The sequence below is a fragment of the Nomascus leucogenys genome, chromosome 19 (genome assembly GCF_006542625.1).
Source record: "Nomascus leucogenys isolate Asia chromosome 19, Asia_NLE_v1, whole genome shotgun sequence".
Classification (NCBI taxonomy): domain Eukaryota; kingdom Metazoa; phylum Chordata; class Mammalia; order Primates; family Hylobatidae; genus Nomascus; species Nomascus leucogenys.
The window spans coordinates 62,574,326-62,691,858 of record NC_044399.1 but is presented as its reverse complement, the minus strand read 5'-3'; the positions used below and the strand labels follow the sequence as shown (position 1 = coordinate 62,691,858).

Here is a 117,533-nt window from a genome sequence, read left to right as displayed (position 1 = left end):
CTGGAGGCTAGATGAATATAAGGCCAACATGCCAAATGTATCTTAGTAAAGGAAAGAGATCTTAACTGGTGGTACAGATTTGGGAGTTGCCTGAGAATGGGTGATAATTGAAGCCATGGGAGTGGATAACATCACCCAAAGAGCACAAAAAGAGTTACAAGAGAGCCTAGAACCCTAATGAACACAAACATTCAAGTATCTGCAAAAAAAAATACATATATGTATAGTATATAGTATATGTATTTTTATATTATATATGCAAATATATATGTGTATGTACACATACGTGTATATATATATACACACACACACACATACGTATGTGTATATACACGTATGTATGTATATATACACAGGGCTTCTCTCCAGTGTGGATCCTCTGATGTCGGGTAACATGGGCGCTTCTACTGAAGGCTTTCCCACACTCCTGACAATCAAATGGTTTCTTTCCAGCATGAACCCTCTGATGCTGGGTAAGAGATGAACTCTGGCTGAAGGCCTTCCCATAGTCTTTACAGGTGTAGGGTTTCTCTCCAGTGTAGACTTTTGTATGTTTTGTAAGGGTTGAGCTCTGACTGAAGGCTTCACTACATTCTTTACACTTGTAGGGTTTTTCTCCGGTATTGAGCTCTGTCACATAAATGTGGCAGAGCTTTCAGGTGTAGTTCAGCCCTCATTAGACACCAGAGACTTCACAGTGGAGAATTTCCCTGAATGTCTGGACAAATCCACTCAGACTCTTCATTTTGTTAAATACCAAAGAATTATACTTTTATAGGTTGTTACAGTGGCGATGCTTTATTATATTTTAAGGGATGAAAATCCCCCCTCTCCTACCCTGGTTATTTTCTCTTGCAAAGCTATCAGAATATCACAAATCCAAGTGAAGAAACACTGAACTGAAATCTGGAATAGCCTAATAGACTCTAAAGCTCAATTTTTATATGTATATGTGTGTATTTTTATCTGTACCTGAAATGACTGATGTCACCATGCAGTGATTTTACCCCGCTTCCCTGGCCTCAGGAATAAGCCAAGAAATTCTAGTTGTGCAGAACTGAGCTTGTTGCCCCTTCTTGTACTGATGGAAATAGTGCCATGTCCAAACAAAATAGAGAAGCTCATAGCTAATTACATATCCTAATACCACCTTCCTATAAAACTTTGCCTTAATCTGTAGTCATTCCTGCCCCCAGCTCATACCCTCCTGTGGGCAGCTTTTGTCTGCTTTACCTCATCCCACTGTTTTGTGATCAACCCCCAGAAGATGAGGGACCCAGTTAATGGGCCAGATGTCAAGACTGATGACATTTCACACATCAAGAGAACTTGAAAGTTTACTATTCATACACAGGGTTTCTGGGGAGAGCAGGATAGATGAAAGCTGGTCCAAAATGTCAAGAACAGAGAGGAGGCTGGGCCTTTAAAGTGGCTAGGGAGTGGGGCTGGAGAGCATTCGATCTGTGGGCTTGAGGGATTCAAGCTTCCCGCCAGTGCTGGGAGCTCAGGAGATGCCCATGGATTTCTGTATTTAAAGCACCAGGTGTGCAGTGGGGCAGCGTAGGGGAAGGGAGAATAGAAAATGGTGGAAGCTTAAATGCTGTCAGTGGCCAGACATCAAAAATGAGGCCAACCTCTTACATCTACCTTTTTAGAAAATTTTTTTTCACTTATCTCAAAATAGCTCTTTAATGTTATTGTGTCTTCTTTTTTTTTTTTTTTTTTTTTTTGAGACGGAGTCTCACTCTGTCACCAGGCTGGAGTGCAATGGCACGATCTCAGCTCACTGTGACCTCCGCCTCCCGGGTTCAAGCGATTCTCCTGCCTCAGCCTCCTGAGTAGCTGGGACTACAGGCGCCCATCACCATGCCCAGCTAATTTTTGTATTTTTAGTAGAGATGGGGTTTCACCGTGTTGGCCGGGATGGTCTCGATCTCTTGACCTCGTGATCCGCTCGCTTCAGCCTCCCAAAGTGCTGGGATTACAGGTGTGAGCCACTGCGCCCGGCCTATTGTGTCTTCTGTTGATGAGGAATCTATTTTGCTTTTTCCATCTCCCCTTTCTTACAATTTTCTTTTTTTTCCCCTTCCTTAAGGCTGAAATTATAGCTATCACTTCTCAGAAAGTAAGAACCTTTTATCTTGGAAACTGACAGCCTTACGTAGTAACTATTATGCAATCCCAACAGAAGAGTTAGGGAAGATTGAGTCAACACTTTTAGAAAACATTTTAGAAAAAAATAGTCATATGAATTTGTATCAGACTATCACCTGATTAAGTTACTTGAGGCTGCCTGATGAAAATTCCTGTATATGGCTCTAAGAAATTTTATGTGTACCTAATAAAGCCAGGCATTATTTTTTGGTTACGCTATGACTCAACACATAAATGCAACCTTTTTTTTTCTTTCAAATCTTCCTAAGCTTAAATTGATGTTAGAGTCACTTTTTAGGTTTCCATGAATTATTTTCCCTGCCTTTTTTTTTTTCCTGTTTTAGATGCATTTCAGTTACCTGAGAGTAATCCAATTGTATAGAATTGGAGTCCCTTGACTTTCCCATATCATTCCCAATGTACTAGCCAGAACCTGAGATTTCTGTGCTTTCTGTTTTTCTCACTAAAAGGGCTATTCTGAACTCTCTCCTCACCTGCTTTCCTATCCTTCTCTTCTATTTAAAGAAGTCGGTGTTAGTACAGCTTGAAATTCAACAGGGCTTGAATTACAGAAGACACAACTGAAGTTAGAGAAGAAAGGATTTTTGTTCTGAAAATTAGCTGTGAGACAGATCACTCTGCATAAATGGTGATATCTGGAAATAATTTTTGAAACGCCCAAAATCCTTAGTAACTTTAAGAAATCGAAAGGGGGTCGGGAGGGTCATCTGTAAGAGTGTCTGTCATTAGAATAGGACTTCTTAAAGTAATGTTTGTTAACAATTGGTAACAAGGTCATTTCCAAACATTGTTTCTGGAGCCAGTTAGCTTTGGATTGGTAAAAACCATTGTTGCTTCCTCAGAGGCCTCATCTGTGGTAATTTGTTTTAGAACTAAAAACTCAAGACAGATGTCCTTGAACAAAAGGTCTGTCCTAGAGTGGGTGGATTGTATGAATTTGTGGATTGTACTGTAGTGAACTGGTGTAATTCTGTTGTAGCCTAAATATAATTTGGATCCAGAAATATTAAAATTTTGAGGACATCATAGTGACGAAATATTTGAAATCAGAACAATTCTAGAAATGTTATGACTCTGGGACTTACAGAGCCTTTTTGGTTTTGTTTCAGTTTACTCTGACTGTACTGTTAGTAGTATGGTCTATGCTTCTACTCTCCTCTCGGATTCGTTTGTTTGTTTGTTTGAGACAGGGTTTTGCTCTATTGCCTGGGCTGGAGTGCAGTGGCACCATCACAGCTCACTGCAGCCTTGAACTCCCAGGATCCTTGATCCTCCCACCTCAGCCTCCTGAGTAGCTGGGACCACAAGCAAACGTCACCACACCCGGCTAATTGGTTTGTATTTTTGGTAGATGGTGTTTTGCCATATTGCCCAGACTGGTCTTGAACCCTGGAGCTCAAGCAGTCTGCCCACCTTAGCATCCTGAAGTGCTGGCATTACTGGCATGAGCCGCCACACCCAGCATTTGGATATTTCTATAACAGGATTCTCTCTCGTGGGCTGTAGTGTAGACCACACTTACCCTTCATGATGGAGAATATAATTCCTCTCCTTTTACAACCTAAGCTAAAGCTCAGTGTGTTTGTTTGGTTATGGTAAAGTCTGGGGCGGGGGTTTGATTTGGAGCTTTAGATAGTACATGTTCTGATATTTTGATCTCTTTTTGGTAGATAATCTGGATTCTTTAGTTTTTAAATCATAAGTGTCTAATTTTCTAATTTATATGTTAAAATTGCCTGTATGCTTGGCTGATATGTGTCCGATGAAGGGAAAATTAATTTATATATTAAATTAATTCCTCCAAGCAAATTATCCTGAATAATTTGCACTGTTGTGGTAAGCTAACTAGGGTGACCCCAGGCTTGATATGAGGATTGCAGGAAGAGATATTTAGTGATTAAAGTAGGGCTTTCTGTCTTTTCGGAGGAGGCGTTAATACTTTTTAGGTGTTCTTTAAGTTAAGAGGCAATTGTCACGCTATCACTCTTTTCAGTTTGCAAGTTAGTCTCCTCTAGGACCCAGCTTAAGGTATCACCTCCACCCTCACCTCTTGTCCACTGTAACTGAAAATAATCTCCTCCTCTGAATACCAGTGCTGCTCACTATTCATATTACTCACATATGCCTATGAAACATGACAATTTTGATTTGATACTAATATCCGGCCTTATTCTCAATTTTAACATCATCAGGGATCATGATTTTAACATCATTATCATCATGATGAGGGAAACCTATCTTTGTTTAGGTCTTTCATTGCTGATTTTACACGAAATAGTACTTGCATACGGTTAAAAAAATCACATGAAATAGAGTTTTTCAATGAAAAGTCATTCTTCTAGGAACTTTGACCTGTTAGATATATATCGTATATTTGATGACTGCTGGCTGTGTTTTGCCAAGAGTCGTCCATACAAAATGCAGTGGCTTGAGATAAACATCTCAGGAAAAATCATCTCTTACTTACATTTTACTTGACAAGAATTCACCTATATGCACCAAGATATCCCCCCCAAACCAAAAGGTAAATTAGTATAATTAAGAATACTATAAAATTATGTTTTGCACACCTGTATAAAATTCTATTATTTATCTATTTATACATGAGTTATTATAAGAGCTATACACAAAACTAGGTGTATTTTATGGGCAAATTCAAGGATTTATAAAGGCAATATTGGTATTGCCCTGTTTTCATCTTACGTGCTGACTACAGAAGTAACCTTGTGTAAGAGCACGACTTCAGTGAATCTAGAGGCCCAGCCAGTTCATTCGTGTGCTAGTTTATTCCTCTCCCTGAGTGTTTTTCCTTGGTTTGCCAAAGTTGGCATATCAGAAGATATGCGAATTTATCCTAGTAGGAAGATTGCTAGGATACAGCAACACGGTGAATTAAGAAGCATTTCAGATTAATCTTAAGTCCAAAAAAAAATCCACTTAACCTTAATCAGCTTCATATATTAGGCCTGGAATAAATGTGACTATAGTGAAAGCGGGAAGACATTAGACAATATTCATTTGTATATTATTGATATCAGATGATGCACACTGACAAAAACAAAACCCTAGAAATACTAGTAACTGTATATATACTAGTAACTATACATGTATAGTATATGTATACTAGTATAGTATATATGTATGTGTATATATAGTATATATGTATATATAGTTATAGATGTATGTGTATATATATAGTATATATGTATATATAGTATAGTATATATAGTATGTATATATACATATGTAGTATATATAATATAGTATATATGTATATAGTATGAATGTATAGTAACTGTATGTATACTAGTAACTGTATAGTGAAAGCATGGCTTAGAATTCTTTGCTTATTCAGTATCACGGTTTTTATAGGATCCCAACACTAGAAATTAAAAAGATTCCAGTAACACCAACCTAATTGTATGTAGAATAATCCTTAGTGGAGGAAATACTATTGTATAGAAAGCCTACAGTGGATCATTTGTCGTCATCCCTATTCATAGATTTTAGAACCAAAAGGGAACTTTGAATATATAATATGGGCCTTTTATTTTGCAAGTGAGGAGATGGAGATCTGGAAAGGTTAAATGATATGCCCATGCTATTTGGGGTGAGGGCAGTGGATAGCGGAGCTGAGCTTACACAGACCTCCCAATCCTGCATTAAAAAAAGACCTTTCTGTGACATGTAGACCATAGAGAGCATCTGGGAGACCAATGGGCATAGGGACGCTTCGAAGTGGGAGAAATTAGCGGCTGATTGAGGGACAGGAGGGAGCTGGTTTACATTTAGTGGTAGTTACTGACTGGAGCGCTGTAATGAGGCCATGGTACAGAGTGCTTTAAAGTCCTGCCCTGGGCCTGGGAATGGAGTCTGGATACATGTGACAGGCTTTGCATCCTTGTTGCTTCTGCCCTGTGGCAATTGGGGATTTACTGGATGAAAATGGGTTTTCTTGTTACTGAATTTAAACTGCAGAATATCTTCAAGCTATGAAAATAATTCTGTGTGCATGCACCTGTGGGTTAGAACACTCATTCTAACTGACATGAGGGAATTAGCTCATGAAGACTTCACCTGGTGTGATATTCTTATGAGTGAATGAATGAACACGTTTTGTTTCCTACTTTGCACTCAGAAGACTCATTCTTTCACATTAGTAGTTCTCAACCAGGGGAGACAACTGCCAGTGTCTGGAGACTGTTTTGGTTGTCACAATTGGGGGAGGGGGTGTTACTGGCACCTAGAGGATAGAGGCGAGGGATACTGCTAACCATCCTACAATGCATGGGACAGCCCCCACAAAAAAGGATTGTCCCACCCAAAATGGCAGTAGCACTAAAATTCAGGCATTTTTAGAGAAGCAATTTACTATGGCAGTATATCCCCACGAGGTGGCGGTACAGCCTCCTGCTGCAATGTTAAACTACAGTAGTTCACTGTGAGCAGTTGATTGTAATAGCGAATCTATTCTCTTTTTCAAAAAGTACACTTAAACGTTTTTTACATTACAAAAGTGAAATATTCTTTGCGACAGAATCAATAGTATACTGTAGAAGTGTATAAGTAAAAGAAAGTGGTTCCTGAGTTCCCCCTTGAAATCCTACCCTTTAGAATTGATGTGTATCTTTTTAGATTCTTTTCTTGTGCATGTATATATATGCATGCATAACTAGTAGTGTACTCTTTGTTTTTCAACTCACAACTTTGAACATTATACTGTAGACATCTTTAAAAATAATTTAGAGGTATCTCATTTTTTAAATGGATGCATTGTGTTCTGATGTATGGATGTCTTATAATTTCTATATATTCTTATTAATGGGCATTTGGGTTCTTTCCAGTTTTTTTCCTGATACAGGCAATTCAGTGGTCATGCTGCTATTTCTGTAGGATACATTCCTGGAAATGTGAGAGCTGGGTCAGAGTACATTTAAAATATTGATGGGCTGGGCGCGGTGGCTCAAGCCTGTAATCCTAGCACTTTGGGAAGCCGAGGTGGGCAGATCACGAGGTCAGGAGTTCGAGACCATCCTGGCCAACATAGTGAAACCCCGTCTCTACTAAAAATACAAAAAAAAAAATTAGCAGGGCATGGTCGTAGGCGCCTGTAGTCCCAGCTACTTGGGAGGCTGAGGCAGGAGAATGGCGTGAACCCGGGAGGCAGAGCTTGCAGTGAGCCGAGATGGTGCCACTGCACTCCAGCCTGGGGGACAGAGCCAGACTCTGTCTCAAAAAAAATAAAATGAAATAAAACATTGATGCATTGGCTGTACAAGTTTATACTCTAACAGTGTAGCAGAGTGCCTTTTTCTTTCTCTAACATTGGATACTATCAAGATTTTATTTTTAATATATATTTTATTATATTTCATTCTTAATAATGTTGAATGTCTTTTCCTATGTTTATTTTTTCTGTTTATCAGTTATTTGTAGTTCTTCCATGAGCTGCCTATTCATTTCCTTTTTCCATTTTTTATTGGGTTGCTTTCTTTTTATCAATTTGGAGTAGTTCCTTATACATTTTGCTTATTAATGCTTTGTCTGAAGTTTCTTTTTGAATATGGGGTAAATTAAGGATAACATAGCTAGCCAATTGAACTAACTGTCTTTATTCAATAATTCCTCCCTTTCTCACTGAGTTGAAATATATACATATATGAGTCTATTTTTGGACTCTGTTCCATTTAATGCTGTGCTAATGCTTTATTTATTGTGGCTTGGTTGGTGAAGAAGGATGGGAAGAATGTTTGGCAGTGTGTTTTCATGTGCAAAAGCCTAGAGACAGGAGAAAACGGCAAGGGATTGAAGGAAGGCCAGAGGCTAAGGAAGGAACGAGGGCATGAGGAGGAGGGGGAATGACGCTGGAGCGCAGGTCTGCCTGTATTCACCATGGGGCCTGTACACAACACGTGTGGTTTTAGTCAAACACAGTGCCCTCCACTGTGGCCGCATGGGAGACCCATAACCCAATACTGCATCCTGGGCTGATGACAGCACTGCATCTGACCAGACATGGGATTGACCCAGGGGTGGGCAAGCGGAGTGAACAGGATCAGCCAGAGTTCTCTCATGGCATTCATTGTATGGAGACTGGTAGGGACCAGGTCCTTTTCGGTTTTGGACCCCAAGTTGTAAGGAGACAATTTGGGCCTGCTATTTGGCATCTTTCCTGGCACCTGGAGGGAGTGTACTATTTAGGATGCCTCCAGCTGGAGCAGTATGGACACATTATCTCACATGATTTAAAGCCTGAAAACAAGCAGTTTAGATAGTTTAACAGCTCAACAGTGTCACTGGGGCTCTTTCCATTTTTCTGTTTCTTTATCCTCATCTTACTGACCTAGTCCTCACGTTGGTTCTCATGATTGCCAGAAGGCTGCTGCTGCCTGAGAAGCAGAAATATCAATCAAATTAGAAGGGAAGGTGGAATTCCAGAGATATTGTAAATATAGGACTGGCAGCTGTGCTCTTCATGGGCAGGGCGTGTATCATATTCTTTACTTATTTTGTGACCTCCACAAATAAGTATCTAGTGTTCAGCATCTAATGGATGCAGAATAAATAATGAATGAATGAAGCGATCCTGAGTGGAGAGGACAGTGGCACGTGCAAATGTTTTCCAAGTTACCTGCCAGGCCAGGCCAGACTCTGGGACAAATGGACATATCCAGACAGCACTTGGGTGGTTGGGAAAGAGTTAAAATGAGGAAAGATGTTTCAGGAGAAAGAAGAAATGTCGGTTCCTGAGGGGGTATTGCGCCCTTGTCCTCCTCTCTTGGGGAGGAGAAGGCTCCCAAGAAGACAGAGCTGAAGGTCAGTTAGGAACTGAGGGTTCACAGCCCAGCTTCTTCACCACCAGCCCAAGTCTAAAGAAACTCACAAATCTGCTAGTGAGTCACCACCTCCTTCTCTACTGAGCAACTGTAAGATACCTAGGAGTAGCCCTGCCCTATCCCGGAATTCGCCAGAATGTCCCCACGTAGCCTACCAAGACTGTTTCTGGCCCTGAAGTCACCAGTGTGCATTGGAATTCTGACTCCACCATATATCAAATGTATGGGTTTGGGTCAGTTACTCAATCTCATTAAGTTACTGTTTTCTCATCTGTAAAACCCTGTCTCATGGAGATAATGTATTCCCTGCTTAGCACAGTCCCTGCACAGAATGTGTAGTCAGCTATGATGGTGCTGGTGGTGGCAGCAGCAGTGGCAGGTTTCAAAGGCAGATCTGCTCTCAAGCTCGAGACAACACATGAATGAAAATAACCGCTTTGTGCTAGAAATGCTCTTTGGGAGTTGAGGCTGGCATGTTCTGAGGGTCTAACTACAGGAAAGATGAAATTTAAGAATGGAAAACCAAGAGATTCAAAATAGAATGTGTGCAATGTGTGTAAGTAGTAGAAGAAATGGGTGAGTATCAGCTAAGAAGTTTAAAGAAAGCCCAGTGAAGTCGTGTTAAGGAATCTGGGATTCGTGAAAACTGGAGGGACTCAGGAGCAGCCCCTTCCTATCCCAGGATCTACAAGAAGGTCCCCCACAGTACCTTTTTAAGCTTTGGAGTCACAAGTGTGCATTTAAATTCTGACTCCATCATTGGGAGTCAAATGGGAGTCCCCGTTTCTGACTCCTCATGGGGAAAGAGGCTGGTTTTCCAGATATCTCTTTTAAGAGCCAAGGAAATTCCATCAATGTTCTTTTCATGTATCATCAGCTTAAATTTGCAAAGACTTCTTTATCCCTGAAGCAGTCACCACTGGCTGACAGGCTGCAGTAACCAAGTCTGGTGCAGATAAACAGAGCCCATCCTGGGAGCTGGAGTGCATGGATGTTGGAGGGTCATGTTTTACAAACTGTGGAAGAAAAAACAGAAAGCTATGTTCTTCCAGGAGGTATTTAAACAGAGCTTGAGTTTGGGATTCAGATGCCTGGGCCTGTGTGGTACACCTGTGGGGCACCCCAGCAGGGGCCTCCTAATAGAAAACGCATCCTGAGAGAAGGAGTTAATTAGAAGCTTAGCTACACCTCAGAATTTCAGGGTCAGAGTGGGAAAGTGGGTCTAAGTAGGCCAGAATCTGTCACTAGGGTCTTCTCTCAAGCCAGCTTCCATGGCATCATGGAGCTTAAGGGAGAAAAGGCGCTCTGAGTAAAGAGAATGAGCAGTTTCAGTAACATTAGAGGGACACATTGTACTAAGCATCCTTGCTCTGGGCTTCATCTAACTAACAATATATTATACTTCATTACCGGGCAACCTGGTCACCATTTGGACTGCAGGGCATCAGAGGCAGCAATGATAGGAGAAGAAGGTGCCCAGTGGAAGACAGTGCCCCAGGGACTCCAAGAAACACTGAGAGGAGGGGTTGGGCAGATCAGAGACCCTTGCTTAGTACATAGGGAAAGGAGCTGCAAAATATGAATGTTGCCTATAAATGTGACAGGCTTCTGGGGAAGTTGGGGTTTCTTACATTTTAGAGAGAGAAGGGTGATCCTTGGCCAGCTCCTTGTCTCACAGCTTAAGAGAACTTGCTGGAAGGAGCCTTTAGCTCCTCAAATCCTGCTGTTTGTGCCCATAATAAGATTAGCATACAAGTTCTTTTGCATTTGCGTGATGTGTTCACTTTCATTTTCTCACAAACCGTAAGGTTTTTGTAAGGTTGTTGTAAGTTTATTGGAGCAGATACTACATCCCCATTTTAGAGGAGGAAACAGATTCAGAGAGGTAAGCTACTTACAAAGGTCACACAGCTAGAAGGTGCTGGGATCAGTACTCTGACCACTTGACACTTCTAACTCTAGCTTTTCTTTCTGACCATATTGGGAGCCCTCCATAACATATACCATTTACCAAGTTTTCTGATTAATATACCTGTTTCCTTCCTACTAAAATACTCTTGGCAAGGCAGTGGTTATTTCACTCTCACGGAGGCAATAGCCCCTCTGTGTTCTTTTTTTTTTGAGATGGAGTCTCGCTCTGTCGCCCAGGCTGGAGTGCAGTGGCGCGATCTCGGCTCACTGCAAGCTCCGCCTCCCAGGTTCACGCCATTCTCCTGCCTCAGCCTCCCAAGTAGCTGGGACTACAGGCGCCTGCCACCATGCCCGGCTAAGTTTTTGTATTTTTAGTAGAGGTGGGGTTTCACCGTATTAGCCAGGATGTTCTCAATCTCCTGACCTCGTGATCTGCCTGCCTCGGCCTCCCAAAGTGCTGGGTTTACAGGTGTGAGCACCGCACCAGGCCCCTCTGTGTTCTTTTGAGCATTCTTGTTGCTTTATTTGCTTCCTGAGTCTATGCACCATGCTTGGAGGAGCGCTGCCTCTCATCCCAGGAAACCCACGTACAGATGTTAGGCTTCCTCCATGCAGACAATCAGGGATATAGAAATACGGAGTGTTTAACCATCTGGTTCTCAGCAGTGAGGTGGAAATCAAAACCATTTGAGCAAATGAGTGTCTCAGTGGAATGAAGAATTGAGCTTCAGTGGCTGCTGAGACATAAGCCATCCCTAGAGGACTTGGCTGAGGCAGACTGTTGTTTATAGAGGAACTGGCTCATTGTCCTCTGGCCCTGGCCACAGCAATCGAGGGAGGGGTACATTTTTTGGCCCTTGAATGAACAATGTTTTTTCCTTCCTTTGTTGAGGGGTCTAGGTCTGCGGTCCTTACTTATTGTTTAAAAAAAAGAAAAAACAAACCTCTGAGTAAATATTGGGAAGGTGAAGGGTGGAGGGGATGGTTTTCTGTGATTCCTTCCAACACTGAAGGGCTATACCTCACTAGTAAAAACAAGAGGACCCTCAACCCCACCCTGTAACTTGTTGCTACCTGAAGGTGTCTGTCCGCTTACCTACCTGTGTGCTCCTGCCCAGCAAGCCCGGCCTGCCCTGCCCTGGCCATTGGCCTTGCTGAGCTGATTCTCAGTGCCCTGGAAGCATTCACACCTGGCCTGAGATAAGTCTGCCCTTTTTGAAGGTGAGTGCGGCTCCCTGGAATGTGTGGTATCCCAGCAAATAGCATGATTAGAGGTGCCCATTTTGACTGGGAGCTGGACAGCTGCCCAAGTACTAGAAAACCAGCAGTGCTGAAACAACAATTGGCTCATGGCCTCAGGGGAGCCGGCCTGGGAAACCATCTCCTGTCCCAGGACAAGAGAACATTTGTTACAGATTTTTTAAAGATTTACTTCATTTATTATGTGTAGGTTGTTTTGACATTTTTAGGCATAACCCATAAAGGTAACTAGAGTTAGATTTGTGTGATTATTTGGGTTTCATACCAATGTTAGAGTTATTACAGAGGTTGATATGGAGATTCAACAAAGCATAGTTGCAGTGTGCTATGTGCCACATAAAATGTCATGCCCTTGTGTCTGGAATTTATTGAGGGTCATTTGAGATGTGGTCAAATTCTTGAGCTCTCCATTTCCAGGGCATTGCAGACTCCCCCACGTAGGTTTCTAGGTGGTCTAGCTGCTAATTCTGGCCCCGTAAGCTTGGGTGGTCTGAGAAGTGATCAAAGCGGTGCCCGTGCACCACAGCCACACCTCACTGGAAGACAAAAGAGAACCCTAGAACAACCCAGGACTAGACCTTCGGAGACTTAGGGAAGAAATCACTGTGGTGCACCTCCTTACCTGGCAGATGTCCGTCGCTAAGGGCACAGTTGAAGCTGACTTAGGTGTTTTCTTCATCCAATAGTGGGGTCCTTCAGGCTGTGTGCCAGGTAGTGAGCTGGCAGTCTTGTCTTCTGTACCAACAGGTGTGTCCTCCTGTCTTTGTGAAGGGAACGCACGTGCAGTGCCCTGGGACAGCCCCTCCCTCTTGGTGAGGAGCCGTCATTACAACAATCGTGTTCTGAGACTAGGAACAACGGCCCTTAGTGTCTGTAGTCCTCTGTTTTCTCACCTTTATCTTGTTCCTTTGTTAGCGGTAATTAATTACCAAAGTGATTCAAGAGGCCATCTTCTTAGTTTAGGAGAAAGACAGGGCTGGAGACCAGTTTGCTGATAGTGACCCCAAACTGGAAAGTTCACTGGGCCAGCACCTCCAGGTAAGCCAGGAAAATTCTGGGCTGGTTTCTAGAGGAGTGATGCAACTTCCAGCTCAGTGGTTCTCAGACTTTGTGATTTTACGATACAAATTGCAAAGTGAATTTGGAGGACTGACTTAGATGTCCCTCTTCCAGACATTCCCAATCCTACACTCATTACTATTATTTCAGAAAAGATAAGACCTTTAATTCCAGAAAAGGGGGAAGGACACAATCTCAATAAAGTACAGTCCCATAAATCAATCAAATTCAGGGTTACGATCAGTTTATCATATTATTTTTATTTTTCTCAGTCTGATGGGCTGATTTGTCTTGAAGTCTGGTGGACAAATATTACCTGTGTTTGTGAATCATAGCTCTGTGTGACTCAGCAGAGACACAAATGAAGAAAAAAATCCAGTGAGATTTTTGAAGAGACAAATGAAAGGCTGTTTTGGCTTAGCAAAAAAGCTTGGATAGCTTCTTTAGCCAGAAACTGCTAGAGAGAGTCTTTGGGTTAAGAAAGCTCTTTTTGCTTGAGTTAACCTAGAGTCCTGAGAGTGATGGCCTTAAACCCCTAAACCAGGAGGGGACCTGTTGGCAGGCATTGCTTATATCCTTTCAGAGGACATAACTTTCAGAGTTTGTCCATTGGTGGGATTATTTGTCAAGACTCAACAGGATGAAAGATGAATAATTACCTACCTACTGCCAATTGCCTACCACATATCTTGGTAGTATTTGAGTCATCAGAATTCTGGGTGGGGATCCCTCCCTCAATTCTGGAAAGGAATCCCAAACCACACCTTGACCTCACATTCCTGGTGGTAGGTTTGGTTTAGGAAAAAAGAATATCTAGGTGAAGTTAACATTTGTTTTGTGAAGACAAGAGAGACACTTCATTTTATGCAAGAGATACTTCATTTTAGCCCCTGAATGCTTGGGGTTAAGAGGAAGCCAGTGATGTCCAATCAACACCTGATGAACCTGAGGCATTTTTTCCACGGGGCATTTAAGCAAGCTGTAGGCATAGTCAGTAGGATTCTCAGTTCATAAGTTTGGAGGTTGAGATTTCCGTTGAATGCAAACTCCAGGTGTGAGGAAGGAAATTCAGACGCATGCTACGATATGAATGAACCTTGAAGACATTATGCCAAGTGAAGTAAGCCAGTCACAAAAAGACAAACACTATGATTTCACTCCTATGAAGTGCCTAGAGTAGTCAAAATTATAGACAGAAAGTAGAACGATAGCTTCCAAAGGCTGGAGGGAGAGAGGGAATGAGGAGTTAGTGGTTAATGGCTACAGTTTCAGTTTTGCAAGATGAAAAGAGTTGTGGAGATAGATGATGGTGATGACTGCACAACAGTGTGAATGTACTTAAAGCCACTGAACTGTACACTTAAAAATGGTTATAATGAGCCAGGCACAGTGATGTGCACCTGTAATCCCAGCTACTTGGGAGGTGGAGATGGGAGGATCACTTGAGCCCAGGAGTTCAAGGCTGCCGTGAACTGTGATCACACCACTACAGTCTAGCCTGGGCAACAGAGGGAGACCCTGTCTCAAAGACAACCCAACCTGAGCAACATAACAAGATCCTGTCTTTTAATAAAAACAATTAAGATGGTAAATTTTATGTTATTTGTATTTTATGTTATGTGTATTTATGTGTATTTTATCACAATTAAAAATAAAAATCCAGGTGTGGGTGGCAACCATAGGGTAGCTGGCAGGCGTTCAGAAGCTGGATGCAGTGGCTCACACTTGTAATCCCAGCACTTTGGGAGGTTGTGAAGGGAGGATTGCATGAGCCCAGGAGTTTGAAACTCGCCTGGTCAACATAGTGAGACCCCATCTCTACAAAAAATTTTAAAATTTACAAATTAGCCAAGTGTGGTGGAGCACATGTAGTCCCAGCTACTTGAGAGGCTGAGGGCTGAGGTGGGAGGATTACCTGAGCCTGGGAGGTTGAGGCTGCAGTGAGTTGTGATTGCACCTCTACAATACAGCCTGGGAGACAAAGTTTTGAGACCCTGTTTCAAAAAACAAAAACAAAAACAACCAAATAAAAAACAAAAACAAAAAGCATTCAGAGGTAGAACGTTCTGAGAATAACAGAGTTGGGGTAGAGGAGGAGGCTGGGAGCCAGAAGCGTAAATCTTCTGTCACTAAGGGGAATGACCGGGAGGCTGTAGAAGACAGCCAGGAGGAGAGGAGGGGTGGTATTTTGGGGCACATAAGGGGAGCAGGTTTTGCAAAGGGGCTGGGGAGGGGCGATGGTCTAGATGTTGTGATGGGGGCTGAGGGGGACTCCCATCCCACCTAGACATAGGAGATGAGAGAAGGAGCTACACAGGTTGAGAGGTGGCAGGAGAAATTGTCTTTGGGGGACATTCGAGTTTTGGTTAAGACAAGGGGCAAAGCAGAATCCGAGGAGAGACAGAATATCAAGATGCTCCAGGGCTCAGTGGGAGCAAAGTGGGGTGGTGACTGTAGAGCCTTTGAAGCAATAGGGAATTTGAGTTCAAAAGAATCATGTGACTTTCTAGCCTCAATATTTGGGTGCCGGGGGTTTGAGCATGGGCATTTGAGGCTTGATGGGATGTGTCACTGTCCCTGGAAGCAGGATCAGAGCTTGGGCCTACTGATGTTCTGCTTCGAGGTTTGGCATTAGAGGGGACTCAGAAGTTGTGGTGAATTCCGTGGTCCCAGAGGGCTGGAGACGAGCCTCCAGAGGGGCCGCCACTCCTAATCCCATGCCCCTGCCAGATATCCCAACCTGAGCATGATGCTGTCTCCCAGTGAGCTCGGACATGCACTTAGACCCCACCGCAACATAATTCCTCAGAGGGCCAAACTAGAAATCGATTTACCGGCCCTGACTTAGGACAACATACTCATTTCATGGACAAGGAAACTAAGGTTAAGAGAGGACACGGGTTGGGCGCGGTGGCTCATGCCTGTAATCCCAGCACTTTGGGAGGCAGAGGCAGGTGGATCACGAGGTCAGGAGATTGAGACAATCCTGGCTAACATGGTGAAACCCCGTCTCTACTAAAAATACAAAAAATTAACCAGGCGTGGTGGCAGGCGCGTGTAGTCCCAGCTACTCAGGAGGCTGAGGCAGGAGAATGGCATGAACCTGGGAGGTGGAGCTTGCAGTGAGCCGAGATCATGCCACTGCACTCCAGCCTGGGTGACAGAGCAACACTCCGTCTCAGGAAAAAAAAAAAGAAAAAAAAGAGAGAGGACAAATGATTGGCACTGGCCAGGCCAGGGCCCACATTCCCATTTCCTGTTTTCCACACCACTGTGGAATGTCTGCTAGCTCAGGACTTCAGTGGGGCATTGATGAAGGGCTGAGCACTCCCATGAACTACTCTAAAAGGGTTAGCCATAGAGAAGCAGGTATGAAACAATTCATGAGAGAAGAAAGGGTGGGAATGAGATAGGGAGGGAAGGAATGAGGAAGAAGTGAGCCACGTGGAAACCCAAGCGGGCTCTATGCATTCTGATTTCTACTGAAGCTGTAGAAAGGGCCAGGCAGGGCAACTACCTTTTCTTCCCCCTTCTCAGAGAGATCAGAGGCCCTATGGCATGCGGGTGGACCAGTTCAGCCTCCAGTACTAGGTCACTCTGAAAAAGGGATTAAAAGGAAAGCACACCTGTCCATTAATACTGGAGAAAACACTGACAATGGTCTGGACTGGGAGAAGCCAGTCCTCCTGGCTGGAGACATGAAAACCATGGAATTAAATTCCAGAGCTCTAATAGAAGCCTGTGTGGCTTTGCGTGGTCTCTGACAAGCTACTTTTTTTTTTTTCAATTTTTAAAAAGGACTCAAAATATAAGGACTTCAATGACGGGACAGCCATTCATCTTTCCCCATCTCATAGTGCTGTGGGATAACTAAGGAATCAGAGAGACCAAGGGGTTGAGGAGGATACTTATTATTTATTATTTAGGTGCACTGGCCCAGTCAGATTAACATCCAAAAAGACTGAGTCCCAAACAGAGTCTGGTTACCTTTTAAGCATTTTGTGGGGCAGAGGGAGATCTGTGCAGAGGGAAGCATATTACAGAAGCGAGAAACAAAGACAGTTATTCAATTAAGACATGCATTACATCATTTGTTACTTTTCAAGGAAAAAACATGTTTTACAGCTTGAGTTTATCTGCCTAGTGACCTTGCAGCCGCACAGCTAGAGAAACAGGGTCTTCACAATGCCTGGGAAAGGGGGAGAGAAGGCTCACTGGCCACAGAAAAACAAGCAGTTAATTTTTAAAGGACTTCATCTCTTTCTCTTCCTCGGGGAATTGGGTTTTCTTACATACAATGAGTTTTTGCTTACCCATTCTTTAATTTCTTTTAATTCCTGTTCCGATAGAACTGGACCTGAGGCAGCTAGGAATATAATGCATGTTTCTGACCCTGGCCAGGATCAGAAAGAAGGAAAGCTCTCCAGAGGGTCTTCAGCAGTGGAAGAGGGCAGTCAGGACAGGGACAGTGAGGAAACGTTGCATCGCTAAAAAGGGCTACTTATGCGTATTCTTTGCATGGTTGAAAATAGCACTGTGTCTGGAATGAATTTGTAGTCCTCGGTGCCTTCCAACTCTGAGTAGTCACTAGGTCTCTTGGATTTCTGAAAAGTCATAGTCAGTGACAAGAAACATCCCTGTGTTTATATAGTTTAATTCAAATCCTGTAGAACTCACCCCAGGGGTGCAGAGCCATAGGGAGTGTAGTATCTTGGAATCATCCTAATGCCTGATCCCTGGGGCTAGCTGGATCTGACCCCTCCCCCTCCACCCAATCACTCTCTCTTCATTCGCCTTCCAAATCCATTTCAGTTCAAATGTATCTGATTAAATAATCCGAGGGAAAACCTAGAATTTGGGGTCCAGGTACCCTGCAATAATCCTGGATTCCTTTGTATCCATCTGCAAACACTGGGTACACTGTGTACCCCCATCCAGGGGCCATGCCCCACAGCTCCTTTCTTCTAAGGAACTAGAGGCTTCCAATCTCATGCCCTGACCGTGTGTTATGGGCTGAATTGTGTCTCCTTCCCCTACAAATGTGTATGTTGGAATCTTTGCCCGTAATACCTCAGATGTGACTGTATTTGGAGAGAAAGTCTTTAAACAGGTAATTGAGGGTGGGCCCTAATCTAGTCTTACTGGTGTCCTTATAAGAAGAGGAGATTAGGACACAGATATGTACAAAGGAAAGACCATGTGAAGACACAGGAGAAGCCACCTGCAAGCCAAGGAGAGAGGCCTCAGAAGAAAGCAGCCCTGCCAGTGACTTGATCCACCTTCTAGAACTGTGAGAAAATGAATTTCTATTGTTGAAGCCAACCAGTGTATGGTTCTTTGCTATGGCAGCCTTCATACACCATGTGTCTTAGTGTGTTTGTGTTGCTGTAAAGGAATACCTGAGGGGGTGGGGGTAACGTATAAAGAAAAGAGATCTTTTGGCTCACAGTTTTGCAGGCTGTACAAGAAGCATGATGCTGGCATCTACTTCTGGTGAGGTCCTCAGGCCGCTTCCATCCACAGTGGAAGGGGTAGGGGAGCCGGAGTGGGCAGGTCACATGGAGAGAGAGGAATTAAGAGAGGGGGTGGTGCCAGGCTCTTTTTAACAATCAAATCTCGTGGCAGCTAATATTAATAGAACGAGAACTCACTTATCACTGTGGGGATGGCACCGAGGCATTCATGAGGGATCCACCCTCCTGACCCAAACACCTCCCACCGGGCCCCACCTCCAGTATTGGGGATCAAATCTCAACATGAGGTTTGTGGGAACAAGTGTCCCAACTATAACACCATGTCTAGGAATGTTTTGTTAAGTGGGCAAAGGGGCTATTAACCTGAAGGGAGCATTCTGTGGAAGGAGACAAGTCTTCCCTGACCCTCCTGATCTCCACTGAGTACCCACGTGACGTTCATCTCCACGAGTGTGACGGACATTACTGGAATGTTCAGGAAGATGATATGGAAAGGTCAGCATCAGAAGTATGCGTCCTGGCTGGGCACAGTGGCTCATGCCTGTAATCTGTAATCCCAACACGTTGGGAAGCCCAGGCAGGCAGATCACCTGAGGTCAAGGGTTTGAGACCAGCCTGGCCAACATGGTGAAACACTGTCTCTACTAATAATACAAAAATGAGCCAGGCGTGGTGGTGGGCGCCAGTCATCCCAGCTACTCAGGAGGCTGAGGCAGAAGAATCACAAACCCAGGAGGCAGAGGTTGCAGTGAGCCAAGATCCCACACTGCACTCCAGCCTGGGTGACAGAGTAAGACTCTGTCTCAAAAAAAAAAAAAAAAAAAAAAAGCTGGGCACGGTGGCTCACACCTGTAATCCCGGCACTTTGGGAGGCCGAGGCGGGTGGATCATGAGATCAGGGGTTCAAGACCAGCCTGGCCAAGATGGTGAAACCCCGTCTCTACTAAAAAAAAAAAAAAAAAAAATTAGCTGGGCACGGTAGCAGGCGCCTGTAATCCCAGCTACTCGGGAGGCTGAGGCAGGAGAATCGCTTGAACTTGGAGGGCGGAGGTTGCAGTGAGCCGAGATAACGGTACTGCACTCCAGTCTGGGCGACAGAGTGAGACTCTGTCTCAAAAAAAAAAAAAAAAAAAAGGAACATCCGTCCTATTCCTAGCTGCCTCATGTCCAGTTCTATGAGATGGGAGTAGATGAATGGCTGTCCTGGTGTTGAAGTCCTTACATTTTACATCTCTTTAAAAATGAAAACAAAAAAATGTAGCTTGTCAGACCACAGAAAGCCACACAGGCTTATAACAGAGCTCAGGAATCTTCTGTCCTTTCCAGAGCAGGCACAGAGACACGTGGTCTTCAGCAGAGCCTATGGGGTACAGATGATTCACATAAGAATAGAAGTTTCAGGGCTGGACCTGGGGAGGCAGCCTGAGCCTGAGCCGGCTGTCCTGGGCCTGAGTACTCGAGCTGCCTTGTCGTCATCGCATCTGGCTGCCATCCAGCGCCAGCACACAGTAATGAGTGGCTGAGCTTCCTCTGGGAGGAAGGAAACAGTTAAAATCTTGCAGCAGCTGCAATCATCTAGGCGTGGTTCTCTTGTCGGACTTGGGCTGCACAGATCCTGGGCCAAGGGACAGAAGAAAGAGAGCCTAGGAGCAGAGCCTCCCAGATGGCTGAGTTGGATCTGATGGCCCCAAGGCCACTGCCCAGGGCCACTGCTCAGCCCCCAGCCCCTCTCAGCCCAGACTCTGGGTCACCCAGCCCAGATTCTGGGTCGGCCAGCCCAGTGGAAGAAGAGGATGTGGGCTCCTCCGAGAAGCTTGGAGGGGTGACAGAGGAACAGGACAGCGACTCTGCAGAGCAGGGGAATCCTGCTGGTGAGGGGAAAGAGGTCTTATGTGACTTCTGCCTTGATGACACCAGAAGAGTGAAGGCGGTGAAGTCCTGTCTAACCTGCATGGTGAATTACTGTGAAGAGCACTTGCAGCCGCATCAGGTGAACATCAAACTGCAAAGCCACCTGCTGACCGAGCCAGTGAAGGACCACAACTGGCGATACTGCCCTGCCCACCACAGCCCACTGTCTGCTTTCTGCTGCCCTGATCAGCAGTGCATCTGCCAGGACTGTTGCCAGGAGCACAGTGGCCACACCATAGTCTCCCTGGATGCAGCCCGCAGGGACAAGGAGGTAAGTGCTTGAGGTCCATTCATCCATTTGGGAAAGGGCGGTGGGGGATGGTGTGCCCGGCTGGCTGCAGCTGCTGGGTCCACTGACGCCACTACTATGCTCTGAGCATACCTGAAAAAGACTAGCCTCGGTGTCTGCCTGCTGGGTCAGTGTAAATATACATTGCACTTGGTTTTGGAAACTGTGTGGAGTAGGTTGCTCCATCCCCATCTCTGTCCCGCTGTCTCTGTGCGATCTCTGTCTGTGTCTGTCTCTCCTCCTTCTTGCTAGTTTCCTGCTGTGCCTTATACAGCTTTTGGTGATGTGTGTTTGGGTGGAAGGTGCAGAAGTTGTGGGGGCTTAGGGCGGTGATATGTCCCTCTGGCTGGATCTGCGTGGCACATCCATTGTCAATTCATGAAATAAAACCTTGGCAGAAATTCAAGAGAAAAGAACAACTCTTTCTCCTAGTTTCTCCTTTTCTCTTTACCCCAAACAAGAGACCAGTAGAATGGGCCCCTCTGGAGATAACAGGAAATCTAAGAGCTTGAAAAGTGCTAAGATAGCAGAGAATTTGAAACTTAGGTCCAGGTATAATGTCACAGGTGGCTTAGGGATAATAAAAGTTCCTCACCAGATGGAGGTATCAGGAGAGACTAAGAAACATCATGCTCATAGCCTGTCGTTTTATTTGCATCAGATAAGGAAACTGTTTCTAGAACAACTCGTTTTTCTTTGCCCTAAAGCTAGATCCCGGAGAAGTTCCTGGAAATTGGTTTGGCATTTCATATGCTTTTTTTCTTCTACTTTGACTTTCAGCGAACACTTTTAGTTTTCAGTCGGGAAGTGTAGTTGACGTTTGCCCCACATTTCCTACATTCATCATCAAGGAAGTTCCCTGCTGACACTGCGTGCAGATGGCAGACCTATGGCCATTTCTTGGCAAATGTTCCCTGGCATCAAAGGAAAGCGGTTTCTAGGAAAGGGGGTCTACTTGCCAGGGCCCCTCCTTTCTGCCAATCCCTAGACATAGATTTTAGCTGGTGCTAGTGGGATTGTTCTGGAAACTTCTGTATTCCAGATGCCAATGAGTCACTGTTTCCGGCCCGGGAAGCCACTTGCCAAACTGTTTCCAGTGTTTCCAGGGTAGGGAGTGTCCCATCAGGAGGACAGGTAGATCAAGAAATAGATCAAAGGAAAAAGCTCCTATAGTTGAGGAAAATAGCCTTCATTGAGTATTGCCATGTGCTAAATGCTTTTTGTGGATTTTCTCACCCAATCTTCAAATAACTATGAAGTTATCTCATATCCTCATTATCTCCATCACACTTGTCCAAGCTCATAGTCGACTAAGTCACGGAGTGAGGAATGGAAGCCTCTGGAAAGCCATCCTACTGGAGGGACATGAAGAAAGGACACAAAAATCACAATATTATCTATCCTCTTTTTTTGCACCAAAACCTGCCACACATATACAAGAATTTTATTATTTTTAACTGGAAAAGTGACACATGAAGATGTTAAAAAATAATCTCGACCAGCCGGGCGCAGTGACTCACGCCTGTAATCCCAGCACTTTGGGAGGCCAAGGTGGGCAGATCTTGAGGGCAGGAGATCGAGACCATCCTGGCTAACACGGTGAAACTCCGTCTCAACTAAAAATACAAAAAATTAGCTGGGCGTGGTGGCGGGTGACTGTAGTCCCAGCTGCTAGGGAGGCTGAGGTAGGAGAATCACTTGAACCCGGGAGGCGGAGGTTGCAGTGAGCCGAGATCGTGCCACTGCACTCCAGCCTGGTGACAGAGCGAGACTCCGTCTCAAATAATAATAATAATCTCCACCAAACAGTGCAATCGATTTTACTGGGAAAGGAGGGTCTCCAGTCCATCCCAGATCACCAAACCTCCCTTTTCTTCTCGAAGGCTAATACTGTCTATAGTTTCTTGTTTCCTTGCAGAAATGTTCTATGCCTGTACCAACAGATATACAATACAAATTTTAAATATAGGGCACCTAATGTATTACAGACGTGGGATAATTGCAATTCCAAGCAGGAGGAGTCGTGTAGAGCACGCACAGAACTCTGAATTCAGACATCCTAGGAGAGAAGTGTATTAGGTAAAATGAGGACAACTGAGGAATGGGCTTGAGGGCAGTTTGGGGCTGAAAAGCAACATGGCTTTAGGTACAGTGCTAAAACCCCATTCCCCAGACCCCTCTGCTTTCTGGTCTGCTTAAAAGAGCTCTTGTCCTTCCTGTGTCCTTGTCCTGTGTCCTTGTTTTCCGCTCAGAGAGCAAGTTTACTCTGTAAGTGTAGCCACACTCTAGGTGGCTTGTCCAAATCTTAGAAGTCAAAAGGTTTCTTGCAAGGCGCCCAGGAGACCAGCCTAGAAGACACAGTACCTTGACGAGGCTAAAGCCTCCACCGGGATGATTTTGAAAGTCATCAGACATAACTAAGGCTCCGGAAGCCCAGTAGTCCCTTCAGCTAGCCCAGGCCTGCTAGAGTTACTTGCTGAAGGTCACTTTGGGTCATGTTGAAGGGCTAATTACTTGGGCAGGCATGCTGTGTATAGGAAACTGCAAACAGCAGGGTCAGCCATGAAGACACAAAGTGGCTGAGATCCTGCTTAGGATCCACAGAATGACTAATTTCTCAGTTAACCAAGTGAACCCTTTCTGAAGCTCCTATGGTTTCTAGCCATATCGGTGGGCAGACACTGTGTGCTTTGAGAGGTGGGTGTTCTTTCATTATCTTTTCTCTCCTGCTGAGCTTCCAGAGCCCAGCTTTTTTTCATGTGGACCTCAGCACTTCCCTTTGCCCCAGCCCAGCATCCCCAGGGCCCTTGGTTTTTTTTGTTTTTTTTTTTAAGATGGAGTCTCGCTCTGTCACCCAGGCTGGAGTGCAGTGGCACGATCTCGGCTCACTGCAAGCTCTGCCTCCCAGGTTCACGCCATTCTCTTGCCTCAGCCTCCCGCCATTCTCTTGCCTCAGCCTCCCGAGTAGCTGGGACTACAGGTGCCCACCACCACGCCCGGCTAATTTTTTTGTATATTTAGTAGAGACGGGGTTTCACCGTGTTAGCCAGGATGGTCTCGATCTCCTGACCTCGTGATCCACCTGCCTTGGCCTCCCAAAGTGCTGGGATTACAGGCGTGAGCCACTGCGGCCGGCCCCCTTTGGTTTTAAGAGCAGCCGATCTTGTTGCCTGCTAGCTGCTAAGTCTTCTCACCTTCTCTGAATCTCAGGCTTGCTATGTAGAAGTGAGACCGCGCGCGCACACGCGTGCGTGCGTGTGTGTGTGTGTGTGTATGTATGAAATCTGGACTCCTTCTATGACTGCCTTTCCTGTTTGTTCTGACCCATGAAGCAGGTATGGTTCTTTCGTGTTCCTCAAGCATATCAAATGTTACTGAGTGCTTCCTATCGCTAAGTGCTGGGCTGCACTGTCTCGCCTCCAGGAGCTTGGACTCTAATCAGGAAGCCAAGGCACATACCCTAACTCCACAGAGTGCCAAGAGGCTGGCACGGTGCAATTACTGCACCTTTGGAGCCAACCCTGGGAGCGAGGCCAGGGCAGGTTCCTAAGGCAGGAAGACCTGAGCTGAGCCTTGTCCTAGATCTTTGGAGAGCATTAATGCCAGGCCACGACACTGAACCTCAGCATCAGTCCCAGAAAGTTCAGGACTGGATGCTGACTGCAGACACAGTCTCCATGGTGAGCAAGAGCCAAGTATCTAGAGCCAAAAGTATCCACGCTCATCTGGGGAGCGGTTAACTGGTATCACTCACAGCCTGTTTGCTGGCAGCCAAAAGGTGGATGATAGGTGTATGTGGCCACTTGGGAAAGGAATTACTTGGGCCGGGTGCGGTGGCTCACGCCTGTAATCCCAGCACTTTGGCAGGCCGAGGCGGGTGGATCACCTGAGGTCAGGAGTTTGAGACCAGCCTGACCCATGATGAAACCTTGTCTCTACTAAAAAAAAATACAAAAATTTGCCAGGCACGGTGGCAGGCACCTGTAATCCCAACTACTCAGGAGGCTGAGGCAGGAGAATCGCTTGAACCTGGGAGGCAGAGGTTGCAGGGAGCCGAGATTGCACCATTGTGCTCCAGCCTGGGTGACAGAGCAAGACTCCATCTCAAAAAAAAAAAAAAAAAAAAAAAAAAAAGAATTTCTTTCAGCCATTTTGAGGAATACCCAGGACTCAGTATTATATAACTTGTTTTTCTTATTCTCCCAGGCTGTAAGTATTTTGAGAGGGGGGAGTGTGTGTCTTATGTGACTGAGCTGGCCATATGTACTATGGTGAATTCTGAGCAGCTGACCGAGGTATGCAGTCAGCGTCCAGGTGGACTCTAGTGCTTCCTTCTCTAGAAAGGCTAACCCTGCGTGCTTGGAATACAAAGGAACTGGCACAATCTGGGATTTTCTTCTCTCTTCCCACTCTCCCTGTTCTTCCTATTTTTCATCTCTAATGTGCCCAGGGGTGTTAGAGAAAACACCACACTTTGAGATGAATTAGGAGTCCTTTATTAGCCGGTGACCGAGAGACGGCTAACCCTCAAAATTCTCTCGGCCCCGAGGAAGGGGCTTGATTAACTTTTATATCTTGGTTTAGGCGGGGTGGGGGTCTAGTTAGAACAATTTTACAGAAGTTAAGTAGTCAAAAAGTTAAAAGGATAAATGGTTACAGGAACGTAAACCGTTCCAGGTGCAGGGGCCTTAAGACTATTACAAGGTGATAGACACGGGGCTTTGGGCGTTATCAATCAGATGAATTCTTGGGGACTGCGGATATAGCTTGCCACAGTATCTTATCAGTTAATTGCATTCTTGGATGTGCTGGGAGTCAGCTTGCACAAGTTAAGTCCTTGAGGAAGGGGCTGCCAGTGAAAGAGCCAAGATGGAGTCTGTCTGGTTCTCTCAGCTAAGGGAGAAACAAGGCTAGGTGAATAAGGGAAAAACAAGGTTGGGCATTACACTGACATGACCTGGCTGCCACTCTTTGTGTGCCACCCTTGCCCTGTAGCAGAAGGAACCCTTCTGTTAGCATATTTATGTAGTCTTGCACCAGATGAGAAGCTAAATGGCTTGAATGACTTGACAAAGCCCATATGGCCAGCAAGTGGCAGGTCCCAAAATATTTCAGACTCCAAATAGTGTGCCTTTGACACATTAGTCATTGTCTTGCTGAAGCAGGCAGAGCTCTGTGTGCCCTGCCTTCCAGAACTTTCTGTGCTCATGGGCACCACAGTCCCGCTTCTGGGCAGGGCCCACTCTGACCTGAGACGTGTGTGCGGCTGACCTCTTGGGAAACCCTGAAGCCAGAGTCTGAGGCACCCCATCATTTTCAAGGAACAGGAATAACTGGAGAAACAAGTCTTTCAAAGTGGCTCCACCTTTTGAGGTAACTGGGAGTGCCTTTTCTTGGGGTGACTCACTCAGGAAGGTCCCCGATTATGTACTTAGGAAGTCCTTTTCTCTCCTTTTATGGTAGTCTGCAAATAGCAGAGAAGCCCCTCACTCTGGTTGCTCCCTGGGTGCTTCCCTATGGCTCCGCTGCTGCCGACTGCTTCAACACATTCTTCTGTCCCTACTGTTTAGATGCCGTGTTGTAGGAGCCTGTTGCTAGGGTGTGTTCTGCTGTGTCTTCCACCACATTTAAACAAGCAGCTCATGTTCCTTTTCTCTCCCCTGGAATGGGTCACTGTGTAAGCCTTTTTCATAGGTCAAGATTCCAGGATTGCCCCTAAATAGGCCAGATCCACCCCCACTCCCCACTCCCAGGCATCACGTCTCAGGTATCAAGGATGAGAGGTCACTGGGGCCCCCTCAGCTCCACTCTCAGTGACCTGGAGCCTGAGCAAACATTTCCTGCCTTCTGCGGTGTCCTGGAGAGGCGAGCCCTCTGCCTGCAGCTGCTTCCCTCCCCGGGGAGCCTGGAATTCTTCCAGTCTTCAGTGGAGAATGGAGAGACAGTTTATGCCCTCTGAATTCTATTAGGGCACAATGACTCGCAGCTTTAAATGCAAACAGAAGCTATTAAAAGCAGTGAAAGCTATTCTTTTTTTTTTTTTTCCCTATATCACCCTTGTGGAAGTAGGGAAGTGACAGGGTCTTGAAGTTTGCAAAGGCTTAAGTGCGCCTTGGCACACCTCTTGGCAGAAGGTGTTTAGTGCATCCCAGGAGGCAAGATTGAAGCTGGGGCCAACGCAGGCAAACCCGAGGTTCTTGGGCAGGCACTTGCCTGGGCTGGGAGGGCTGGCTCTGCCTTCGAATACAGAACATGAATGGAAAGCAGCCATGGTAGCAGGAGTAATGATGATGATGATGACGATGCTGGCACCCACTGACATTTATGGAGCTCATTAATAATGTCCCTGGTACTATACAAAGTTCTTATTGACATGTGTTATCTCATTAGTCCATTCTTTCCTAATCCTGTGAAGCAAACACTTTACTGATCCCCATCTCACAGGTGAATAAATGGAAGTTTAGAGATATTAAGTTGTGAAATAAGAAACAGGCCAGGCACAGTGACTTACGCCTGTAATCCCAGCACTCTGGGAGGCCGAGGTGGACGGATCACAAGGTCAGGAGTTTGAGACCAGTCTGGCCAACATAGTGAAACCCTGTCTCTACTAAAAATACAAAAATTAGCCGGGTGTGGCGGTGTGCACCTGTAATCCCAGCTACTCAGGAGGCTGAGGCAGGAGAATCGTGTGAACTCGGGAGGTGGAGGTTGTAGTGAGCCAAGATTGCACCATTGCACTCCAGCCTGGGCGACAGTGTGGGGCGACAGTGTGAGACTCCGTCTCAAAAAACAAACAACAACAACAACAAAAACTTAGGTTTGATCTCTGCCCCCATTTCCTGGCACCCGACAGCTCTCAGAACCCCCAGACTCTCTGAAGTGATAAGTGTCTGAATGCCAGTGAGATGACTGGGTGGCTGAGGGGGCTTCCAAGAGCCTCAGGATGGGGGCTAGTTGCCAGGGGAGCCAACCCTATGATTAAAGGGTTTGACTTTCAGCCCCATCTCCCCGATCTCCTCCAGGGAGGGAAGTGAGGCTGAAGGTTGAGAGGATCACCAATGGCCAATGATGTAATCAATCATGCCTACACGATGAAGCCTCCATATAAACCCAAAAGGCGTCAGGCGTGGTGGTTCACACCTATAATCCCAGCACTTTGGGAGGCCAAGGTGGCAGGCAGATCATTTGAGGTCAGGAGTTTGAGACCAGCCTGACCAACATGGTGAAACCCCATCTCTACTAAAAATAGAAAAAAATTAGCCAGGTGTGGTCGCACATGCCTGTAGTTCCACCTCCTCGGGAGGCTGAAGCAGGAGAATTGCTTGAACCCAGGAGACAGAGGTTGCAGTGAGTCGAGATCACGCCACTGCACTCTAGCCTGGGCAACAGTGCGAGACTCCATCTCTAAATAAATAAATAAATAAATAAATAAACCCAAATGGCTGGGCTTCCAGGAGCTTCTGGATTGCTGAAGGGGTGGAAGTCCCTGGAGGGTGTGCACCCTGCACCTGGAGAGGGCATGGAGGTGTCACTTCTCTCCCACATCCATTGCCCCATGCATCTCTTCCATCTCCAAGTAGGGAGTGTCAGAATTGAGTTACATCTTAGGACACCCAGCTGATGTTGGCGAATGGCTTCATGTGGAAAAAAACCCATGTTTCAGTTAGAAAAGTGTTCTGTGTTGTGTGACTACAAGACAAAGAAAGTTTGTTTTTCCTATTCATAAGTAAATTTGCCCAAAGTCTCAACTGCTAAGAAAAAAAAATGTGGACTTCCCACCTGGCCATCTGGCTCCAACCCTACCCTCCCTGTGAGGCTCTTGTGGGGTCAGCCTAGGCTCAACTCCATTGATGAACTTGGAAACATGATTTTATCACTTGTACATTTGAAATAATAATCATGTTTACCTATGTTGACAAAAGGAGTCAAACTCTGTAACATATTTGAAGATACTCATCCTGAGCCAAATATGAGTGACCAATGGTCTGTGACACAGCTCTCAGGAGACCCTGAGAACATGTGCCCAAGGTGGTTTGGTACAGCCTAGTATACATTTTAGGGAGACATGAGACATCAATCAAATACATGTAAGATGTAATTTGGTTTGGTCTGGAAAGGTGGGACAACTGGAAGCCAGGGCTTCCAGGTCATAGGTAGATTCAAAGATTTTCTGATTGGCAGTTGGTTGAAAGAGTCAAGTTATTGTCTAAAGACTTAGGAATGTCTGGGTTAAGATAAGAAGTTGTGGGCCGGGCGTGGTGGCTCACGCTTGTAATCCCAGCACTTTGGGAGGCCGAGGCGGGCAGATCATGAGGTCAGGAGATCGAGACCATCCTGGCTAACACAGTGAAACCCCGTCTCTACTAAAAAATAAAAAAATTAGCCGGGCGTGGTGGCGGGCGCCTGTAGTCCCAGCTACTTGGGAGGCTGAGGCAGGAGAATGGCGTGAACCCCAGGGGGTGGAGCCTGCAGTGAGCCGAGATCGCGCCATTGCACTCCAGCCTAGGCGACAGCGAGACTCTGTCTCAAAAAAAAAAAAAAAAAAAAAGATAAGAGGTTGTGGAAACCAAGGTTTTATCATGTGGGTAAAGCCTCCAGGGAGGAGGTTTTGGAGAGAACAGATTGTAAATGTTTCTTATCAGACTGAAAGAGTCTGCTGTATCAGTGATTCCAGAAGGGAGGAGGTTATAATGAGCCATGTCTGACCTCCCTTCCCATCATGGCCCGAACTAGTTTTTCAGGTTAACTTTGGAATGCCCTCTGCTGAGAGGAGGGATCCATTCAGATTGTTGGGGGGCTTAGGATTTTATTTCTGATTTACAGCCAGTGTGGGTATGGCAAGGATGGTGTGGGGTAATCCACAAAATGCTTGAAATGATGAGCAGCACGGCATATGTGCTCACTGTATTTTCACTGACTCATGCTGACTGCAGCCCCAGGAGGGCACGGGCTCACCGCCGACCCTTCGTGCCTCCCAGCTGGTTTCTGAGATCAGCCACAGAGGTTAAACTTCTTTCCAGGGAAGAAGGGCGGGGATGTCAGGGCTGGAGAGTGCCCGTGTCCTTCTGTGTGCGTTGGGCTCCTTCCTCCTTAATTCTCTGCTTTCCACTTTTTAGGCTGAACTCCAGTGCACCCAGTTAGACTTGGAGCGGAAACTCAAGTTGAATGAAAATGCCATCTCCAGGCTCCAAGCCAACCAAAAGTCTGTTCTGGTAAGACCAGCCTGGGTCAGCCAGGCCTGTGAGGGTGTGGGACATGGTACTGCATGCCTAGCCTCCATTCCTGTAGGTTCCTTGGGATTTCTCCACAAATGATAATTGTAGGTATAGTTGACTACACCATGGGGTAGCCTCACCTTGATGTCAGGATTTGTTACGAAATTAGTTTAAGTTTAACCTGGCAAGTGATTTGCTTTTTAATAATATAAATTAGAACCAAGACTAATCCTGTAATAACAACATTCTTATTTCTACATTTGCTTATGCTGTCTTGACAGGGTGTATGTGTGTGTGGGGCTGGGTGTTTAGTCAGAGGTCCAGAAACTATATATAATCTTGGCTTCTTGCATTATATGAGGGTGTTCTGCATGTGAGTCTCACCAGTCCTATGACCTGGCAGCTAGAAAAAAGGAGTTGAGAACTCAGGATTGGTAATGGTATTTGAGAAGGCCATGGTGTGCCAGGCTAAGTAGGCAGTAAGTGGTCTCCAAGTGGACTCTGAGGAGTTCTACAAATGCCTCTCATCAGTGGCAAGCCAATAACCACCACTCAGAAGAGAATGCAAGACAGGCCGGGCACAGTGGCTCACACCTGTAATCCCAACACTTTGAGAGGCCGAGGCGGGCGGATCACTTGAGGTCAGGAGTTCGAGACCAGTCTGGCCAACATGGTGAAACCCCGACACTACTAAAAAATACAAAAATTAGCCAGGCATGGTGGTGCACGCCTGTAGTCCCAGTTACTCAGGAGGCTGAAGCAGGAGAATTGCTTGAACCCAGGAGGCAGAGGCTGCAGTGAGCCAAGTTTGCACCACTGTACTCCAGCCTGGGTAACAGAGTGAGACTGTGTTTCAAAAAAAAGAGAGAATGCTAAACACCTACCCTATGGAAGTGAATCAGCATTATCATCTTTATATCCTGAGAATGAATGATTCCATCCATCATCCATCCATCCATTCATCTACCCCTAATGCAAGTATTCATTTCAACTTAATTTTCACCTCCTGGGTGTTTACAACCAACTAGCTACTGAAGGATGAAACACCTCTTTCTTACCCACAATATCTTATTAAAGGAAGAAAGAGAATTATCCCTTTAAAGCCTTATAAACCCTCAGAGAGAATGGATTTCCAGGCTCAAGATAACCTGTAGAACCACATGGAGGGTCTTGTGTTTCCCAGCTGTTTAATTTTCAGACACTTTGATCCCTCCTCAGTTTTCATAAGTACGTGATGACCAGGGAGGTAGTTATTACAATAGCTACCATGCACAAGGGGCATGAAGACATGGAGAGATGACAAGACTTGTCTAGGGCCATCTAGATTGATGGAACGGGAGAACCTAGAGTTGTTGCTCCCTTGACCTAAGAATGACTCAGTATATTGATAGGCGTGTACACCACCCTCAACTCTTTAAACCATTACCTGCTGGCTCCTTGAATGTGTTGAGGCCTCTCCTCTCTGTACTATTTCTGCTTGTCATCATTTTCGCAGTAAGTAATGCCCTTTGCACATTACATTTACATTCAAGCAAGAAGTGTTTCTCAATGGGAGGGTTTAGGAATGAGGGCCAGGCCACAGCAGAAGTCAATCTCAATCCAATATCATCTGAAGCGCCTCCCTTCCACCATCCTTCCTCAGGATGGCCTCAGTTGGGGCCGGGGGTGAGGATTTGGATCCTGAGTTTGTCTTTAGTCTCAGGCCTCTTAGCCTCGTAGTATCGTGCTTCTGTGAGGAACCTACGGGTCATAATTTTAGACAGGATTCTGCTCCTTTCCCACAACACCCTCATGCTGGTTCCCATGCTGTGTCCTGCTCCTGCTTTCTGGAGGTGATCGGGAGCGGGCAGTGCAGGCAGGGAGCACTCTGTGGCCTCTGTGACTCCTAGAGCCTGGATACCTGGAGCCTGAGTGGACATGAAGGGTGAGTAAGCCAGGGAACTAGGACACGTTAGCTAATGCAGAGCCAGGATCAAACATCACCACCACCATTTGCCCCCGCTCCCAAATAGTTATAAGCAAAACTCTCCTGTCTTCTGAGGTAGATTTCTTGATCGTTACTTCTTTGCCATATGGAAATGTAATTTGACTTTTAGATTTAAATCCAGCAATGATTACTATATCAGAATTTACAGTATTTGCAATGTCAAGGAGGCAACACCTGTAAACAGTTCGTTCAGGAATTGCTGGGAGTGTTGGCCTCTTTCCCTCTTGGTCACCTGCTCAGCAGCAGCCTGTGTATTTATAGTCCATTATGGGTATAGGATGTTCCCCTAACTGGTGCCCACAGTGAACAAGGGGCTAAGCCCTGTCTCTTCTCTGGTCTTGGGAGGGCTTCTGTTTAATGGGCTGAACTTAAAGGTCCTTCCCTGCAACCCCCACACAGCCACAGCCCATGGGCTGAAAGCTCAGCTGAACTCCTCATGTGCCTCCCCAGCTCATCCTAGTGAATGTGCCAGGGCCCAGAGGGAGAGGACAGGCTGCGCCAGCTAAGTGCTATAATGCAGACACATGGATCCCCAACCCTGGGCCCTACTTCAAGGCGGTGTGGAATGGTGGTCAAAGGGATGGACTTCAGAGACAGACAGTCTTGGTTCAAACCTCGGCTGTGTGATCTTGGGCAAATCAGTCTATTTATCAGTGTCTCAGTTTCCTTATCTAAGAAATGGAGACCCTCATAGTACCTACCTTTTAGGGTTGCTAGGAGAAAAGTGCCTGGCACATAGTAAGAACTTACTACATGTTGGTTGTTTTTATGATTATTGTTACATAATTAGAAGAGTGACCAGGCTAGCAGCAGAGGGTCCTCATTCTCAGGAGAGTGGGAACAGGGAGAGAGGTGAAGTGTCAGAGGGCTGCAGAGCCTATACCTGGCAGAGCCCCATGCAGCAGGTTTGCCACTTGGGGGGCCTGGGTGGGGCCCAGGTAGCTTTCCTGGTTCTCAGGTCTTCACTCTTCACATAGTGCTCTGAGCCTCCCATCCACATTCCAGAGCCCATTCTCTGCCTGCCTCCTTCTCTACTATTGTCCCCACCTGCAGTCTTTCTGAGCAGCTGGTTCAGGTGCTGCTATTCCTCCTCCCAAGGGTGAGGGCCAGCCCTGAACAACAGGGCTCCAGAGGGAGCCATGACACCAGATAGCCTCAGATTTCCCAAATCGCCTCTCCTGCTGCCCTGGCTTCTCAACACCATCACCTGTCCAAAAGCTTTTCTTGGTATAGGCTGGAAGAATGTGGATAAAGTCTACCATCCCCGCTCTTCCTTAATCCTATTACCACAGCTTATTTGCTCCCAGCTCTGTCCAGCTACCTAACCTCAAGGAAGCCAACAGGTAATGGAAAAGTTGGCATAAAAATGAGAATGTAGGCCGGACGTAATCCCAGCACTTTGGGAGGCTGAGGACAGCAGATTGCTTGAGGCCAGGAGTTTGAGACCAGCCTGGGCAACATAGTAAGCTCCTATCTCTACAAAAAATATAAAAATTAGTTGGGCATGAAGGCATGCACCTGTGGTCTCAGCTGCTTGGGAGGCTGAGGTGGGAAGATCGTTTGAGCCTGGGATGTCAAAGCTGCAGTGAGCCAGATTGTGCCACTCCAACCTGGCAACAGAGGAGACCTTGTCTCAAAAAAAAAAAAAAAAAAAAAAGAGAGAGAGAGAGAGAGAATATAGGGAGGTTGTCTGTGTCCTCCCACCATCCCCCTCCAGTAGGGATACCCCTTGCTTTCTTTCCCCTGCTTATTCTTCCCTTTGCCACTAGATCGAAGACTGATCAGAGACCATTCTCATGGAATGAATTGCTGAGCCAGGCAGAAGACCTATCTGGTGTCATCATTTTTTCTTCCTATCTCCCTCCAAACCTCTAGGTTCCCACTCAGCCTGGGCCCAGAATCCCATCCTTTCTGAGTCCTCTCCTTACTGTGCTCCCCTTTTTGATCTGGGTCTCATTCTCCCTCCCTCTCTCCTTCTCTTCTTCCTTGCCAGGGATGGGAGGTGCCCCTGAAGCCTCTGCCCAAGGATATCTGCTGTTTGACTCACTTCGGAGCCCTGATGTTCAGAGCTGGCCCTTTACATTGGGAGGAGAAAGAGAAAACAGCACCTGGAGGGGTGCTCAGAAAGTCTCAAATGGGATAGGGCTGGAGTGCAGTGGCGCAATCTCAGCTTACTGCAAGCCCCGCCTCCCAGGTTCATGCCATTCTCCCGCCTCAGCCTCCCGAGTAGCTGGGACTACAGGCGCCTGCCACCACGCCTGGCTAATTTTTGTATTTTTAGTAGAGACAGGGTTTCACCGTGTTAGCCAGGATGGTCTCGATCTCCTGACCTCGTGATCCACCCACCTCAGCCTCCCAAAGTGCCGGGATTACAGGCGTGAGCCACCGCGCCCAGCCATCTGCACCAATTCTTAAAAATACCAGAGAAGAGGAACCCTTCAGAACTTGGAAAGATGTTGTAAACGTGATATTGATTGAAGGCATTTGTAGAGGATGCTCACCATGCAGAAGAGTCCACATGCATGTGCCCCATCATTCAAACCCTTAATGTTTCTCACATGGGTTTTCTTTTATATTTTATTTGAATGTCACATTCTGTTCTGCATATACATGCTTGTCCTGGAATTGCTTGGGTGCCATGGTCATCTGCACCCTAAACGTTTTATGGGGATTGTTTGTGGTAGCGACAGTATCATCTTAGACATGCATTTGGCTCTGATGGACTCAGTGGTCAGTTTAACTGGGCATAATGAAATGCTAAGAAAGCTAATTCATGCTGATTATACAAAATAAAAAGCCAAATTCTTTACCTCTTGAAATATAACTATCAAGTAGACTGAATACACGCATTGCTCTGGTAGGAAAATCAATTTCGGAAACTTGATTAACAATCCCAGAGTGTCAGGGTTGTGAGGGATCTCAGAGGTCATAGAGGAATTCACTCTCTCATCAAATGGATGAGGAGACCAAGTTAATACGTAAATCCTTTTTCCAGGAACCTGGAATTCACATGAGAATAAAGGATTCCTTTTACAATAGGGAACTGCTCCCTAATATATGTGTTTCTCAAGCTGACATTTCTGTATGTTGAGCTTCTATCAAGTTGGACGCCTCACTAAGAAATGTTTGGCTGCCTTCCACCCCCACCCCCACCCCCAGGTGTCGGTGTCAGAGGTCAAAGCAGTGGCTGAAATGCAGTTTGGGGAACTCCTTGCTGCTGTAAGGAAGGCCCAGGCCAATGTGATGCTCTTCTTAGAGGAGAAGGAGCAAGCTGCGCTGAGCCAGGCCAACGGTATCAAGGCCCACCTGGAGTACAGGAATGCCGAGATGGAGAAAAGCAAGCAGGAGCTGGAGAGGATGGTGGCCATCAGCAACACTGTACAGTTCCTGGAGGTATGGGGGGTTTGGGGGCAGAGGCATCCCACGGCTGCCCCACAAAGCACCCTCTCTTTGCTAGGCCCATGGCCATCTGTGAATGGAACTGTTTTTTGTTAAATGGTGTGCACAGGGAGCTGTGGGAACAGAGAGAAGCAGGTTCTTCATTCAGCAGAGTATAGGAGGGGTAGGGAGGAAGGACTGCTCAGAGCAGGGAAGCTTGAAGCTGGTCCTGGAAGATGAGTCAGGTTCAATGTGCAGTGTGTTCCACGTAGAGGGGACAACATATGCAAAGGCAGAGAGGTTTGAGGAAGCACAGCTGACTTGGCGAGCCAAGGTGCTTTAACAAGGGTGGAGCCTGGGGTACTGGGTGCAGAGTGATGAGGCTAGCACGGCCAGGCAGGTGTCTGGCTGGGAAGGGCTTCAGATGGGAGAATGATGAGAGTCAGTGAGTATGTTTTATAAACCGCTCCAGCAGTCCACTGCATGGAGGTTTGCTTGGTAGGGATGAGACTGGAGCCTGCTGCTTTTCAGAGAGGGCTGTGGCTGGAGTAACTGAGGAAGGCTCAGAAGAGCGAATGCTTTTCATTACAATGTATCATTAGACGTTAAAGGTAAGCTGTTGGAACCAGGAAATGCTTTTCATTACAATGTATCATCAGACATTAAACCATAAGCCATTGGAGCCAGATCTGAAGAACATGTAACCTTTCGGGGAAGGAACACTAGGTTGGGGGTAAACTGCAACATCCTGAATCTGTCACAAAACACCTCTGTAACAGCTCTTAACATCCCTGAGTCTCAAATTTCTCATTTATCAACAAGCCTGCCCACTGGAGTAAATATTTCAGAAGGCTCCATCCAAGGTCTGATATTCTGAAATACAATTTTTTTCTTGCTTGCATTTTTGAAAAAATTATCTGCTAGTTACAAAAAACAAATGTTTATTGTGAAAAACTTGGAAAACACAAAAAAAAGAAAAAAATCCATAATCCTCACACAAATACAACATAGTTAACTTTCGAATGAGTAAAAGAGAAGCAGAGAAAGACAGAAACACCAACAAAGCGTCTCTCTTTCTGTCAGTTTCTTTGCTTTTCAATATCAAAACACAAAGAAAATATGAATAACCATTTAATAACCATTTGGCTTCCCACCTCACAAGTTTCCCTTAAGATCTACCCAAAGAGTATATAAATTATTTCTCTTTTCTCCTTTTGTAACTTTTATTTATTTATTTTTGTGTGTGTGTGTTGTTTTTTGAGATGGAGTCTTGCTCTGTCACCCAGGCTGGAGTGCAGTGGCATGATCTCGGCTCGGCTCACTGCAACCTCCGCCTCCCGGATTCAAGCAATTCTCTGCCTCAGCCTCCCGAGTAGCTGGGATTACAGGCGCCTGCCACCACGCCTGGCTAACTTTTTTTTTTTTTTTTAGACGTAGTTTCACTCTTGTTGCCCAGGCTGGAGTGCAATGGCACGATCTCTGCTCACTGCAACTTCCGCCTCCCGGGTTCAAGCAATTCTCCTGCCTCAGCCTCCTGAGTAGCTGGGATTACAAGCATGGGCCACCATGCCCGGCTAATTTTTTTGTATTTTTAGTAGAGACGGGGTTTCTCCATGTTGGTCAGGCTGGTCTTGAACTCCCAACCTTAGGTGATCCACCCGCCTCGGCCTCCCAAAGTGTTGAGATTACAGGCGTGAGCCACCACGCCCGGCCAATTTTTTTTTTTTTTTTTTGAGACGGAGTCTCACTCTTTTCACCCAGGCTGGAGTGCAGTGGCGCTATCTCAGCTCACTGCAAGCTCTGCCTCCTGGGTTCACGCCATTCTCCTGCCCCAGCCTCCCGAGTAGCTGGGACTACAGGCGCCCACCACTGCGCCCAGCTAATATTTTGTATTTTTAGTAGAGACGGGGTTTCACATGTTAGCCAGGATGGTCTCGATCTCCTGGCCTCGTGATCTGCCCACCTCGGCCTCCCAAAGTGCTGGGATTACAGGCGTGAGTCACCGCGCCCAGCCAATTTTTTTTTATTTATAGTAGAGACGGGGTTTCACCATCTTGGCCAGGCTGGTCTCGAACTCCTGACCTCGTGATCCACCCACCTCGGCCCCCCAAAGTGCTGGGATTGCAGGTGTGAGCCACTGCACCTAGCCTGTAACTTTATTTTTAACATAAAAGACTTTAATACATATAAAATAAATTCTAGTGTATGATAACTTATTTATTGGCCGGGCACGGTGGCTCATGCCTCTAATCCCAGCACTTTGGGAGGCCATGGCCGGCAGATCATGAGGTCAGGAGTTTGAGACCAGCCTGACCAACATGGTGGAACCCTGTCTCTACTAAAAATAAAAAAAATTAGCCAGGCATGGTGGCGCACGCCTGTAGTCCCAGCCACTCGGGAGGCTGAGGCAGGAGAATCGCTTGAACCCGCAGGCAAGAGGTTGCAGTGAGCTGAGATCGCGCCATTGTACTCCAGCCTGGGTGACAAAGCAAGACTATGTCTCAAAAAAAAAAAAGATATTTATTTATTTTGGCAAAAGATAACATTTCCCCCCAAATTGTTGTTTAGGCATTCAAAACAACATTTATTGAATAACTTATCCTTTCTCCCACTGATTTAAAATGCTACTTTTGTCATGTACAGTATATAGCATTAAAATGTTGAATTACCCTTTTCTCTATCAATTCTCTGGTTTTGATTTCCATGGCTCTATCTAATCATTTTCATACAGCTGTTTTCATTGCTATGTTTTCTGCTATACCTGGTCTGCTCTTTAATGCTTCAGTTGCAGCTGAAGTTTGATACTGTGTTATATCTGAAAGCATCTTTCCTGATCACACGTTGTTTTGAAACTTACATGAAACTATGTGATTATCTGTGTGAAAACACTTTCCAAATACAAAGCAAGGTACAAGAATTACAGAAATTTATGCATTGGATGAAATTGACAAAGAAGAGGCAGCACTCCTGCCTGAGAGCTCCTCCATTTTCTACCATGGCTTGTGTTTAAATTGTCAAAAAACAAGTACTGATGGAATGAACAAAGCAAGAATGTTCTTTATTTTTTGGTCCCCAGTCTGGACTGTGTATTGGGGCTGTTCTTGGCCATCTAGTACATCTTGATTTTTAAAAGCCCACTTTCTCACTTGATTTTTTAAAATCCCACTTATTCTGAGGGTTTAGCAGCTAGAAAATTGCTTTCTATTTTGTTAGACCCTGAGCTTGACACTTTACATGTACCTTCTTTGTGAAGGACACATTACCGTCAGCCCATTTTACAGATGCAAAAAGTGGCTTAATGAGGAGAGAAGCCCGAGTTTAGAAATACAGAAACCACAGCAAGTTCTGCTGTTTCTTTTTCTGCAGGAGTACTGCAAGTTTAAGAATACTGAAGACATCACCTTCCCTAGTGTTTACATAGGGCTGAAGGATAAACTCTCGGGCATCCGCAAAGTTATCACGGACTCCACTGTACACTTAATCCAGTTGCTGGAGAACTATAAGGAAAAGCTCCAGAAGTTTGCCAAGGAAGGTGAGACGCATTCTGGGCCATGGACTATAGTGGGTGTGTCTCTAGCAGTAGATGATAGGAAGGTGACGGAGAGTCAGGGAAGGGAGGATGAAATCAGGGGAATGTCTCATTTTCTTTTTTTTGTGTGTGAGACAGAGTCTTGCTCTGTCACCCAGGCTGGAGCGCAATGGCGCAATCTTGGTTCACTGCAACCTCTGCCTCCCGGGTTCAAGAGATTATTCTGCCTCAGCCTCCCTAGTAGCGGGATTACAGGCACCTGCCTAATTTTTGTATTTTTAGTAGAGATGGGGTTTCACCATGTTGGTCAGGCTGGTCTCGAACTCCTGACCTCAAATGATCTGCCCACCTCGGCCTCCCAAAGTGCTGGGATTACAGGTGTGAGCCACCGCGCCCAGCCAAATGTCTCATTTTCAAAGCCATTCTTCAGACAGGGTGTGTTACTAATGGACTCTCATCTTAATGATTTTCTTTTACAATTGAGACCCAGAAAAGGACAATTAGTCATGCTTATATTATGCCATCGGCTGGCATTTCTGTGACTAGCTTCCCAGGTTGCTGATGCCTATACTTTTAAGTGAAATCCAAGATAGTCTGGATCACTTTTTCAGTGGTTTATGCCTTGCCTATGAAAGAAATGTAGTCTATTGAGCATATTTCTGTGAAACATTACTAGGCTTCAGCCCCTTCTTTCTCCAGGAAGCCCAGGGAAGGGTGGCTGGGAAGTCCTGATTTGCAGATTCTCCTGACCACCTGGACAGGTGTGCATTCACAGCTCTCTGATTTTCTAGAGGAGTATGACATCAGAACTCAAGTGTCTGCCGTTGTTCAGCGCAAATATTGGACTTCCAAACCTGAGCCCAGCACCAGGGAACAGTTCCTCCAATGTAAGTTATGAACGGCACCCCCTTCTCCAGTTGTTGATATCAGTGCAGTGCTTTGCTAAGTCAGAACTGCCATCTCTCACCTAGGTTTCAGGTTCTTGCAACTTCATGTCTATCCCTAAATGATATACTTCTTAAAATTTAATTTAAACAATTTTTTTAACTTTTCATTTTGAAATAATATGAAACTTACAAAAATATTACAGAAATAGGAAAAAGAATTCCCATATATCTTTCACTCAGTTTCTCCTAATGTTGACACGTTACATAACTGTAATACATTGATCAAAACCAGGGAATAACATCGCTACAATGCTATCAACTAATCTACAGAATTTATTCAGCTTTCACCAACTCTTTCATCAATGCCCTTTTTTTCTGTCCCAAAGTCCAATCCAAGGTCGCAGATGTTTCCATGTCTTCTTAGTCCCCTTCAGTCTGGATCAGTCTTTCAATCCTTGTGTTTCGTAACCATAGCACTTTGAAGAGTCTTGGCTAGTTACCAAGTGGTTCATTTCTGTGTATGACTTGGCCAGAATTGCATAACTCATTGACCTGTCATTAAGTGGTATTGACTTGGTCCATTAGCATTTTTAAAACACTGCACAGCTGACCCTTGAACAATGTGGGGGTCGGGATACCAATCCCTCATATTGTTGAACATCCACATGTAGCTTTTGATTCCTCAAGAACTTAACTAGTAATAGCCTTCTGTTAATTGACATAAACAGTCACTTAACACATATTTTGTATGTTTACATATATATACATGTAGACATATATATATGTATGTATGTATATTTTTTGAGACAGGGTCTCACTCTGTTGCCCAGACTGGGGTGCAGTGGCTCGATCATGGCTCACTGCAGTCTTGACCTCCCACACTCAAGCAATCCTCCTCCCTCAGTCTCCTGAGTAGCTGGGACCACAGGCGCATGCCACCACATCTGGCTACTTAAAAAAAAAATTTTTTAACAATTGTAGAGATGGTGCCTTGCTGTGTTGCCCAGGCTGGTCTCAAACTGTTGGCCTCAAATGATTCTCCCATCTCAGCTTCCCAAAGTGTTGGCATAAGCCTCTGAACCCAGTGAAAACTTTTTTAATTATGGGATTTTTTTAATAGCGTTTAATATGCTAATTCATTTGGCAAGTATATACTGAGCATCTTCTCTGAGCTAGAGAAGAATCCCATGCAAAATGTGAAGCTCATAGATTAGAGGGAGGACAAGCAGGAAGCAAACACTCACATGAATATATTATTACAAATGGAGAGGGGTGCCAAGTTTAAAAAGCCATGGTGCTCTGAGAGAGAGTGATTTAGAGTCACAAAGGGCCTCTTCGAGGACATGAACTCTCAGTTGTAGCCTGAACGGATCAGCAGGAATCACCAGACTCAGAGTAGGGCATGATCACATCTCTAAGGGAACAGGCTGTACCAAAGGCTCAAAGAGGATTGAGTGCTGAGTAGGTCTGAGGTCAGCACGGTGGAAATGTAGTAATCAAGAGAGAGAGTCAGAGATACAGGAAAGGACCAGGGATGTGAGGCCTGGTAGGCCAGGGTGAGGGGTCGCTGCTTTATCATAAGAGGAAGGGGCACCATGAAAGGGTTTTAAGCTAGAACAACATGACTGGCCTCAGCCTACAGCTTGAAACAAGCAGCACACCTCTGTTGTGGAGAAGGTCTTGAAGGGGGCAAGAGAGAACAGCGAACGACCAGTCAGGAACCCATTGCACTAGTCCAAGTGAAATAAGTGGTGGCTTAGGTGGGGGGTAACGCAGGGGGCTGGAGAGAAGTGGTAGAATCCACAGGAGTTACTGCTTCCTGTGTGTGTAGTGAGGATAGGGGAAGGGGATGAGGGCAAAACAAATGTCAAAAATGACATACAGCTTGACTTGAGCAATGGGGTGCATGAGACCCTATTATTCTTTGGGAGTGGGAGGAGAATATGAGGGCATGTTTGAGAGTTCTTCATGCTCCATTTGATCCATTCATTCATTTTTAAGATGTTGGTCAAATATTTTAAAAAATCAATGAATGGATCAAATGTGGGTATAGGAGTACCTGCTTCCTCAAACACTTGCCAACACTGGGTAGAATAATGCCAGGCATTCAATACATGTTTGTTGAATGAATGAATAAATGAATGAGTAAATTAATATATTTCTTGATTCAGTTCATCAAATAATATCATCAATGTCAAGCAATTTGAGCTTCATAAGGGAAGGGTGTAGATGATTTGTGCTCTCTGTTTTCTGGTCTTCACTCACCTCTTTTCCTAGGGAAACAGCAGCCTGGGTAAATAGAGACCAGAGAAATGGATGTTTTCTCATATGTGCTTTGGAGCCCAGCTGGGTTTAAAGCGTTCTGTCTGAATCAGCTGTCAGTTCCTGAACCACTCTCCTGCCTTCTGTGTCTCCTCAGATGCGCATGACATCACGTTTGACCCAGACACGGCACACAGGTATCTCCGGCTGCAGGAGGAGAACCGCAAGGTCACCAACACCACGCCCTGGGAGCACCCCTACCCAGACCTCCCCAGCAGGTTCCTGCACTGGCGGCAGGTGCTGTCCCAGCAGAGTCTGTATCTGCACAGGTACTATTTTGAGGTGGAGATCTTCGGGTCAGGCACCTACGTTGGCCTGACCTGCAAAGGCATCGACCGGAAAGGGGAGGAGCGCAACAGTTGCATTTCCGGAAACAACTTCTCCTGGAGCCTCCAATGGAACGGGAAGGAGTTCACGGCCTGGCACAGTGACATGGAGACACTGCTCAAAGCCGGCCCTTTCCGGAGGCTCGGGGTCTATGTCGACTTCCCGGGAGGGATCCTTTCCTTCTACGGCGTAGAGTATGATGCCATGACTCTGGTTCACAAGTTTGCCTGCAAGTTTTCAGAGCCAGTCTATGCTGCCTTCTGGCTTTCCAAGAAGGAAAACGCCATCCGGATTGTAGATCTGGGAGAGGAACCTGAGAAGCCAGCACCGTCCTTGGTGGAGACTGCTCCCTAGACTCCAGGAGCCATATCCCAGACCTTTGCCAGCCACAGTGATGGGATTTGCATTTTAGGGTGATTTGGGGGCAGAAATAACTGCTGATGGTAGCTGGCTTTTGAAATCCTAAGGGGTCTCTGAATGAAAACATTCTCCAGCTGTTCTCTTTTGCTCCATATGGTGCTGTTCTCTATGTGTTTGCAGTAATTCTTTTTTTTTTTTTTTTTTTTTTGAGATAGAGGCTTGCACTGTTGCGCGGGCTGGAGTGGAGTGGCAAGATCTTGGCTCACTGCAATCTCCGCCTCCCAGGTTCAAGCGATTCTCCTGCCTCAGCCTCCCAAGTAGCTGGGATTACAGGCGCCTGCTACCACACTCAGCTAATTTTTTGTATTTTTAGTAGAGACGGGGTTTCACCATGTTGGCCAGGCAGATCTCAAACTCCTGACTTCGTGATGCGTTCGCGTCGGCCTCCCAAAGTGCTGGGATTACAGGCTTGAGCCACTGAGCCCGGCCTGTTTGTAGTAATTTTTAGGCACCGAATCTCTCTCATCTTCTAGTGCCATTCTCCTGTCCAGGTAAATGTCACACTGTGCCCAGAATGGATGACGAGGAACCTTCAGAGTGGCTGAAAAGATTGCAGAGTTATCATAATAAATTGCTAACTTGTGTGTTTCCTATGTGCCAGATACTGTTCTTGTGCTTCCTGCACATTAACTCAGTCCTCACAGAACACCCATTGGGTAGATGCTTATATCATCCTTATTTTGCAGTTGGAGAAACTGTGGTCCGGGGCAGTTAGCTAATTTGTTCAAGGTCACTCTCGTCACATGGTGAGTGAGGGGCAGAACTGGGATTCAAGTCTGGTTAGAATGACACTGGACTTTTAACCACCACATCATATTGCCTTCCTTTTTTTTTTTTCTTTTTTGAGACAGAGTCTTGCTCTGTTGCCCAGGCTGGAGTGCAGTGGCACAATCTCGGCTCACTGCAAGCTCCGCCTCCCGAGTTCAAGCCATTCTCCTGCCTCAGCCTCCTGAGTAGCTGGGACTACAGGCACCCGCCACCACGCCCGGCTAATGTTTTTGTATTTTTAGTAGAGACGGGGTTTCACCGTGTTAGCCAGGATGGTCTTGATCTCCTGACCTTGTGATCCGCCTGCCTGGGCCCCCCAAAGTGCTGGGATTACAGGCGTGAGCCACTGCGCCCGGCCTGCCTTCCTTTTTTTTATTTTATTTTATTTTTTTTGAGACGGAGTCTCGCTCTGTTGCCCAGGCTGGAGTGCAGTGGCACAGTGTCGGCTCACTGCAAGCTCCGCCTCCTGGGTTCACGCCATTCTCCTGCCTCAGCCTCCCGAGTAGCTGGGACTACAGGCACCCTCCACCATGCCCGGCTAATTTTTTGTATTTTTAGTAGAGATGGGGTTTCACCGTGTTAGCCAGGATGGTCTCCACCTGACCTCGTGATCCACCCGCCTCAGCCTCCCAAAGTGCTGGGATTACAGGTGTGAGCCACCGCACCTGGCCGCCTTCCTTATTAGATCATGGACATTGTATAAAAGGGAATAAAATGCATAGCAGAGAAACTTCTTGAAGTTTGCAAATCCGCACACAACATCTGACTCAGCCATCCTGCCATGCACTGGCTCACTGCCTCACTGCCTAACACAGCAGCCCTTTCTATTTGGGGACAGCAAAGATTAGAAGAAATGTCTTAAAGTGTCTGAGTTTTAGTCCCTGTGACCTCTGGAAAGGGGCCCTACTCCTCTCCTCTAAAGTAACCTAGAGTATGTGGACTTGTCTGATTTCTCATTCAAAGAATGGTTCTTTAAGAACTGTCACGTTGGCCGGGCGCAGTGGCTCACGCTTGTAATCCCAGCACTTTGGGAGACCGAGGCGGGCGGATCATGAGGTCAGGAGATCGAGACCATGGTGAAACCCTGTCTCTACTAAAAATACAAAAAAAATTAGCCGGGCGTGGTGGCGGGCGCCTGTAGTCCCAGCTACTCGGAGAGGCTGAGGCAGGAGAATGGCGTGAAACCAGGAGGCGGAGCTTGCAGTGAGCCGAGATTGTGCCACTGCACTCCAGCCTGGGTGATAGAGCGAGACTCCGTCTCAAAAAAACAACAAAAAAAAGAACTGTCACGTAACACCCACGCCCCAGGTGTTCTTGTTTTCATATTAAATTTTCCACCTTCCTTTATGGTTCTCAGTCCTTTCCCCCTGATTATTTCATTCTTCTTTTGACAGATAAGCTTCCTAAGGTTAATCACAAGCATTCATCAAGCCTTTAGGCAAATGTCAAACTGTCTTTAAATGGGTTTCTGAGGCTATAACCTGAAGTCTCTGGTGGGATTCACCAGAAATGTAAATTTTGAGTCTGTTTCTGTGACCTTTGTCAAGGCAAATCTCTTTTTCTTCAATCAGTCTGATTGGCCTGTCTCAAGAGTATATTACTTTAGCATGACTTGTTACCTGTATTTGTATCTAAAGATGTATACAGTGTAGGATTTAAAATGATTTTACTTTAATTTCATCACATCATTGCTTTATGCTGAGATACTTGAGATTGATGATTCCTCATCCAGTATATTCGCTCTCCTTCCTAGCTTAGTGTCACCTGCACAATTGGTAACCCTTTCTTCTTGTCTTATCCGTGTTGATAAATATATTGATGAGATTAGGACCAAATCTAGAATCTTGTGGCACTCAGTCAGTAGCTTCTAGCTTTAGTTATATACAAATTATGCACGGGTGGAACTGTGCAATAATGTAGCCCCACCCTTTCCACCTTTATCCACTGAACATGATGAAAGACATTTTCAGTGGCAGAAATCAAGATATGCTATGTTTAGGCTGGGTGTAGGGGCTCACGCCTGTAATCCCAGCACTTTGGGAGGCTGAGGCAAGAGGATCACCTGAGGTCAGAAGTTCGACACCAGCCTGGCCAACATGGTGAAACCCTGACTCTACTAAAAATACAAAAATTAGCCGGCCATGGTGGCACGTGCCTGTGATCCCAGCTACTCAGAAGGCTGAGGCAGGAGAATTGCTTGAACCCAGGAGGTGGAGGTTGAAGTGAGCTGAGATCGTGCCACTGCACTCCAGCCTGGGCGACACAGCAAGAAAAAAAAAAAAAGATATGCTATGTCTGAATTTCTTTGATTTCTGTAATAATGATCTCAAGACAAATTGAGATCAGCTTGGACTGCCTTATTTTATTGAATCCCTGTGGGTTGTTGGTGCTTGATCATGGTCATTTTCTTTTCTAAATGTTCACAAAATATTTAATAAACCACTTTAGATTTCTGCTGTGAATTAACACCACGTTTTCTAGTCTGTTGTTTCCAGAATCTATCTTATTTTTCTTTTTAAAAAAATCGAGATGCCTGTCTGCATTTGTTACAATTTGGATATTTGTCCCCTCCAAATCTTATGCAGAAATTTGATCTCCCATGTTGGAGGTGGAGCTGTGTGGGAGGTGTTAGGATAATGGATTGGATCCCTCATGAACGGCCATGACGACACCATGCTTCTTGTACAGCCTACATAACCATAAGACAAATCAATTTCTTTTCTTTATAAATTAGCCAGCTTCAGGTATTCCTTTACAGCAACACAATGGGACTAAGACACCATTCTCTCTCATTCTCCCTAGTTTCTCAAAGATTCCCACCTGATTTGCAGTCATGTCATTAAGTTATGTCAGATTCCTGAAATGTAATTTACTTAGACCAGAATACTTGAGCTCATATAAAAGGAACCATTTAGGTGTCTCTTTACTTGTCTTGATCTTCATTTTCCTGTTAACTTTTTGTCTATTAGTTTTCAAGTTCAAGACCTTTCTTCTTGATATAAAATAGCAAAGCAGAATTAAGAGTGGGCATATTTGGGCCGGGTGCGGTGGCTCATGCCTGTAATCCCAGCACTTTGGGAGGCCGAGGTGGGCGGATCATCAGGTCAGGAGTTCGAGACCAGCTTGACCAACATGGTGAAACTCCGTCTCTACTAAAAATACAAAAAAATTAGCTGGGCCTGGTGGCGCATGCCTATAATCCTAGCTACTCAGGTGCCTGAGGCAGGAGAATCGCATGAACCCGGAGGCAGAGGTTGCAGTGAGCCGAGATTGCGCTACTGCACTCCAGCCTGGGCAACAGAGCGAAAAAAAAAAAATGTTGGGCATATTTGCCTTCTGTCATTGCCTCAAGCAGTGGGCACATCTTTTTTCTTTTTCTTGGTCTAAAAACTGAAAATTGACTAAAACAAATAAAAAAGAAAAAATAGGGCTGGGCGCAGTGGCTCATGCCTGTAATCCCTGCACTTTGGGAGGCCTAGGCAGGTGGATCCCGAGGTCAGGAGATCGAGACCATCCTGGCTAACACGGTGAAACCCTGTCTCCACTAAAAATACAAAAAAAAAAAAAAAATTAGCCGGGCGTGGTGGCAGGTGCCTGTAGTCCCAGCTACTTGGGAGGTGAGGCAGGAGAATGGCATGAACCTGGGAGGCGGAGCTTGCAGTGAGCTGAGACTGTGCCACTGCACTCCAGGCTGGGCGACAGAGCGAGACTCCGTCTCAAAAAGAAAAAAGAAAATAGAACAAGGGCTTATTTTATGTTATCTGGCATTTTCCTTAGCTGTATGTATGCCACTCTTTTGTATTTATCCATCCTTATCTCTTCTTCCATTGTGTAGACTTACTAAAACACACACACACACACACACACAAACACACTGAACAAAAATCTAAATTCACCAAGAGCTCACTTTGGTGCCACATGGTTCTGCTCCATTACCAGACCATTTGTAATTGCAGAGTCAGAATGTAATTTTAACCACTACGTCCATAATTTATTCTTGTCTCAACTTTTTGAAATCTGAGTGTATATTGCATTCCTTTCTGAGTATCTTATGAATTATGAGTAAATTCCCACTTTCTCCCAAGATGCATGATGAAATGATTACATAATGGTATTGGCCCAGTCACGGAGCTCTTATCCCCTCAATCTGGCTTAGCATGTTTTTGGAATGATGCCCCTAAATTAAGGAGATTAAATATATGTGGCATTTATAATGTGCAAGCTGCTGTGCTAGATGCTAAGAAAGAGTAACCCAGAAACTAACTAGCTGTGTCATTTGATCACAGCAAGGGGATTTAAACTGAAGTAAAACTTCATATGTGAAGAGCTAAATAGGAATCTGCTCTTCAAGACAATAATAGACAAGGTGGTGTATGAAACAGGTTTCTCACTCTGTGTCCTAGGGTGCTGCTGCGTTTTCGCAGGCCATCTTTAGGGACTGGCTTGTCTTGTCCTTGAGTGACCTACTCGCTGGTTTCCCCCGTCTCTGCAGCCACTGCCTCCATTCCAGGGGCCACCACTCCAGCCCCAGATGAAAGATGGAAGAAAAGGTAGTGCATGTATTTCCTGCTTCTCCTGGCTTCCTCAGATTTCAGCACCGACTCCCTCCCTCTGCACCTGTGATTAGACATCTTGGCAGCTAGGGAGGAGGCCCTGCAGGGCAACCTGCTGTTGATATGCCCCCAATATGTCCATGCAGGGCACAGACTGCGCATGGCTCAGGTAGAGTGTTGGCCATCCCTGCCTTGCTGGAATGTGCCTAGTTTTTAATCTCTGTTTCTGGCTTGCTCTATAGTCTTGTTGGGAAAATCCCACTGTCTCCCAGAAGGAAGGAGTCCAAGTACAGGAAAAGAAGAGGGAGAACAGATCATTTCACAAGGACCAAGGGTCATTATAGCAGTGGTCAGACATTTTAGGTGAAAAACCTTTCCCCCACATTAATAACTTAAGTAGTGACCCTGATGATTACCTTAAAGAAGGTGTGTGTATATGCGCATGCTCTGGTTTCTCATGAACAAAAGCTTTTTAAATTTTTTTTTCTTTTTTTTTTGAGATGGAGTCTCACTCTGTTGCCCAGTCTGGAGTGCAGTGGCGCTATCTCAGCTCACTGCAAGCTCTGCCTCCCAGGTTCTTGCCATTATCCTGTCTCAGCCTCCTGAGTAGCTGGGACTACAGGCACCCACCACCACGCCCAGCTAATTTTTTGTATTTTTAGTACAGACGGGGTTTCACTGTGTTAGCCAGGATGGTCTTGATCTCCTGACCTCGTGATCCTCCTGCCTCAGCCTCCTAAAGTGCTGGGATTACAAGCGTGAGCCACCACACCCAGCCAAGCTTTTTAAATTCAACTTCCAACAAGTGTAATACCACATGATGGGAAGGGGACAGATGAGATACCACACTTTTTCCACACTCCCTAATGATACTAATAATACTTGTTAGCGCCTCACATAGTATAAAAGTCTACTCATTTGATCCCGACAGCCACCTATGAGCTCGGTAGGACTGTGGTCTCTATTTTATGGAAGAGGAGCAGGCTGAGACTAGCAAGTGAATTATCCAAGGGTATGAAGCTGCTCCGTGGCAGAGCCCAGTTCATTCCTTGCCCTCCTACTCTGTGTGCTTTCCTGAGTCCCTGCTGGCTGGCCAGGCCAGGTGGCAGTGGGGGAAGGCAGAGGGGCTGGGCTGGAGCCAGCAGAGGCTCAGGTCCTCTGGTGCAGTGTCAAGTGTGACATCAGAGCCAGATGGGCGTGACACATTGTCCTCTATCCGGTCCAGCAGTGGCTGCACCTTCTAAGCTTCTCTGTACTATGTGGGAAGGCAGGAAAACCAAGTGGAGATTTAGGGTTGTGTGCTGAGGAGGTTTTATCAGGATCATGAATAAAACAGGGCAGAAAGGAAAGATATCTAGGGGACTGGCATGAAGCCTCCAGGCTGCTCGTAGCCTGAATACTTGAGAGGTCTCAGATGTCCTTCTCATCCTGTAGCCTTCCTCGGAGAAGTGGTCTCCCTGACTGGACTCCTGTGAGTCAGTCCGATGAGGCCTATTTGCCCACCTGCCTCTTTGAGTACCACTGGCGCCATGTCCCCACATTGGCCTATCCCAGCTGGCCCATCTGTCCTGCCCTGTGCCAAGGCCACATTTTTTTTTTTTTTTTTGAGACAGAGTCTCGCTCTCTCACCCAGGCTGGAGTGCAGTGGTGCATCTCCACTCACTGCAAGCTCCGCCTCCTGGGTTCACGCCATTCTCCTGCCTCAGCCTCCCATGTAGTTGGGACTACAGGCACCCGCCACCACGCCTGGCTAACTTTTTGTATTTTTTTTTTTAGTAGAGATGGGGTTTCACCGTGTTAGCCAGGATGGTCTCAATCTCCTGACCTCGTGATCTGCCCACCTCGGCCTCCCAAAGTGCTGGGATTACAGGCATGAGCCACCGCGCCCGGCCTAAGGCCACATTTTTAACTATAACATCAGATCCCAAATGGCTTCAACTTCCCCCCAAAGTCGGGTGTATGGCCCAGCCTCTAAAATGTGCAGGCCAGCAGGAGGCAGGGAGGAAGGGAGTGAGGCGCTGCTCTGTTGCACTCACTCACTCTGGAGCACCTCTTGTCCTTTTATTCTCAGGAGGCACCCCCTTGTCATCTTCTCAAAGAAGCTGTTTAGAAAAAGAGGCGCCGAGGGGCAACAACATACTGTGGTCCACAGGTGTTTGAGGAGAACCGTGTGTGTGCAGTGTTGAGGGAGAGGGGATAGAAATGAACCACTACTAATGTCTGAAACCTATTCTGTCTCTCTGACTCCCAAGTTTGTGGCCCTGAAATGTGAAATAAAGACTGAGTTGGGTGATTGAAACTGCTTCGTTGGCCAGGGGCAGTGGCTCACGCTGTAATCCCAGCACTTTGGGAGGCTGAGGCGGGTGGTTCACTTGAGGTCAGGAGTTTAAGACCAGCCTGGCCAACATGGCAAAACCTCGTCTCTACTAAAAATATAAAAATTAGCTGGGCATGGTGGCCCATGCCTGTAATCCCAGCTACTCGGGAGGCTGAGGCAGGAGAATCACTTTAACCCAGGAAGCAGAGGTTGCAGTGAGCCGAGATCCCACCACTGCCCTCCAGCCTGGGAGATAGAGGGAGACTCTGCCTCCAAAAAAAAAAAAAAAAAAAAAAAAAAAACTTCCTTGAGGAATGTCAGCCTCAGAGATTAAAAACCGAATTTATTTAAATCTTTAAAAACAAGCTATTTATAATGTGTCAATTATAAATAAACAAGTTAATTAAGAAAAAAAAGCTACTTTTAGCTTGCAGCACTTCTTAGGGTAATGTGCCCACCTTACAGATCCGAAGAGTCTGCTTCGGGCCTCCCTCCTCTTTGCCACCCTCCTTTGTCTGGCCTTCCCAATTAATTAAATATTAATCTGCTCACACCTTTTCTCCAGATTCCTCTTCAGGCAGAAGAGGTTGAGCGGTGACAACTGATCTCATTCTTAACCTGATTCCTATTCCCCATTCTGACCCTAGTATGTGACTGCCATTGCCAACCAAACCCCAGCGATGGACTCCATTACCTTTCTCTGGTTGTGCCTGGTCTTTCAACATGGGCATTAGAAAGGCACACAATATTGCAAACCTTTTGATTTTATCTAGGGTAATAATACTTTAGTAACAATAACAATAGCAGCAACAACTGATCTCATATATTTAATGAAGTCCTAGAAGGTAGTTTTTTTATTACCCACCTTTATCTTCTCTATCCTCATAACTAGGATGGAGACACTGAGGCTCAGAGAGGACAGGTTGCTTGCTCAAGACCATATAGCTCGTAAGTACCAGAGTCAATGTTTGAACCTAGTCTTGCCTGAAGTAGGAGAATTATCTCAGCATGACTTTGAAACTCTTTCTTTGAGCTGCCCCATGTGTTTTGCCTGGGCAATTTGACTACAGTGAGATTTCTGGTTAGTATTCTGAAGCAGTTAAACAACTTAAATTTACATTAAACATTTCTGGTTTTACTTTGATGATGACTTAAGAAAATGAATATAAACATATTTAGCATCATTGGGATAGCCACTTTGTAACTGAACAGATATAAACATAAGAACTCTGCATCTTATTTTATATTCATGAATATTCAGAAGCCATATATAACAACAATAATTAAAGCACAGTACCAGTAATAGTCCATATATTGCTTAAATTTGACTAACAGTATTCTTGTTGTTCTAGAAATGAGATGACCAGCTCTTGCAGAATATACAGCAACTGCCTCCACATAAAGCAGTACCAGGTTTAGGAGATTTACGGTAAAGCCATGTTTCCAAGGAGGTCTGTACAAAAAACCAGACTTCTACTGGCAGTTTCTGAGAGAGATACGCTTTCCATCCATGGCAGCCATTTACTTTTGCTCTGGGAAACGTTTGTAATAGAAAAGGCATAACTGGGGTATTTATTCATTTCCCCCCGTTCCTCTAGTGTTTGATGGCGTTGCCGTTGCAAGTGGCAGGGCTCAAATGAACTGGTTATCTCAGGATCATGGAAAACCTGGAATCGAGACTCAAGAATGCCCCCTATTTTCGTTGTGAGAAGGGAACTGATTCCATTCCTCTGTGCCAGAAGTGTGAGACGTGTGTCTTAGCCTGGAAGATCTTCTCTACAAAAGAGTGGTTCTGCAGGATCAATGACATATCACAGAGGAGGTTTCTAGTTGGCATTCTGAAGCAGTTAAATAGCTTATATTTGTTACACTATTTCCAAAATATCCTTCAGACCACACAGGGAAAGGATTTCATCTACAACAGGTCCCGGATCGACCTCAGCAAGAAAGAGGGGAAAGTTGTGAAGTCCTCCTTGAACCAAATGTTGGATAAAACAGTAGAACAGAAGATGAAAGAGATCTTGTACTGGTTTGCGAACAGCACCCAGTGGACCAAGGCGAATTATACTCTCTTACTGCTGCAGATGTGCAACCCCAAATTACTACTCACTGCTGCCAATGTGATCAGAGTCCTGTTTCTGAGAGAGGAGAACAGTACCTCAGGTAAACAAGGCCACAGGCAGAGACTAGAGGGCCCCCGAAGACCAGAAGGCAAGGCTTCAGAAATCTGTAAGGAACTGCAGTTGTAGATAACATAGGTAGACAGAGATTGCACAGAATGCAGCATAGGTTTTTTGAACTGACACCTTGTCCTGACACCCGATCCTGTTTACCAAAGGAGAAATGACTGAATGTAACTTCCTTCTTGAAAATGATCAACGCAGGAGGAAGTACACAACTTTTAACTCACAAGCATTTATCATGGATTTCTGCATAGGCCCAGAAATGGCTGGTCCCTGCCCCTGACCCCTTAATGCTGGTGTCGTTCCTGCTTTAGGGATTGGACTGAGCTTGAGAGGGTTGTAAAGGGGAAGCTTTTGTTTTGCTCTTCAGCTGCCCTGCACAGAAACCAGACCAAGAAGTCAAAACTTAGGGCTTTTTTTTTTTTTTTCCATTCACTCTACCATGCTCCTTGCTTATCCATGAAATCAAACCTTAAAGTAGAGTTTCTCCAAGGCTGGAGATAGCTTAAGGGCCAAATAAGTCTAAGGTGGTAGTTCTTCAGCTGTGGCTTATATCAGGCTCTCCAGCAGGACCTGTTAAAACAAGCTTCTCCCCCAGAACTTCGGACTCAGCAGGTCTAAGGTGGGGCCAGGATTCTGTATTTCTTTTCCTTTTTTTTTTTTTTTTTTGAGATGGAGTCTCGCTCTGTCACTCAGGCTGGAGTGCAGTGGCGCAATCTTGGCTCACTGCAAACTCTACCTGATGGGTTCAAGCAATTCTCCTGCCTCAGCCTCCCAGGTAGCTGGGACTACAGGCCGCGCCACCATGCCCGGCTAATTTTTTTGTATTTTTTAGTAGAGACGGGGTTTCACCATGCTGGCCAGGCTGGTCTTGAACTCCTGACCTCGTGATCCGCCTGCCTCAGCCTCCCAAAGTGCTGGGATTACAAGCGTGAGCCACCGCACTCGACCAGGGGTTCTGTATTTCTAACAAGTTTCTAGCCAGTGCTGATGTTGCTGGTCTGGGGATCTCTCTTTGAGAATCACAGGCCTAGGGTGTTGAAGAATCCTGGAAGTGTTTGGCCAGATAGTTCAGGGAAGCAGGAGAAACAATAAGGGTGGTGCCTATTTTGCTTTGCTATAAAGGAATACCTGAGGCTAAGTAATTTATAAGGAAATTTATAAGGAAAATAGTTTTATTTGACTTGCAGTTCTGAAGACCGTACCAGAAGCATGGCACCAGCATCTCTTTCTGGTGAGGGCTTCAGGAAGCTTCCACTTATGGTGGAATGCAAGGGAAAACAACGTATCATGAGGCAAGAGAAGTAGCAAGAGAAGGGGAGGGGTGTCAGTTTCTTTTAAACAGCCAGCTCTTGCTCGAACTATATTAATAGAGCGAGAACTCACTCATTACTGTGAGAGGGGCACCAAGCCTTTCAAAAGGGATCTGCCTCCATGACCCAAAAACCTCCCATCAGGCCTCACTTCCAGCATTGGGGGTCACATTTCAACATGAGGTTTGGAGGGGACAAATATCCAAACTGTATCAGGAGGCAAGAGAATTGAGCTTTGGTGGCGTCCGGGAGTGGAAGGTCCAACATGGGGAAGCTCAGATTTAAGCAGAGGTGGGAGAAAGCTGGGAGGGGGTGGTCACATGGAGGCATTTAGGAGTTGTAGCTCTTGAAGGTGTGTAATTCCTGTCACCAATGAGACCTGACAGGTGGTCATATTTGTAGACTAGTGAAATCCAAAAGAATTTTAAAGCTGGATGGCCTAGGACACAATTAGATCACAATATATGTCACTTGATTTATTTGGTGTGTCAGGGGTATAAAAGAATGATAATATAGAATGAAGACACAGTGAATCTCAGGGTGTCAAAAACAGTAAGTTAGGTTGGAGATCAACCGACTGGTTGATCCTTAATATTTACATAAGGAGACCAAAGTTCAGGGCACCTGAATGACTTTGCTTAGGTCACCCACCACGTGGGCTGAAAACCAGGATCCCCTCCTGAGCCCCTTCCACTCTGGAGTGAATGCTGCCAGCAGCGGAGGGCCTGGCTTGTACGCACAGATGCAATGCTCCGCGGTGCTCTTCCAAAAGCTTCATCATGCACCATAGGAATGGGTTATTTACATTGGAGTCCTATTACAGGTTGTGGCGACCTTCTTTTTTTTTTTTTTTTTTTTGAGATGGAGTCTGTCGCCGCTAGGCTGGAGTGCAGTGGCCTGATCTCGGCTCACTGCTGCAAGCTCCGCCTCCCGGGTTCACGCCATTCTCCTGCCTCAGCCTCCTGAGTAGCTGGGACTACAGGTGCCCGCCACCACGCCTGGCTAATTTTTTTGTATTTTTAGTAGAGACGGGGTTTCACTGTGTTAGCCCGGATGGTCTTGATCTCCTGACCTTGTGATCCGCCCGCCTCGGCCTCCCAAGGTGCTGGGATTACAAGCATGAGCCACCACGCTGGGCCAACAACCTTCCCTTTTCTTAGAGCAGATTCTGTCTTAAAAAAGTAAATGTTCTGGCTGGGCACGGTGGCTCACACTTATAATCCCAGCACATTGGGAGGCCAAGGCAGGCGGGTCACCTGAGGTCAGGAGTTCGAGACCAGCCTGGCCAACATGGCGAAAACCCATCTCTACTAAAAATACAAAAAATAGCCAAGTGTTATGCACTTGTAATCCCAGCTACTTGGGAGGCTGAGGCAGGAGAATCACTTGAACCCGGGAGGTGGAGGTTGCAGTGAGCCAAGACCGCACCATTGCACTCCACACTGGGCAATAAGAGCAAAACTCAGTCTCAAAAAAAAAAAAAAAAAAAGTTAAATGTTCTAATTTGACTGGAGGGTGGTTATTTCTATCATTGAAGAAAATTTAGCTTGAGCTTCCGAAGAGCATTCCTTCTTGCAATTCCTGACCTCTACTCTCTCTCTCTGCTTGTATAAATAGCTCAAGAAATTTTACAATGGAGGTGCGCTAAAAAGCTAACAGGAAGCTTTCTGAGATTTTTGCATAGAAGTTTGGAGGCCCCGAATAAAAACAGACATAACTGCTCTGGTCCGTTCTGTACAACTTTAAAAGAAGGAAGAAAAAATGAAAAAGTTTCTCTCCACCTCATTTTCCTCAACACACCTGCTTCAAGAGCAACCTTGTCTTGGTCTTTTGTTTTTCAGGGCTCAATCAAGACATCACAGATGTGTGGTTTTCCCCCGAGAAAGACCACAGCTCCCAGTCTACAACCTCACAAGTCTATTGGACAGCCAAAACTCAGCACACATCCCTTCCTTTGTCCAAAGCCCCAGAAAATGAACACTTGCTTGGGGCAGCATCTAACCCTGGTAAGTCAACTTTCAGCAAGAAAGCCAATATGGGCCGGGCGCAGTGGCTCACGCCTGTAATCCCAGCACTTTGGGAGGCTGAGGCGGGTGGATCACGAGGTCAGGAGATCAAGACCATCCTAGCTGACACAGTGAAACCCCGTCTCTACTGAAAATACAAAACATTAGCCAGGTGTGGTGGCGGGCGCCTGTAGTCCCAGCTACTCGGGAGGCTGAGGCAGGAGAATGGCGTGAACCCAGGGGGCAGAGCTGGCAGTGAGCCGAGATCATGCCACTGCACTCCAACCTGGGTGACAGTGAGACTGCGTCTCAATTAAAAAAAAGAAAAGAAAAGAAAGCCAATATGAAACCAATGTGAGATTGGGAAGACCCAGTGGAACTGGAGGGACTGGGCAGGGTGATAGCATCTGGGGATGGCAGATTTGAGGAACTCACATTCATTTAGCATCTACAATGCGCTGGGTTCTTTGACATTTACTTCCCCATCTAATTCTCACAGCTGGTAAGGGGAGGAGCAAAGATTAAAATTGATCAGTATGGCCCCCAAACCCATATTTTCACCTCTCCACTGCAGTGCCCACAAGACACATCTGAAAATAGAGATCAGAAAGGAAACTATCAATGATTTCCTTTGGATTCTTTCTCTGCTCCGGGCCACAATCCATCATCTAGTCCCTGGGCTCTGGCATGGTGGCCAGCTCTAGAATTAAACCCACCAATGGCTATTTTTGCAGTATTGGATTGAATCTTGAGGAGGGAACAAAATTAATGGGGAATTTGGTTCCCCACCTCAAGGCACTCCTAAGTTGGGTTTTGAAGCAAGACATATACATGAAATATCACAGGAAACACAATATCGTAGGAAATACAAGGCATAGATTCTAAAACACTTTTACGTGGAAAATTTCAAATTTCAAAAGTATGTAGAACAGTATGATAACCACCCACCCCCACATTACTGGCTTCAACAATTACCAACATTTTACCAATTTATTCCATTCATTTCCCCCCCTTTCTTAAATTGTTTAAAATTTTTTCTTGTTGGAGTATTTTTTTTTGAGACAGAGTCTCGCTGTTGCCCAGGCTGGAGTGCAGAGGCACGATCTCGGCTCACTGCAGGCTCTGCCCCGCGGGGTTCACGCCATTCTCCTGCTTCAGCCTCCCGAGTAGCTGGGACTACAGGCGCCCGCCACCTCGCCTGGCTAATTTTTTGTATTTTTAGTAGAGACGGGGTTTCACTGTGTTAGCCAGGATGGTCTGGATCTCCTGACCTCGTGATCCACCCGCCTCGGCCTCCCAAAGTGCTGGGATTACAGGCGTGAGCCACCGCCCCCGGCCTGGTTGAAGTATTTTTAAGAAAATTCCAGGCACAATGTCATTTCAGACTCTGATACTCTAGACTTCTCCTTGGGCTGAAAAAGCTGAAAAGTACATCTATATCTGGGTCAGAAGATTCTATTCTCATGTTGCAGAAGAGATGACAAAAATCTAGTGGCCTAAGGGTAGAGTCTGAGGAGGTTTATTTTGTAGGAGAGCTTTTGGTGAGCACTTGTTCTTGGCCTGGAGTTTCTACAGAGCCAACTCAACCACGTACCTTTCTCTGGCTTCACTCTAGAGGAACCATGGAGGAATTCACTCCGGTGTGTTTCCGAAATGAATAGGCTGTTTTCTGGAAAAGGAGACATAACCAAGCCAGGGTACGATCCCTGCAATCTATTGGTTAACCTGGATGACATCAGAGACCTGTCTTCTGGGTTCAGCAAATACCGAGACTTCATCCGTTACCTTCCCATCCACCTCTCCAAGTACATTCTAAGTATGCTGGGGTGTATGAGGGGATTTCCCGGACACCTCCCATCTTGGCTCAGTTCTGGGGTTTCTGGGTCCATCTTTTTTTTTTTTCCAGGAATGCTGGATAGACACACCCTGAACAAGTGCGCCTCTGTGAGCCAGCACTGGGCCGCCATGGCTCAACAGGTCAAGATGGACTTGTCAGCGCATGGCTTCATTCAGAACCAGATTACCTTCTTGCAGGTACTTCCTGCAAGTCTGAAAGGGGAATGCCTGAGACCAGCTTCATTTTCGTGTTGAGGCTGATCTGACTGTGGACCTTTCAGTAAACCCTTAGCTGGCCTCCTGCTCTACATTTGTGGCCTTTTAGACTTCATGGGTCCCTTCTTTTTGGTCCAAACTCCTGTTGGTAACTGAGTACTTTCTCATTGTCCGTGCAGCTCACAAGGACAATAGGGATAGAGACCGCTCAAGAGCAGAGAGGCAGAGCGTTTCTAACACCTCACAAAACAGAGAACCCCCAGCCCCTAGGGAGTGATATCGCAGCTTACGCAGCAAGAAAGCCATAAATGTGTTTCTGCATCAGCCTCATATGGAGCACAGATGTTTATAAGGCTGCAAAGTATTTTTTTAAATTAAAATGCAATTTTCCCCAATGGCAGTCTTCTCCAGCATTTTTACTTCTCAGTTTCTTGCCAGAAGTCTCACCCTAAACCATGGATATTGGTAACTTGCATTTTTTTTTCCCCCAGCAGAGAGGACAGAGGATGAGAAGCAGCAGCTATGGTGAGGCTGGCGATAGTCTGACCATCTTTGCTGGTCCCTCTGTGGTATTTGGTGTTTATTTTTCTCCTCCATTCGATCTGCACACACTGCCAGAGGAACTGGCCAGAACTGGGCCTGCCTGACGCAGCCAGGGCTTACCCATCCTTCAGATTTTGCCAAGAACTAGTTTTTCCCTTCCTCCTGCAGAGTCGGCGCCAAGAGTAGCCATTTTCTGTTTTTATTTTTGTTTTTTTGTCTTTTTCCAGGGGTCCTACACAAGAAGAATTGATCCTAATTATGCCAATAAGGTTTCTATCCCAGTTCCTAAAATGGTAGATGACGGGAAGCGCATGCGTGTGAAACATCCGCAGTGGAAGCTGAGAACGAAGGTGGGTTCCAACTGCATCTGGGGCAAGTAGCTGTGAGCGTCTCATTCTAATTGGCCATTGAAGGCGAGGTCCAGACTCAGCCCTGGAGTGAGGACAGAGGATCACGGCAGGTAACACTCCTTAAGGAAGACCAAAGTTCTGTGTTGCTACTGACTTGCAAGTGGCATGATCTTGGCTCACTGCAAGCTCTGCCTCCCGGGTTCACACCATTCTCCTGCCTCAGCCTCCCAAGTAGCTGGGACTACAGGTGCGTGCCACCATGCCCGGCTAATTTTTTTTGTATTTTTAGTAGAGACGGGGTTTTACTGTGTTAGCCAGGATGGTCTTGATCTCCTGACCTCGTGATCCGCCCGCCTCAGCCTCCCAAAGGGCTGGGATTACAGGCACGAGCCACTGCGCCCGGCCCGACACTTCCTATTCTTAAGCCTTGCTTTACTCATCTTTTGGATGGGTGGATTGATTTGGTTGTCCTCTCAGGGTTCTTCCTTACTTCAAAGCCCATGGCAGTGTTCTGTGTCCACGGCACCAGGTCATTTAGTGGCAAGTTCAGAGGCCAGGAGCAACCCCATCAGCCCATGCCTCTGGAGGCTCCAGCATCTGCTGCTCAGGAATTTCAGGAGGACCTGAGGGGAGGGCCCGGGCTGGTTCCAGAATGCCTAGGGCCTAGATGAATTCGGCTCCCTCATCCCTCACTTCCAGGTTTATTCTGGCTCTAGGATGGAAGGGGAGAGTTAATTAAATGTAGTCCTCTGCACTACTTCTTGGGCAATAATGAAGAGTGACCGGAAGACTCTTCGAGCTCTTTGCTTTGCCTATCAAAGGCATGGTTGATATTCCTAAAACTGTTAGATTTCTGCCCCCTCCTCTCTGCTTAAAGTCTATTTTGAAGTCTATTCAACTGGCCCCAAAAGGATAGTTAATAGGGGATGGTTTGACTGTCGCTTCCCATAAGGAAGCTATGTTAAATTAGAATTTGAGAAACAGAAGCATCCAGAGAGAGCATCTAGCTCATATGACCTGTAGGGGCCAAGCAGGTGACACAAAGAAGGAGATGGGTGGTGTGGGCAGTAGCGGACGGTGTGGCTGTCATGGACTGGACAGTTCACCTGCATCTGAAGGGCCAGCTGCTGCTCAGTTCTGGCTAATTATTGTCTTGAGAGATTGTCTTGAGGCCCCTGACCTGCTAGACCATCTAAGCCTTAGAAGATAGAAACCTGACATATTATGTGAAATCTCTTGCTTTTATTAAATGCTGGCAACCATTTAAAAGCAGTTTTAAAAACTACCTAGACCAAAGAAAACACATTTCTGGGCCAGGCATGGTGGCTCATGCCCGTAATCCCAGCACTTTGGGAGGCCGAGGCGGGCGGATGACGAGGTCAGGAGTTTGAGACCAGCCTGGCCAACATGGTGAAACCCCATCTCTACTAAAAATACAAAAAATTAGCTGGGCGTAGTGGCGGGCACCTGTAGTCCCAGCTACTCGGGAGGCTGAGGAAGGAGAATGGCGTGAACCTCGGCGGCAGAGCTTGCAGTGAGCCGAGATTGCGCCACTGCACTCCAGCCTGGGTGACAGTGCAAGACTCTGTCTCAAAAAAAAAAAAAAAAGGAAAAGGAAAAAGAAAAAGAAAAGAAAACACATTTCTGGATTTCATTTGACCTGCAGTTATTCATTTCTGAGCTGGTCCCTTCACCCATTTTATAGATAGAGAAACTGAGGCACAGAGAGGTCAAGCTCTCCCAGCCAGCTGAGTGAAAGAGGCATTCATTTGAACATGGACCTGCTTTTGTTTTCAAGTCTGTTGCTATTTTAAGTATAACACAAAGAACACCCTTCTCCCTTGGGTGATGCAGTCAGTAATGGCCCAACAGAAGGACTACCCAGCCAGTGTTTGACATTCTAGGAATGTATTGACAGAACTGGAGCACCGTCATCTCAGACAAACACCCCCACTTTAAGTTCCAGGTCCCTTTCTAGTCTCATGCATTTCAAGGAAATCTAACTACAAGCAGCCAGAAAGAACAGACAGTAAAACACAGATAAGACATCTCGGGCACAGAGGGAGGTGGAGGGAAAGTCTCTTGGGTAACTGCCAAACTTCACCCTCATACAATGGGCCCCAGTAAAACAGCGGGCCATCATGAGCACATTCCTTTCCATTCAAGTGCACTAAGATAGGGAAGCTAAAGCAGACTCAGGGGTATGCCTGCAGCTGCACAAAGATGTATGGGGACAGACACACAACTCTCCCTCCCAGATAAGCACAACAAAGAGACACAGAAGCAGTCCAAGCGCCTGATAAACTCTCCCACCCTGAATCCTTAAAGACTTTTAGTCTGTAAGAGAGTGTGGCTTCTGACGTAACTCGGTCAGAATTCCCCCCAGATTTGAAATAAACCTGTTGACTGTCAAGCCACCCTTCGTGTTTCTCTCCTCTTTCTTTAATTCTTACACGTATAATTTAAGAAAAGGGGCCAGGCGCAGTGGCTCATGCCTGTAATCCCAGCACTTTGGGAGGCTGAGGCAGGCAGATCACCTGAGGTCAGGAGTTCAAGACCAGCCTGGCCAACATGACAAAACCCTGTCTCTACTAAAAATATAGAAAATTAGCCAGGCATGGTAGTGCATGCCTATAATCCCAGCTACCCGGGAGGCTGAGGCAAAAGAATCGCTTGAACCCAGGAGACGGAGGTTGTAGTGAGCCGAGATCACGCCACTGCACTCCAGCCTGGGCAAGACAGCGAGACTCCATCTCAAAAAAAAAAAAAAAAAAAAAACAGAGAGAGAGAGAAAAGGGAGAGAAGCAGAGAAGCAGGTGAAGCAGTGTGGAGAACACATGAAACAGCAAGACTAAGCAGTTACAGAGTCTCCTAGGAAAAGTGGAGGTGAGTGCTTCTCAGGGTGGTGAGTAATAGCATGAGTGTAAACTGTGTGCCTCATGCCCATAGCGCTGCATACAGCATTTACTTGATTTCACCATAGATCGAGGAGGTGTTGTTGCTTCCAGTTTATGGATGTGGAAATGAAGGATATGGTGTGAGAGAGTGCCCAAGGTCTCATAGCTGGGCAGTGGCAGAGCTGGAATTTAACCTCAGGTCTTTTCCCTCCCAATGACTCCACCATGTGGCTTCTTGGGCTCAGAAAACTTAGGAGATGAGTAAGGGCCAATGAATTCTGCCCTGGGGTTGGGAGAATCCAGGGCGGCATCATTTAATTCAGTCTGGGATATGGAAAACTCCCTGGACACTGGAGGGGAGGCAGGTTGGCAGATTCTTCTGGGCAGAGACTTCTTGGTGGGCATTGCTACATGGTTAAAGATTAAGAAGGAGAGGGAGCAGAGGAAAGACGGCATCTGAGGAAGAGTCTAAAGGCTTGGAGCAGAAGGCTAAGGTTTGGAAGGAGACTTCAGAGATGTCCCCAAGAGGACTCTCAGGTGCAAACATGATGCTGTGTTCTTCTTTGCCTTCAAGATAAATATATTCTGCTTTTTGTTTCCTGCTAGTCTAATAGGACTGTTACTTCTGGCCATTTGAGGATAGAATATGGCAGGGAATATAAATGGAACTGAGAGTCTAGTTCAGTCATCTGTGCCAGAATTTAACATGTCTGGAATGCCAGAAGGTATGCGATAGAGGAAGCAAAGGAGGAAGGGAAGGAGGGAGGAAGAATGAAGGCAGGCAGGCAGGTAGGAAGTAAATAAAGATTGGGAAGCAAATGAAAGCGCCCATGTCAAGACTTGATAAAATTGATTTTCTTTCCCTGAGTCCCAGATACCTTATCTGTAAAATAATGAGAACATTTTGTGGGGCAAGTGATCTACCTTGTAAGGCAGCTGCAAGGACAAATGAAGGTTGCAGATGTATAAAAACTTTGAAATGCAAATGCAGGCTGGGCGTGGTGGCTCACACCTGTAATCCTAGCACTTTGGGAGGCTGAGGCAGGCGGATCGCCTGAGGTCAGGAGTTCGAGACCAGCCTGGCCAACATGGTGAAACTCCGTCGCTACTAAAAATACAAAAATTAGCCAGGTGTGGTGGCGCATGCCTGTAATCCCCCCTACTTAGGAGGTTGAGGCCATGGAATCAGGACACATGGAAAAACAAAGAGATGAAAGAAGAATTAAGAACCTTGACCCGACATTTTCTAACTCATGGTTTCCTCTGGTGCTTGCTCACTGGCTGCTCCCTTCTCTGCAAAGCAGCAGCCTCAGCCTTCAGAGGAAGAATCCGTGAGCCCTGTGCCTTTGCCAGGGAGACCCTAGGGGTTCTGGGACTGTGGGTATTTGCAGTTACCACTGAGCTTTAACTTCAAATATTCCCTTGTTAGAATGAGTACAACCTGTGGAGTGCATACCAGAACCAGGAAACGCAGCAGGTCCTGATGGAGGAGAGAAATGTTTTCTGTGGGACCTACAATGTTCGCATTCTCTCTGACATGTAGGTACTGGGGTCGGAATCTGGGTCTTAGGGACGCTCGAGTTATCCACACTGACGCTTGGGATTTCCCTGACCTTTGTGCACATGGAAAGGCAAGTTCTCCTCACCTCAAGCTCCAGCCCTGAACTTGCACACGATCCCATGTAGACAACAGCTGCTTCATTTTGCACCATTCTTGGCAGTGGGCAAAGGACACTTTCCCTTTCTAAATTTTGGGTATGCTGATCAACAACCTTTTGCACAAGTCACACATAAAATGTTTATTTTTTGAAATATCTTTATTTTGTTATATTAATTTTAGAAATAATATATGGTTATTGGAAAAAATCTTCCAAATGCCAGAAAATGTATAGAGAAAGGCAAAGTTTTCCTGTAGTCTGTCACCTAGCAATAACCACCATTAATATTGATGTCTACCCTTCTAGAATTCTTTTCTTTGCATACTTAGCACATACTTTAAGTAGAAGTGGTGTTATATTGCACATATTTCTGTAACCCAGCCCAGCAAAGTACTATAGATATCGTCCCATGGTAAATATGACAATTGTATTTATAATTGCATACGCTGACATCATTTCAATATGCCGAGAGAAGAAGCTCCTTTAATAAGCAACTTTCTGCCATATTTTAGGCCTAGGACTTCACTTTATATTCACAAGGTTTTGCAAAGTCCACCTCTACTTTAGTTTTGGCCATGAATCATTAACAAATTGCATCTTGACAATAGAACAGTCAGTATGGGGAAGACAGAACAGATAAGATAGGGGAAAGGCAAAATTGAGTTTTTATGGATAGTATGGTGATAACTGCTCTTTAGAAGAGATGGTGACTAGTTGAATGCTAGGTATGACAAATGGAACAAGGGCAAAAATATCAAGAATTGTTCCTTATATATATGTGTATACATATACACACATATATATACACATAATACACATATGTACATGTATATATATACATAAAAATATATGTATATATACACACACACATATATATTTTAAAGAACAGTTATCACCATACTATCCGTATTTCTTTTTTCAGAGTGAACCTCATTCTGTCGTCCAGGCTGGGGTGCAGTGGTGCAATCTTGGCTCATTGTAACCTCTACCTCCTGGGCTCAAGCGATTCTCCTGCCTCAGCCTCCTAAGTAGCTGAGACTATAGGCACATGCCACCACGCCTGGCTAATTTCTGAATTTTTTTGTAGAGACAGGGTTTCATTATCCGGTCAGGTTGGTCTCAAAGCTCCTCATATTTAGAGTGACTATACATCCTTGTTTATTGGAACAATCCCTCTCTACTCTGCATTCCTAGTGTCATTAACAATAGTGTCCCCAGGTTGGGCGTGGTGGCTCATGCCTGTAATTCCAGAACTTTGGGAGGCTGAGGTAGGAGGATCACTTGAGGCCAAGAGTTGTAGGTTACAGGGAGTTATTACTGGGCCCCTGTACTCCAGCCTGGGTAACAGAGCAAGACCTTGTCTCTAAAAATAAATAAATAGTATCCCTTTTTACAATAAAAAACTCTCAGTTTGGACAATACATTATTTAGTCATCCTGTTCATACTTTACCTATTTGCTAATAATCCTATGATTGAAAAATTAATTCAACTCACCTAGTTTTATGGGACAATAAGCTCATTGTAAGTAAGGTCCTTATCTGATAATTATTTATATTTCCTGTGGTATCTACTAGCACAGGACTTTGAACCTAATATATGCTTACTGAATATTGATTAAGGGAAAAAACAAAAGAAAAGAAATACAGTGTGCACAGGACTTCCCAACTGTGTTCCTCTGATGTTTTCCAAGAAAAAAGGTTTCCATGATCAATTAAATTTGGGCAATGCCGCATACTCCATTCTCTCTCTTGGGGATTTAGCATACATTTACAGAATTTAAAAAAAGATTTAGTGTTTAAATTTAACGGAAATGGATTTTTGTCATCGTATGAGAGTGGGGATCCCTCGGGGCCTGTTAATTCTCGACCTTGCCTTCTGCTGCCTCCCTTGTTGAAAGGCCCTGAATTTTCCTTTACACCACTGCTGTAGGCAAAGTCGTAGGGCTAAGTCAGTCCCAGGAGGGACACTGACTCTTCTTTCATGGATAATCCTTTTCCCCTGGCACTCAGGTGGGATCAAAACAGAGTCATCCACTATTCCGGGGGAGATCTGATAGCTGTGTCATCTAATCAAAAGATCCATCTTCTGGACATCATACAAGTAAAAGCAATACCCGTTGAATTCCGAGGCCATGCTGGGAGTGTCCGGGCCCTCTTCCTGTGTGAGGAGGAAAACTTTCTCCTAAGTGGAAGCTATGACCTAAGTATCAGGTGAGGAGCCCAAAGGCATCATGATCCCCATCCCACCTAGGGCCTAGAGGCAGCTCATGGAAGAAGTGTGCATGCTTCTTTCTTTTTATATTTAACAGTTATCCTAGAAGATATTGACTTCTAGAATACCTTCAGCTTATTTTTTTTTTTGGCAAGGAAAAAGGAATGTATATATTGCTTAAAATTTGAATGAGATAGATTTATAACAGTTATCAGATATATTTTCTAATTGATGACTGCAAATAAGAAAAATTTTCTTTATTAGCATTCTTAGATGAAGAAATAATTTACATTTGTTCTTACAGATTCTTTCAGGGGAACGTGGCTTTTTATGGGTATGAGACAGACTATAGAGGCAAAATAGTGTTTTAAAAATGCATATGTGGCCAGGCACAGTGGCTCACCCCTATAATCCCAGCACTTTGGGAGGCCGAGGCTGGTGGATCATGAGGTCAGGAGATCGAGACCATCCTGGCTAACACAGTGAAACCCCATCTCTACTAAACAAAATACAAAAAATTAGCGGGGTGTGGTGGCGGGTGCCTGTAGTCCCAGCTACTCAGGAGGCTGAGGCAGGAGAATGGCGTGAACCCGGGAGGCGGAGCTTGCAGTGAGCCTAGATCATGCCACTGCACTCCAGCCTGGGCGACAGAGCAAGACTCCATCTCAAAAAAAAAAAAAAAAAAAAACCCAAAAAATCACATATGTATGTATATTTTTAAACAATATAGCAAACACTCATGCGTCCATTACTCAGGCCAAGAAATAAGATACCACCATTCCCTAACCCTCCCACTGTGCCCTTCTCTTCTTGCTTCTTCCTGCCAACCAGAGGTAATATTATTCTAATTTTATACTAATGATTCCCTTGCATTTCTTTATCATTTTGCTTCCTTCTTATACATCTCCAAAAGTATTAGTTGCTTTTGCCTGTTTTTGAACTCCAAAGGAATTATATTTTAAAAATTTGTTGGTACCTCATTCTTACATGGAACTATGTTTTTGAGATTCACCTATATGATGTAGGTGGCAGTAATTAACTTATTTTTGCTGAGATACTGTATTAAATTGGATGATTCTATCGTAACTCATTTATTTGTTTTTCTGTTGGTGGACATTTGCATTGTTTATAGTTTTTATTTTTATTTATTTATTTATTTATTTATTTTTTGAGATGGAGTCTTACTCTGTCGCCCAGGCTGGAGTGCAGTGATGCCATCTCGGCTCACTGCAAGCTCCGCCTCCCAGGTTCACACCATTCTCCTGCCTCAGCCTCCCAAGTAGCTGAGACTACAGGCTCCCGCCACCACGTCCGGCTAATTTTTTTTGTATTTTTTAGTAGAGAAGGGGTTTCATCATGTTAGCCAGGATGGTCTCTGTCTCCTGACCTCATGATCCACCCACCTCGGCCTCCCAAAGTGCTGGGATTACAGGTGTGAGCCACTGCACCCAGCCCTTCTTTCTAGTTTTTAATTATTTCAAAGAATGCTGCCAGAGACGGGTCTTGGATGTGTCCCCTGGTGCCCATGTGCACGAGTTTTTTAAAGGTATATTCTTAGTATGGGAATTTTTAGGAAGGAGTACTAAACTGTTTTCCAGTGTAATTGTATTAATTTACATTCCCATTGGCAGCATATGAGAATATCTCTTCTTATGTATTCTCACCAACACTTAATACTGTCAATCTAACAGTTTTGTCAATCTGATGGGTATTAAATAAAACCCATTTAACTTTCCTGATTACTAATGAAGTTGAACACCTTTTCATATGTGTATTAGTCAGGGTCTCCAGAGAAACAGAACCAACAGAATGTGTATACACATAGGAGATTTACCAAAAAGTATTGACTTGTGTGATCAAGGTGGCTGGCAAGTGCAAAATCTGCATCGTGGGTCAGCAGGCTGGAGACCCTGGTGAGCCAACGGTGCAGATGAAGCCCAAAGGCCATCTGCCAGAGAATTCCCTCTTGCCAGGACTATCTATTAACTTTGTTCATAGTATCTACATGAGTTTTGTTGAACAAAAATTCTCAATATGAGCCGGGCACAGTGGCTCACGCATGTGATCCCAGCACTTAGGGAGGCCGAGGCGGGCGGATCATCTGAGGTCGGGAGTTTGAGACCAGCCTGACCAACACGGAGAAACCCGTCTCTACTAAAAATACAAAATTAGCCAGGCATGGTGGCACACGCCTGTAATCTCAGCTACTCAGGAAGGCTGAGGCAGGAGAATCGCTTGAACCTGGGAGGTGCCACTGCACTCCAGCCTCGGCAACAAGAGCGAAACTCAGTCTCAAAAAAAAAAAAGAAAAAATCTTAATATGAATGTAATAAAAACATCAGTTTATCAGGGTTTTCTTTTTTTTTTTTCCTCATTTCTGTGATTCTTCCCTCTTCTAGGTCACAAAGATATTTTCTAATATTTTCTTCTATCAACATTACAGTTTTATCTTTTGCATTCTTTTTTTAATCTATTTGCAATTCAACCTTGTATGTGGCATTAGGGTTTCCATTTCATTTATTCATATTTAAATAAAGTGAACAGTTTCTCCCCCACAGCAACTACTATATAACCTGCCACTTCCTCCACTGATTTGTGGTGCTAGCTTTATCACATGGAAATTTCCCGTATGTGCATGAGAATGTCCCTGTGCTCTCTGATCTAGTCCACTGTCTTTCTGTTTTTAATCAAAATCCCCCTCCTTGAAAATTGTTCGTTTTGTTTTTGGGTATGCATTTGGAGAATGTTTTAAAATGTGATGGGGAGGGAAATTGTACTTTTCACTTTTCTTTTCTTTTTTTTTTTTTTTTTGAGACGGAGTCTTGCTCTGTCGCCCAGGCTGGAGTGCAGTGGCGCGATCTCGGCTCACTGCAAGCTCCGCCTCCCAGGTTCACGCCATTCTCCTGCCTCAGCCTCCCGAGTAGCTGGGACTACAGGCACCCGCCACCGCGCCTGGCTAATTTTTTGTATTTTTAGTAGAGACAAGGTTTCTCCGTGCTAGCCAGGATGGTCTCGATCTCCTGACCTCATGATCTGCCCACCTTGGCCTCCCAAAGTGCTGGGATTACAAGCGTGAGCCACTGCACCCGGCCAATAATTGGTTTTTCTATGTAGACAATCTTATCAACTGCAAATTACAATATATTATCTTTTTTTTTAATTTATTTTTTGAGATGGAGTCTCACTCTGTTGCCAGGCTGGAGTGCTATGGTGCGATCTCGGCTCACTGTAACCTCCAACTCGCTGATTCAGAGGATTCCCCTGCCTCAGCCTCCCAAGTAGCTGGGACTACAGGCATGCGCCACCACGCCCGGCTAATGCTTTTTTGTATTTTAGTAGAGACGTGGTTTCACTGTGTTGGCCAGGATGGTCTCAATCTCTTGACCTTGTGATCTGCCCACCTTGGCCTACCAAAGTGCTGGAATTACAGGCATGAGCCACCATGCCCGGCTGACAATATATTATCTTCTTTTCTAATGCCTATACCATCTTTTGTTTTTCTTTCCTTCTAACTTTGCCTAGGCTTTCCAGTGCTGTGGCAGGCAGTAGCAGTGAGAGTGGGCATCTTCATCTTGTTCCCCTTCTGGAAGGGAATACATCTACAGTTTCTCCACTGAGCATAATACTTGCTGTTATGACTTTGGCTTATACCTTTTACTAAATCCGGAAAGTTCCTTCTATTCCTATTTTTCTTTTCTTTTTCTTTTTTTTTTTTTTTTTGAGTTGGAAAATAGGATTTACTGGGGGAACCGTACAAGCAGAGGAGAAGCAGGGGTGCCTGGGCTGTCATAGCCTTGCAGTGGATGGTGGGCTCCGTGGCCAACTTGCCAGGGGACAGGCCTGTTGCTGGCACTCCCCTCACAATTACAGGGTGGGAGCGAAGGACCTCGCGGCTGAGGACAGGTCCTTGTTAGTAAGCAGGAGGGCTCTGCAGTCCTGGTGGGGTCATCTTGCCTCTCCGGACTGCTCCCTCTGACTGGCGAAGCCACACTCTGTGAAGCTGCTTGACAGAAGGGGACACGCCTCTGCTGCCCAGGATGGACCTGGGCCACCCAGGATGCCGCTGGCCTCAATCTGGGCACGTGTGGGCCCAGATGGGCTGGCTCCCATCTCGGGGAATGACGCCTGCCATGGGAATCGTGGAGAGGGGGTTTAATTTAACTTGGAAGGAGCACAGAAAGGAAAGTGTGGAGCGCGGAGCGAGGCCTCTGGTTTGGCCGGCTCAGGTTGCTGCGGATGGCCGCACCCTGGCAGCAGGCGGCCAGAGACCAGGAAGGCCTACCCAGCACCTGTCCAGAAAAGATTGGTGTGGCTTGACCTGGCCTATGCGGGGCAGCTCAGTTTGAAGCAGGAAGTTCTCCAAACGTGCCCAGGCTCCAAGACAGGGGCATTCACTTTGCACCATGCTGAGCAGAGCAGGGCCTCGCCAGGTGGAAAGCCCTGGGAAGGCTGCGTGCTCTGCAAACCCAGGGGTGCTGTGGCCGGACAGCAGGGGCGTCCGTGTCCAGGCAGCTTCGTCACGTCTTCCAAAGGTCAGGAAGGCGCCACTGCCCTGCCCCACGACAGCTGCGTCTGCAAGCGCCAGCTCTGAGCACTGTTCTCTGCCAACACAAGGACACCATCCAAGAATTCCTCCTGAGGAGATGCGAAGACCATCGATGCTTTGGAAGAATGAAAAGAAGTTTCTGCCAAGCCAAACCTAAGTGGATGGGAAGTGCCTGTGTGGATGTGAAGCCACCTCGGGTGGGCGGCTCAGAGCTCCTCTGCCCACATTGCCTCACTGGGACTCGCCATCCAGTCTGACGTCTTTGATGTCCCCATAAATCGGCTGGCTTTCAGGAGAACACATCTTGTAGCACAGCTGAACTTGAATCTTTTCTGGGTCCTCCTGCTGGGCGGCAGTGGGGAGCCGCTCCCGTTGCCTCAAGGCCTCCAGGCCTGCCAGGTCAGGCTGGTGGCAGTGGCTGTGCATGACCATGATGCAGTGGCCCTGGGTGATGGCGCGGCTGCGGCAGCCCAGCCGAGCCTGGTCCCGGCACATCCAGTACACCTTTTCCCCAGCCGCCTTCTCCTTCCTGTAGAGGAAGGACTCGTGCACCAGGAACCTGCCCCCCAGGGAAGTCCTCAGGAACTCCAGGGGCCGGAGAGGATCTGGGCTGTCCCACTGCGCCAGGCTGGGGAAGTGCTCCCGCTTCCGCAGGGCTTCCAGGCCGCCCAGGTCTGGTGGGTGGCAGTGCCTGCGCATGACCATGACCCGCCGGCCCTGGGTCATGGCGCGGCTGCGGCAGCCCATGCGGAGGGCCTGGTCCCGGCAGGTCCAATACACCTTCTCCCCGGCCGCCTTCTCCCGCCGGTAGAGGAAGGACTCGTACACCAGGAAGCTGCTCCCCAGGGGCGTCTTCAGGAACTCACGGCCTCCAGGGTCTGCGTCCATGTCCTGGTCCTCGTCTGGGGATCCTTCTGGGGCCTCGGGCTGGATTGGCAGCTCCTGGTCTTCAACCTTTGCTCGCTTTCTGGGCCGAGGCCTGGTGAGAGTCAGGGGACCCGGACCCCTGCGGTAGAGCAGACTATCCACGCCTTGGAGCAGCGTGTCCACTTGGCTCCCAGGGCCGTCCTGCCCAGCCTGCAGCGTCTCCATGGCCTTCTCCTGCTGCCGCCGGGCTTCCAGGCCCTCCATATCGGGCTGGTGGCAGTGCCCACGCATCACGGTCACCCGCTGTCCCCGGGTGATGGCCCGGCTCCAGCAGCTGTGCAGCGCGTGGTCCCGGCAGGTCCAATACACCTTGTCCCCGACAGCCTTCTCCCGCTTGCAGAGGAATGACTCGTGTACCAGGAAGCTGCCCCCGTAGCACGTCCTCAGGAACTCGAGGGGCCGGGCCTGTCCCAGCCCCAGGATCGAGCGCTTCTTGGGCGGCAGGCTCAGCAGTGACAGGGCTCGGGGTCCCTCTTCCTCCGGGGCTGGCTTGCTCAGCACCAGCCCAGGAGTGGGCTCTGGCTCTGGCTCCTCAGGGCACTGCCACGGGCCCACCCCCTCCAGTGGCTCCTCCACTCGGCCTCCAGGGCCCTCAGGACCCTGGGGCTCTCCCAAGCCCTCTGGCAGGGCCAGGCTGGGCAGCTTCTCCCTCTGGCGCCAGGCCTCCATGCCTTGCTCATTGGGCGCGTGGCAGTGGCCCCGCATCACTGTGGCCCGCAGGCCTCGGGTGATGGCCCGGCCCGGGCAGCCCAGCTCAGCATGCTGGCGGCACTCCAGTATACCTTGTCCCCCACAGCCTTCTCCTGCTTGTACAGGAAGGACTCCAGCACCAGGAGGTGGCCCCCGAATGGTGTCCTCAGGAACTCCAGGGACTGAGGGGCTGCTGTGTCCAGCTTGCTGCACTTCTGTTCAGGCATCTGTGGGGCTGGCTGGACCACCCCTCCCTGCTCAACTGGCAGGATCTGCAAGGTGCTGACGAGGGTGGCGGGGCCAGCCATCTCCAGGGACAGGACGCAGTGCACTTCCTGGGGCTTGGATCCCACCGTTTCCTCATCTTGGTTGGAGTCTGTGAGCAGGACCAGTTTGGAGAACTCCCTGGGCTTCCTGGGGGCTGCCCGGACAACGTCCGTGGCTGGCTCGGGGGATGGCTCCCGGCTGGCCTTCACACTCTTCGCCCTCCTGCTCGCTGGGCTCGGGCAGGGGCATCCGGGGACCCAGGGCCTGTCCCTCAGGCCACGCTCAGCCCCCAGCAAGGAACCTGGAGTCCAGCAGTTCCATCCTTCACACGTGAGTGAGAGGCATCACCATCATCCCCCACACCTGGGTCATGACGCTGGCTTGCTGGGCAGGAGACCCGGGGGCAAATCCCATAACTTCTCTGGGCTGGTTTCACCGACGGCAGCGGAGCCCTCCCTCTCTGGCGACAGCACCGCGGCGGGTCCTTCAGCCTCTGCCGCTGCAGCAGCAGGCATCAACCTCGCGGCCCAGGCTGCTGCCACCACCCCGACCCCGGCGCCCGCTCCCAGCCCCGACTTGCCCCTCGGGAGCGAGCCCTGTGACCACTCTATTCCTATTTTTCTAAAAGTATTTATCAAATACCTTTTCTTGCATAAACTTAAAAAACCAACCTGAAGACATATACCACCATATTGCTAGAAACAGAAATTCAAAACATGCTTTCTTTGAGAGCACTGCACCATCATTCAATGCACTGTGGCTGCCTTGTAGGCTCTGAGAAACTGGTAAGGCATTGGTAAGGCTGCAAGACCCTTGGGAATATTAGAAGAAAAAGCTTAACATATCCAAAAAACCCCAAAGACATATGAATCGTTTTTATGTGCCAAGCCTCACAATAACTCTATGAAGTAAGTACAAATTTTTATTTTTTTTTAGACGGAATCTCGCTCTGTTGCCAGGCTGGAGTGCAGTGGTGCTATCTTGGCTCGCTGCAAGCTCCGCCTCCCGGGCTCACGCCATTCTCCTGCCTCAGCCTCCTGAGTAGCTGGGACTACAGGCGCCTGCCACCACACCTGGCTAATGTTTTGTATTTTTAGTAGAGATGGGGTTTCACCATGTTAGCCAGGATGGTCTCGATCTCCCGACCTCGTGATCTGCTTGCCTCCCAAAGTGCTGGGATTACAGGCGTGAGCCACCGCGCCCAGTCGCAAGTACAATTATTATCCTCAGTTTACAGATGAAGAGACTGAGGTAAGTGGTGGTTCAGTAATTTGCCCAGGATCACACAGCTAGTAAGTGATGGCCCTGGGAATGGACTTCAGGCAGCCTGCTCTAGAACCATTATCTCAGCATTCTGCTTTGTCCTGTCTCAAAAGCAGCCTAGCTGAAGCGGAAGTATCAATGGCAGTTGGGAGACCTTGGGCAAGTGTTCTTATTAAAAAACAGGATAATTCATCTCTCAGATATGCTCTATATGTACATAAATATTTTGGATTGAAGTGGTTGGTAAAGGATTCTGTTGCTCTTGTTTGAAGATCCTCTGTACTGTTGAGTCAGTGCCATGGATTCTAAGGCTGGTGGTTATTCAGGATGCTTCTACCTAAAAACCACCTGGCATTGATCAAGTATTTTGTACATGTTAGTCACTATTCCACTGGTGCAGGGTTTCTCAACCTTGGCACTATTGCCATCTGGGGCTGGGAAATTCTTTACTGTGGGGCCTGCCCTGTGCAATGTAGGATGTTTAGCAGCATCTCTGGATTCTATGCACTAGATGCCAGTGGCACCTCCTTCCCTGCTTGTGACCACCAAAAACATCTCCAGATATTTCCAAATGGCCCCTGGAGGTAGAAGTTACCCAGGATTGACAATCACTGTATTAGTCCATTTAATTCTTCACAAAAACCCTATGATGTAAATACTCTTTTTTTTTTTTTTTTTTTTTGAGACAGAGTCTCGCTCTATTGGCAGGCTGGAGTGCAGTGGCACGATCTCAGCTTGCTGCAACCTCTGCCTCCCGGATTCAAGCAATTCTCCTTCTTCAGCCTCCCGAGTAGCTGGGACTACAGGCGCACACCACCACACCCAGCTGATTTTTGTATTTTTAGTAGAGATAGGGTTTCACCATGTTGGCCAGGATGGTCTCGATCTCTTGACCTCGTGATCCACCTGCCTCGGCCTCCCAAAGTGCTGGGATTACAGGGGTGAGCCACCGCACCTGGCTAATGACTCCTATTATTTCCATTTTATCAATGAGGAAAGGAAACTTACACAGAAATTAACTTCCTCAAAGTTACACCAAATAGGTGCTGCAGCTGGGATTCAAATCCAGGCCCCTGACTCTAAGCTGAACCACGAGAATCTGCTGCCTCCCCACTACCTACTTATCTATAGGGATTCTACTCAGTATGATCCTCTGGGCCCTCAGGAACTCTCACAAACATTCTTTTGGCCTGATTCTTGCAGATACTGGGATCTGAAAAGTGGGGCTTGCATACGAATCTTCGGTGGTCACCAGGGGACTATCACTTGCATGGACTTGTGTAAGAACAGGCTTGTATCTGGAGGAAGAGATTGCCAGGTAAAAGGTGAGAAAGAAGCACCTTAAATTTTCTAAAAAGTTTCCCCAACCCGTGGGTTACCAGAATGCTTTTTTGTTGTTGTTGTTGTTTTGTTTTTTTTTTTTTTTTTTTGAGACAGAGTCTCGCTCTGTTGCCCAGGCTGGAGTGCAGTGGTGCAATCTCGGCTCACTGCAAGCTCCGCCTCCCGGGTTCACGCCATTCTCCTGCCTCAGCCTCTCCGAGTAGCTGGGACTACAGGCGCCCGCCACCGCGGCCGGCTAAATTTTTTTTTGTATTTTTAGTAGCGACGGGGTTTCACCGTGGTCTCGATCTCCTGACCTCGTGATCCGCCCGCCTCGGCCTCCCAAAGTGCTGGGATTACAAGCGTGAGCTACCTTGCCCGGCCCAGAATGCTTTGTTTTGCTCATTTCTATAGGCAGGCAGTCATTTATTCTTTATCATCAATCCATCCATCCATCCATCCACCCATCCTTCCTTCCTTCCATCTATCAATCAATCCATCCATTCAACAACTATCTGTACAATACCTACAACAAGCTACACACTGAGCTAGGTGCTGAGGAGAAAAAAGAATAATAGGATATGGCCCTTTAGATACAACTTTTTTTTTTTTTCAAAGGGCTCATTGTCTCCTAATGGAAGCAGATACATAAATATATAGTGGGGAATATAATAAATCCATGAACAACAACAGCTGCCATTTACTGAGTACCAATTTTGTGTATGTTTAACATACATTATCTAATCCTCACGAGAGCCCCACTGGTAATTTTATAAATGGGCCAAGATATATACATGAAATATAAGTGAAGGAAAGCAACTTACACAGTTAGGGCTAAGCTAGCATAAATGAGTAAGCACATGGCCTCTGGATCCAGACTCCCTAGGTCCAAATCCCGGCTCTGCCACTCACCACATGCATGACTTGAGCAGGCAACCCAACTTCTCTATGCCTCAGTTTCCTCATCTGTGTAGTGGGGAATAATAATAGTACTTGTGAAGATGAGCTAATGCATGTCACACACCTTGAGTGGTCGCCGGCTGTTAGTGCCATATAAGTGTCAACTCTGGTTGTTGTTATATTTTGTCTCAGGCCACTTGTCCTGTTGCCTGAGGAAGAAGGTGCTTTTGGGGAGTACCTTTGAAGGAGACTTTAATGTTTTCATTCCTGAATTCATAGAGTTGACTTTCAACTTCTTCCTTTTTTTTTTTTTTTTTTTTTTTTTGAGATGGAGTCTTGCTCTGTGGCCAGGTTGGAGTACAGTGGCATGATCTTGGCTCATTGCAACCTCAGCCTCCCGGGTTCAAGTGATTCTCCTGCCTCAGCCTCCCGAGTAGCTGGGACTACAGGCGCGCGCCACCACACCCAGCTAATTTTTATTTTTATTTTTTAGTAGAGACGGGGTTTCACCATGTTGGCTAGGCTGGTCTCGATTTCCTGACCTTGTGATCCACCCGCCTTGGCCTCCCAAAGTGCTGGGATTATAGGTGTGAGCCACTGGGCCCGGCATCAACTTCTTCCTTTTAGAAAACCCTGTTCTGCCACCTACCCACCCACTCTCATCCCCACTACAAGATGCCAGGCAGTTGCTCTAACACAGTCTGTGTTGAAGCAGCAGTAAACCCACCCCTAGCCGTGACCATTTCTCCACAAAATCCAAAAGTCAGATTCGGAAGTATTTAAAAATGTAAGTGAGGGTAGACGACCTTCTTTTATTTTGGGGATAGAAGGTATGAGTCAGGAAGACAACATCTGGGAAAAATGACAACACTACACGTATGCCATGATTTTCTTCTTTTTTTTTTTTTTAATTTTACGTGCCCCTACTCAAGCTGTATGCCATGATTTTTATGAAATCTACTCGATAGCAAGCATTTTTCAGGCTTGAGGAATCAGCTGATTGGAGATGAGTTGTTTAGCACTTGGGGCCTCAAGGCTAAGTTCCAGGGCCATAGCCAAGGTCTTCTGGATTGCGGGCTCCCCCAGCCACCTGTATTCAAGGGCGCTCTGTGCTGTGGGTACATGAGCTGTTGGTGAGCCTGCCCTGTGGAGGTGCTATGCCAGGGGAAGTCCTTCTAGAGTCTGACTTGATGGGCTCGATGAGTCTTTGCTTCTGTGATGGGGAACAGAACTCCACTGTAACCTTTCCTCTTCCCCCTTTTTCCCCGCTCCCATCTCTTCGTCTCTTTCCCTCCTGTTAAGTGTGGGATGTAGACACAGGGAAGTGCCTGAAGACATTTAGACACAAAGACCCCATCTTGGCCACCAGGATCAATGATACCTACATTGTGAGCAGCTGTGAGCGAGGGGTGGTGAAAGTGTGGCACATTGCCACGGCCCAGTTGGTAAAGGTAAGTGAGCAGTGGGCTGCCTTGGGGGAAAGGGCACTGGGGAGGAGATGGGTGGGCTCCCCTACCTAGCTCCTCAGGTCGTCCTAGAGCAACTGAGTATGGCCATCAAGAAGGACAGTCCTGGCGGGCGGGCTGGCCACCCGGGGACAGGAAGGTGAGATCCGGGACCTCAGCTTTGCAAGTAGGCTCCGCCGGCGACCGCGGACGGGCGCTGGGCTCGCGGCGCTGCAAGGCGGCGAGGCCTGGGCCTGGCGCCGCCTGCGTAGCCTTGGTCGCGGCGTGCGGGCGCTGCAGCGCGGCGGGGGGCGGGGCCGGCCGCCCGGAGGCCCAAGTGGCGGGAACGCCTCCCTGCCGGGTCAGGTCCTCAGAGCCGGTCTCCGGCGGCGGCGACGGGGGCCGGGCCGCGCGTGATCCGCCGCAGTCACGCCGTTCTTAATCACTAGTAGCTGGTGCTCCAGGCTGGCGGCGCTCACCTTTCTCCTAGCCGGGTGACCCAGGGGATTTATTTTATGGTGGCTTTCTCTGAAATGCCAAAGCCACCCGATTATTCAGAGCTAAGTGACTCTTTAACGCTTGCGGTGGGAACAGGAGGATTTTCGGGACCATTGCACAGAGCATGGAGAAGGATGAACTTCCGTCAGCGGATGGGATGGATTGGAGTGGGATTGTATCCGTTAGCCAGTGCGGCAGCATTTTACTATGTTTTTGAAATCAATGAGACTTATAACAGGCTGGCCTTGGAACACATTCAACAGCACCCTGAGCAGCCCCTTGAAGGAACCACGTGGACACACTCCTTGAAAGCTCAATTACTCTCCTTGCCTTTTTGGTTGTGGACAATTATTTTTCTGGTACCTTACTTACAGATGTTTTTGTTCCTATACTCTTGTACAAGAGTACAAGAGCTGATCCCAAAACAGTGGGCTACTGTATCATCCCTATATGCTTGGCAGTTATTTGCAATCGCCACCAGGCATTCGTCAAGGCTTCTAATCAGATGAGCAGACTACAACTGATAGACACATAAAATCAGTCACCGTTTTTTCCCTACGATTACAAAACTGCCAGTCCTATATGGAGTCTGATCACAAGATTGCAGTTTCTTCACAGATCTCAGGAAGTTGTGGTGGGGAAGAGGCTTTTTAAAAACATATGATTAGGGGGCTATCTTTATCTGAATAATAATGAATTTTTAGGTAAAACCTGAGGTAGAGTACTACAAAATCATGTTGATGACTTCAGATTTTGGAAATTAAATCGTGTCTGTTATTTGCGTTCTTTAGAAACTTGACTAAGTACCTGAATTCATATTTCTATTCTACTGTGCAACATAGTGATGACTCAGAAATTTTTCCTTTGGGAAAAAAATGAATATGAACATTTCCATTGTGTTAAGTGTAAAAAGGTCCAGATGTGATCATAAAATTTAAATTTTATACAAAAAAAAAAAAAAAGGACAGTCCTGAAGCTCTAAAGGGGAAGGCCCCAAAGTGGGGCATTCAGAGTCTGTGGAGGGTAGGGGCTCCACCGCCCACATCATGACCCACGGCATCATGGGGTTGGTGGAGGAAGGCTGGAGGAAGGCTGCATTCTGACTCAGCATGAGATATGGGCTCAGGGCCTTGTAACAGCAGTGGAGGTGAAGTACCTTTTCCTCCTCAAGAGTATTGCACTTTGTAGGGCCAGGTGCAGTGGTTCACACCTGTAATCCCAGCACTTTGGGAGGCTGAGGCGGGCCGATCATGAGGTCAGGAGTTCGAGACCAGCCTGACCAACATAGTGAAACCCCGTCTCTACTAAAAAATAAAAATAAAAATAAAAAAATACAAAAAATTAGCCAGGCATGGTGGTGGGCGCCTATAACCTCTGCTACTTAGGAGGCTGAAGCAGGAAAATCACTTGAACTCGGGAGGCAGAGGTTGCAGTGAGCCGAGATCATGCATCTCAAAAAAAAAAAAAAGAGTATTGCATTCTGGTATGGGGTGAGAGGATGAACAAAGCATTTTTTTCCTAAGAAGAAAACACTGGAGGGTGAACAGAAAATTTTTTTTCTCCTTGCTCTCTAATGAAGACAGAATATGGATGATCTTGAAAGTGATTGGATGGTCATGAAACATACTCTTGCTGGATCTGAACCCCTGGCCTTAGCGGGTGGTGTTGATATATGATTTGCAGCAGGAACACAGGATCACAGTGAAAAGTGGCTGGCTTGGCATGTGGAATTTTCCCACCAATCTTGTCACTACGGCCAATCCAGCAGTTGCAGGCACAGGGATGGCCCATGTGCACTCTGGGTTCTGGCAAGGAGCTGGGATGGCACACGTTACCTTTGTCCTTCTGACAGCAAAGGACAGTGATTTCTGGCCCTCTCTGGTGCTCCAAGAAGGTAGTGTCTGCCCCAAACACAGACCCACCAGGAGCAAGACCCCTCCCTGATACCATTCCTCCTTAACCAGAGAGAGAGCTCTACGTGGAATGGACTCCATTGGCCTTCTTTTTTTCTTTTCTTTTCTTTTCTTTTTTTTTTTTTTTTTTTTTGAGACAGAGTCTTGCTCTGTCGCCAGGCTGGAGCACAGTGGCTAGATCTTGGCACACTGCAACCTCCACCTCCCTGGTTCAAGCGATTCTCCTGCCTCAGCCTCCTGAGTAGCTGAGATTACAGGTGTGTGCCACCACGCCCAGCTAATTTTTGTATTTTTAGTAGAGACGGGGTTTCACCATGTTGGCCAGGATGGTCTCAATCTCCTGACCTCGTGATCTGCCCACCTCGGCCTCTCAAAGTGCTGGGATTACAGGAATGAGCCACCGCGCCCGGCCTCCGTTGGCCTTCTTAGAGCAAAAGCAAGATTAGCTCAGGTACCTACTGAATGAATGGCAGTCACAGATTGGTGGGGGTGGCTTTGGGATTCATCTGAAGAAGCCTCAGCTTTGGTTCTTGGAGGAGTCACAGTCTGAGTTGAAGACAGTGGTATCTTTTCTTGCAGACTCTCAATGGCCACGAGGGAGCCGTGAAGTGCCTGTTCTTCGACCAGTGGCATCTCCTCTCGGGAAGCACTGATGGCCTGGTCATGGCCTGGAGCATGGTGGGGAAGTATGAGCGCTGCCTGATGGCCTTCAAGCATCCCAAGTAGGTGCCTGTGAAGCCTGGGGCGATGAACCTGGTGTCCTTCCCTTCCCCGTCGTAGCCTAGACTGCAATCGTTGGCAGACCTTCTGCTCCCTGTGGACATCATGTTCTCTGCACCTCACCCTCTCTGCTTCCCTCCTCTTCCACTTGGGACCCATTTTTCCCCACCATCTTCTCTGTCTGACTGTTAACCTCTTCCACTGTCTCTTGTTTCTCTTGTGAAGTAACTATAGGAGCCTGGGGGTTTTGAGAAGTTATTGAATTTTTTTTTTTTTTGAGACAGAGTCTTGCTCTGTTGCCAGGCTGGAGTGCAGTGGCACAATCTTGGCTCACTGCAAGCTCTACCTCCCGTGTTCACGCTATTCTCCTGTCTCAGCCTCCTGAGTAGCTGGGACTACAGGCGCCCACCACCGCACCCAGCTAATTTTTTGTATTTTTAGTAGAGACAGGGTTTCACCGTGTTAGCCAGGATGGTCTCAATCTCCTGACCTCGTGATCCGCCCACCTTGGCCTTCCAAAGTGCTGGGATTACAGGTGTGAGCCACCGCGCCCAGCCGATAATACTATTTTAAAAGGAATCAAAACATTAAATAATTCTCAGCATGACTATTGTATAAGTAAACGCTAGGAATCAAATTGCAAGAGACAAACATGATCATCTATATGTTAGATTAAAAAAAAAGATTGTGACATCAGCCCTTTTGTTTTGTCATCTTGTGGCCCTGTGACATAACTTCAGGGAAAGTAGCTGCAGAATGGGAAGAAGTATATCTTGAGAGAAGCTCACGGTTTACTTCCACAATTATAAAATGACAGCAGGCTGGGCGTGGTGGTGCATGCCTGTAATCCCAGCACTTTGGGAGGCCGAGGTGGGTGGATCACCTGAGGTCAGGATTTCATGACCAGCCTGACTAACACGGTGAAACCCCGTCTCTACTAAATACAAAAAAATTAGCCAGGCGTGGTGGTGCATGCCTGTAATCCGAGCTACTTGGGAGGCTGAGACAGGAGAATCACTTGTACCTGGTAAGTGGAGGTTGCCATGAGCCAAGATCGCACCATTGCTTGCACTCCAGCCTGGGCAACAAGAGCAAAACTCCATCTCAAAAAAAAAAAACAAAAAAAAAACACCAAAGACAGCAAACACCATTTCGAGGCCAGTTATGGCCAGTGCCTCCCAATCACACACCATATACCCCCAGCCTACAAACAAACCCAGGCATTTTATGAGAGGATGGGTACTGCCTGCTGCTCTGTTCCCTTCCAGGGAGGTGCTCCACGTGTCCCTTCTCTTCCTCCGGGTCATCAGCGCCTGTGCAGATGGCAAGATCCGAATTTACAATTTCCTCAACGGGAACTGTATGAAGGTGATAAAAGCCAATGGCAGAGGTGATCCTGTGCTGTCCTTCTTTATTCAGGGCAACAGGTGGGTGGTAGGTGTGGAGGTCAGAACTGTGAGTAGATTTTGATTTTTTTCCTCCCCTGGGATACCAGCCCTGGATTTGCTGTCAGGAGAAGAGAGTGTGCAGTGCCTCCCTACAGTTTTGGCTGCGTGGAGCAATAGTCTTGTGGTGGGGACTAACAGGGCTTTGCACAAAACTTAGTAATCAGGAAGCAATCAATGGTTCATTTTGACTTTTTTTTTTTTTTTGAGACGTAGTTTCACTCTGTCGCCCAGGCTGGAGTGCAGTGGTGTGATCTCAGCTCACTGCAACCTCCGCCTCCCAGGTTCAAGCAATTCTCTGCCTCAGCCTCCTGAGTAGCTGGGATTACAGATGCACACCAATACGCCCAGTTAATTTTTAGTATTTTTAGTAGAGACAGGTTTCACCATCTTGGCCAGGCTGATCTTGAACTCCCGACCTCGTGATCCACCTGCCACGGCCTCCCAAAGCACTGGGATTACAGGTGTGAGCCAACACGCCTGGCCTATTTTGACTCAATTCATCTTGGGTGTTTGTGGGACTTGCAGTGGGTGCAACATAACGCTTCTGTAAGGACCACAGTTCTACCAACGTGCAGCCCCTGCTTGCTCTTTGATCATGCCTTTGGCTGCCTGAGAGCTCTATCAGCTATCTTTGATGCCTCACTTCTAATGCAAAGAGACATAGGAGAGTCGGGGGTGGTAGCAGTGGGGGGTACAGTGAGGGAGAGCTGAGCTGGTGAGCTTACAGAACGAGTACCATGATTGACTGCATTGTATACAGTACTGTGCTTTATATATGCGTAGATTCAGGGTGCTATTATATGAAAATAACCAAATAGACCTAACCTGTAAATTCTACTTCAAGCTCACTTGAGACATCTCTTAATGTCCCTGAACCATATTGCCTTCCTTTTAGTGAAACTTTATTAGTATTTTTTACCATCTTAAAGAGGGCAGCCTGGTAATAACGCTCAATTAATGAACACTTTTCAGTCATGCTGTTTAAAAAAAAAAAAAAAAAAAAGCTCTGACCATTTTTTACTCACAGCATCCAAAGAAAGGTGTTTTCCTTTCGGCTTGAGTGAATGTAAGTCTAAAAGGGATTTCTTATTGGATTGACACCCCACATTCCATTCCAGCAGTTCCAGCCAAAACAAGTTACTTTTCTAGAGAGTTTATGCTGTTGGTTAAGGTCTTAACATTGCAGCCTTTTGGAGCAGAAAGAAACCTGTACAGAGTATTTTCATTTCTTGTTTATAGTTAAAGGAAGAGCACAGAAAGGGGAAAGCCTCTTGCTTGTAAAACTGGTGGGTTAGGGAGGCAGTGCTGCGGGGGCACAGGAAGGGGACAGGGAGGGCAAGTTCTGGAGCTCTTTGTCTATGGAGCATTAAAGTGGGGATTAGAGAAGTTAGAAATCATCTCACTTTATAAAGTATAGATGTTCTGTCTACATCTAGAGTGTGTGCAGAGATCCTGGAGTGACAGCATGGTGTGTGTGGTGTCTGTGTGGAAGGTGTATGAAGGAGAGGAGGCCTCCCTGTTAGAGAGCTTTCCTCATTCCCAGCAGCAATAGTAATATTGGGTTTGGAAGCGGTGCTTAAAACAAACAAACAAACAAACAAACAAACAAACAAAAACAGTGAATGTCAAGACATCTGTGTGCAGAGATGGCACCCTAGGTACTTGGCACTCACTCCAGGAACAGAAATTCATTTAAAAGCATTTTAACTTGAGGCCAGGCGTGGTGGTTCATGCTTGTAATTCCAGCATTTTGGGAGGCTGAGGAGGGTGGATCATTGAGTCCTGGATTTTGAGCCCAGCCTGGGCAACATGGCGAAACCCTTTCTCTACTAAAAACACAAAATAAGCTGGGCGTGGTGGTGCACACCTGTAATCCCAGTTACTCAGGAGGCTGAGGCACGAGAATAGCTTGAACCTAGGAGGCGGAGGCTGCAGTGAGCTGAGATCATGCCACTGCACTCCAGCCTGGGTGACAGAGCAAGACTCTGTCTCAAAATTAAAAAATACAAAAAAAAAAAAAAAAAGCATTTTAACTTGAGAAGTGAAACAATCAGAACATATGTGCCCCGATCATGTTTATTTTTTAAAGAAAAGAGTGACAAAGCTAATGACTTCTGCTGCATAGCCTCGTACCTTTCACCACTCTCCACCCTCCAGCCGCCTACACTACTAGTCTGTTTGGTCATCACCTGGGCACTGTTCCTTTGGTCTAAAGACCGGGCGGGATGGTAACTGCAGTGCATCTTTCGGTGGCCTCCACACTCCTTTTGGGGACAACCCTGTTGTTTCGGTTCCAGGATGGTGGTCAACACAGAGAGCAATGTTCTCATGTTCCAGTTTGAGCACATAAAGTGGCAGTATGCCATGGAAAAAACGAAACAAAAGAAGAATAAGGAAAAAGAGGAGGAAAAAGAAGAAAACAGTCTCATGGAAATTCTCTCTAAGTCTAATATTCAGGTTCACAGCCCAGGAGAGTCTGTATCCAGTAAACAAACTATGATCCAAGAGCTCCTACCAGGCAAACCTCCCAAGTCCCGAGTACTCCTGAAGCCGGCCAAGTTCTCTTCAGGTAAACAACTGAAATACCAGCAAGTTCAGTGATAACCCACAGAGCAGGTCAGGGGTTGGTGGCCGCGGTGGGAGAGGGGGAGGACTGGTTCCTTTGTGGAATATTTTGGACAATGGCTTCCTGAGGATAGAAATCCTAACCCTCCAGGAGGGTAGCAGCCATTCTCTCTGATCCGCCAAACAATTTATCAGCCAGTTAAAGGGAACATTCTGGTTTGCAAGAGCTAGATTTTCTTTTTCCTTTTTTTAAATTTTTTTTGAGACAGAGTTTTGCTCCTGTTGCCCAGGCTGGAGTGCAGTGATACTTAATTCTGAATCAGTGGCAAGATCCAAACTCTCTCTCTCTCTCTCTCTCTATTTTTGTATTGTTTTCCAGCAGGCCACTACCTTTGCTTGTCTTTGAGAATCTGGAATGAATACAATGCCTGGCTTCTCCCAAGAGTGACTGGTTTTCCTTAATTGTCCCTTTTCTGACTTGAGGCCACAGAGGGAGAACCTTTCTAAGGTTTGCATTTCCAGTTTTTGGCTGACAGCTCGCCTCTGTTCCCTGCCAGCTTCCTCATTTCTTGGACTGTTATGTCATCAATCTGAGAAATGGGCACAATAAAAGAGAGAAGAGGCAGTTGGGGCTGGTTTCAGAGAGCGTTTTAAGAGACTTCATTAGGAAGGAGAGAGATTTGGGGCAGGTGCTATATATGTGAGATAAAGAGATAAGGGAGAGAGAGAGATGGGGATGCGCCTTTTAAGAAGGGTTAAGGTGTTGCTGGGATGGGCATAGTGGCTCATGCCTGTAATTCCAGTGCTTTGGGAGACCAAGGTGGGAGGATTCCTTGAGGCCAGGAGTCTGAGACCAGCCTGGGCCACTTAGCGAGACCCTTGTCTCTACAAAAAATTTAAAAAATTGGCCGGATATGGTAGCACACACCTCCTAGCTACTCAGGAAGCTGAGGCGGGAGGATCCTTTGAGCCCAGGAGCTTGATGTTACAGTGAGCTATGATTGCACCACTGGGTGACAGTGAGACCTTGCCTCTTAAAAAAAAAAGTGGCCGGGCGCAGTGGCTCACACCTGTAATCCCAGCACTTTAGGAGGTGGAGGCGGGCGGATTGCCTAAGGTGAGGAGGTCGAGACCAGTCTGGCCAACATGGTGAAACCCCATCTCTACTAGAAGTATAAAAAAATTAGCCGGGCGGGGTGGCATGTGCCTGTAATCCCAGCTACCTGGGAGGCTGGGGCAGGGGAACTGCTTGAACCAGAGAGGGATAGGGGTTGCAGTGAGCTGAGATTGTGCCACTGCAACTCCAGCCTGGGTGACAGAGCAAGACTCCGTCTAAAAAAAAAAAAAAAAAAGCTTCTGGACATCATGACTCATGACTGGGATGGATGTCCCTTTGTTATTTTTTAAGGACATTGGTAAAAATTTAAAATATCTTTCAAATATTTTTGGCTAGTATAATAGTGTTTCTTTGGAACAAACTCTGTGCAGAGACTGGTTTCAAGGTGACGGGAAAACAATTATTTTATGAGGGCTGCGCTAACAATGGGCATCCTTGTATATACCTATGTCAGTGCACCTGTACAGGTGTACCTGAAGGGTAAAGTCCTAAGAGTGAAATTGCTAAGCCAAAGGATAAGTGCATTCAAAAACTAGAAAGATATTGCCAAGGTTGTCCTGAAAACCACTATATCAATTTACACTCCCACTCGCAATGCATGAGAGACCCCACTGCATTTGTGCCAACTCTGGGTGTTAGCTGGCATTTTGTACTTGCTTGTGTAAGTAAAAACGGGGTCTGCATTTTCTTCTAGGTTGACCATTAACAAACTAAATGTCCATCAATGGGCAATGGCTAAGTAATAAAAAATCTATCGTATGGAATATTATATACAGCTAAAAATTGTATAATGAGGATCTGTATATACTAACTTGGAAAGAGATCCACAATACATTATCATTTGAAAAAAGACAAATTATTAAACAATGAGCTCATCATAATTCCTTTTTTTATAAAAGGAGAAAAATTCTCTTTTTGAGTTTGCAAGGAGAATAGGGAAGATTTTGACATCTTGATTTCACTCAGTTTTTTTTTTTTTTTTGAGATGGAGTCTCGCTCTGTTGCCCAGGCTGGAGTGCAGTGGCGTGATCTCGGCTCACTGCAACCTCTGCCTCCCGAGTTCAAGCTATTCTCCTGCCTCAGCCTCCTGAGTAGCTAGGATTACAGGCACCTGCCACCAAGCCCGGCTAATTTTTTTGTATTTTTAGTAGAGACGGGGTTTCTCCATGTTGGTCAGGCTGGTCTCGAACTCCCGACCTTAGGTGATCTACCCACCTAGGCCTCCCAAAGTGCTGGGATTACAGGCATGAGCCACCGCACCCAGCCTGAAGACAGGCTTTATTTTGGGCAACATTCAAGATTATGTGGAGTCAAATTTGATTAATAAGGTAAAGATCAAATTTTGCATTATAATTATTGTTGAAAAATACAGTTATGCTACTATAAATTTATAAGATCTGCTTTGTGTGAATCATAAATGAGATGTGAAGGTCATTCCCAACTTCACATTTTCTTTTTTTTTTTTTGAGACGGTGTCTTCCTCTGTCGCCCAGGCTGGACTGCAGTGGCGCGATCTTGGCTTACTGCAAGCTCCGCCTCCTGGGTTCACGCCATTCTCTGGCCTCAGCCTCCCGAGTAGCTGGGACTACAGGTGCCCGCCATCACGCCTGGCTAATTTTTTGTATTTTTAGTAGAGACGGGGTTTCACCGTGTTAGCCAGGATGGTCTGGATCTCCTGACCTTGTGATCCACCCACCTGGGTCTCCCAAAGTGCTGGGATTACAGGCGTGAGCCACCATGCCCGGCCTCAACTTCACATTTTCAAAAATATGTATAGCATCAAAATCACATCTGTTGCCTTCAAAATATGCACACTTAGAGGCGAATATACTCTTTACTCAATACTAGCATTTTGTTAAAAACTTGTTTTATTGGCCGGGCACGGTGGCTCACGCCTGTAATCCCAGCACTTTGGGAGGCTGAGGTGGGCGGATCACGAGGTCAGGAGATCGAGACCATCCTGGCTAACATGGTTAAACCCTGTCTCTACTAAAAAAAATACAAAAAATTAGCCGGGTGTGGTGGTGGGCACCTGTAGTCCCAGCTACTCGGGAGGCTGAGGCAGGAGAATGGCGTGAACTTGGGAGGCGGAGCTTGCAGTGAGCCAAGATCATGCCACTGCACTCCATCCTGGGCAACAGAGCAAGACTCCGTCTCAAAAACAAAAACAAACAAAAAAATTTGTTTTATTAAATTGTTTCTCGTATCAGCATTTCTAATACCACTGAGGATGCCTGCCTGTATGATAGCATACCTGTTGGGCAACAAAGACCTCAGTGTGCTTCGAAGTTTGAATGCCCAAGTACTTAATGCATACGTACTTAATATTTTTCATAGAATGCTGATTTTTTAAAATTTTCTTTTTTTCAAAAAGCAGATATTGTGGAGAAAGCACAAAAACAAGGACAATTGGAAACTCCTGGAAAACTGCCCAGTCACCCAAAGAAAAAGTCTTGGAAAATCCCTATGTCACCTGACCAATTCCTCCTGACTGTTAGCACCCTGCAGCAAGCCCATAATTCTGGGGAATTTGCCTATCCCTGTAGGCCCCAAACAGAAATTACTGATGTCTGGGGACCTTCAATTTCATACCCAAGGAAGGTCTTGAATTTCAAAGGAAAATCAATCCAACGTGCAGTTGATCGGTTGAGATTGAGCAATCCTCCTATAGATGTGAAACAAACCAGTATTCCCCTTGAAATCCAGAAACTGCAGCCCAACTTGAAGATCTCTTTGCACAGTCCCAGAGTCCAGTCCACCATACCCCAGCCCATGATCATCCGCCCCAGGTTCTCTGGCAGCTTTAAGGGTGGAGACCAAGTGACCAGTTCAATTGAAAGGGCTGTGTGCAGTACAGGTCCCCTGACCAGTATGCAGGTCATTAAACCAAACCGCATGCTAGCTCCACAAGTGGGCACAGCCACCTTGTCTCTTAAGAAAGAACGGCCTCGCATCTATACAGCCCTTGATCCTCTTAGAGTGAACACTGAGTTCGTGCTGTTGACCGTGAAGGAGGAGAAGGAGCACCAGGAAGCCAAGATGAAGGAATATCAGGCCAGGGAGTCCACTGGAGTGGTTAACACAGGAAAAGCCAGCAAAGCTGCATGGATCAGGAAGATCAAAGGCCTGCCTATTGATAATTTCATGAAACAAGGGAAAACAGCGGCCCCTGAACTTGGACAAAATGTATTTATCTAAACCAGCCTTGGGAAATTACAATGTTTTACAATAAACAGAAAGCCAAGCGGATGCTGCTATTTGGCCCTTTTTTTTTTGACTGTTTCTTCCTGGTAATTAATGTGGGAACTCCCAATTATCTTCCTCTGAGCCAAATATTTTATATCATCAAAATAAGAAAACAGAAGGAGGTTGGGCGAGATTAGCATCTGTAGTCCCACCGAAAACAATTTAGTGAGCATTAGGAAAGCCCAGTTTCGTTGATGGGGGATGGGGAGATGATCACTGGAAATTTAAGATACCATTCATCACTACCAATTTAGTGCTATTAGTTCTTCTGGCAACTGAAGTTATGGGATTATATCAGGGTAATGCATGGGAGTTTTCTGGTATTTTTGCACAGAAGCCTGATGAAACCCATGAAGAATTTAAAAGGGGAAGCCCTCAGTGGGGGTGACCTGTTGCATGTGACAACATTGAGATTTTCCTTCTCAGGGCTAACTCCTAAGGAAGAGAATTAGCATATTTATCCTCTGTACAAAGAGGGCCAGTAACATCAAGTGCATTGAGGTTTCTGCTTAAACCGTTGGACTATGGTGCAGAGACCAGGTAATTTAGAAGAGTGCAGCCCACTACAAAAGCTATGGCCCATTAGAAAGTTCAAGCCTTGACCAGGTGCGGTGGCTCATGCCTGTAATCCCAGCACTTTGGGAGACTGAGGCGGGTGGCTCACCTGAGGTCAGGAGTTTGATACCAGTCTGACCATCGTGGTGAAACCTCGTTTCTACTAAAAATACAAAATTAGCTTTAAAAATCAGCTATTAAAAATTAAAAGACGATAATGAATTCAAACACAATGCCTTAAAAAACCAAAAACTACGAAAAACAACACAAAACTCCACAGCAGAGTGGACCACTGAAAACCTGCCATGGGCAGGCTGGACGTACAGGCCCCAAATTTGTCAGCTTTTCATCTCCAAGGGCACGAATGCAATTGTGCTGCCGAAATGTCTTGCCTTTGAAAAACGTGTGTGTGTTTTTTCCCCTTTCATTATTAGATTAGGTTTTAAATGGCACTGGCAAACAGCCATGTAAAATTTGTGATTTTTAATAGAATCCCTTCAATTAAGGAAACGTGCAAATACCACTATGCCAACAGCAGTCTGACTCGGCCAGACAGATAGGATATTGTCATCATCACCGCTTCAAAGATGACTTAACGCCCCTTAATTTCACATCCTTTGTTCAGGCAAGATCACAGCATGACTGGCTGGACTTAAAACTGTAATAAGAATAACGTCTCCCATTTACTAGATACTTACACTGTAAGGAAACCATTATCACCCCCACTTTACGACTGACGAAAGAAGTACATAAAGGTTGGTGATATGATTGGTAATAGAGGACCCAGGCGCCCAAGCTCCAGGGCGCAAGGTCTCAACTGCTATTCCTTAGTTTCCTGGCGTCTAAGGTTGTACATCCCATAATAATACCGTCCATTACTTATTCTAGAGTCCTCGTGCCTTGTTTTTCTTAACGTTTTACTTCTCTGCAAGAGCATATTTTAAAAAGTTGCTTCTACAATTTAAAGTACAAAAGTAATACTGTACAGAAGTACGTCTTTGTAAAATATTCAAAGAAAATTAAATTATAGAATAAAACCCCGCCCCCCTGCATTCCGGGCAGCGACGCTGGCGGGAACGACTTTAGAATTTGCATTGGGTGGACAGCAAACACTTGCCGCAAAACAGACCATGAAGCTTTCCACTTAGAGCCCACTGCGGCCCCAATGCCTTTCCCTTTCACTCCTGCTCCAGGCTCAGGTTCCGCCTCCGCCGTGTCCGGGCCGCTCGCCCCGCCCCCGCTCGCCCCGCCCCCGCTCGCCCCGCCCCCGCTCGCCCCGCCCCCGCTCGCCCCGCCCCCGCTCGCCCCGCCCCCGCTCGCCCCGCCCCTGGAGTTGCTCCCTCAAAGCGGAAGTGAGGCCGGACTGAGTCCCGTATAGTGGTTCATCGTGGCCCTTGGTGACGGGTCGCGCCAGTTTCGACCCGGACCCGTACGCTGCTACGCTGACGTGGCTCCCGGAAGAGGGCTGGCGTAGGGTGGCCATGTTGCAGCAGGTGAGGGGCTGAGGGCGCGCTGGGAGGTTTTCGGCTCCTGGGACTGGCTCTGCAGGTTCCGTGGTACTGGAGTCCGCGTCCCCCGCGCCCGCTACTCGAACTCGAGGAGGAGCGGGGCGGCCGGGAGTGGAGGGCTGTGGATAGTTGTCTGAGGAGGGCAGCTAGGGGTTCTGAGGCCTCTGGGGGAGGCGTGACCCGTGCGGCGCTGAGCAGGTATTGCTTGCGGCTGTGGAGATGCCCATTGTTAACCAGAGCGAGCGGGGTGTCTCTCTTTCCTCAGCCCTTAGTGCGGGGGTGGAGGTGAGGAGGAGCGGCCTGCGGGCCTGTTAGCTCCTTGACACCCAGGGGTGCGACGCGATCTTGTAGGAATCGGCGACGCTGCCAGAGCCTTGCTTTCAAGTTGCTGTTTCCAAACTAATGTTGGTGATTCTCTCCTTTATGCTCTTAGAGTTAATTGTAGTCCACATGTTGGCAACCAGAGACTAGTAAGATTAATAATCTTTTTAGAAAAAACTGTTTATGGTCACTTAGATTGTCTTAAGTGTTTTTTTCTTTCGGTTCTTTTCTTTCGGTTCACACATAATTTGTTGAGGGATTACTATGACTCAGACACGGTTGTAGGCCCAGGGATAGGGCTGTGACCAGTATAGACAGGTTTCTTGCCCCGTATTTTCGAGTTAGGAAAGTGGGTTGTAGGAGATGGGGGTGGGGTGGGGAGACCCGATAAATTATATCACCAAAGATATTTTCAGTTAGTTGCAAAGGCAGGGTGTTGAAATAACAAGTGTCTGAGGATAGGACAACTAAGATTTATGGTCAGGAAAGACTGCTTATGAGAAGATGCCTTGAGTGGAGAAAATCTAATAATGATTAAATTTAGCTATATTACAGGAACGGTGTCCCGATCCAGAGCCGAAAAGAGGGTCCTTGGCCGGGCGTGGTGACTCACGCCTGTAATCCCAGCACTTTGGGAGGACGAGGTGGGTGGATCATGAGGTCAAGAGATTGAGACCATCCTGGCCAACATGGTGAAACCCTGTCTCTACTAAAAATACAGAAATCAGTTGGGCGTAGTGGTGCACGCCTGTAGTCCCAGATACTCGGGAGGCTGAGGCAGGAGAATGGCTTGAACTGGGGAGGCAGAGGTTGCAGTGAGCCGAGATCGGGCCATTGCACTCCAGCGCGGCGACAGAGGGAGACTCCGTCTCAAAAAAAAAAAAAAAAGGTTCTTGGATCAGGCAAGAAGGAAATTAAGGGTGAGTCCACAGTGCAAAATGAAAGCAAGTTTATTAAGAAAGTAAAGGAATGGCTACTCCATAGAGCAGCCTGGAGGGCTGCTGGTGGCCCATTTTTATGGTTATTTCTTAGTGATATGGTTAACAAGGGGTGGATTATTCATTCCTCCCCTGTTTAGATCATAGAGAGTAACTTCCTGATGTTGCCATGGCATTTGTAAACTGGCATGGCGCTGATGGGAGTGTAGTAGTGAGGACGACCAGTGGTCACTCTCATGGCCATCTTGGTCTTGGTGGGTTTTGGCTGGCTCCTTTATTGCAACCTATGTTTTCAGCGAGGTCTTATGACCTGTATTTTGTGCTGACCTCATCATATCTCATCACTTAGAATGCCCTGTCTGGGAATGTAGCCCAGTAGGTTTCAGCCTCATTTTACCCAGCTCCTATTGAAGGTGGAGTTGTTCAGGTTCCCATGCTTCTGACATTTGAACCTGCGCCCAGGCCGGATGAGGCTGGAGAAACACAACCGTGCCGACTGTTCCCACTCTTTATTTATTTATTTATTCATTTATGAGACGGAGTTTCACTCTTGTTGCCCAGGCTGGAGTGCAATGGTGTGATCTCGGCTCACTGCAACCTCCGCCTCCCGGGTTCAAGCGATTCTTCTGCCTCACCCTCCAGAGTAGCTGGGACTACAGGCGCCTGCCACCACGCCCGGCTAATTTTTGTATTTTTAGTAGAGATGGGGTTTCACCATGTTAACCAGGCTGGTCTTGAACTCCTGACCTTAGGTGATGCACCCGCCTCGGCCTTCCAAAGTGCTGGGATTACAAGCGGGAGCTGCCAGACCCGGCTGACTGTTCCCACTTGATAAGTTTGTGACGTGAACCTCAGTCGAGCCCTTAGTGCTGCCAGGCGGTCATTCTACATTTCCATAGCCCCTTCACCCTCTCACCTTAGGCAACTATTAAAACTAAAATCTTCAACGTTTCTTCTCTTATCCTCTCTCCGCTGGTAACGTTGCTTCTTGTTTCACTGAAAATGGAAGCCATCTGAAGACGATTTTCACACTAGCTGCCTATTTATTTGCATGTTTACTCAGGGTCTCATATTCTTTTATGATAATTGGACTGTCAGTGCTCCATTCTTAGGTCTTCCTGTTTACTGTGTCCTGGTTTCCATCTCCTCTTGCCTACTTGAAGGCATTGTTCCAGTAATTCTCTTGCTTCATCAATTTTTTAATCCTTTTAAACATTTGCTCACATCAACATATAAACATGTTTTGATTTCTCTTACCTTAAAAAATGAAGACTTGACACCACATGCTCTTTCACTGGTTACCCCATTCTTTTTCCTTTAAAGACTTGTATCATGTATACTTGTCTTTTAATTCTTCTAGTCTCTCTTGTATTCATTCTAGTCAGCCTTTCTTCCCCTCTCCCAACCATACTGGAACTGCTCCTACTGAGTTCCCCGATGACCTGTTAAAAATACTGTGGTCATGGCTGGGCGCGGGGCTCATGGCTGTAATCCCAGCACTTTGGGAGGCCGGGGTGGGTGGATCATGAGGTCAAGAGATTGAGACCATCCTGGCCAACATGGTGAAACCCCGTCTCTACTAAAAATACAAAAATTACCTGGGTGTGGTGGCACATGCCTGAAGTCTTGGCTACTTGGGAGGCTGAGGCTGAGGCAGGGGAATCGCTTGAACCCGGGAGGCAGAGGTTGCAGTGAGCCAAGATCACGCCATTGCACTCCAGCTTGGCGACACAGCGAGACTCCGTCTCAAAAAAAAAAAAAAAAAAAAAGGTACAGTGGTCTCTCTTTGGTTTTCATCTTACTTGTGAGCAGCATTTGACACAGATGATGGATCCTCCTCCTGGAGGCACTTTGTTTGGTTTCCAGGACACTACCCCTGGCTCACCTCACGTTCCTTGGTTCTTCTTTTTCAGTCCCCACTGCCTATTCTAATCTTTGTGATCTCTAATTATTGGAATGCCAAGAGTCTGTCTTAGCCATCTTTATCTTTTTAGTTGTTCAGGACAAAAACTTTGGAATCTTCCTTGATTCCTTTTATTTACCCTTCCTCCACCTCCCCAGTCAATCCATCAGCAAATCCTGTCAGCTCTACCTTAAAATGTATTTGGAATCTATTTTTCATCACCTCCACTGCATCCACCCTAGACCAAGCCATTACTTCTTGGCCTAGTGATTAAAGTAGTTTCCTAACTAGTCTCCTAGCTTCGTGCTTTTGTCCCTCCTTCCTCTCCCCTCCCCCCCCAGATTTTTACTACAGTAGCCAGAATTCTCTTTTTAACAGGTGAGTCAGAACATGCAGTCTTACACTTAGAACACTCCAATGGATCTCCCTCTCAATGCTTTTTGGTTTTAAAAATACTAGCATCTTAAAATGTCCAAAATCAAACTGCTGATTTTGCCCCGAAATCTTTTGTGTCCATGGTCTTCCCCATCTTAGTAAATGTAACTCCAGGAGTGCAGAGCTATTGGTCTTTTTTTTTTTTTTTTTAAATCTGTACCATTTACAGCAGTACCTGGCACTTGGTAGGCACTCAGTATTTACTGAATAAATGAGAAGAAATCAGTCTTTCAAAGAGCAGGGTAAGAGAAGAGTGTTCTAGGTAGTATGAACCATAAGTGCAAAAGAACCTGGTGGGGCCCAAGTTTGGCATGCTTAAGGAACTGAAAAGAAGGCCAGCCTGGGCATGGTGGCTCATGCCTCTAATTGTAGCACTTTGGGAGACCAAGGCAGGAGAATTGCTTGAGCCCGGGAGTTTGAGACTAGCCTGGGCAACATAGCGAGACCCCATTTCTGCAAGAAATTAAAATATTAGGTATGGTGGCTTGCAGCACTCAGGAGGCTGAGATGTAGAGCCTGCAGTAGTGACCCCTGATTGCTTCACTGCACTCCAGCCTGGGCGAGAGCCAGACCCTGTCTCAAAAAAAAAAAAAAGGCCAGTCTGGCAGGAGCTTAGGTACTGTATAAATTTCCTATTGCTACTGCAGCAGCAAATTCATATGTACTGTTGTAAAGTTCTGGTGGTCAGAAGTCCAGAATGAGGCTCAAGGGGTTAAACATCAAGGTGTGTGTAGGGGTTCTGGAGAATCAGTTTCCTTGCCTGTTTCAGCTTCTAAACACCCGGGATCCCTTCCCCATCTTAATGCCATCAGCATAGCCTGTTCACATCTCTGTCTCTCATCTCTACTTTGCTCGTTTCATCACCTTCTCTCACTGACCCTCCTTTGTTTCTCTTTTAAGGACCATTGTGATCACGTCATCTGGCCAGCCTGGGTAATCCAGGGTAATCTCTTGACCTCAAGATCCTTAACTTAATCTCATCTGTGAAATTCTTTTTGCCAAGTAAATTTACGTATTCACAGGTTCCAGGGATTAGAAGCTAAACATCTTTGGCAGGGGTGAGGAGGTATTCAGCCTACCACAGTTAATGAAGAGTGAGTGGCCTGAGATAAGGTCTTAGAGATTGGCAGGGACCAGATCATGATAGGTCATGATAGGGAGTCTGTTTTTCAGTCATAGTGCTGAGGGGTTTCAGTAGGGGAATGATATGATTTGATGTGAAAAAGCCTCCCTGGCTGCTGGATGGCGATTAGACTGTTGGGATCGAGAGCAGAAGGCCTCAGCTTTTTATTCATATCATCATAAGGTGGATCTCAATCTTGCTCTACGTTATGATCACACCTCAAAGCAATTATATCTGAACCACTAAGGGCTGGACCCAAGTATCAGCTTTTTTTTTTTTTTTTTTTTTTTTTTTAAAGAAAAAGAGCATTCTAATTGTAGCCAAGGTTGAGAACCACTAGTCTCATAGATCTGAATCCATTTTACCTTTTCAGCCCTAGCTCAATAGGAGCTTCTCGCGTCCATCACTTACTGCATGGGCTACTTGGCCATTTCTTAGACAAACTTCCTGTATTCCCACCTGTGCCTTTCAAAATATACCTAGTCTAGGGAGGCCTATGTGGACTGTCAGGGCCCAGCTGACAAACTCTCCTCCAGAAAGCTTCTCCAGTGCCCTGTAGTAGGAATGATTTGCTTCCTTCCTTGGCTCCCATTTGCACTTAGATTTCTCAGTCCTGATCACAGTCAGCTGGATATTATAGCCTCCTTTGCTTATTTACTCATGCCTTCAACAAATATTGTAGCACTTGGCTGAATGCTCTGCTAGACACCAGGATTTATTACAATGCAAAGACAGTCCTGGTTGGGCGTGGTGGCTCACACCTATAATCCCAGCACTTTGGGAGGGTGAGGTGGGCGGATCGCTTGAGGTCAGGAGTTTGAAACCAGCCTGGCCAACATGGTGAGACTCTGTCTCTACTAAAAATACAAAAATTACCCAGGCTAATTAGCCGAGACACACTCCTGTAATCCCAGCTACTCAGGAGGCTGAGGCACTAGAATGGCTTGAACCCAGGAGGTAGAGGTTGCAGTAAGCCGAGACCGTACCACTGTACTCCAGCCTGGGCGACAGAGCAAGACTCTGTCTCAAAAAAAAAAAAAAAAAAAGACCTTGTCTTCTAGGTCGTCCAGCAGCTTAATCTATATGGAGGTGTAGGAGCTGGTAGACGTGCAGTAGGAATACTCTGAGATCATTGTTCAAATGGAGATTTGTCCAAGTGCTGTGGGAACATGGGGATTTCAGAGACAGGTTTTCAGCTATTTCAGTATTTGAGCTAAAAAAACTTGAAGGATGATTTGGTATTTGTCTGGTGGTGGGTAGGGCATGGGGAAGGGAAGAGTTTTCTGAGACAACATGTGAAAGGCAGGAGATGCGAGAGAGATCGTAGTGTTTCTTAGAGACCGTGTGGTAACAGTATTGCTTCAGTGCTCAACAGTGCTCAATGAAGACAGTGTCAGAAGCAAATAGGGGGCATTAGATTCCGTGATCTATGCTTTATGTGAAGGAGTTAAATTTTATCCTATACTTGTAGGGATGCCATTGAAAAATTTGAGCAGTAGAGTGACATGGTGTGATTTCCATATTGGGAGGATTGCTCTGGGTAATGTAAAGGAGAGGCTGGAATAGAGACGGATAAAGGCAGGGAGACTGGTGAGTGGCACTAGGAGAGGAACAGGAGCAGGTTTCTCCTAGTTGAGAGGAATTGCAGTGAATTGAGGTGTGAACCACTCTTAGAAGCCTAAGGTTATGGGGCCGGGCGTGGTGGCTCACGCCTGTAATTCCAGCACTTTGGGAGGCCGAGGTGGGTGGGTCACAAGGTCATGAAATCTCCTGGCTAACATGGTGAAACTCTTTCTCTACTAAAAAAATACAAAAAATTAGCCGGGCGTGGCGGCACGCACCTGTAGTCCCAGCTACTTGGGAAGGTGAGGCAGGAGAATCGCTTGAACCCAGGAGGCAGAGGTTGCAGTGAGCTGAGGCCGCGCCACTGCACTCCAGCCTGAGCAACAGAGTAAGACTCTATCTCCAAAAAAAAAAAAAAAAGTCTGAGGTTGTAAAAGGAAGCAATGCTTTGGGAAGGTAGAGAATTGAAGGGGAGATTCAGGATCAGGGTTCTTAAAAAAATCTTTTTTTGCCTTAATAAGTAGCCTTGAAGAAGTTTATATGCATATGCTGATCAGAAAGATTTCAATAGAGGCCGGGCATGGTGGCTCATGCCTGTACTCCCAGCACTTTGGGAGGCCGAGGCGGGCAGATCACCTGAGGTCAGGAGTTCAAGACCAGCCTGGCCAACATGGTGAAACCCTGTCTCAACTAAAAATAGGAAAATTAGCTGGGTGTGATGGCACACGCCTGTAATCCCAGCAACTTGGGAGGCTGAGGCAGGAGAATCGTTTGAACCCAGGAGGTGGAGGTTGCAGTGAGCCAAGATCGTGCCATTGCACTCCAGCCTGGGTGATGAACAAAACTCCATTTCAACAACAACAAAAAAGAAAGATCCAATAGATAGACTTGAAGATAGAAGAATGTGTAAATAAAGGGGAAAATGATGAAACAGGTCCCCGAGGAGGCGTGAAAAAAGTTATTCTGAGCACAAATAATTGGTTTAGCCTTGGATAAGAAGAGAGGGAGTTGTGAGAAGGGGTCATGGAACTAAGTATGCAGTCAGATGATTTTGTGAAGGAGCCGGAAACCTTGAGATTATCCCCAGTAGCCTCGGCTTGCTCTGTGACTTGGGAGAGAACAGGTGAGGAGGATAGGTGTTAAGTTTGTAGTAGCCTCATCTGCACCCCAGAGTTTTCTCAGATGGTGCAGCCTAGGGGCAGGGATGGAGCAGCTGAGACTTGGATTATCCCTGGGGTTTTTGCCAGATGATTTGAGGAGGCAGGGTGGAGGATCTGCATGTGTCCTTTTCCTAGGTTTTGAATTCCTGATGCTGTAACCACATTATTTTATCTTCTGTTTTGATGAGTATGCAGCTTTGCATGCAGTGGCTGTATAAACACTGAATTTCGTTTTGCTTCTTGACATTTATTTTTCCTACCAGGATAGTAATGATGACACTGAAGATGTTTCACTGTTTGATGCGGAAGAGGAGACGACTAATAGACCAAGAAAAGCCAAAATCAGGTAGGAGGAGAAGTTGCATGAGCTGTGTTAATGTCCAGTGCCGTTCTGTATGTATGTCGTCATGCTAGCTGATGGGAGTCAAGGCAGAGTTGTTTCAATGTGCTTGTGAATACTGCATGTTGCTAGTTTGACATTTAGTGTAAGACAAAGATGACATTTCAGATTTTCTTGCAAATAATTAGCATATGGAATTTTACTTAATACTGAGTTTTAAAATCAGCAAATCCAATTATTTGAACCCCTGTGTTTTTAATTCTGTGCTGTTTTCCAAGAATGTACCATTTCTTTATAGTTTCTATAGATACGTTACATTTTGATTTATTGTGCACATTTCAAAATCACATAGCATTTCTATTCTAAATTCTCTCTAAAGAAATTCACTTATCGAAAGTAAATTCTACCTGAACCCTGCTAAAATGCTGTTTTTTACTTTTCTTTCATCTTTCATGCCAGTCACAAAAGACCACATAGTGTATGATTTCATTTATATGAAATGTCCAGAATAGGCAAATCTGTAGAGACAGAAGATAGATTAGCTGTTGCTAGAAGCTGAGGGGTTTGAATGTAAATGGGGAATGACTGCCAGTGCATACAAAGATTATGTCTGGGGTTATGAAAAGTGGTAAAATTGGAGTGATGGTTGTACAACTCTGTGAATGTACTACAAACCATTAGATTGTTTACCTTAAATAAGTAAATTGTATGATATGTGAATTATATCTCAAAAAAGCTATTAAAAAACAAGAAACAGGCTGGGCCTGATGGCTCACGCCTCTAATCCCAGCACTTGGGAGGCTGAGGTGGGCGGATCATGAGGTCAGGAGATTGAGACCATCCTGGCTAACATGGTGAAACCCCATCTCTACTAAAAATACAAAAAATTAGCCGGGCGTGGTGGCGGGCACCTGTAGTCCCAGCTACTCAGGAGGCTGAGGCAGGAGAATGGCGTGAACCTGGGAGGTGGAGTTTGCAGTGAGCTGAGTTCGCACGCACCTGTAGTCCCAGCTACTCAGGAGGCTGAGGCAGGAGAATGGCGTGAACCTGGGAGGTGGAGTTTGCAGTGAGCTGAGTTCGCGCCACCACACTCCAGCCTGGACGACAGAGCGAGACTCTGTCTCAAAAAAAAAAAAAGAAAAAAGAAAGTAACAAACAAACTCTACCTGGTAACTTTGTCTTAATGTCTGAGTGATTTCTGAGGGCTAAGGAATTCTTTTGGCATGATTTGAAAATAGGATTCAAATTCTAAGATACAGTTTGCTTATTTCTCCAAGCGAGGTAAAGTTCTTTATTATATATTTTGTGAAAGTTTATATTTAATGAAGTGTTAAAGTCATCAGTGCATAGTGTATTTTCTGTAACTACAGGGCCTAGTCAAATAGTGGGGCTTAAGAAAAAGAGAGCTAGGAGGTTTGCTTTCTCCTAAAGTCATCTCTTTTATTTTGACAAAACTCTTCACAGTTACACCATGGCTAAAACATTTTCCTCTGCATTTGCTAGTACCTGTAGTAAAATGTAATTGCATTTCTTTCATTGTGTTTTGGTTTTCAGACATCCAGTAGCATCGTTTTTCCACTTATTCTTTCGAGTCAGTGCAATCGTCGTCTATCTTCTCTGTGAGTTGCTCAGCAGCAGCTTTATTACCTGTATGGTGACAATTATCTTGCTGTTGTCATGTGACTTTTGGGCAGTGAAGGTAATTTTGATTGTTTTTATTTTAAAATTATATTTAATATGAAAATGATGTATAAAAATATGAGAGTTAGCATTTTGCATTATTGTTAATCTTTTGTTACTTCAAACCTCATCTGTGTTAAAGTGCTAGATATATCAAATTGCATGTGGTTTTTTTTTTGTTTTTTTTTTTTTTTTCATTTTTTTCCCTTTGACAATACAAGATGAGACATGTAGGTTAATGTGCTGCTGATTTTTCTGTGCCATATTCTAACCTACATCAGCTTTAAAGTCAAATAAACAAACAAACGTGACTAGCAACCATAGACCCTACAATGTTGCTTCTAATCCATACCATGGGTTTTGCTTCAGGCTTACCTGTAGGTGTGTTGTATGTAATTTCTAGATAAGGCCCCAGTGTAGTTTGTCCACAAATACCTAAAAAATACCTACCTTTTGCAAAGGCTACTATGGATGCTTTAGGGCAGTGTTTCTCAACCAGAGACAAAACTTGCCACCCACTGAATATTTGTCAGTGTCCAAAAACGTTTTTGGTTGTCATGACTGGAGGTGGGAGGAGTGTGCTATTGACATCTAGTGGATAGAGGGCAGGTATGCTGCTAAATATCCTAACACACAGGACAGCCCCCCCTGCAACAAAGAATTACCTGACCCAAAATGTCAGTTGTGCCAAGGTTGAGACACCCTGCTGTAGGGGATAGAAAGGAGTGTAAGAAATGGTTTCAAACTCAAGAACAATGATTAGAGAGATGGATGGATGGACAGATAGGTACATGGATAAATAGATAATCAAGTAAGCATAATAAAATATTAAATATGGACTCTAGATGATAGATATTTGGGTATTCACTGTAAAATTTAACTTTGTGTGTTTGAAAATATTCATAGTAAAATAGTGGAGAAAAAAATCAAAGGCTAATTTTGGAGTTTCAGAGACATATACTGATTTAAAGACTAGTAAGATGTTACAACCCTATTCACACCCACCAATGTAGCCAGTTTTAGATCTTTTAATTCTTTTTTTTTTGACACGGAGTTTGTCTCTTGTTGCCCAGGCTGGTGTGCAGTGGCATGATCTTGGCTCACTGCAACCTCTGCCTCTTGGGTTCAGGTGATTCTCCTGCCTCAGCCTCCCGAGTAGCTGGGATTACAGGCATGCACCACCACGCCTGGCTAATTTTTTTGTATTTTTAGTACAGATGGGGTTTCTCCATGTTGGTCAGGCTGGTCTCGAACTTCTGACCTCAGGTGATCTGCCTGCCTCAGCCTCCCAAAGTGCTGGGATTACAGGCGTGAGCCACCGTGCCTGGCTATCTTTTAATTCTTAAAGATATCAGAAGTGGTTGGCTTGGTGATGGCCAGCTTCCATAGGCCACATAATGCTGAGAAGGAAGATTTCAAAGGTCTGTTTTCTTTAGGTTTTTCTTTTGTCCAGTCTTCTTTGGCTTGCATTTCTTTGAATTTCTTCTGTTACTTTATGCTCTAAAGTATTTAGTACATACTACTCACAGTTTTGATATACGTTTCTTTTTGTTCATAAAATTTCTGTTCAGCCAAATAGAACATGCTTTCCGGTCACTTCTTCCTGGTAATTTCCAAACTCTTAAAATTTTTCTGGGTTTAGAGTTTTAAAAAATATGAACAAAATAGTTTATTTTCTGATAAGGTTTATTTGTTTATTTGTTTTTGTTTTTAAACAAGGGCTTAAAAAATGGCACCCTTTTATCCTTGGCAAAATTATAGATAGCCAAACAATGGAGATATGAAGCAAAATTAAGAAGTCAAGAATAGGGAAATTATTAAGTGGACTTGGGATAAGCAGGGTTCTGAAACAGTTAAAATAGAGATATGTCATAATTGTTATAAATCTCAATGTACTTACTAAAAAAAACAAAAAAGCAATCTTCATCTAAACCCCTAGGTGTCCAATCTTTTGGTTTCCCAGGGCCACAGTGGAAGAAAGAATTGTCTTGGGCCACACATAAAATACACTAACATTAGCTGATGAGCTTAAAAAAAAAATTACACACAAAAAAATCGCATAATGTTTTAAGAAAGTTTACAAATTTCTCTTGGGCTGCATTCAAAGCTGTCCTGGGCAGCATGAGGCCTGTGGGCAGAGGGTTGGATAGGCTTGCCCTAGGGGATGTTAATGAAGATAAAGAAGAGGTAGAGAACGGAAAATAATTTAAAGGTATGCTTAAATGCTAAAGCTTATATTGGTTTTTATTTTATTCTTCACTCTGACAAATTGAGTAAAAAAGGTTAAATAATGGTTTTAAAAATTTAATGGCAACTATGGCCGGGCGTGGTGGCTCATGCCTGTAATCCCAGCACTTTGGGAGGCCGAGGCGGGCGGATCATGAGGGCAGGAGATTGAGACCATCCTGGCTAACATGGTGAAACCCCATCTCTACTAAAAATACAAAAAAAAAAAAGAGCTGGGCATAGTGGCGGGTGCCTGTAGTCCCAGCTACTCGGGAGGCTGAGGCAGGAGAATGGCGTGAACCCGGGAGGCGGAGCTTGCAGTGAACTGAGATCGCACCACTGTACTCTAGCCTGGGCAACAGAGCAAGACTCCGTCTCAAAAAAAAAAAAAAAAAAAAGAAAAAAATTAATGGCAATTATTAGTAAAATTTAAAACCAGTCGTGTATCTTCTGCAACACTGGAGAAGATGGAGCAAGTAAAACAGTTCATAGAGCAAAAGAAGGAAAACAAAGCAACTGTCAAGGAAACTTAAATCAGAAAGTACATGTATAAAGTGATGTAAGTAATAGCAAATTCCTTATAATAGTAAATGTAATTTGATTAAACTACCCATTTAAAGACAAGAATACTAAGATTGGTCCAAAATCAAAGTCCAAACAAAAGATCTAACCAAATTAATGACATTAGAAAAAATAAAAGAAGGCAAAGATAATATCAGATCCACTCAAACAAAAAGAAACTTGGCATTGTATTATTATCAGATGAGATATGAATCAGAGTAAGAGCACTAAGAGAAACAAAAAGGTCATTTTATGAATCACAGTGAAGATCATTCACAGTAAAATTATATCAAACTATGTATAGTAAAAGAATTAGAAATATTAGAAGATAGAAAAGCATTATGATAAGTCTAACAAACTACTATCTTTAACAAACCAAAGTGCCAAAAAATAAATAAGTTCTGAAGGATCTGAGTGAAATAATTAGCAACATCAATTAAATGCAGTATTTGGGGCTTTATATGACAGAGAGAATACTTTCCTGTTAAGTGCCTGTGGAGCATTTACAAAAATTGACTTAAATATCACTGTGAAGAATATCGAAATAAAATTGCCCAAAGCACCTACATTTTCTAGTCCAATGAAACAGAACTAGAAATTAATAGAAAGTAGTTGTCAAAATTGAAATTCTTTTTAAAAAGCAAACTACTACGTATCTTGGGTTTAAAAGGAAGCAAAAACTGTAAATATAGGTTATTTATACCTTAATGGTGATCATTTACAGTTAAGCTTTCTGAATATGTCAAAAACTGAATTCAGAGGGAAAATAATAGACTAAAGGCTTTTATTTTACACAAGAAAGAGGGAAAATAATGGGCTACTTGAGTCCAGAAGTTTCAAAAACAAGCAATAAGCCTGAGAAATTAGGAAAATAAACTAATAAAGATAAAAGCAGGAAATAAAGAGTGAGAAAATGGGAACATAGAAGAGTTTGAAAGTATTGAGGGGCATTCTTTGAAGATACCTATGGAAGAGACTCTGGTTTAGGTCTCCCTTGCCAGCTTTTTTTTTTTTTTTTTTTAACTTAGCATCTCTCCCATAGGAATTTTGGTCTCATAAGACTCTTCCTTTTCTTCTCCTGTATTCCTTTCCTAAGGAGTGCCATCTGTGCTTCTGGTTTCAATTGCTGATCTGTAAGCTGTGTTGACTCCCAGATCTGTATCTCCATTCAGGTTTGTCTTCACAACTCAAGGCCCCTCCATGTGTCTTCTTGACGTTTTTATGTGGCTGTCTTGAAGGCATCTCAAATCTTTTTTTTCTGAGACGAAATCTCGCTTTGTCACCCAAGCTGGAATGCAGTGGTGCGATCTCAGTTCACTGCAACCTCCACCTCCCAGGGTTCAGGCGATTCTTCTGCCTCACCCTCCTGGATGCTGAGACTACAGGCATGCACCACCATGCCCAGCGAATTTTTGTATTTTTAGTAGAGACAGGGTTTCACTATGTTAGCCAGGCTGGTCTTGAACCCAAGTGAGCCACCATGCCTGGCCAGGCATCTTATATCTTTTTTTTTTTTTTTTTTTTTTGAGACGGAGTCTCGCTCTGTCGCCCAGGCTGGAGTGTAGTGGCGCGATCTCGGCTCACTGCAAGCTCCGCCTCCCGGGTTCACGCCATTCTCCTGCCTCAGCCTCTCCGAGTAGCTGGGACTACAGGCGCCCGCCACCACGCCCGGCTAATTTTTTTGTATTTTTAGTGGAGACGGGGTTTCACCATGGTCTCGATCTCCTGACCTCGTGATCCGCCCGCCTCGGCCTCCCGAAGTGCTGGGATTACAAGCGTGAGCCACCGCGCTCGGCCAACATCTTATATCTTAACATGTATAAAATACTACTTGTCATCTTCCACTCCCTAAAAGCTCTTCTTCTTTGAGTGTTCCCTTTCACGGGGCCTGGAATCACTATTTTTTTACTTGAGCAAACCAGAAATGTATCAGTTGCCTCCTTCCTACTCCATATCCAATTAATGACCAAGTCCCATAAATCCATAGATTGTGCTTTCTTCATTAGGATATCAGTGCCTGCTGCTCTATCTGGAATGCTCTTCTTGCTCCCACATCACCTTCATAATGGGATTCCTAATCTTTTTATGCCATAGGCCCCTTTCATAGACTCATGAATAATGTTTTCACATATATAAAATACATAAGATTTCAAAGGAAGTCACTTATATTGAAATAACATTTAAAAATATTAAAAAGGTAAATTTCTGATTGAGTTGTATGTGTAGTAGTTCCCCCATTATCTGAGGTTTCACTTTCTGCGGTTTCAGTTACTGCTATACGCTACACTAAACAGTAAGATACTATGTGAGGAGAGAGAACTACATTCACATAACTTTTATTAGATTATGTTGTTATAATTGTTCTATTTTTATTTCTTGTTATTAATCTCTTAACTGTGCCTTATTTATAAATTAGGCATTATCATAGGTATGTACATATAGGAAAAAATATAGCATATATAAGGTTTGGTGTTACTCACAATTTCAGGCATCTGCTGGGGGTCTTGGAATGTATCCCCTGCAGGTAAGGGAGGACTACTATACTTTATGAATTTATTAATGGTAAGATCTAGTGGCAGGTCTAATTACTTTCAAAGCAGTGGTGAGCATAAACAATATATTAAAATAACTGCAGCAAGTATAGTACAAAATGAAAAATGTCTGTGGTTTCTATTGTGTCAGGGCGTTTTTAATTTTACCTATATTCACAGTTTGTTGTCTACATTCATAATTTAATGATATGCTAACTACTTTCAAAGCAGTGGTGAGCATAAATAGTATTTTGAGGCCGGGCGCGGTGGCTCATGCCTGTAATCCCAGCACTTTGGGAGGCCAAGGCGGGTGAATCACCTGAGGTTGGGAGTTTGAGACCAGCCTGACCAACATGGAGAAACCCCATCTCTACTAAAAATACAAAATTAGCTGGGCGTGATGGTGCATGCCTGTAATCCCTGCTACTTGGGAGGCTGAGGCAGGAGAATCGCTTGAACCCAGGAGGCAGAGGTTGCGATGAGCTGAGATCGCCCCATTGCATGCCAGCCTGGGCAACAAGAGCGAAACTCTGTCTCAAAAACAAAAAACAAAGCAAAACAAAAAACAAAGCTACGATATTTTGAGGTAACTGCAGCAAATATAGTACAAAATAAAAAGTCTGTGATTTCTATTGTGTTAGGGTGTTTTTAATTTTACCTACATTCATAGTTTGTTGTCTACATTCATAATTTAAAGATATGCTCAATTTCGGACAGAGGTTAATGAAAATGAAGATAACATTTTTTTTACCCATCGAGGTTCACAGAACCACTGAATCTATTAGTGGACACCATTAATTAAACATCCACAGTACTATTGATTCTTATTTATCCTTTATATTTCATTCCAAATGTTGACTCCTCAGAGAGTCATTTTCTGATACCCAGACTAGATCAAATTTCCCTGTTATACTCTTCAAGCATCCCACACTTTTCTCTTGCAGCTTACCTCAGTTGGTAATGGTACATTTGTGCATTGGTTGTCTGCCTCTCTTCACCTCTTTCCCTGAGGGAAGAGTTGGTATCTGTTAGTCACTGTTGTATTACCAGCACATAGTAGATACTCAGTAAATATTTGTTGAGTAAATAAACATTAGGAAAGCTATCAACCTAATCTGTTACCTTAGTAAGTAGGAAAAGAGCTTGGTACACTTGAAAGACTGACTGAAGGCCAGTGTCTATAATCATTTTTAGGGATATATAGTTGTAAAATACGTGTAGCTATAGTCAGGATGTAAAGTAGGTCACAGTAACCAAATAGCAAGGGGTTTAGGGAAAATTAGAGAACTGGAGAAAGGGCAAATTGTTCATGAGGGAAAAGAGAAGGGGTAATGTTTATGGGTGGATTTGTTGCTTGCTCTGTCACCTCTACCCCTATTAGTCCTGCCATTACCATTTTACTTAATCGTTTAGCCAGGCCTGATACATGTTAGTCTTTGCTAACTGGATATTATGGAGGTAAAGCTGAAGGTTTTTGTTTGTGAAATGTTACACTAAGATAGGAGCTTGTGATAGATCTTTAAGTAATGCTTTTAAAATGTGCCTGTTTATATTAATCTTCACCAGAATGTCACAGGTAGACTAATGGTTGGCCTACGTTGGTGGAATCACATTGATGAAGATGGAAAGAGCCATTGGGTGTTTGAATCTAGAAAGGTAAAGTGCCTTTTTTGTTTTAAGTAGTGTTATCAGCTAAATTATTTGTAGATTATATTTAAATATTGGAAGATGAAGTATTCAGAATTAAAAACACTATGCCAAATCACTTGGCATGTCAGCACTAAAGGAGATGGCCTTCTAGAATTTAATGCATTTTTCTGTCTAGTTCAGACCAGAAGCAAGCAATATACCGAACAGAATCCTTTGAGGGAAGACACTGGGTCAGAGTTTATACAGTGTTCTAAGCTGCCTGTCAAGGATTGCTGATAAAAGATCTCTGTGTTGCCTTCGTTAGTATCTCCATAAATCCCTCTACGCCCAGCAGATAACTGCTTTCAGCGTCTTGTTGTGTCTTTGCTCCTGTGGTCGTCTTTCATTTCTGGGCAGGAAAAAGGAGGAGGAGTGCAGCTGGATAGCATATCTGGTCGGAGCACTCTGTTCTTCAAGCTTCTGCCTTCAGGAGCCCTGGGGGTCCTGGTCTGTTTTGGGTTAGCCTGCTGCACTATAGTGAACATTCACTTTCCTCGTGGAAATAAGTTTTGGAAGCAGAGGACCAAATTCTTGGCAACAGGACACCAAGGGTATTGACAAGTTATTTTAAGAAAGTGGCACTGTGTTCAATGAGCCTGTATTCTTTTATATTGTAGAATCTACCTTGGAAACAACTTACCACCCTTGTAAATTCCTGGGTATTGCTAAGACATTTTGATTATTGTCCAGAATCCCTTGATTGCATTTTTTTTTCCCTCTGGACCCTAATTTGACCTTTTAGTCTCCAGAATGATTATAACTGTGATTTCCTTGATCATTAGTCAGAAAGGTATCATTTAGAGCTTCCTTATGAATAAATAGTACAAGTGCAAGAAGAATTGAATAGAAGCCTGTCAGAGACCACTCTTTACTTCATGAGTTGTGGTAAACCATCCATTCTGCCCTGAAAATGCAAAATTCTTTTTTTTTTTTTTTTGAGAAAGAGTCTCGCTCTGTCACCCAGGCTGGAGTGCAGTGGCGTGATCTCGGCTCACTGCAAGCTCCGCCTCCCAGGTTCACGCCATTCTCCTGCCACAGCCTCTCCGAGTAGCTGGGACTACAGGCGCCCGCCACCACGCCCGGCTAATTTTTTTTTTTTGTATTTTTAGTAGAGACGGGGTTTCACCGTGGTCTCGATCTCCTGCCCTCATGATCCGCCCGCCTCGGCCTCCCAAAGTGCTGGGATTACAAGCGTGAGCCACCGCGCCCGGCCGAAAATGCAAAATTCTTGAGTTAATATAGATCAGTTCCTAAAATTACAAGAGCGATAGTCATGTATTTTGGGGTTCTAACTTAGGAATTGGGCTGTGTGTATTAATATTTGAACTTGTGGGTAATATGTTTTTTATTAAACATGTTGAACTTTGATAAATCTCACAACATGATGATTGAATTTATGTTCTTTTATAGGAGTCCTCTCAAGAGAATAAAACTGTGTCAGAGGCTGAATCAAGAATCTTTTGGTTGGGACTTATTGCCTGTCCAGTGCTGTGGGTGATATTTGCCTTTAGTGCACTCTTCTCCTTCAGAGTAAAGTGGTTGGTGAGTATCAGTGTAGAACTTTCAAATAATCCATTAAGATATCTGCTGGTAATCATAGGAAGCAACAACTACAACTGAGTCCTTATCATTAGGGACCTATCTTGAATAGGCAGCTTCATCATGTAATTCCCAAGTTTTGCTTCCCAACTTTACCTTTTTCTATAATACTGGAGAAGAGATCCTAAAAGACCCCTTCCCACCATTTTCTAGGATATTAGTGGTTTTTTCTGGAAATAATGGTTGGTAATCTGTTTCGGTTACCTATTGCTGCCTAACAAATCACCCCAAAACATAGTGGCTTAGAGCGACAACAGCCATTATCGCACAGTTTCTCTGGGTCTGGATCTTGGGAAGGGCCCTGCTGGGAGATTCTGGCTTGGGGTCTTGAGTAGTTGTAGTCAGACAGTAGTTGGAATGATGGGGGTTGTGAGCCGTCTCCTCTTCATGAGGTCCCATGGCCTCTCCACATGTTTTTCCATGTGCCTTCGTTTGGGCTTTTCTCATGGCATGGTGGCCTCATGGTGGGACTGCTTACATGGTGGCCCAGTACTTGACTTGTGGGGTGTTCTAGCTCACAGGCTTTTACAATCTAGCCTAAGATGTCATAGCATCACTTCTGCTGCCCACCCACATTCAAGGAAATGGGAATTAGGCTCTACTCTTGATAAGGAATAAGAAGGTGCTAGAAGACTTTGTGGAAGAGGAGATATTGTTGCTGCTGTCTTTGGAAAATGTAGTTTCTCACTTGACCCAATTTGTGAGTCTTATTCTTTCTTATATCTTGCATTATTTTTTCTTATCCCATCTTATATCTGATATCAATAAATATTGTGTGAAAAAATTTCACATATTTATTGATATCAGATATATTTTGGCCTTAATTATGTTTTTCCTCCTAATTTGTAGTATTTTCTTAGTCCTATTTTGCGATATACGTTCTTTTTTTCTTTGTGTGTGCTCATACATTCATACTTTCCTTCTTTGGATTTGGAAGCTTACTGTCTTTTTTCAGTTCTTCTAGTGGTTACCTTTAATTACTTTATATGTTTATATCATTACCCTCTTTCACGAATTAGGAAATTTATTCAATATTTATGGATTTCCTGCTCTGGAAAATGGGAAACTTTACACTGATATGGTTTCTTTAACTTCTCCCTCCTCCTACCTCTAGAGTTTTGCTTATTATAGTCTTATTTTAGTCCTTCTAGTGGTTTTCTTTGTAACATTAATTAATGTACTTAAACCTGTTTATTGACTTAATAGACTCTGTTTAGAAAGGGAAGAAAATAAACACTCATATTCCTTCCTATGAGTTTCCTCCTTTCTCTCTTGTTTGTTCCAATGTTATTTTTGTGTTACCAAGTTTTATAATAGCTATCATTTGAAAACATATTTCTTACTGGTTGTTCAGTCTTTGATCTGTTTTTTAAAAAAGTCGATTCATTGCCTATCACCAGTCTCACTGCAGCTTCTCCTTTTACTTATTGGTTGGCTACATTTTCTTTTGACTCATGTTTAAACATATGAGCCTGTTGACTATTCTTAAATGACGACCTGGCTGGATTAATATTCTTGGGTCACAGTTTGTTTCTTTTTGGGACATGCTATTCCGTCATTTTCTTTTATTGAATATTTTGGAGAAGTCTGAGGCCAGGCTTACTTAACCTTTGTAATCTCTCCCCATAAGGTGTTTTTTTTTTTTTTTTTTTTAGTTTGTGTAACCCAGATGTATCTGTATTTATCTTTCCATATCAAGTTTTCTGGAGTCTGTGTGCCTTTCTGACAGGCAGACTGAACTTTTGCTTGGAATCAGGAAAATTTTTTTCTGTTAAATCTTTGCATTTATTTATGTTCTATGCTTTGACCTTTAATTTTGAGGTACCAGTTATGTTTATGTTGGATCATTTTTATTTGTTCTCATCTACTATTTTCTTGTTGCTTTAATTATTTTTTCCTTGTTTACTCAGCAATTTTAAGAATTCACTCTTATATCAGAGCTGTCTGGGAACACAGGGGGATAAGTTAGGGGACAGGTAAACAAGTTGACTGCTCCAGTAGAGCTTATGTTCTAGTGGAAGGTAGACAGACAGTAAAAAATACAGTAGGGGATGTTAGTTAATGATACAAAGTAATGGGGTAGAGAGTGTGAGGAGAGAACAGTAACTATTTTAGGTGCTCAGCTAAGGCTTCTCTCTGTATTTCCTTAGCTTTGTTAGCTCCATTTTCATCTCTTGTTATCTCACCCTCATGCTTTTTAAGTTCTTATCTTTAGGTTTTTCTGTAGGGTGAAATAGTCCCAGGAATGCTTTTATTTTGGTGGGTTTTTTTTTCTTTCCGAGTAGATTCTTCACTTATCTTCTGTATACCATGCTTTTTTTTTCTTTTTTTGCTATAGTTTTACATAAATGCACTTCCCTTTTTCCTAATCCATTTTGCTTATTTTTACAGTGACAAGGGCCCTGTTCAGCCCTTTCCCTTTCTGCTGGTTTAGTGTGGGTGAATCCTCCTTGACCACCTTCCCTTGATGTCTGAGGCATGTGGCTGCTGCTCTGAGCTGGAGTTGCAGTGCTGGGTTTGGTGGCCTGAAGACACAGGTGTGAGGTGTGATGTGGAGAACTTGCCAGGCTCTGGCTGTCTAGGCTGGGCTGCCTGGTTTTGCATTCTCTTCCTTAGTGGAGCTCTTGTCACCTGGTTGGCTGTGCACTCCCTTCTGCTTCGGATTGTTTGTAAGACCTTGGAGCTTTAGCATCCATCCAGGAGAGTCAGCCCAGTCTTTTTCTAGCAGTGTTTCTACTTCCTTAAAACAAAACAGGGAGAGGTTATGTGAAAGCCAGTTTGATCCTGTGTTAACCTACTTATGCCTAGTGTTCCATTGTTGGAACGCTAAGCATGTAGGAGTTATTTATATCCTACTGCTCAAGGTCATCACCAAGGTCTGATTTTTCACTCATGCAAAAATTCACAAAATTGCAACCTACAGCATAAATGGGTTAAGACTGCTGGGCATGGTGTCTCATGCCTGTAATCCCAGCACTTTGGGAGGTCGAGGCGGGCGGATCACGAGGTCAGGAGATCGAGACCACTCTGGCTAACACAGTGAAACCCTGTCTTTTCTAAAAATAGAAAAATTAGCCAGGTGTGGTGGTGGGCGCCTGTAGTTCCAGCTACTCGGGAGGCTGAGGCAGGAGAATGGCATGAACCCGGGAGGCAGGGTTTGCAGTGAGCCAAGATCGTGCCACTGCACTCCAGCCTGGGCGACAGAGCGAGACTCTGTCTCAAAAAATAAAAATAAATAAATAAATAAATACATAAATAAAAATAATAAAAATAAATGGGTTAAGACCATAGGACAGGAAGGGGCTTCACTCAGGCTCTCCATGAGTCTCCCACCTCCTCACTTCTCTTAAGATGATCAGCTGTCATGATTATTGATCCTTCTGTGCTTCCTCTCCTGCCTTCTTCCCACCTGGTGGCACCACTATGGCCAGCTGCAAGGATTTTCCTGCCTTTTTGGGTCATTGTTAGTTGGGAGGAGTTTCTGCTGTCAGGGCTATTTCTGCATTTTTTTCTTGGGTGTTTTGCTTTTCTGTAAGTTGCTGGGGATGGTAATTAGTGAAATTTTCCTTAGAGCTTATTTGCAGAGTTTAGAGCTGTGTAGAGCTGCTCCAACCTGGCTCTTTCTTTGGCCACCAGCCCTTTTTTATGTTTGTTGGTTTTAGTTTATTTGTGTTTTTAAAAATGCTGTTTGCTGTTTGTACCTTCAGGGGAGGGAGATCTTCATGTCTGACTTCACTGCACTGTCTTAAACCAGAAGTTTAACTTACGGATTTTAACATTTGTTGCCATTGAGTAAATTGATGCCTTAGCAGGACCCGTGATTGGTCTGTGAATTCAAGTGTACCCTGGCGTGTTGATACATACACACCCAGCAGTGCCCCTATTGGAGAAGCATGGGAAATTAAAAGGAAATTTATTCAAATACAGACACAGTTTTATGTTTTATTTAGGAAACTAGCAACCTCTTATTACACTAACACGTTTAATTCCATGAAACATAAGTTTAAAACAGAAAGTACCACTTCGTCTTTTACTAGGAATGTGAACCTGTTCATTAATCAAACATTTAAATCTATTAATTAAACATTAAAATCAGCTATACATCTTGTTAAGGGTAAGGAGAATAAATCTAGATTGGAAAAAGACATTTTATTGAGCTGCTTTGCTTGTCACAGATATAAAAGGGTAGAATGGTCGATGAGCTGTTTATTCCAGAACAAGGGTTGGCAAACTATGGCCTGCAGACCAAATCCAGCCTGACACCTGTTGTTGTAAGTTTTTGTTGAAAAACAGCCTTGCCCATTTTATATTGTCTATGGCTGCCTTTGGATTAGAACAGCAGAGTTGAGTAATTGCAACAGAGACCGTATGGTCTAAAATATTTATGATTTGGCCCTTTACAGAAGAACTTTGCTGATTGCTGTATTAGAATCTTTAACCTTGGGAATTCCTCACATTGTCTCAATTTTTCTAATTAAGATAAATTAGAAATTTTTAAAGAATGGGTTTTGAGTTTCTTTTTCTCACTTCTCATTGATCCTAGTGGGATCACCATAGGTGAGAAAATGAAACTCAAAGGAACAAACAGCTCTGCAAAAGTACAGTTCCCCTTGGAGCTGTCTCCCTCCTCACTGAAGGCAGGCATCTGTTGATTTATGCCTTAGGGCGTTCTATCCCTGCTACCAGAAGCCATTTTTCACATAGAGCAGAGATTCACCCCTACCTGCTCTCAGTTTATTGAACTTGATCTACCTCTTGACTGTAATTCTTATAGGAATAATTAACATTTGAGCCTTTCCTGAGTCTCATTGACTTTTCCTAACTTTACTCACAGACCAATGGGAAACAGAGAGCAAGAAGTCTCCCCCTGCACTGCATCCCCAGCAGCTAGCATGGTGCCTGGCACAAGAGCAGTTGTGTTCAGTAAATACTTGCTGGGTGAATGACTCGTGCTTTGTGCAGAGCATCTATCAGATGGGTCTGTTCTGGCAGCTGTCTCTGGAAAAGTCTCAACTGGCACAATCATGGCTTTGCAGGGCTTCCTCTTCCCTCTTTCTCATGACAATCTGCCTTGTCTCATTTATGGCACAGAGAAAGGTCAATTTCAGGCCAGTAACCATTGATTATATTTTTCCCTTGTCCCAGGCGGTGGTTATCATGGGTGTGGTGCTACAAGGTGCCAACCTGTATGGTTACATCAGGTGTAAGGTGGGCAGCAGAAAGAATTTAACCAGCATGGCTACTTCATATTTTGGAAAGCAGTTTTTAAGACAAGTAAGTGTTTTCTGGATGTGATCAGTGACTAATGCAATTATTTCTAACTTTCATAATTTAATTTTTATGAAACACTCCTGAACAGAAGTTTTTTAAAGGCATATAGTTATTTAAATATAATGATAAAGATGTTTTAATTGCTCTTCAGGGGTGTTCAAGACATTCTGGAAGTGTATTGTCAGTATCCTAAAATTATTTTAAAGCCAGGAAGGATAAACTATCATTGATAATAACTTTTTTTTTTTTTTTTTTTTTTTTTTTTTTTTTTTTGAGACGGAGTCTCGCTCTGTCACCCAGGCTGGAGTGCAGTGGTGCGATCTCGGCTCACTGCAAGCTCTGCCTCCCGGGTTCATGCCATTCTCCTGCCTCAGCCTCCCGAGTAGCTGGGACTACAGGCGCCCGCCACCGCGCCTGGCTAATTTTTTGTATTTTCAGTAGAGACGGGGTTTCACCGTGTTAGCCAGGATGGTCTCGATCTCCTGACCTCGTGATCCACCCGCCTCGGCCTCCCAAAGTGCTAGGATTACAGGCGTGAGCCACCGTGCCCAGCCTGTATGTTGTATGGTTTTAGGGAGAACAGTTGAATCACAATAAGACCATAACATTTGTACTCAGATGTTTTTTTCCCCCTAGAACATAAGGATTTTACTATAATACTCCAACATCAGGGTTTTCAGCAGGATGAGTAGTAGTCATAGGTAATTATTGGTTAAATCTCTTGGGAAAAGTGACTAGGTCTTTATATAAGTAATACCTTGCATTTGGTTAGTACAATAGGTTGGACAAGTGTTATGTAGGACAGGGGTTCTCAATCACGAACATACATGAGAATCACCTAGAGGGCACAAGATTGCTGGGTTCCACCTCCAGACTCCTTATTCAGTAGATCTGGGAGTGGAGTCTCATAATTTGCATTTCTCCCAAGTTTCTGGGTGGTACTGAGGGTGCTGGTCCAGGGATTACATTTTAGATTACTAAAGCCCCGAGAAATTAAATTATTAAGATTATGCAGCTAATAAGTGGTACAAAGCTAGATCTTAAACCCAGCCCTCTGTACTCAAAATTTATTGTTCTTTTTATTCTACTGTACAGTTTATCTTACAGAAGATGAAAAGTAGAGAAAATGAATATTCATGTAGGGACATCATCATCTCATTCTGAAGAATTTTTGCATGGCCCCAATATACCTTTACTGTGGTCCACCTTAGGGTAGCTTTCATGTATGTGCTTATTAGGTTTTTTTCCTTAGAATTTTCAGTGTTTCTGAAGGTAAGGAGACGTGGAATACAGGTGAAATTAAACCTTAAACCTGGCATATCATGGATAGGGTTAGTGTCTTACATGGTACCTGGCATCTGCTCAAATGGGACAAACTGGACAGCTGGGTGGATGATGGTATCCATGGATTTTACTTCACTAGCGCATGTCTACATTTTCAGTTATTTATTTTTTTTGAGACAGTCTCTCTGTTGCCGAGACTGGAGTGCGGTGGCACGATCTCGGCTCACTGCAAACTCCACCTCCCGGGTTCACGCCATTCTCCTGCTTCAGCCTCCTGAGTAGCTGGGATTGCAGGTGCCTGCCACCATACCTGGCTAATTTTTTGTATTTTTAGTAGAGATGGGGTTTCACCGTGTTAGCCAGGATGGTCTCGATCTCCTGACTTCATGATCCACCTGCCTTGGCCTCCCGAAGTGCTGGGATTACAGGTGTAAGCCACGGTGCCCAGCCTAGCATGTCTACTTTTTAATGTGATTGGGCCATTGTATGTAAGGTAATGCTCTGCTTAGAAATATAGAATGTTTTCCTAGGCCTAGGCCTTGAAGGGTGTTTGAAGTGAAATAACTTTGATATTAAGGAGTTTGTTTTTTGCCTTTTGCAGAACACTGGAGATGATCAGAGTTCCTGAATAGAGAAAGCTCATGTGCTTTGTTACATTGGGGAACAACTGAAGAGATTCTTGATTGAACCTTTTAGAGCTTAGTCCCTGTTGCAACGAGGAGTGTTGGGTTTGTTTTTCCACTTAAAAACTTTATTTATGGAAAAATAGTTTTCATATTAAGTTTTTATTTCCTTTCCAGCAGTTGGGGCTAGAAAGTATATGTTGGCACTAGAAACATTGTCAAGATTTGTTCTGTGGTGTAGGTATGCACATTCCGTAGGTATGCACATGGCCATGTAATACCAGTATATCCCAAGTCAATGAAAGTGTTCATTTACATAGGTAATGGAGACCTTTGCATTTTGATCCATAGAACGTAGGAGGATGTTCTTAGTCTGTCTCAAAGCTCTGTATGTTTACATATTATTTTTGTAGATTGTTTTCAGGAGAAAGTTTTGCTTCCATGGTAAGAGTGAGCACTTTGGCTTATGTATAAGTTAGAAATAATTGTTAGTTTTTAATATGTACCTCGTGGGGAAATTTCTTAGATGTATGCAAGCAAGTGAAAACAGGCCAGTGGTATTACCTACTTTATAAAATTTTATTTTTATTTGTAAGAAGTCATCTACTTAAGGCCCAGTTAATATAAGTGGAATCATCATAGTTTAAGGAATACCCAGAGATTGCTGCTGTTCTATTTATTTTACAGAAAGGATAGCTAGATTGAAAGCTCTTCAGTGGACCTTGAGCTAATAGATCTTTTACCACTAAAAGAGCATTATTCTCATGTCATAATGAGAATAATTTACGTACTTGGCATAATAAATGCCTAAAAGACATTTTATTTTCTGAATCTATTTTTTTTCTTGCTATAATGGGGATATTGTAAATTATGCATTTATATTAATGGTATTTCTTAAAGCAATCTATGTAACTATAAACTAAACCAATCTGCAAACTATTGTAGGCATCTAAATTCTGTTGTAGGTATTATAAACTTTGTTGAAGTCTTAATCAGCAGATTATGTTGTGAATATATTTGTACATTGTTAAAATAGTTTTTAAGATTATTTAATTGAATAAGTGTCTTATTGGAGTGATAACTTTGAAGGTGCAAAACTTTATATTTGTATAAAATTCTACTGTTTACAAGGCATTTGACATGTGTAATCTCATTTAACCCTCATGATAAATATGTAATACTTTAGATGATATAACTGAACTTCAGGTTATTGAGTGACTTTCCCAAGGAAAACAGATTACAGGAATATCTGTAGGATACAAAACATGATATATTAGTATTTTAGAGAAAATATTTGCTCTAAATGTCAGTTCGTTTCTTAAAAATTAATAATTTGTTAAGAGCTTGTTTATTTTACTTAGCTGTTCTGTCTGGTGAGAAGAATTGATACTGCACTGAAGACATTTTAAAATATAATCTGAAAGATCTAACCTAAATCTTTAGGGTTGAGAGTCTAACAAAGGATACATTGATATACTTCTTTAGGTAACTGTGTTATTTGAACTGCAATCCTAAACCAAGTAACA

General features: G+C 45.2%; 3 protein-coding genes and 2 pseudogenes across 9 annotated transcripts; 4 read left to right on the top strand and 1 right to left on the bottom strand.

The window, feature by feature from the left end:
* The first annotated feature begins 19,855 nt into the window (after positions 1 to 19,855).
* TRIM16 (tripartite motif containing 16) lies at positions 19,856 to 43,565 on the top strand. Of its 2 annotated transcripts, XM_030800735.1 has the most exons (6): positions 19,856 to 20,897; positions 30,032 to 30,127; positions 35,277 to 35,510; positions 38,862 to 39,027; positions 39,816 to 39,911; positions 42,331 to 43,565. In XM_030800735.1, the coding sequence occupies exons 1-6, from the start codon at positions 20,379 to 20,381 to the stop codon at positions 42,912 to 42,914; spliced, it is 1,695 nt and encodes a 564-aa protein (XP_030656595.1). In that variant the 5' UTR covers positions 19,856 to 20,378; the 3' UTR covers positions 42,915 to 43,565. The 2 variants fall into 2 exon arrangements, with proteins under 2 accessions (XP_030656595.1, XP_030656596.1); XM_030800736.1 differs by lacking the exon at positions 35,277 to 35,510.
* Positions 43,566 to 52,050: 8,485 nt separating this feature from the next.
* CDRT1 (CMT1A duplicated region transcript 1) lies at positions 52,051 to 88,700 on the top strand. Of its 3 annotated transcripts, XM_030800734.1 has the most exons (13): positions 52,051 to 52,781; positions 55,956 to 56,120; positions 57,736 to 57,936; positions 58,027 to 58,154; positions 58,943 to 59,065; positions 63,392 to 63,501; positions 65,631 to 65,831; positions 74,729 to 74,850; positions 77,048 to 77,196; positions 80,181 to 80,323; positions 81,590 to 81,748; positions 84,067 to 84,338; positions 87,826 to 88,700. In XM_030800734.1, the coding sequence occupies exons 1-13, from the start codon at positions 52,277 to 52,279 to the stop codon at positions 88,647 to 88,649; spliced, it is 3,102 nt and encodes a 1,033-aa protein (XP_030656594.1). In that variant the 5' UTR covers positions 52,051 to 52,276; the 3' UTR covers positions 88,650 to 88,700. The 3 variants fall into 3 exon arrangements, with proteins under 3 accessions (XP_030656594.1, XP_030656593.1, XP_030656592.1); XM_030800733.1 differs by having other exon boundaries at positions 57,736 to 58,154; positions 87,829 to 88,700; XM_030800732.1 differs by having other exon boundaries at positions 57,736 to 58,154.
* Positions 69,939 to 72,526, bottom strand: LOC105738558 (annotated as a pseudogene). The gene has a single exon (XR_004027107.1). The product of XR_004027107.1 is annotated as an FLYWCH-type zinc finger-containing protein 1 pseudogene (transcript).
* LOC100594458 lies at positions 77,646 to 78,257 on the top strand (annotated as a pseudogene).
* Positions 88,701 to 90,581: 1,881 nt separating the features above from the next.
* Positions 90,582 to 117,141, top strand: LOC101176802 (trans-golgi network vesicle protein 23 homolog C). 3 transcript variants are annotated; one of them, XM_030800727.1, is made up of 7 exons: positions 90,582 to 90,745; positions 98,467 to 98,549; positions 100,098 to 100,242; positions 107,108 to 107,197; positions 108,641 to 108,772; positions 113,975 to 114,103; positions 115,986 to 117,141. In XM_030800727.1, exons 1-7 carry the CDS (start codon positions 90,734 to 90,736, stop codon positions 116,010 to 116,012), a joined length of 618 nt encoding a protein of 205 aa, XP_030656587.1. In that variant the 5' UTR covers positions 90,582 to 90,733; the 3' UTR covers positions 116,013 to 117,141. The 3 variants fall into 3 exon arrangements, with proteins under 3 accessions (XP_030656587.1, XP_030656588.1, XP_030656589.1); XM_030800728.1 differs by lacking the exon at positions 90,582 to 90,745 and adding an exon at positions 90,754 to 92,001; XM_030800729.1 differs by lacking the exon at positions 90,582 to 90,745 and adding an exon at positions 90,754 to 90,958 and having other exon boundaries at positions 115,986 to 116,946.
* Positions 117,142 to 117,533: the final 392 nt, after the last annotated feature.

What these genes read in the sequence shown, in the direction of transcription:
- CDRT1 (XM_030800732.1), top strand. Translation starts at nt 52,277, where the DNA reads ATGGAAAACCTGGAATCGAGACTCAAGAATGCCCCCTATTTTCGTTGT. An exon ending in TGGGGCAGCATCTAACCCTG is followed by an intron (nt 56,121 to 57,735) that starts GTAAGTCAACTT and finishes GCTTCACTCTAG; the next exon opens with AGGAACCATGGAGGAATTCA. An exon ending in ACCAGATTACCTTCTTGCAG is followed by an intron (nt 58,155 to 58,942) that starts GTACTTCCTGCA and finishes GTCTTTTTCCAG; the next exon opens with GGGTCCTACACAAGAAGAAT.
- TRIM16 (XM_030800735.1), top strand. Translation starts at nt 20,379, where the DNA reads ATGGCTGAGTTGGATCTGATGGCCCCAAGGCCACTGCCCAGGGCCACT. An exon ending in CCAACCAAAAGTCTGTTCTG is followed by an intron (nt 30,128 to 35,276) that starts GTAAGACCAGCC and finishes CCCCACCCCCAG; the next exon opens with GTGTCGGTGTCAGAGGTCAA. An exon ending in CCAGAAGTTTGCCAAGGAAG is followed by an intron (nt 39,028 to 39,815) that starts GTGAGACGCATT and finishes CTGATTTTCTAG; the next exon opens with AGGAGTATGACATCAGAACT.
- LOC101176802 (XM_030800727.1), top strand. An exon ending in CCAAGAAAAGCCAAAATCAG is followed by an intron (nt 98,550 to 100,097) that starts GTAGGAGGAGAA and finishes TTTGGTTTTCAG; the next exon opens with ACATCCAGTAGCATCGTTTT. An exon ending in GGGTGTTTGAATCTAGAAAG is followed by an intron (nt 107,198 to 108,640) that starts GTAAAGTGCCTT and finishes GTTCTTTTATAG; the next exon opens with GAGTCCTCTCAAGAGAATAA.